At 43.6% G+C, this 144,179-nt stretch overlaps 5 protein-coding genes across 11 annotated transcripts; 2 read left to right on the forward strand and 3 right to left on the reverse strand.

Moving 5' to 3' along the window:
* The first annotated feature begins 35,709 nt into the window (after positions 1 to 35,709).
* LOC139559722 (zinc finger SWIM domain-containing protein 5-like) lies at positions 35,710 to 81,739 on the forward strand. 2 transcript variants are annotated; one of them, XM_071375977.1, is made up of 13 exons: positions 35,710 to 36,236; positions 67,674 to 68,030; positions 69,231 to 69,379; positions 69,487 to 69,637; positions 71,130 to 71,255; positions 71,581 to 71,757; positions 72,156 to 72,302; positions 72,443 to 72,580; positions 73,801 to 74,058; positions 74,759 to 74,894; positions 75,814 to 75,971; positions 76,086 to 76,249; positions 76,389 to 81,739. In XM_071375977.1, exons 1-13 carry the CDS (start codon positions 35,747 to 35,749, stop codon positions 77,331 to 77,333), a joined length of 3,396 nt encoding a protein of 1,131 aa, XP_071232078.1. In that variant the 5' UTR covers positions 35,710 to 35,746; the 3' UTR covers positions 77,334 to 81,739. The 2 variants fall into 2 exon arrangements, with proteins under 2 accessions (XP_071232078.1, XP_071232077.1); XM_071375976.1 differs by having other exon boundaries at positions 35,711 to 36,236; positions 71,130 to 71,306.
* A 4,062-nt stretch (positions 81,740 to 85,801) lies between these two features.
* LOC139559850 (uroporphyrinogen decarboxylase) lies at positions 85,802 to 93,430 on the reverse strand. The gene is made up of 10 exons (XM_071376231.1): positions 93,054 to 93,430; positions 92,333 to 92,445; positions 90,691 to 90,770; positions 90,539 to 90,601; positions 90,090 to 90,287; positions 89,647 to 89,808; positions 89,195 to 89,329; positions 88,677 to 88,777; positions 88,367 to 88,433; positions 85,802 to 86,572 (listed from the first exon to the last, which is right to left on the reverse strand). The coding sequence occupies exons 1-10, from the start codon at positions 93,074 to 93,076 to the stop codon at positions 86,408 to 86,410; spliced, it is 1,107 nt and encodes a 368-aa protein (XP_071232332.1). The 5' UTR covers positions 93,077 to 93,430; the 3' UTR covers positions 85,802 to 86,407.
* Positions 93,431 to 97,045: 3,615 nt separating this feature from the next.
* On the reverse strand, positions 97,046 to 111,794 carry LOC139559780 (tyrosine-protein kinase Lyn-like). Its single transcript, XM_071376132.1, has 13 exons — positions 111,638 to 111,794; positions 106,751 to 106,887; positions 106,443 to 106,497; positions 106,174 to 106,279; positions 105,688 to 105,786; positions 105,428 to 105,531; positions 105,068 to 105,217; positions 104,737 to 104,889; positions 100,377 to 100,559; positions 100,108 to 100,184; positions 99,123 to 99,276; positions 98,318 to 98,449; positions 97,046 to 97,942 (listed from the first exon to the last, which is right to left on the reverse strand). The coding sequence occupies exons 2-13, from the start codon at positions 106,880 to 106,882 to the stop codon at positions 97,740 to 97,742; spliced, it is 1,548 nt and encodes a 515-aa protein (XP_071232233.1). The 5' UTR covers positions 106,883 to 106,887; positions 111,638 to 111,794; the 3' UTR covers positions 97,046 to 97,739.
* A 4,118-nt stretch (positions 111,795 to 115,912) lies between these two features.
* On the reverse strand, positions 115,913 to 134,266 carry tgs1 (trimethylguanosine synthase 1). 2 transcript variants are annotated; one of them, XM_071377618.1, is made up of 13 exons: positions 133,825 to 134,266; positions 130,380 to 130,444; positions 129,789 to 129,934; positions 127,586 to 128,288; positions 126,497 to 126,623; positions 124,092 to 124,178; positions 123,722 to 123,896; positions 122,393 to 122,759; positions 122,075 to 122,239; positions 119,634 to 119,777; positions 118,698 to 118,914; positions 118,079 to 118,157; positions 115,913 to 116,228 (listed from the first exon to the last, which is right to left on the reverse strand). In XM_071377618.1, coding segments are annotated over exons 1-13 (2,391 nt in total). In that variant the 5' UTR covers positions 133,827 to 134,266; the 3' UTR covers positions 115,913 to 116,114. The 2 variants fall into 2 exon arrangements, with proteins under 2 accessions (XP_071233719.1, XP_071233718.1); XM_071377617.1 differs by lacking the exon at positions 133,825 to 134,266 and adding an exon at positions 130,548 to 130,685.
* On the forward strand, positions 130,742 to 140,746 carry LOC139560645 (DGAT1/2-independent enzyme synthesizing storage lipids-like). 5 transcript variants are annotated; one of them, XM_071377619.1, is made up of 8 exons: positions 130,742 to 130,868; positions 135,949 to 136,008; positions 136,601 to 136,995; positions 137,875 to 138,042; positions 138,353 to 138,546; positions 138,766 to 138,826; positions 138,922 to 139,061; positions 139,201 to 140,746. In XM_071377619.1, exons 3-8 carry the CDS (start codon positions 136,671 to 136,673, stop codon positions 139,303 to 139,305), a joined length of 993 nt encoding a protein of 330 aa, XP_071233720.1. In that variant the 5' UTR covers positions 130,742 to 130,868; positions 135,949 to 136,008; positions 136,601 to 136,670; the 3' UTR covers positions 139,306 to 140,746. The 5 variants fall into 5 exon arrangements, 4 of the variants coding, with proteins under 4 accessions (XP_071233720.1, XP_071233721.1, XP_071233723.1 ...); XR_011672000.1 differs by having other exon boundaries at positions 130,745 to 130,868; positions 138,766 to 138,821; XM_071377620.1 differs by lacking the exon at positions 130,742 to 130,868 and adding an exon at positions 130,946 to 131,305.
* The last annotated feature ends 3,433 nt before the right edge of the window (positions 140,747 to 144,179 follow it).

The following is a 144,179-nucleotide window of genomic DNA, read 5'->3' on the forward strand; positions in this document are numbered from 1 at the left end:
TTATCATGAAAAATAGACAGCTATTTTTTTTAAACACACAAGTGTTCAAAAGTTTGGGGTCACTTAGAAAAGTCGCAAGGTGGCTCTAACCAGAACAGAAAGAGGAGTGGGAGGCCCCGGTGCACAACTGAGCAAGAGGACAAGTACATTAGTGTCTAGTTTTAGAAACAGACGCCTCAAGTCCTCAACTGGCAGCTTCATTAAAGAGTACCCGGAAAACACCAGTCTCAACATGTCATGCTGGCATGAATGATTTGGGAGACAGACGCAGGAATGCATAATAGGGTTTTAAATTGTACCCAAATTATGGAGTGCCTGTAACGTCCTGACCAGAGTTCTTATGTGTTTTGCTTGTTTAGTGTTGGTCAGGACGTGAGCTGGGTGGGAATTCTATGTTGTGTGTCTAGTTTGTCTGTTTCTGTGTCCAGCCTAATATGGTTCTCAATCAGAGGCAGCTGTCAATCGTTGTCCCTGATTGAGAATCATATATAGGAGGCTTGTTTTGTGTTGGGATTTTGTGGGTGATTGTTTCCTGTCTCTGTGTTTTGTCTGCACCAGATAGGGCTGTCTCGGTTTTCACATTTGTTATTTTGTTACTTGTATTAGTGTTACCGTTTATTCGTCTAATTAAACATGTTGAACACTAGCCGCGCTGCATTTTGGTCCTCTCCTTCACCTATGGAAGAAAACCGTGACAGTGCCGTGTAAAGGCACGGGGACGAAGACCAAACAAACACATAACAAAAACACAGGGTTGAAACCCAAACAAAAGAGCGAGGAGTACCATAAATATATAACACATGCGCACAATGATTAACACACGGGATGAGACCTGTAATCATCTGCGCAATCCACAAGGGCACGAAATCCCAAAATACACAGGACAGGTACTCACACGCACCAACGGACATTGTAACATTTGTGGACAGCCCAATGGAAACCAAAGGGCACACTTATACAGGTACTAATCAGTGGGAATAGAGGACAGGTGTGCGTAATGAAAGTTCCGGAGATTTGCGGGTACTATTTAATGAAGCTTGTGAGGCGTCTGTTTCTCAAACTAGACACTCTAATGTACTTGTCCTCTTGCTCAGTTGTGCACCGGGGCCTCCCACTCCTCTTTCTATTCTGGTTAGAGCCACCTTGTGCTGTTCAGTGAAGGGCGTAGTACACAGCGTTGTACGAGATCTTCAGTTTCTTGGCAATTTCTCGCATGGAAAAGCCTTCATTTCTCAGAACAAGAATAGACTGACGAGTTTCAGAAGAAAGTTCTTTGTTTCTGCCCATTTTGAGCCTGTAATCGAATCCACAAATGCTGATGCTCCAGATACTCAACTAGTCTAAAGAATGACAGTTTTATTGCTTCTTTAATTAGTACAACAGTTTTCAGCTGTGCTAACATAATTGCAAAATGGTTTTCTAATGATCAATTAGCCTTTTAAAATGATCAACTTGGATTAGCTAGCACAACGTGCCATTGGAACATAGGAGTGATGGTTGCTGATAATGGGCCTCTGTACGCCTATGTAGATATTCCATTAAAAATCAGCCGTTTCCAGCTACAATAGTCATTTATAACATTACCAATGTCTACACTGTATTTCTGATCAATTTGATGTTATTTTAATGGACCAACAAAAAGTGATTTTCTTTCAAAAACAAGGACATTTCTAAGTGACCCCAAACTTTTGAACGGTAGTGTACATACAACAATACCTACCATAGCTTGTGACATCTGACTGTCCAGAATAAATCCACAGTAAATAAAGACGTACATACACCCTGATGGTTCACAATGTATTTTTCCATTCCCTTAGAGGAAAATGTAAATCTGAGGCAGAGCCCCCTGGCCACTGTTGTTCCCCCATCCAAAAGAATTGGAGCAGACACTTCAGGCTAGGCCATGATGTCCCCACGGAGGATTTGTTTAATGGAAATTTTGTGTAAGAGTACATCCCCTGAGGTACACTGAGCTGTAACAAATCACAAAGACGTGCTCCAAAGTATGACATTTACCCGCTGCTGGCATCACAAATCATTCACTCCAGGATATACCAACCATTGCACACGGGTCCAGCCAACCATCACCGTAAAATATGTTCCCCTCCAACACCACCCTCTCTTCTCTTTCCTTCTCTTATCCCTCCACACTCGACCATAACACTCTAATTTCTACTAAATACCAAGTCCAATGATGGACAGGTTCTTAATTAAAATGATTGACGTGTTCTTAATTGGATATAAGCCCAGGTGGGACAAGATGTTCTGTTCAAATATGTTTAGTTCAGCGCTGTGGGATTGTGAAGTGAACATCGAGCTATACTGTATGTGCAGTATAGGCAGGTGTACAAATAACATACAGTACTTGACGTATAACGATGAATCCCGATAATGAAAAAGGTGAGGCTTTGACCCGGCGCTGCAGCATTACACAAGTCTGTGCTCTGTTGGAGGAGAGACTGTGAGGGAATGTTAGCCCAGGGAGGGAGCGGGAGATGGGAGGAGGCTGATCCAGAGAGGTGGGTGGGTATATGTTTCTGATGTGGACGGGAATGAGCTCCGACAGCTAGACTAAGGATGGAGGAAGGAGCTTATTTCACGGCTGATTTGTTTTAATATCTGGAGCAACAGCAGGAGAGCATGTGTGGTAGAGGGCTAAGGAGAGGGGGATTGAAGCCAGGCAGTGGAAGAGAGAGGCAGGGATTGGAGAGAGGATGAGAGTTGTGTGGTGGGGAGGAAGGGATACATTGAAATGTTGGAGAGAGAAGAAGAAGAAGAGAGAGGGAAAGGAGGTTGAGGGTTTATATAACAGGAGACTTAAGAGAAGGGAACATGAAAGGAGGCACGTGATCATGGCTACAGTAGTCTACAGAAGGTGAGAGGATGGAGGGAGAGAAAGAGAGAAAATAAGAGCGATAGATGTTGGCTGAATGAGAACAGAGAGGGAGAGATCAGAGAGACAAAGAATTAATGAATGATAGAATGAGAGAACAAGATATCGAGAGAGGGAGACTAGAGGGATAGACCAGAGAGAGAGGGAGAGAAAGACAGAGGGAGAGGGGTTGGTCTCTAGAAGAGAGAACCAGGGTAGTCATGTGTCGAAGCTGCAGGCGAGGGGAGCAGTGTGCTCGTGGCTGAAAGCTGGGCTGGACGAGATGATGTCAGGTGATGGCTCATGCTCAGAGAGACTTAAAGGAGAGCAGCCCTTTGATGTGATCAGAGATGAAGAGCAGAATGGAGCTGGATGAAAGGCCTCAGAGCTGAGAGAGAAAGAGAGAGAGAGATTGGGACACATGTATCAGATGCTCAGCAGGGTCTGTTCACACTCACTGTTCTTAGGCAAAACCACATGACTAACAACATTGGTCACTTTATGAAACACAAAGCCTTCACTATCTCCTCCTTGAATATCCAAGGCCTGAGGTTGTCTGCCTTTGGCCTGAAGAGCAGGAACCTGGACTTCACCAAAGAAATCAGAAATACAGACATTGTCATCCTACAAGAATGGTATAGAGGAGATGCACCCACTGGTTTCCCTCCAGGTTACAGAAAGCTGGTAGTTCCATCCACCAAACTACAAGGAAGGGACTCAGGGGGTATACTAATTTGGTATAGAGCAGACCTAACTACCTCTATTAAATGAATAAAAACAGGAACATTTTACATTTGGCTAGAAATTCAAAAGGAAATGATCAACAGAGAGAAATGACACCCTCAGCACACAGGGGGACAAACACCTACCTGGAGGGGACTGCATTCCCTCCTCAATATGCCGCCCTAGACACAGCTACATCAACATAACCAACAAAAGCGGGTCACAACTCCTGCAGCTCTTTCATGCTGGGTATGTACATAGTCAATGGTAGGCTTCGAGGGGAGTCCTATGGTAGATACGCCTACAGTATAGCTAATTAGTGGCAGTAGTACTGTAGACTGACCTTAACCCAGAGTCTCTCAGAGCGTTCACAGTCAGCCCACTGACAACCCTAACAGACCACAGCAAAATCACAGTCTACTTCAACAGAGCAATACTCAATCATGAGGCATCAAAGCCAAAGGCACTGAATAATATTAAGAAATGCTATAGATGGATGGAAAGTCGTGTGTAAACCTACCAAAAAACAATTAGGGAACAACAAATTCAATCCCTTTTAGACAACTTCCTGGACAAACGTTTCACTAATAGCGAAGGTGTAAACTTTGCACTAGAAAACAGTATTTTTGACCTCTCAGCTTCCCTGTTAAATCGAACATTTTCAAACAGACATCTTAAGAAACCTAAGAAAATGTATAACAATGGCAAATGGTTTGATGAAGAATGCAAAACCTAAGAAAGACATTTAGAAGCCTATGCAACCAAAAACATAGAGACCCATAAAACCTGAGCCTTCGCTATGGTTAATCACTAAAACAATACAGAAATACACTACGGAAAAAGAAGGAACAGCACGTCAGAAATCAGTTCAATGTAATTGAAGAATCCATAGAATCTACCACTTTTGGGAAAATTGGAACACACTAAACAAACAAAAACAGGAAGAGTTATCTATCCAAAATGGAGATGGATAAACCACTTCTCTAATCTTTTTGGCTCTATAACAAAGAACAAACAGCAAAAACATATACATGCTCAAATACAAATCTTAGAATCAATTACTAAAGACTACCAGAACCCAGTGGATTCTCCAATTACATTGAATGAACTACAGGACAAAATACAAACCCTCTAACCCAAAAAGGCCTGTTGTGTTGATGGTATTGTAAATTAAATTATGAAATATACAGACCACAAATTCCAATTGGCTATACTTAAACTCTTTAACATCATCTTCAGCTCTGGCATCTTCCCCAATATTTGGAACCAAGGACTGATCACTCCAATCCACAAAAGTGGAAACAAATTTGACCCCAATAACTACAGTCTGATATGCGTCAACAGCAACCTTGGGAAAATCCTCTCCATTATCATTAACAGTAGGCTTGTACATTTCCTCAGTGAAAACAATGTGCTGAGCAAATGTCAAATTGGCTTTTTACCAAATTACAGTATGACTGACCACATATTCCCCCTGCACACCCTAATTGACAAACAAACAAACCAAAACAAAGGCTAAATCTTTTCATGCTTTGTTGATTTCCAAAAAGCTTTTGACTCAACTTGGGTTGAGGGTCTGCTATACAAATTGATGGAAAGTGGTGTTGGGGGAAAAACATATGACATTATAAAATCCATGTACACAAGTGTGCGGTTAAAATTGGCAAAAAACACACACATTTCTTTCCACGGGGACATGGGGTGAAACAGGTATGCAGCTTGAGCCCCACCCTCTTCATCATATATATCAACAAATTGGTAGGACACTAGAACAGTCTGCAGCATCCAGCCTCACCCTACTAGATTCTGAAGTCAAATGTCTACTGTTTGCTGATGATCTGGTGCTTCTGTCCCCAAACAAGGAGTGCCTACAGCAGCATCTAGATCTTCTGCATAGATTCTGTCAGACCTGGACACTGACAGTGTCTCAGTAAGACAAAAATAATGGTGTTCCAAAAAGGTCCAGTTGCCAGGACCACAAATACAATTTGCATCTAGACACCGTTGCCCTAGAGCAAACAAAAAACAATACATACCTCGGCCTAAACATCAGCGCCACAGGTAACTTCCACAAAGCTGTGAACGAGCTGAGAGACAAGGCAAGAAGAGCCTTCTATGCCATAAAAAAGAACATAAAATTCGACATACCAATTAGGATCTGGCTAAAAATACTTGAATCAGTTATAGAACCCATTGCCCTTTATGGTTGTGAGGCCTGGGGTCCGCTCACCAACCAAGAATTCATAAAATGGGACAAACACCAAATTGAGACTCTGCATGCAGAATTATGCAAAAATAACCTTTGTGTACAACGTAAAACACCAAATAATGCACGCAGAGCAGTATTAGGCCGATACTCGCTAATTATCAAAATCCAGAAAAGAAACGTTCAATTCTACAACCACCTAAAAGGAAGCAAATCCCAAACCTTACATAACAAAGCCATCACCTACTGAGAGATGAACCTGGAGAAGAGGCCCCTAAGCAAGCTGGTCCTGGGCATCTGTTCACAAACACAAACAGACCCCACAGAGCCCAAGGACAGCAACACAATTAGATCCAACCAAATCATGAGAAAACAAAAAGATAATTACTTGACACATTGGAAAGATTTAACAAAAAAAACTGAGCAACCTAGAATGCTATTTGGCCCTAAACAGAGAGTACACAGTGGCAGAATACCTGACCACTGGGACTGACCCAAACTTAAGGAAAGCTTTGACTATGTACAGACACAGTGAGCATAGCCTTGCCATTGAGAAAGGCTGCCGTAGGCAGGCTATGTGCACACGACCCACAAAATAAGGTGGAAACTGAGCTGCACTTCCTAACCTCCTGCCAAATGTATGACCATATCAGAGACACATATTTCCCTCAGATTACACAGATCCACAAAGAATTCAAAAACAAACCCAATTTTGATGAACTCCCGTATCTACTGGGTGAAAAACCACAGTGTGCCATCACAGCAGCAAGATTTGTGCCAAGATAAGTTGCCACAAGAAAAGGGCAACCAGTGAAGAACAAACACCATTGTAAATACAACCCATACATGTTTATTTATTTTCCATTTGTACTTTAACTATTTGCACATCGTTACAACACTGTATATATACATAATATGGCATTTGAAATGTCATTATTCTTTTTGAACTTATGTGAGTGTAATGTTTACTGTTAATAATTATTGTTTATTTCACTTTCGTTTATTATCTACTTCACTTGCTTTGACAATGTTAACATATGTTTCCCATGCCAATAAAGCTCTTGAATTTAATTGAAATTGAATTGAGAGAGAGGAAGCTCTGCACTGATAGAGGATGAGTAGGCGAGATCCTGCAGTTTCTATATGTTTCCTGACTAATGGACATGTCTATAGCCACTAGCACAGCATATGTAATACTTCTATGCTGTAATATAAAACTCATCATCTAGAGCAGCGATCGGCAACTTTGATTGGGGTAGGGGCCACGAAAAATCTGAACTCATCATGAGGGGCCACAATTGCAAAATATTTTAGTGACCCCCCCTTTTGACAGCAGATATAATTAGTTTTAGTGTTCATTTCGTGCAATTCTACACATTTTGCCATGGGGCGGAGAGAAATGTTTGCAGTTTTTAATATGATATCTGAGTGAGACTGACTAACAAAATCAATGGGGCCCCCAGCCGGTAATTCGACCATAATAACAAGTTTAGATAGCTGGCTGCTAAACAAATTTAGCAATCTAAAAAAATGTTAGCTGACATGGTCTAATTGACTGCCATAACAAGAGAAAAACTGCTGATGCACAACCAAACTTTGAAATTGCTCCTTGTGTATTCCACTATTTAAAAAAAGTACAATACTAGAAGAATAGTAGAATACAATAAAAACACTGGGGGGAGGGTGATCCGAGGGCTTTCAAAAGTAGCCCATCTCTGATCTAGAGTTCAAATAAATAGTTGAGGGAAGAAGTGAAATCAGCAGGAAAGTAATTGTGATTTGTCTAAGAATGAGCGGGGACATTGATAGGAGCTGATAGCTGCTACTGAGAATCAAAGTGGAGAGGAGAGGAGGGAAATATGAGCAGTCCCTGCCCTGCCCAGTGTGGAGGGATGAGCCCTGAGCCAGAGACAGAGCCAGAGCCAGGCTAACAGACCTTTGATCCGTGAGTAAAATCTGTCAGCAGGACTCAGCTCCCCTGCCCACAGCCCCATGGATCACAACCTGCTAGCTAACACTACTGACTGAACACATCCCTATGGATCGTAATGTGGCAGCTCATAGCTAACACTACTGACTGAACACAGCCCCATGGATCACAACCTGCTAGCTAACACTACTGACTGAACACATCCCTATGGATCGTAATGTGGCAGCTCATAGCTAACACTACTGACTGAACACATCCCTATGGATCGTAATGTGGCAGCTCATAGCTAACACTACTGACTGAACACATCCCTATGGATGGTAATGTGGCAGCTCATAGCTAACACTACTGACTGAACACATCCCTATGGATGGTAATGTGGCAGCTCATAGCTAACACTACTGACTGAACACATCCCTATGGATGGTAATGTGGCAGCTCATAGCCAACCCTACAGTCTGAACACAGCCCTATGGATGGTAATGTGGCAGCTCATAGCCAACCCTACAGTCTGAACACAGCCCTATGGATGGTAATGTGGCAGCTCATAGCTAACACTACTGACTGAACACATCCCTATGGATCGTAATGTGGCAGCTCATAGCTAACACTACTGACTGAACACATCCCTATGGATCGTAATGTGGCAGCTCCAAGCTAACACTACAGTCTGAACACAGCCCTATGGATGGTAATGTGGCAGCTCATAGCCAACCCTACATTCTGAACACAGCCCTATGGATGGTAATGTGGCAGCTTATAGCTAACACTACAGTCTGAACACAGCCCTATGGATCATAATGTGGCAGCTCATAGCCAACCCTACAGTCTGAACACAACACAGCCCAGTAGATCACAATGTGGCAATTCCTGACAACACTCCACTCTGCACATGCCGATAGAGTCGGTTTCAATTTGCTCCTTACCCCTCTGCCTTGGACCTAACCCTTCGATGTTTGCCGATCTGAAGGGTCTGGATAGGTATAAGCAATGCAGTGGTGGAGCTTCCACCATACAGATCTGCAAACATTGAAGGGTTAAGATCAATGTAGAGGGTTAAGGAGAGAAGTTGATAAACTATCATGAAACTCAGGAGGTACATGCACTGTATAACTAGATAGGTAAGTAGATGCAACTCCTACTTTGAAAGGAAACACAATTATTCCGCCCATGGAGCGGCGAATGTCTCAGTACTTGTTATCCAGTGCTTGTGTTGTGTGAATCATCCTCTGATGACCATCCTTTCAAATAGCTCCTGCCACGCAGAGCACTCACACCATTTGGGCATTGTTTGGAGAAACCATAGAGATCCTATTCAATTACTAGTATTGTAATTCCTAATTCTATGGGAGAAACCCACTGAAATTCTCCATCTACCGTCTACTATTTCTCCCATTGCAAGTGGGCCTGTCGAAAGCCATTTTAGACTGTAAGCACCTACCCTCCTTTATGCATGGCTGTTAGGACCTGGGCATAGTGTTGGTTGAAAGCCAAAGCAGTGTGCTTGTGCGAGAGAGAGGTCCTTGAATAATACTCCACATACAAAGAATACTTTTACATAATACAGCGCCTCTATCACAAACTATTGTTGTTACTATTGGGCTAGCAGCATATGAATTGACCTTGCTTTATTTGGCAAACAGCCTCCAATTTGTCCCGTTCTGGATCCTCTACAGTGACAGCTAGTCGCTATGGCACCTGCAATGGCCTCCTGCCAATTCGTTGTACATCTGGTAGGTGACATCATTGTGTCACACGCTGTCTTAGAGACTCAGTAACAGGGCACTGGGCACAGCAGACTCTGAACATGTCAACAAGACTGAATATGTCACCCACTTCAACAAAGAAGGCTCTCTTCCTATCGCAAATCGAAGGGCAATCAACCTCCCCCTCATCTCCATTGGAGATGGGAGGCAGTGCAGGGACTTCAATGCAGTGTGTGTAGCGGATATGGCAGGGAGTGCAGGGAGTGCAGTGTGTGTAGCGGATATGGCAGGGAGTGCAGGGAGTGCAGTGTGTGTAGCAGATATGGCAGGGAGTGCAGTGTGTGTAGCGAATATGACAGGGAGTGCAGGGAGTGCAGTGTGTGTAACGGATATGGCAGGGAGTGCAGTGTGTGTAGCAGATATGGCAGGGAGTGCAGTGTGTGTAGCGAATATGACAGGGAGTGCAGGGAGTGCAGTGTGTGTAGCGAATATGACAGGGAGTGCAGGGAGTGCAGTGTGTGTAGAAGATATGGCAGGAGGTGCAGGGAGTGCAGTGTGTGTAGCGGATATGGCAGGGAGTGCAGTGTGTGTAGCGGATATGGCAGGGAGTGCAGTGTGTGTAGCGGATATGGCAGGGAGTGCAGTGTGTGTAGCGGATATGGCAGGGAGGGCAGTGTGTGTAGCGGATATGGCAGGGAGTGCAGTGTGTGTAGCGGATATGGCAGGGAATAAAGTGTGTGTAGCGGATATGGCAGGGAGGGCAGTGTGTGTAGCGGATATGGCAGGGAGGGCAGTGTGTGTAGCGGATATGGCAGGGAATGCAGTGTGTGTAGCGGATATGGCAGGGAGTGCAGGGAGTGCAGTGTGTGTAGCGAATATGACAGGGAGTGCAGTGTGTGTAGAAGATATGGCAGGGGGTGCAGGGAGTGCAGTGTGTGTAGCGGATATGGCAGGGAGTGCAGTGTGTGTAGCGGATATGGCAGGGAGTGCAGTGTGTGTAGCGGATATGGCAGGGAGTGCAGTGTGTGTAGCGGATATGGCAGGGAGGGCAGTGTGTGTAGCGGATATGGCAGGGAATGCAGTGTGTGTAGCGGATATGGCAGGGAGTGCAGTGTGTGTAGCGGATATGGCAGGGAGTGCAGTGTGTGTAGCGGATATGGCAGGGAGGGCAGTGTGTGTAGCGGATATGGCAGGGAGTGCAGTGTGTGTAGCGGATATGGCAGGGAGGGCAGTGTGTGTAGCGGATATGGCAGGGAATGCAGTGTGTGTAGCGGATATGGCAGGGAATGCAGTGTGTGTAGCGGATATGGCAGGGAGTGCAGTGTGTGTAGCGGATATGGCAGGGAATGCAGTGTGTGTAGCGGATATGGCAGGGAGTGCAGTGTGTGTAGCGGATATGGCAGGGAGTGCAGGGAGTGCAGTGTGTGTAGCGGTGCTGTCAGAGCTCAGGGGCTATGCATGGCTGGAAGATTATGAGTCACCACAGAGCGGAGAGAGAGAGAGAGGCTGCTTTGTGTGACAACTATTTCTCCGTCCATTGACAAGCACCGAAATAATTACCTCCTTTCAAATGTGTCTGAATAATTTGCTCAATAACACTCTCAATGTAGACACGCACTTCCCCCATTGCAGAACTCAATGGATGGAGAGGAAGAGGATGGTGAGATGGTGGCTTTTGGGGAAGTTGTGTAGGTATGGAGAAAGGAAGCAGGGCCTGTGACATCAGAGGATATTCTTTGCAAAGTTTCTTGAGCGGGGCAAAACGGGTGTATGTGAGTGTGGTAATATGTGTGTGTTGTCTGTGTGTGTGTGGGGGGGGGGGGGGGGGGGGGGCTGTGTGCGTGACTCTCCTTGTCCCAGTCTGTAATGTTTTAAGATGACTACCATCATTCCTGCTCCCAAGAACTGTAAGGCGCCATGCCACAATGACTACCGCCCTGTAGCACTCTGTAATCTGTAATCATGGAGTGCTTTGAGAGGCTGGTTATGGCACACATCAACTCCATCATCCCAGACACCCTAGACCTACTCCAATTTGCATACCGTCCCAACAGATCCATAGAAGACACAATCTCTACTGCACTCCACACTGCCCTCACCCACCTAAATAAGAGGAATACCTATGTGAGAATGCTGTTCATCGACTACAGCTCGGCGTTCAACACCATTGTCCCTTCCAAACTCGCCATCAAGCTTAGGACAGTAGGACTGAACACCTCCCTCTGTAACTGGGTCCTGGACTTCCTGACGGGCTGACACCAGGTGTTGAGGATAGGCAACATCACCTACGCCATGCTGACCCTCAACACGGGGGTTCCAAAGGGGCATGTGCTTAGTCCCCTCCTGTACTCCCTGTTCACCCACGACTTCAAGTTGCTAGGTGTCCAAATCGGGACTTAAAATGGCCCACACACACACAGTCCTGAAGAAGTGCCTCTTCCACTCAGGAGCTTGAAAAGGTTTGGCATGGGCCCTCAGATCCTCAAAAATGTCTACAGCTGTACCACGGAGAGCATCTTAACTGGCTGCATCACTGCTTGGTATGTCAATAGCACTGCCCTCGATCACATGGCGCTACAGAGGGTGGTGCAGACAGATCAGTACAGTACTGGGGTCGAGCTCCCTGCCATCCAGGACCTCTATATCAGGCGGTGTGAAAGGAAGGTCCGGAAAATCATTAAAGACTCCAACCACCCAAGCCATAGACTGTTCTCTCTGCTTCCGCACGGCAAGTGGTACCGGTGCATCAAGTCTGACTTCAACAGGCTCCTGAAAAGCTATCCCCAAGCCATAAGACTGCCATATAGTTAACTAAATAGCTATATCTCTAAATAGCTAATAGACTATCTGAGTTGACCCTTGTGTATTATAGAATTATTATTTTTGCACTATCTCTATGCTCACTCACAGGGCCCTACACACTCACACACTCACACAATAATATGCACAAACATTTATACTTAATCTACACACACGCACACCCACTCACATACAATCATCATATACGCTGCTGCTACTCTTTTTATCATATATCCTGATGCCTAGTCACCTTACCACTATACATATCTACATGTATCACTCCAGTATCCCTGCACATTGTAAATATGGTACTAGATCTGACCCTGTATGTAGAATGCTTACTTACTTTATCGTGTTCTTCTTAATTCTTCTTTCTTATTTTTATATCTTGTGTGTTTTTGTTCTACCTTGTTATTTTTAGTATTACATTGTTATTGATTACTGTATTGTTGGGTTTAGAGTTTGCAAGAAAAGCATTTCACAGGACTTGACATTAAAACTTGAAACTTGACTTTGTGTGTCTCGCCCACATAAAAAAAATACTATAGTACACTATGGTCTAAATACTGTAGTATTACTATATTTATATACTATAGCATTCCCTGTAGGGTTTTTGCACACAATATTGTAGTATACTATAGTATTCACATAGTGTTTTTGCAGACTTTACTTTAGTATTTACTGTAGTCTTTGTGGACATGACTGTAGTATACTATAGTATTCACTGTAGTGTTTTTGTGGACTTTACTGCAGTATTTACTGTAGTGTTTTTGCGGACATTACTTTATTTTCCTTTCAAATTTACTGTAATGTTTTTGCAGAGGAGACTATAGTATACTGTAGTATTCACTGTAGTGTTCTTGCGGACTTGACTGTAATATACTATAGTATTCACTGTAGTGTTTTTGCGGACACGACTGTGGTATACTAAAGTATTCACTGTAGTGTTTTGCGGACTTTACTGTAGATTTCACTATAGTGATTTGCAGACATGACTGTAGTATACTGCAGTATTTACTGTAGTATTTTTGTGTACATGACTATAGTATATTGTAGTATTTACTGTAGTGTTTTTGCAGACATGGCTGTAGTATATTGTAGTGATACCTGCCGACTAGGGTTAGCTAAAATGGCACAACTACCAGACTACGCCAGTTACTGTTTAATGAGGGGAACACATCAACCAGAACATAAGACGCTACACCAGTTACTGTTTAATGAGACGACTGTCACGCCCTGACCATAGAGAGCCTTTGTTTTTCTATGGTATAGTAGGTCAGGGCGTGACTGGGGGGTTTTCTAGGTATAATTTTCTATGTGGGGTTCTAGTTTAGTTTTTCTATGTTGGTGTTTGGTATGATTCCCAATTAGAGGCAGCTGGCTATCGTTGTCTCTAATTGGGGATCATATTTAAGTAGCATTTTTTCCACCTGTGTTTTACGGGATATTATTTTGTGTTTGTGCACCACTTAGTCACGTTTTGATGGTTCTTTATTGTTTTGCTTAAGTTTCACTTAGAAATAAAGATGTGGAACTCAACCGCCGCTGCGCCTTGGGCCGTCTCTACACACGGACGTGACAGGAACACATCAACCAGAACATAAGACGCTACACCAGTTACTGTTTAATGAGGGGAACACATCAACCAGAACATAAGACGCTACACCAGTTACTGTTTAATGAGGGAACACATCAACCAGAACATAATACACACAGGTTGGTGACAGGCCAGCTATTGAGTTGGGTCAACAGTTCTGAGCAACAGACCAGACAACACCTTAGCAAAAATGTAAAAAGTGTATTACAACTCTAACATATAAATGTTAGACAGGTTCTAGGCCCAATAAAAGGAAACAGTATAGCTGCAGATATAAAGAACAAGCTATGTTTATTAAAGCTTAGAGGATTAGGTTTGCTTGTTTGACACTGATAAACGCACGTTAAGAGTACACCAACATGACTTAGATCTCTTACTTCCACTAGATAGCTTCCAACAGTGCTTTCACAAAGATTCAACTGAATAAATAAGCCTGCTTAGCTCCGGCCTACCATGCCACATGCTATTGCACCCCCTTTCTGGCCATTCATTTTTAACTGCTGTTATGTTTATGCACAGCTTTAGCCATTTACATGCCCATTGCATTTGTCATTGTGTATGTTCATTGTTGTTACTGCCCGTTATTATTTGCACCTTTCTGTGCCTCCTTTAAGATAAACCATACTCTATACAAAGCCAAGTCTCATGTCAACAACTGTCAATCATTCCCTGTCACGTATCTCCATTACTCTTAAACTGAACTGCATCTCTGCCTCCGCCTGGTCTTTAACTGGAGTCCCACAGCAGATAACCCTCATCCAAACCTCAATCAGTTGCAATCTCATAACTGAAGAATATTGTGTGACAGGCTAAGAACGAAGGTTTTGATCAGTGTTTCCCTGGGCACCCTTATTAGGGAGGACATGCAGGAAATGTATAAAAGCCCCCCTTGGTCATATTCAAGTGGGAGCTTTGTACCTGGAAGGACCTGTGTGTGTATAGGCTGTACGGTGTTGTTGCTGTTGGTTTATTTCTGTGAGCAACCATTTTGTGACCATGCTATCTTGAGGAAATGTTTGGGGTGTGGTTAATTGTTCTGAATGGTATGTGATTTTGACCGTTGAGTCATGTGACAATATTCAAGATGTTCATTATGTAAAGCCATTGCAATAATGTCCTTTTGTTTTCAGTTGGTTTGTTTGGAGAGTCTTTGCTGGTTTGAGGTCCAGGCAGTTTATTGGCAGCGCCATCCAATAAGGTGACTCTTAAGTTAAGTCATTTACATTACTTGGTCAGCACAATCTCTGAAAGCACGGTTGTATTTCAGAAAGCTATTTAGTGGAAGTAACAGATCTAAGAAGTAATTCTGGTGTACTCATGTTAATGTGTTATTTGTGTCAAACAAGCCAACCTAATCCTCTAAGTTTGTTCTTTATCTGCCTCTGTACTGGCCTAGAACCTGTCTAAAGTTTAATGTTACAATTGTAGTAAACATTACATTTTGTTACTAAGGTGTTCTCAGGTCCGTTGTATCAACAGTTCTGAGCAATGCAACTCTAGGTGGCCTGTCACAAACTTGTCTTGTGTTCTGGTTGAGGTGTTCCCCTCATTAAACAGTAATTGGTATAGTCTGGTAGTTGTGCCTTTTTTTGCACCTGGTATTAGAGCACCTGGTTTTCCCAGGCAGTCTCCCATCCCAGTACTAACCAGGTATTCCCAGGCAGTCTCCCATCCCAGTACTAACCAGGTATTCCCAGGCAGTCTCCCATCCCAGTACTAACCAGGTATTCCCAGGCAGTCTCCCATCCCAGTACTAACCAGGTATTCCCAGGCAGTCTCCCATCCCAGTACTAACCAGGTATTCCCAGGCAGTCTCCCATCCCAGTACTAACCAGGCAAGTTCAGGGTGGTATGGCTACAAGTGTATTTCTCTCTCTCCCCCCCCCCCCCCCCAAATTAGGTCCCTTGTCTCATCTCTGCAACGCCTGAATGGGCTCGGGAGAGGCAAATGTCGGGTCATGCGTCCTCCGAAACATGACCCTCCTGGCCGCCTACTTATCACAGTGCTCGCTTAACCCGGATGGTCACCCGCACCATTGTGCCGGATGACGACCGGAGTCAGCTTCCAGGCGCCCGGCCCTTTTACAAGGAGTCACTAGAGCACGATGAGCCAAGGAAAGCCCCCACCGTCCAAACCCTCCACTATCCTGGACGGTGCTGGGCCAATTGTGCGCCGTCCTATGGGGCTCCCGATCACGGCCGGTTGTGACACAGCTGTAGTGGCACCTCAGGACTGCGGTGCAGTGCTTTTCACTGCTGCGCCACCCAGTTGTGCCATTTTAGATAACCCTAGTCGGCAGGTGGTACTGCAATATACTACAGTCTGTGTAAATATGACAGTATACTACAGTCATGTCAGCAAAATGCTAGTGAATACTATAGTATACAGTGGTGTAAAGTATGTTTACTTCACTACATTCCTAAAGAAAATAATGTACTTTTTACTCCATACATTTTCCCTGACACCCAAAAGTACTCGTTACATTTTGAATGCTTAGCAGGACAGGAAAATGGTCCCATTCACGCACTTATCATGAACTTTTTGTATTTTATTAGGATCCACGTTAGCTGTTGCAAAAGCAGCAGCTACTCTTCCTGGGGTCACAACATGAAACAGGACATAATACAGAACATTAATAGACAAGAACAGCTCAAGGACAGAACTACATAAAACATTTTTAAAGGCACACGTAGCCTACATATCAATGCATATACACAAACTATCTAGGTCAAATAGGGGAGAGGCGTTGTGCTGTGAGGTGTTGCTTTATCTGGGGTTTTTTTAATCAGGTTTGCTGTTTATTTGAGCAATATGAGATGGAATTCCATGCAATAAGGGCTATATATAATACTGTACGCTTTAATTTGTTCTGGATTTGGGGACTGTGAAAAGACCCCTGGTGGCATGTCTGGTGGGATAAGTGTGTGTGTCAGAGTTGTGTGTAAGTTGACTATGCAAACAATTTTGGATTTTCAACACAATGTTTCTTATAAAAGAAGAAGTGATGCAGTCAGTCTCTCAACTCTTAGTCAAGAGAGACTGGCATGCATAGTGTTTATATCAGCCCTCTGATTACAATGAAGAGCAAGACGTGCCGCTCTGTTCTGGGCCAGCTGCAGCTTAACTAGGTCTTTCCTTGCAGCACTGGACCACACGACTGGACAATAATCAAGATTAGATTAGATTTGGAGTGTGGTGTCAAAAAAGCAGAGCATCTCTTTATTATGGACAGACCTCTCTCCATCTTTACAACCATTGAATCTGTATGGTTTGACCATGACAGTTTACAATCTAACATCCCTGGTCATCCCTACTACCTGATCTGGCGGAATCACTAAACACAAATGCTTCGTTTGTAAATGATATCTGAGTGTTAGTGTGCCCCTAGCTATCCAAATAAAAAAAACAAGAAAATCGTGCCATCTGGTTTGCTTAATATAAGGATTTTGAAATTATTACTCAAGTGACAATTGGGTACTTTTTCCACCACTGATAGTATACTACAGTCATCTCCGCAAAAACACTATGGTGAATATTACAGTAAAGTACCAACAGATTAGTGAATGCTAAAGTATATTAGCCATGTCCTCAAACAACACTACAGTGAATACTATAGTATACTACATTATCTAAAAAAACACTACAGTAAATACTATAGTACACTATTCATGTCCGCAAAAACACTGCTGTGAATACGATAGTATACTACAGTCGTGTCCACTAAAACACTACAGTTAATACTATAGTACACTAGTCATAGTACAGTATTTAGATCAGAGTATACTATAATATTTTTTCATGTAGGTTAGCTGTAAACTTGTAACATGTTTGATGTTTCAGCTAGGACCACAATTGACAATTATTTTACTTGTGTTATTCTCGACATTGCTGAATGCATTGTATCCACATTTGTGGTTGTATTGAGTTTTGAAATAAAATAAAATAAATCAAGGGATACTACAGTGTGGAGTATAGTATACTACAAAATTCTATAGTAAGCACTACACAATCGAGGGGGCATCTCAGAGGAAACCCCCAACATGAGCTCCCCAAAGGCAGCACGTTCAAATCAAAACAGCGTTGACAAAGCTAGCAGCTAGCAGTAAAGCTAGCTAGCAGTCCAATCAATCTAAAAATGCTAACGTAAGCACTATGGGATCGAGAGATAGTATATTTCAAAATATTATAGTAAGCACTACATGATCAAGAGATACTACAGTGTATAGTATTATATAGTATATTTCAAAATATTATAGTAAGCACTACACGATCGAGGGATACTACTGTGTGTAGTATAGAATTCTCCCGTTTGCTACTACATTCTATAGTAAGAATTACACGACCGAGGGAGAGACTACTGTGTGTAGTGTAGTATTCTCCAGTATACTACAACATTCTAAAGTAAGCACTAAATGATCGAGGGATGCTACAGTGTGTAGTATAGTATTCTACAGTATACCACAAAATTCTAAAGTAACTACTACACATGATCAAGGGATAGTACAGTGTAGTATAGTTTTCTTCAGTATACTACAAAATTCTATAGTAAGCACTACACAATTGAGGGACAGTACAGTGTGGAGTATAGGATTCTACAGTATACTAGAGTTTACTACAGAATTCTATAGCAATACTACAGTTTACTACATAATTCTATAGTAAGTACTATATGAGTATATAGTAAACTGTAGTATCTTTTTATGTGAGTCTCTGTGTGTTGTCTATGCCACAGCAGTCCACACTGAATGTGGTGTCACTAGTACTCCAGTTAGCTAATCGTCCCTGCAGTCTCCACTCACAGTGGTGTCATTACTGAGCATTCCGCATGGCTGGCCCACTAATAAACAAACTGTGAAAGACATTAAGGGAGAAATCCACATTTCTGAAATCTCTGTGGAAAATGGCTCTTGGTCATTTTAAAATAAGCTATGGAACAGTGAAGGCTTTCATATTGTCTATGATTGGACACTTTGTGGCCATGATCATTTTCATCCTCTGTTTTGTAAACAAAACAATTTTGACTTTAATATCTTGAGTACCATGAAATGATGTTGTCTACACAACAAAATGTTATGAGTTATGTGGACAATGTCAGCTCTCATTGCAGGCAGCAGGCCTTGTGATTTTCAGCAAATCGTTGCTCGTATTTTTTATTATCCAACAGATGACATTTTCCCAAAATGGATTGAGTCTATTTACACAGCAATAGGTTCTACTTTTAATTAAATCTTTCTAAAGTGAGTTTCACATGCTGGACAAGCTTCACAAGTCATTGTTCTGCAATAGAATATAAGTGCAAAGGTTGAAGGAGTCATTGCTACTAAGTTCAAATTCCAAATAATTAGAACTTTCCAACTCTTCTACCCCCAACTTTACAGCTAACAAAGAGCCTTGCACAAATAATGTCAAAGCTACATAAATCCATAGACAACACTATCATGGTTACACACACTGGTTTCTCCCTTCTCAAGAAGAATCCCAAGTGTCTCAGTAAAGTTGTTATTCCAGCAGGTCAGAGGTGATCATGTTCATCGTCAGATCCCTATTCAAAGTCCTCTGACTGGGCCCAGAACGCTAGGTTTCATCACAGCTGATGGATGTGGACCTCTCTCCCCTATCTCCCAGCTAAGGTGGCTGTTTATTGTTGAAGCCCAGCTCCATTTTTTAGCCAGGCACTTGGTTTATGTTTGTTACCGGAGGAGTCTCAACAGAGAGCAGGTCGTGAAGACGGTGCCATGGACCAGCTGGACCAAACGCCTGGCCTCTGTCTCTCTGGTCTCTGTCTCCGTCTCACTCAGCCTGATATGAGACATGGTGGTGGGATTGTGGTTTGCATCAATATGATCTACTGTGCCTTCCCTGCCTCTGTCTCTTTGCCTCAATCAGAGTGATGTTGGTAGGAATTTGTTTTTTTTCCTCAGGATACTACCCACAGAAAATTATGCCAGGTTTCAATGTCAGGCTAGCTGGTTTTGTTTATGACAATGGTTACACACCACTACAAACACTACAGTATACAGGCTCACTTTAAGACCTGGCGCCTCCCCCTGCCACTGGTTGGCTTGGTTTATGCCCTATGATGCACTCCCATCTCCCATCTATTCTGATTCCCTATGTTGTGCCACTGGGGACTAGCTTAAAGGAAAGACTTCCATATCAGCCATGAATTATCCATATCCCCCTTGCTCTGCTCACTCTCCTCTGCCCACTTCATTAAGTGGGGTCAGGCCGCTCTCGACCTCTGCCTACAACCAGGTTCTTGTTGTGTGTGCGCGTACATGCATGCGTGTGTGTGTGTCAGTGAATGTAAGCAGTAGTGAGGGCTCGGGCTGTGTTGCTGTAGCCGACACACCTGCAATGTCGGCCTAATCAGTGATTTGGATACACAATGACAGGTCATCTGGTTTGTAGGTCAGAGGTTATAGAATTCAGGAACTGATGGGCCTGTGAAGTAAACGAGTAGGAGCCTCGACCTGACCACTAAGTTAATGTGTATGTCTTTATCTACCGGCTAAAGCTATCATGTTTCCTAGCCCATATGCTCTACCTGGGCTATGGACGAGCCAAACAAAGGCCCTGCTGCCAAGTGGTGTGACTATGAACATAGACCTAATAGCTCAGCTTGTATAAGTTACATATAAACTTTGTGTGTGAGTGCGTGTGTGTGTTCTCCATGCCATATGAGCGGAGAGGGGGGAGGGTCCTCATTCAGCTAAATAGCAGGCTGAGTGATGCTGCTGAGTGATTGGCTGACTCAGGGTGTGTGTAGCAAAGTGGAGAAAGAAGGCAGGCAGACCCTGGGGGGGAAAAATGAATGTACGCAATCTCTAATTAAAAAGAGCGATGAGGGCTGACACACCTTGGCCGACTAGTGTTATCAGTCATTAGTGAGAGTGCAGCAGATTATGAGAGGCCCTGACCCTTTGCTACAGTGGATTGCCTCTCTACCGATATACCTCTCTCTTTATCCTTCTCACCACCTAATATTACACCCCAGACCAGAGAGACAGACAGAGAGACAGACAGAGAGACAGAGGGTGGATGCACGGCTGAATGAGAGGAGCGCAGAAATAATCCCCAATACTAAAATCAACAACACTAGAATTCCAAAAAGGAAAACACAGCACTACTATCCTGTTTCAATAAATGTGTTACTACTTTCCGGTTGAATTCTACTAGCTGAACCTACGCTACCTCCCTCATAGGTTGCCTTAGTGTCAAATGGATACCTCTGCCGATCTGGTGCAAACCATCTGGTGGTATATTCACCAAACAATGGTCTCATGTGAAACAGCTGAGGGGGGGGTACCTTCATTGGGTGCAGTGGTCCAGAACACTGTGTTCAGTTAGTAACCCCCTATCACCACTGGCCATTGACAGAACCAGGCAACTCTAGCCCCTCCAGCCCCCTCCAGGACCATGTTACCCTCCATTAACAGAGTAGGGGGAGGGGGAGAGGAGAGGAGAGTGGGTATGGGCAGGATGGACTATTGAGTCTGTCATGAATTCTGTATGATTTATGATCATTAATTTACTGCACTTCCAAGTGCATGATGTTTAGCACCCCGGGTGTAGTTCAGAGGGTGAATGGATCGCTGGAGAGACCTGACGGAGGCTACGATTTCTCCCCCCTTTAGCTGTCACTACCTCGCCCAGCCCCGAGGCCCTCAGACCCCTCCTCCCTGGTACAGGCAGAAGCGGGAGGCGGGAGCAGGAGGGGCCATGCCAGTGTGCTGCAACCCCGTCGCCCCTCATGCCCTGTCTGGCTGTGGCAGTTACTCCACATGCAGAGCAGCTCTCTGGAATACCCTTCCCTGCCTGTCAGCTTGCATTTGCCTGTCAGCCTGGATCTGCTGTCTGCTGGTGGAGACAGAGGTGAAGAAATTAAATGCAATTTCACAGTGTTGACGAGGTATTTTCTTGTTTGTTGTGCTTTTGTTTTACAAAGGCCTCGTTACATTTCATTCTCAGAGTCTTTTGAATGGAAAGGAAGCATGTCCTACTCCTTCACTGTATGATAATGAACTAGACACATTATAGGTATTGGATCGTTGTGGAAAAACAGGGCTAAGAATAAGAGCATGAAGATAATTATAGCCTTTGTAGATCAACTGGAACACTGAGCAGTCCTAGAGAGCCGTATAAACACCAACAAACCTAGATACGTTCACAAGCAAATGACTGTTCTCTTTACAATGTTGTCTTAGGTTCAGCTTTCAACGTCTAATTTAGCCAAACAAGAACCAAGGCTCTTTCCATTTAGGTGTAGATTATAAATCAGTAGTCTTGTTAATTTCAATGGAATTATAAATAGAAATGCCATTTTTGTCTCGTTTCAATTCATTTCTGTCTCAGTCTATATGTCTAAATGTCCCTTACATCACACTCAGGTTTGGTACAGCCATAATATCATACCCATGTGCCAATGAAGACAGATAGGCATACACTCCCCTTCGTATTTATTTTGACGGTGAAGCTACAGTACATATTTACATTTCTCTCTATTCTCTAGCATTTTACCTTTTAAATGAAGCGACAGTACATATTTACATTTCTCTCTATTCTCTAGCATTTTACCTTTTAAATGAAGCGACAGTACAGAATGTCCCCTTTATTTGAGGGTATTTTCATGTGTGTCTGTTTTACAGTTTAGAAATGAAAACACTACGTATCTAGTCCCCCTATTTGAAGAAGTCATAAGTATTTGGACAAATTCTCTTATAGTGTGCTAAAGTTGCCACATCTGAAATGTGTCTCAATCATGAAATGATAACAGTGGGAAGGGCCTAGGTAAGCTGCAGTCTGCTTGTGTAATTTCGACACATATCAATGGCTATGGCATAGTTACTGAGGGACAAACACATTGCAAACACTGCTGCTAAAAGACATCACGTTTTGTAGTACGCTTCACCCTAATATATTTTTTTGCAGTAGCTGTTTTCACATGTTGAACTTAAATTTCACATGTGGAACCATATTTTCACATGCTAACACCACCTTTTCGCATGTCAGGATAATAAAACAATTCACCTCACGTGAATTGCGGTTTCACGTGTTAGAACTTTCACATGAGAGAATTGGTTATGCTTTTTCACACGTGAAAAACATTCACATGTGAAAATCACTTTTGTCGTTTCACATGAGAAAAAAAACTCCACGTGAAAATCTCAATTTCACATGTGGAATTGCATTTTCACATGTGAGAATCACATTTGCCATTTTACATGTAAGAAAACTCCACATTTACTCAAATGTTTGTAAACAAAGTATGTATAAACAAACTGAATATAGCCCAAAAACATGCTTAAAACATCCATAGCGTAGTCTATGGATTTGAGTGGTTGCATTTCTCCAGCCCCATCCCTCAGCTTTTTACCAAAACTGTGATGGGGAGGACACTTTATTAATGTTTCAATTAAGGATTGCCACTTTAAATAGCTTTAACTGGACTGACTGGTGTCTAATGTAGGAGGCTGTTGACTTTAACTGGACTGACTGACTGGTCTCTACTGTTGGAAGCTGTTGACTTTAACTGGACTGACTGACTGGTCTCTACTGTTGGTGGCTGTTGACTTTAACTGGACTGACTGACTGGTCTCTACTGTAGGAGGCTGTTGACTTTAACTGGACTGACTGGTCTCTACTGTTGGTGGCTGTTGACTTTAACTGGACTGACTGACTGGTCTCTACTGTAGGAGGCTGTTGACTTTAACTGGACTGACTGGTCTCTACTGTTGGTGGCTGTTGACTTTAACTGGACTGACTGGTCTCTACTGTAGGAGGCTGTTGACTTTAACTGGACTGACTGACTGGTCTCTACTGTTGGTGGCTGTTGACTTTAACTGGACTGACTGGTCTCTACTGTTGGTGGCTGTTTACTTTAACTGGACTGACGGGTCTCTACTGTAGGAGGCTGTTTACTTTAACTGGACTGACTGACTGGTCTCTACTGTTGGTGGCTGTTGACTTTAACTGGACTGACTGACTGGTCTCTACTGTAGGAGGCTGTTGACTTTAACTGGACTGACTGACTGGTCTCTACTGTAGGAGGCTGTTTACTTTAACTGGACTGACTGACTGTTCTCTACTGTTGGTGGCTGTTGACTTTAACTGGACTGACTGACTGGTCTCTACTGTTGGTGGCTGTTGACTTTAACTGGACTGACTGACTGGTCTCTACTGTTGGAGGCTGTTTACTTTAACTGGACTGACTGACTGGTCTCTACTGTAGGAGGCTGTTGACTTTAACTGGACGGACTGGTCTCTACTGTTGGTGGCTGTTGACTTTAACTGGACTGACTGGTCTCTACTGTTGGAGGCTGTTGACTTTAACTGGACTGACTGGTCTCTACTGTAGGAGGCTGCTGACTTTAACTGGACTGACTGACTGGTCTCTACTGTTGGAGGCTGTTGACTAACTGGACTGACTGGTCTCTACTGTTGGAGGCTGTTGACTTTTACTGGACTGACTGACTGGTCTCTACTGTTGGTGGCTGTTGACTTTAACTGGACTGACTGGTCTCTACTGTAGGAGGCTGTTGACTTTAACTGGACTGACTGATCTCTACTGTTGGAGGCTGTTGACTTTAACTGGACTGACTGGTCTCTACTGTAGGAGGCTGTTGACTTTAACTGGACTGACTGGTCTCTACTGTAGGAGGCTGTTGACTTTAACTGGACTGACTGGTCTCTACTGTAGGAGGCTGTTGACTTTAACTGGACTGACTGACTGGTCTCTACTGTAGGAGGCTGTTGACTTTAACTGGACTGACTGGTCTCTACTGTAGGAGGCTGTTGACTTTAACTGGACTGACTGGTCTCTACTGTAGGAGGCTGTTGACTTTAACTGGACTGACTGACGGGTCTCTACTGTAGGAGGCTGTTGACTTTAACTGGACTGACTGACTGGTCTCTACTGTAGGAGGCTGTTGACTTTAACTGGACTGACTGACTGGTCTCTACTGTAGGAGGCTGTTGACTTTAACTGGACTGACTGGTCTCTACTGTTAGGAGGCTGTTGACTTTAACTGGACTGACTGGTCTCTACTGTAGGAGGCTTTAATAGAGTATATGGTGCAATCCTCTCGTGAGTTACTTTTGGGTCATTAATATCAAGCAAAACATCTGAAGTCAAGAACCACATTCTTAGTACTGCAAACAAAAATAATGATATTGAAAGCCAAACATTGATTTTGCAAGGATATTTTTAAATGTAAGAGCAAATTAATTGTAAACGGATGCAAATAAAATTGTTTAAAAAGATAAAAAATTATGATAACTCAATGAAATAAAAAGTCTCACTCTTTCCTGCTATTTTCCCATTATTTGGTAATGCTACCCTGGCCTTTGCTTTCGCTGCTTTATTTTTATTTTTACCTGTTGCATGTTTTGGCACATTAATTCCAGCAACATAGCACCCTGCATCTCACTGCTGGTTTGCCTTTGACGCTAAGCAGGGTAGGTCCCTTGATGGGGTACTAGATGTAGCTGGAAGTAGTTAGAAATTAGAATGTGAAAAATGTACATGTGAAACTTCACACATGTCCAAAAACCACGTATCTGACTCATGAGAACATTTCACATATAAAAATGTGTTCACAGCAGTGGAAGCTGCTGAGGGGAGGACAGCTCATAATAATGGCCAATATGGAGTGGAGTGAATGGAATGGTATGAAACCCTTTACCATTTCACATGTAAAAGAACTCCACATTTCCTCAAATGTTTGTAAACAAACTGTGCATAAACAAACTGAAACACATGGTTTCATGTTTTATACCAATCCATTCACTCCATTTTACTCCCTTCCAGACATTATCATGAGCTGTCCTCCCCTCAGCAGCCTCCACTGATTCACACCAATTACTTTATCTATGAATGGACAAAGCCATTGATCATGTGAAACGTTTCATTCCAATGTGAAGACTCAATAGCGCATTGAAGCCAAATTAAGTCAGTTTAAGCTTCTCCAGGAAGTGACGTTGCAGGCTAGCGCAGTGCTGCCCCCTCTCATTGAGTAACTCAAGTTGAAAGCTGACCGGCTTACTGCAGGCTGCCATTAGCAACTAACTTTTCCTTAACTTCTTCTGTGTGTGATTTTAAAATAATTAGTTCAAGGACATACAAATGGTGTATTAGATGAAATTATTGGTACTATGATTATCTTCAAAAAGTATTTGTATTCACACAGAGATTGACCATGAAGATTGTCATTTTCCCATTCACTATAATGGGGATCCTGTTTTCTGCAAACAATGCCTGCAGTACCGCGGTTGGCCTTCCGTGGCTACAATTAGAGGGAACAGTTGTTCTCCTCTGGTTCACACGTGTCCGAATACCACATTTGTTTTCACGTGATGTTTTCAGTTTTTTTTTTTTGGGGGGGGGGGAGAGGGGGTGAAGGCAGGGTCAATTCAGAACTCAGATGTCCATACAATTTGTTCCACTGACTGAAACAACACTGAGCTGTATACTAAAATGAGCAATAAAAGCATACTGGTTGCAATCATGTAAAATAAACCTTTTAAAATAAACCTTTTCCAACAGAAATGCCACACATTCAATTATTTCTCTGTCTTTGCAAGGCCAAATAGGGTGGGATGTTCTGCTCGATGATGGCTTATCTACATTGCTAATCTCTTCTATTTGTCTACTTTAAAAGAGGTATTTATTTCTGTTGACATGCAAATAAGGACCTGGGCTCTCCCTTGATCAAATACACACATCTTGCCTATCACCATAAAGGGGGGCTCCTCGCCCCCAGCCCCAGTATTCACACAGGCCACTTGGCCAGCATGGAGGCTGATGGGGCCCGGAGGCCTGCTGGGCGTGAAATCACCCCCTAACACCATTAGAGACATCCCACCAATCAGACACCATAGGCCTGAGACAGACAACAGCCATTTCAACACATGCCATTTTCATCCAATTCAGCCGAGACGATGTGGAGTGCTGCATTGTAGACAAGAACAGAGGGGGGACTGGTCATTTCCTGCTTCTTCAGTTCAGATCAGAGAGAGAGGGAGAACAGAGAGACACATTGAGAGCATCTAATAACAGATGGATTGCAGGGAGAGATATTACTGGAGAGAGAATTCAAGTAAATGGACTCCATTTGGACAAATTTCCTCATCCTTCTTAAATTACCGCTGAGGATTCTGCTGCAGTAACCATAGAGCCTCTTGGTCATCTGACAGGAATCCTGGTTTTGGTCCGGGGCCGGGCGGGCACTCACAAGCCAGCATTGGAGGCCTAAACTGCAGCTGCACCACTGACTGCCCCAGAGGACACATCAGTCCTGTCACAGTAAATGCTGCATTAACAGAGCCAATAAAAGCCACTGTCTTTTAGATAAAACCCATCACTCAAGCCAGATCAGTGGACGGTCACTCCCTGTGTTTGTGGTTAGGCCTCTCCAGAGACCAACAGTCATTCTCCTCCTCCTAGCTGGAAGAAATCCCCTTTGGGCACCAACAATAGAGAAAGAACTCAAGAAAAGAGATGAGAGCGAATGAGAGGGAGAGAAAGGAGAGGCAAAGAGAGGGAGAAACAAGAGACAGATGGGTGGGGAGAGAAGAGAGGAGTGCAATACAGAGTAAAAAGTGAACAGAGAAGAGTATTTGGAGTAAAGTAGACATGGACATTCCAGTAGTGGGCACACAGCCATTGCTTGCAGTAGTAAGGGTGCAGACCAGGGGGATGGAGACTTATGAAGAGTTTCTACCACCTTTGCTGAGAGGCACACTGCCATGGAGGAAGGGGTAGCTTACATCCACTAATAACCTTCTCATCAGCCAACCAGGATTTGGGGAGTGTGGCTAGTTGGAGGTGGGGGGCAAAGGGAGGAAGTCCTGCAAGGTGAGAGGCGCCCTTGAGAGGAGCTATCTGTTATAAAAAATCACCCCCCATGTCTTGTGCCTTTATGGAGCAGTGTCTGGCCAATACACAAACACCTAATTAAATTGACACCTCAGCCTTAATCATCACACTGTCAGCCCAACAAATGCTTAGTTTGGGGCCAGGGCACACCCAGACATACTCAAGACACAGTTCAAATAAACATGGATTATTTAAACGGTAGACAGCAAACAAGTGATGTTCCTTCCCAGTGACAAAAAAAGTTATTTTATGGCAACACTAGCCCATCCCACAGCTACCTTCCCTTCTAGTCGAGGCATTGTGAAACAAAAGGTTGCGTGGGTAATTCCCTATTCACACCGGGTGAGTAGTGTTGTGTTGTGCTGCTCAGTGTCCACTTAACTCTGAGTCACATGGTTGTATTAATGGATGTCTGGGCCTGCTGACAGCTCTGGGCCTGAGGAGGGGGTTGGAGGCCTTTGTGATCAAAATCTGGCTCTACAGGTAGTGCTGGATCCTCTATCAACACAGCCATTGTTCACTGTACGCCAACCGCCGGTGTGCAATGCCACAACCTGCCCACAAACGGCTGACGTCACCCTGTCGGGAAGGGATACGTACGGCCTCCACCGTCCTCCCCTCCAACGTCCCAGGGGAATTGTCTGATGTTTCTTTCCATATATCTCTCCAAGCCTAGATCCAAGCTACGCCCTTGCAGCTATACACTGAGACAGGTAGACTGACAGGAACTTCCGCTGACACCACCGGAGCCACATAAAGTGCATTCTTAGACCGAGAGTCAGAGAGAAGAGAGTGAACAACATCCCCATCTATGTTGTGGAGACCAAGCCTAAACTGAACCTGCCAAGAGGAAGATGAGACCAGTATATGAATGCAGGAGAACTCTCCCTCTCTTGCACGTATCAAATAATAGGAGATGGTGGTCAGAAAAAAGGAATGGAATAACAAAAAGGGGGTTGAATCAGACTCTTGCATCACTACAGATGTCATGTTTTGTCGATTCATCTGTAGAATACAACACAATGGTTTGGTTAGTGCATTACACACTACCCAGATCATTATAACACATTCACCTGCCTGAGAGATCACTTATCTCAAATACTGATAGAATATTCCTTGTTTGCCATTGAGCCATCAAACAACCCTAAGCCTATATCTGTGCAAGTCAATATAGCAGGAGAATGACAAAGATAGCAGTCGAGGCCTTTATCTCGTGGCAGACGAACGAGGGCCTATCGGCTTGGTAGAAGAGAAGCCCTGTCATTATGTAATTGTAATTCCCTCTGAGATATTCTTTGATAGGCTTTTCCCACTCCCTTGTCCCCTATCAATCTTTTTTACAATTACCTGTCTTGTCTCTCTTAAATCTATAATAGTTGCCTTGGACCAAACCATTGGGTTTGGTCCATTGTTTGATGTAATTATGCACCAAAAGGGGATTCTTTGACGGGGGACAGAGAAGTTTACAAAGATAGCAGGGATGTAGTGGAGGACAATAGAAGCAGGGGGGTTCCAAGTCATTTTTTGACTATGTTTTGGGAGAAATGGAGTACATTAACACACATTTGTTGCATTTATTTTTCATTGTCATACAACAGTGAAAGTATCTCTTTGAAAAAAAACAAGATGAAAGGAATTGGGAGACACACACACACATGGCTGGTGTCCTCTGTTGTGGCCTGTCATCCTGTCATATTCACCCGATATGCACTCGACTGGACGGTAGCACGCATGCTGGGAGTCCTGTCATTACTTACTCTCATACCTGCTGTTTGCTCTGTCTAAGAGCACACCGACAAACAAACAAACACTGTGTTTACCCAAAACAACATCCCGCATCACTGTCACCTCAATTATCATTGCAGTGGAATGAGCTGTCACCGTTTTCCCCAAATGCCACAAAATGTCTGATCTTCCTCATGAACTATCACGATCCAGCCAGGTAAGCCTGTGCTAAAACATTATCTTCCCTATATAATGGTGGCCAATGGCCCGTATGCACTATGTGTGGTGTTTGTCCTTGTGAAACATGTGAGGAGCAACACCAGTGCGTCAGTCAGCGAGCTGGTGAGAGTGGCAGCAGGCTGGGCAGACTGCTGGGGGCCACCCATGATGGGAAAAGCTTTCTGATTCCCTTTTCACACCCTTCACACAGCTCTCAGCTGGACTCCAGAACTGGCAGTCTTTAAGATAGAAAGAGGCTTTATAGATCCCTGTGAGCTCTGAAGGACAATGAGGCCAGGCAATCTCATCTCCACTGACTGACAAAACAGCTCCTTGGCCGGGAGCCTCAAAGAGACACGACCTCCTCAAAGAGAAAAGAGGAGAGAGAGAAGAGAGCGAGGAGGGATGACAACAGCAGCCTCCAGGAGTGTCCCGCACTCTCTCTGCAGGGGAACAAGGTGCCAGGGCCAGGGCCTCAACACACAATTGCAGCTTCTGCCCTTTGTGTGTGTACATGTGTGCGCACGTTTTAAAAAAGCCTGTATTTAAATGTCCTTCTCTTTCACATTGTCAGCTATAGAAACGCTTTCAGAAACTTTATTAGATTTCATCACAACCAGTCAGGGGGTGGCATGCAGGGAGGAGAGGAGTTGCTATTGCCTGGCGACAGACATTGAGTTGCTGGCTAAAAGAGTCCTAATGACAATATCTTCTTCTTCCAAAAATAATTGTCCCTCTCTTTTCACAGAGCCTGACTGATCTCTCGCAACCCTGTGATAAGTTTTATATTTTTATATTATTCAAGGTCTGGAAAAAGAGGGAACTGAAAAGGACCCAAGGACATCTACACTGTGCTTTTCATCACTGACACTGATGAATAATAACATTACAACTTTCACAGTTTTATGTAAAAACATTTTTGGAAAGTCAGGCTGAACAAGAAAATAAGTGAAAATAGTATTAGAGTGACTTCAAATATGTATGAACCAAAATAGGTGCATTATTCAGGTAGACAGAATGACAAAATAGGTGGTTGATCGATAATATCTGAACTGTAAATTCATGATTCCCTGTTCCCTATTCTCCTAGCCATCCTGGAATAGTTCTGACTAGCATGAAGATTGTAAAGAGAAAAGTATATAATTATGCCAAGCTAACAGAGAAAAGAACCAGAAAGGTGAATCTCCCAAACGCACACAGCCTCAGTTTGTGTGTAAAGTTTGTGAATCCCCCTAGTATTAATTATTCATAACAATGTTAATTGGAGCAAATACCATTCAGTCACTCAGTCTGGGTGTAATCGAGCATCGACAATGTTTGTCACTGTCTCTAAATGAGGACTGCATGATTGATCAGAGACACTGGCTGATTTAAGCTTTGTTACTGAAGAAAATGTGCTTACTTATCAGGACGTTCTTATTATATACCATGTTTATTCTGACCAGGGATTTGTTCTATGTCATTTCAGCAAGCCTTTCTGTAGTTAGAAACAGGCATTATTGGCATTCCTTACATTATTTTGTTGAAATTTAATTTTATCTCTGATAAATTAAGCTAATTGATTACACCCAAATTGGCCATTTTAATTTATAGGGTTCAGATAATATTCAATAAATATAGTACCCAACATCCAATTTGGACCAAGTTTTGATACCCGTATACAGTACAAGTTCTTTGTTTGACAAGTAGTATGAAGCTGTGGCTTGGAGTATTGCTTTTTCATACTATGTAATGTATTCCATGTGGATCTAATGTTTTTTTTCTCCCTATTCCGAGAAATTAGTAATTTAAGTTGCTTGCAATATTTGCCATAAAGTAGTGTGAAAATACCAGGTTTTGACCACTAGATGCCACTGTTCCTGCTATACTGCCACACTATTTTTATCAATTTCCTGGTCTCGTGCTTATTAAATAGATCACAACATTTTCTTTGCAACTTTGGGTAGAAAACCAATATATTTGTCTCATGATGAAAATAAATTGTGTGATCATCCTCACAATTCAAGCAAATCCTCAATGAAAGCAAATAATTTAGTTATTCTTTTACACGTAATCTGTGTCCAAGAAATGGCCCCTTTGTGTGTGGTTTATTCTCTTCAAAAAGGTCTGGATTACTGTTAGACCATTCCTGCTGAACAAGCAAACCATTAGGCCACAGCAGTTCTAATGGTTTCAATGTTATGGTCTATAATGGTATTCAATGGTAAAGGGTTTAATGTCACTATTCACAATACATATAGAGCTGTTTCCTGATCATTTTATTGAAAAACATAAGACTGCCATGCCATTCATTATTTTATTAGGGTTGTCACAACATTTTAATCCGTAGCCCATTTCTCCATTCAAGTTTTGGGCTTGTAGGAAAAGTCTTAATTTGAGAATTGCATTGGGATAGCCCTCTCAGAGAGCGACCACTTGTTGGTCTATTCAAGGATAGTTGGGTTGAAGCATTAGGTTGCTATTAGGACAAACTGAATTGCTGTCATGGAGAACTGGCTTGAATTGCGAGGATGACCACACAATACATTTTCATAATGAGGCAAATCTATTGGTTTTCTATCCAAAGTTGCAAAGGAAATGTTTGATCCATTTAATAAACAGAAGAGACCAGCAAAATGAATAAAACAGCGTGGCGGTATAGCAGGAACACGGGCATCTAGTGGTCAAAACCTGGTACTTTAACACTACTTTATAGTAAATAATGCAAGCGACTTAAATGACTAATTTCTCAGAACAGTGGGCGAAAAAAACACCAGCATCACAGGCAATACATTACATAGTATGAAGAAGCAATATTCCAAGTCAGAGCTTCATACTACTTGTCAAACATAGAGAACTAATACTGTATAATGGTTGTTGGGGTGGGATTGGCATTGGGTGTGGGGTCCGGGTGGGTTTTACTATTTTGGAGGGGATTCCTCATGTCTTACTCATTGGTAGGAATAAGTTTGGTCCAAATTGGATGTTGGGTACAATATGCATTTAATATTATCTTAATTCTATAAATATAAATGGCCACTTTGGGTACTGTCAGTTAGCTTAATTTCTCAGAGATCAAATTATATTTCAACAAAATAATGTTTTAGGAATGCTAATCGTATCTGTTACTAAATACTTAAACGATTTCAGTGTGTCGAAGTCCTCTTTCTTGTGCTTCTTGAAGTGGAACGACCCCAGGATTTTCAATTTTCAAAAAAAAAAGTGCACAAGTGCTAAAAATGATCCAATAGTCTGCTAAAGAGTTATTAGACTACATACAGTGGGGAGAACAAGTATTTGATACACTGCCGATTTTGCAGGTTTTCCTACTTACAAAGCATGTAGAGGTCTGTAATTTTTATCATAGGTACACTTCAACTGTGAGAGACGGAATCTAAAACAAAAATCCAGAAAAACACATTGTATGATTTTTAAGTAATTAATTTGCATTTTATTGCAAGACATAAGTATTTGATCACCTTCCAACCAGTAAGAATTCCGACTCTCACAGACCTGTTAGTTTTTCTTTAAGAAGCCCTCCTGTTCTCCACTCATTACCTGTATTAACTGCACCTGTTTGAACTCGTTACCTGTATGAAAGACACCTGTCCACACACTCAATCAAACAGACTCCAACCTCTCCACAATGGCCAAGACCAGAGAGCTGTGTAAGGACATCAGGGATAAAATTGTAGACCTGCACAAGGCTGGGATGGGCTACAGGACAATAGGCAAGCAGCTTGGTGAGAAGGCAACAACTGTTGGCGCAATTATTAGAAAATGGAAGAAGTTCAAGATGACGGTCAATCATCCTCGGTCTGGGGCTTCATGCAAGATCTCACCTCGTGGGGCATCAATGATCATGAGGAAGGTGAGGGATCAGCCCAGAACTACACGGCAGGACCTGGTCAATGACCTGAAGAGAGCTGGGACCACAGTCTCAAAGAAAACCATTAGTAACACACTATGCCGTCATGGATTAAAATACTGCAGCGCACGCAAGGTCCCCCTGCTCAAGCCAGGGCATGTCCAGGCCCGTCTGAAGTTTGCCAATGACCATCTGGATGATCTAGAGGAAGAATGGGAGAAGGTCATGTGGTCTGATGAGACAAAAATTGAGCTTTTTGGTCTAAACTCCACTCGACGTGTTTGGAGGAAGAAGAAGGATGAGTACAACCCCAAGAACACCATCCCAACCATGAAGCATGGAGGTGGAAACATCATTCTTTGGGGATGCTTTTCTGCAAAGGGGACAGGACGACTGCACCGTATTGAGGGGAGGATGGATGGGGCCATGTATCGCGAGATCTTGGCCAACGACCTCCTTCCCTCAGTAAGAGCATTGAAGATGGGTCGTGGCTGGGTCTTCCAGCATGACAACGACCCGAAACACACAGCCAGGGAAACTAAGGAGTGGCTCCGTAAGAAGCATCTCAAGGTCCTGGAGTGGCCTAGCCAGTCTCCAGACCTGAACCCAATAGAAAATCTTTGGAGGGCGCTGAAAGTCCGTATTGCCCAGCGACAGCCCCGAAACCTGAAGGATCTGGAGAAGGTCTGTATGGAGGAGTGGGACAAAATCCCTGCTGCAGTGTGTGCAAACCTGGTCAAGAACTCCAGGAAACGTATGATCTCTGTAATTGCAAACAAAGGTTTCTGTACCAAATATTAAGTTCTGCTTTTCTGATGTATCAAATACTTATGTCATGCAATAAAATGCAAATTAATTACTTAAAAATCATACAATGTGATTTTCTGGATTTTTGTTTTAGATTCCGTGTCTCACAGTTGAAGTGTACCTATGATAAATATTACAGACCTCTACATGCTTTGTAAGTAGGAAAACCTGCAAAATCGGCAGTGTATCAAATACTTGTTCTCCCCACTGTATGGTATTTTTACATTACTCACAACACGTACTGTATGGCTTATAATGTGTCAATTTGATACAAAATGGGTATTTTACATATCTTGGTGTATGTTGATGTTATTGAATTAATTTGCTTAACATTGTGTTATCCTCTCCTCTGTCCTGACATGTCTGTGAGTGTCTGTGAATAAGGACTCCCAATTCCCAAGATCTGATCATGAATGAGTATTCTGAGGATATGTATTTGCTGGATTGGAAACATTGAAGTAAATGTTGTGAAATGAATTTGCCAGTTAGTGTCTTTGTAATTAATCTCAGTCAGTAAAATAGACCTATACAGCACAGGTATGGATTTAATGGAGGGAAGAGTTTTTACTACTTGGATGTGTTCATTTTATTTCCATGTCATGTTTATTTCAGTTTTTTTTAATGATTTATTTAAGACAAATTTTGAAAAAAATGTGGCATCTTTTTCACTTCATAGGTCAAGGTTAAAGTTGAGGTGAGTAAATATGTGTGTGTCTGTCTTAATTAAGAGTTGCAGAGTAGATAAACACACACACACACACACACACACACATTTGAGCATTAAAAATCATATTTCCCCTAACCCCTAAACCTACCCCTAACTTTTAACCTAACCTAACCTTCACCCCAAAAACCCTAACCTTAACCCCAAAACCCTAAACCTAACCCTTAAGCTTAACATAGCATTTGAACAAATTCAAGACCTGAAACAAGTCCTGCCATTCAAAAAAGTTACTATTTTCCTACCTTTTCAGGACATTTGGGTGAATTGTTAGAACATTAGGGTACACATAATGTAGGACAACAAGTACACACACACACACACATATAAAGAGGGGGGTAGCGGTGGTGCGTTGTCAGTGCGGTATTGCCATGTGATTGGGGAGTGTTTGTTATTGGTGGTGACGTTAAAACCCCTCAACACCCAGACCCCTTCTTCGGTTTCCACTAGATAGCACAGCCACAAAGTCAAAATTGGCTATCGTAAAAAATCTGAAAAACAAACATTACTTTTTTTGGTCTTAATTAAAGGTTAGGGTTCGGCATATGGTTAGCAGTGTGGTTAATGTTAGGGTTAGGTTTAAAATCACATTTAAGAAGATAAATTGTATAAATGGGCGGGGTTTATAACTTTGTGGCTGTGGTAACTTGTGACGACCTCCTCTCGGTTGTGCGATTCTGAAGCTGGTCGCCGGTCCTCAGTGTTTATCTGGTCGTCATGGCGGAGGGACGTGGAGAGCTACCGCCTCAGCCGCCGCTTCATCTATCTTTACCCCCGGTCAGCAAGCGACTGTGCTTGCGCCCGGCTCCCCGAGGGCCTGGTCCAGGGCCTGGTCCAGGTTTTCCGAACTCTCGGTTTCGCTGCCCGGAATCTCTATTGGACTGTGCGGCGAAGGCTGTAGCGGAGAAATGGGCCTTTGAGAGGGTGGAGGAGCGCTTCGAGCGGATCCCAGAGCCAGTACAGCGCCGTATAGTGTACTGGTCTTTTCCGAGGAACGAAAGGGAAATATGTATGTATTCGTCGTTTCAGTGCCGCGTCGCCGGCGAAGAGGGTCCGGCGGTAGGAACAGGGGCTCCCGCTGGATCCGGGGCTGTCCCTGGAGGGGTTACCAGTACGACGGGGGCAGCGGGCACCGGAGATGGACTGCCTTTCCGTCGGGGGATTCGGCTTTTAGAGACTGGTTGTGTGGAAAATGTCTTACAAGTCGGTAAGTGGAACAATCACAGCACTTTGCCCCTGTCCCTCTTCTCCTCTTACACGGCTTTTCAAATTAGTCTGTGCCCCTAACTCGATCAAGGAAGGGTAGGCTGGCATTTAGTAATGGTATAAGTTTTTCCATGAAAACAAAAGTATGGAAAACCTGGTCTATATTGAAGCAATTTTAGCATAAGCCGATATTATTTTGGTTCGGATCGAATTAAGTGAACGGTGTGATCTAGCCTACATTCAATTCAGATGGCTGGCTAGGCTACTCTGTTTCATTAGGAAGCAGGATACGTTGATCTGTATCAGCTCAGCTGCTTAAAAATTAAAGGGCTGTCAGTTGATATTGTAGCCATTCGTTAAGTTGTAACTCTATTTGTGGTTTTACGCACACGATTTAAAACGAAGTAACATATCCATAGCCCCGATATAGCATTGACTCGCTTCACATTACGCTGTTGAGTCGATTGAGCCGACCCAGCTATGTGCTGGCAACATTTCAGCACTTTTTTCCCTCCCTCGTCAAGGGCTATGGAAGGCTACCTACCCTTTCCGTGCGGGGGGGGGGGGGGGGGGTGGTCATAACGTATCTCCGTTAGCGGCAGTTTTACACTCTATATGTTACAACTCGATTATATGTCTTTATTTTTGGTAGAGGGTAGTTTATGTGAAAGACAAACATGCATATTGGATATTTTATTATAATTAAACCAACGTAAGCCGACTTGATCCAAATCCTATATCTTTTGTTTATTTGCTCGTTGGACAGGACAAAGGACTCATAGCCAATAGTAGGTCTACGGAAAATATTTACGCAATGCAAACCACGCATTTGACCCAAGTTTGGAAGTATTAATTAAAATTGTACCTTTTTGTAATTTCACAAAATAATATTTGTGCTGGGAAGCGGGAAATGTGTAGCCCCACTACTACACAATAGCTTTCCAGTTGAGATGATCGATATCCGTCTCGCATTTCCAAGGCGATCACTGCAGAATGGCAACCACTGGTTATTTTAGACAAAGGTACACTCCAGAGGCTCCTCTCTCCAACGAAATATTGTTTAATTCATGTGTCTGCCACTATAACATGTAAATGATGAAGAATTGATCATTATAATCTAAACCAATGGAGGATTTGATTGAAATGTGTTTTAGGGACTAAGCCCAATTAACATGTGGGTTTACACAGCCTGAGGACTGGAACAAGAATAAACCACGTTTTTATTGGCAAATAGGTTATAGCAGATCATCTATGTGGAAATGCTTTGATTTCATATTGTTTATGTACAGTATTACTTGACAATAATAAAAGCACAGCATATTATTATTCCATTCTAATAACATTCTAATAAAGCCTAATGTTCATCCAGGTATAAAGAAATATGATAGCCTATAGAAATATAATATCACTTAAATTATGCAGACAATGTGTGTCCAACAAGAGGCTGACCATTTGTGAACTCAAGGGATTTCTCTAATGAAATGTGTGGCAGAGTATGAAAACACAACCAATATCAGCATGGTGGAGTCTGATTTGGCATTTTGAAATAAGCTATAATGTGCCTCAAAAGAGACACTTAACAGAGTTAGCAGTAAATAATGATTTTCCCCTCAAGGTCAATACAGGCCTGTGTTTACCTTTTTATTAACCAAATGGAATGCAGGTAAATGTGATTTCTATGGCATAGATTTTTTCTCTCACTTGGTTTTTGTGTGATTTTTGTCTTTCTAACATTATCTATTTGTTTCTAACTAATGCCCAAAATATTTGGGGTACCTTAACTTTAACAGTGTTTACAGCACCGAGTCTTTCTACAAAGTACATGCATTCCTATGGTATAAACCAGCTACAAATGAGGGTTGCTTGTGTCTACAAAATATATAGGATAGTTTTCTACTTGCTCTATGTGACTGCCAGACCTAACCAGTTCCCTGTTTAAACGTACTTAGATTTTTCATAGTGTTCCTGGTTCTCCAGGCCTCGACTTGCGAGGTATGTGGGCTGTTTATATACTAACTGCTTATATGAAGCTTTGGAGAAACATGTCTTCTGTGGAACACAGACCATTTTTGTTTAGCCTTTTAGTATCCTCAGTTAGTCCAGCTTTGACGACTGGGATTTCTTCTGACTTCTTCCTTGCTTGTTTGATAGCTCAGACAGAACATGCAACTCATAGTAATCCAAAACCTTGTTACCTGCCTTGAGATGTTTAGCCAACTGTCAGGACAGGAGCAGACCTGTTGCAAGCTCTCTGCATTGCCACGTCTGGCTGGCCCACCACTCTTTCTCCCCAGAATGCAAAGGCTCACAAAATAAATGATCAGTGTTTGTATTTGAGAAATGAGTTAGTATAGGTGTGTTTAGCTGATGACAAGAATAACAGTTTGGCCCAGATACATGCCTTTGTATGGTTCATGGTAAAGTCCCTTATTGCATGTAAACTCATCATATTGCACATATTGGCCTGTGTTCATAATCTACTCAGTCAGGGCTTTAGTCATAATTAGAATAATCACAGATAGTTGTGTGTGTGTGTAATCCCCCCCCCCCATCCCCCGCACATGCCTAAGCAGCCTACTCATCGCCCCCCACGCCAGGCAGTCTGATAAAGTCCTCAGAGAGGAGGTTCCAGCTTTGAGTCGGGCTTCAGGATTATTGGGTCGTGCTTTGTTACCCAGCTGTAGAAAAAGCACTTGTTCACAGAATGGGGAGGAGGGAGGGAGGGTGTGGGGTGGTGAATGTTGTGAGCACGGTCCTCTCTCTACCTCACCATGTTGTTGCATAAAGCCCTAATAGGTTCCCTTCTTTGAAGCTTCACTGACTTCAAGTTTTAATGTCACGCGCACAAGTACCGTGAAATTCCTTTGTTGCAAACTCTAAACCCAACAATACAGTAATCAATATCAATGTAGTACTAAAAATAACAAGGTAGAACAGTAAACACACGGGAAATAACAATAAGTACACAAGAAAGTAAAGCTATATGCAGGTTCAGTTCCAATGCCATATTTACAATGTGCAGGGATACTGCTAGAGTGGTAGATACTGTATGTATATGGGTGAGGTTGCTAGGCATCGGGATGCATGGGAAAAACAGAGAAGCAGCGTAAATGAAGATTGTATGTGAGTGCATGTGTGTAGAATCAGTATAAATGTGTGTACATGTTATGTGTGTGTTGGAGTGTCAGTGTGTGTGACTGTGTAGAGTCAGTACACAAATAAAAACTAGAGTCGCTGGGCATCCCGAGTGGCGCAGAGGTCTAAGGCACTGCATCGCAGTGCTTGAGGCATCACTACAGACCTGGGTTCGATCCCAGGCTGTGATACAACCGTCCGTGACCGGGAGTCCCTTAGGGCGGCGCACAATTGGCCCAGCGTCGTCCGGGTTAGGGGAGGGTTTGGCCTGGGGGGCTTTACTTGTCTCTTCGTGCTCTTGTGGCGGGCCTGGCGCCTGCAGGCTGACTTCAGTCATCAGTTGAACAGTGTTTCCTCCGACACATTGGCGCAGCTGGCTTCCGGTTTAAGCGGGCAGGTGTCTGACACTGAGTATGGACCTTCACCTCCCGAGCTCTAAGAGTTGCAGTGATGAGACAAGATCACAAATGGATATCACGAAAAGGGGGAGGGAACGAGGCAAAGCAAAGTTTCTGCAGGATTATGCTTCGACAATTTCGCTCTTGAGATTCCTGCGAATCTGTGTGTGGCTTCTGGTCTGTAGAGAGGGTTTCAGTAAAAGGAAGTGACTGAACTCAGCCTGGTCCATTCCTAGTCATTGATGCACCTCAGCCGTGACTCAAACAGGAGTCACTCCCCCTCTTGGGTTTTTGTGTGGCGGGTGCAGGCCAAATTTGATCGTACATTTTTGGGTGGTTTGTGATTTCTTTAGAAATGAGACATTGCAAAATAAGTTGTTTTAAACAAGTCGATTCCATGTTAAATCGACTTCTCCCGTTCTGTTACACTTTGGCACTTCTACAAAATGGAAACTCTACCCATTTTACTAATAGTGAGCCCATAGTGCCTGTGTTGTTTGATGGACATGCTTATCGTACAGCCTAGTTTGTAAATCGGTGCCTGTCATATTGGATGTATTACTTAGCTATATAGTATCCATTATTTGTTTTAGATGCAGACGCCTATTCCATAGTGCCCTAATGTTTCTAGTTCTTGTCGGATTTGAGGCAGATATTCATTTGTTGCTCCTCAGTGATGTCACTACTCATAGTTAGCCCTATATATCTGAAGCCCTTTGTCTTCCCAGCGTGGTAACTGTCATCTTTGTATTCTGGGCCAAATCTTACTCAGAACCTATACAAGTTTAACAAGGGACCGCTAATTCTGAGCCGTCTCTCAACGCCCAGGCAGACAATATTTAATCAAGACAATTCATTTCATGCATGTTTCAAAGAAAATCAGTAAAACAAATCTGCTCTTTACACTTATTAGCAGTCTCAGGTTTGAAGGACACGGCCATTAAAAGCCTTTTCTGTCTCTGTCAAAGGAGGAAATTAATTTGGTCTGGGGGGGGGGGGGGGGGGCTTGAGTATGTAAATACTTTAATCAGGGGAGAGCACAAAATGTTCATTCTGATAGAGAAAGGTGAACACACACACAGGCTCTATTGTAGCTAGGCCTACACAATGTCGTTATGAAGTTGTAGGAATGTGTTATGTGAACTGTAGTGTCTGACACTGAGTACAGACCATGTAGAAGAGGGACCATGCTGACTATAGCTATCCTCTTGCATGCCACATATATTCTCCCCCAGGCCCCCAGTACTGCTGCTTGTTTCCATGTGTTACAGTGGAACTAAATGATAACCATCTACAGCACCATCCACATTCCACCCCTCTCATCTAACATGTGTTGTCTGTAGTGGTTTCATAGCAACGATTTACCTTGGGCTCTGTACATTCTCACATACTAAAAATCAATAATAAGTGACCTTGCCTTTGCTGTTGATACCCACCGCCTGCCTGGCGATACCCTCTGATTGACTTTATCAGTAATACACACTGCTCAGCACAGATCCCACGTGTCTTCAAATCAAATCACATTTTATTTGTCACGTGCGCTGAATACAACAGGTAGACTTCACCGGAAATGCTTACTTACAAGCCCTTAACCAACAATGCTGCATTTAAAAAAAAAAGTAGGTACAAAAATATTTGTCAAAAAAAGTAACACACCAAAATACCAACAATGAGGCTATATACAGGGGGTATAGGTTAGTCGAGGTAATGTGTATGTAGGTAGGGATAAAGTGACTGCATAGATAATAAACAGTGAGTAGCAGCAGCGTAAAAAGAAAGAGGTCAATGCAAATAGCCCGGGTAGCCATTTTATTAATTGTTTAGCAGTCTAATGGCTTGGGGGTAGAAGCTGTTAAGGGCTTTACGGGCCTGACTTGTGTAAGCGTGGTAGAACATGGAGCTACAGGGAGCAATGGGCTTATTCATTCCACTGTCTGTCACTGATTTGTAGCTTGCACCACATTGATAGGCTGGCTCTACCTCCTAGTCTCGGCCCAGGGGTAAGGTTTAGATATCACCTCTTCTCCACTCCTCTCTGGCTGCCGGGGCCGGGCCCCATGCACATACCTGCTGATGTGTCGTGTGTCAGTCACTAAACATGCCGCCTTTATGTGTTTTATTGGAGCTAACAGCTTGCCGTAGCGCACACATGCACTGTTCCCTGATCAAACACAAAACACAGGCTCGAGAAAATAACTGTAAAAGTTCCTATTGAAGTCATCATGCCTCTATGGTGAGCTGTTAGTTCTCACACCAGCAGGTATGTATTATACAGTTATCACAAGGTGGCTGCTGCTGCAATGTGACTCATTGTGACCAGTTTAGAGATTATTATTGAGCTACATTCAACCTCAACCGCCGGCCACGTTTATTATATCTACATGGAGCCAAAAGGTTTTCTGCCTGTTCCTGGACGAGAGACAAATGTGTAATAATGTTTGATGTGGATTTTATTTTGTATTCACGTTTGGCTGTGGTGTATCGCTGTCATTGTAAGATGAGCATACAGGGAAAGCTGCTAGACGTGAACGAGTAAGCCCACAGACAGGTCTATTGTGGCCTCATTTGGTTGTAATTGCCTAACAAATGCAAAAGAACACCAGGGATAACAAAAAGCCAAGGAATGGAAAAAGAGGTTGGGATACACAATTAAATTGAATAGAGAGCAGGGAGAGATCATCAACTCATATCCTGGGCTGCTAAAGGATTGTGCGTAGCCAAGCAAAAAATCCCAATGCCTTCCTTTCTGTCCCAGTCTTCACATTTTGCCGTAGAGTGTGGCATCTGAGCTGAGAATGTAGCATAAAACTGGGAGAGGAGGAAATGCGGCCACAGAGCAACCAGCCTCTCCCATACAAGCCTTTTATCCAGCTGAGTTTTTGTTTTGCTGGGGGGTTTTGTGGCCAGTTCACATGGAAACTTAATTTTCTCCGTCTGGACTGCAGGGAAGGATAATGTATTGAAGAAAGGGTCAACTCTCCTGCCAAAGGGTAGAAGACACAAAGAAAAAGGAGAGAGAGAGAGGCCTCTGTGCAATCAGCTATGTGTGAAACACTTTATTTTAACCTTTATTTAAGTCAGTTAAGAAGCGTGGTAGAACATGGAGCTTGTGCTCCCAGTTAAGAACAAATTCTTATTTACAATGACGTCCTACAGGTGAACAATGGGTTAACTGCCTTGTTCGGGGGCAGAACGACGTATCTTTACCTTGTCAGCTCAGGGATTCGACCCAGCAACCTTTGGGTTACTGGCCCAACACTCTAACCACTAGGCTACCTGCCCCCACTTAGCACATTTCTGATGGGGAGACAGAGGTTGTTGTTTAGATGTTTTAGCTTTAGGTGCACTTTAAGATCCTTGCTTAATTTTATTGACTCAAAATCCATTTCCAGTGTTTCACTGAATGAATGTGCTACATCTGTTTTTACTGAATATTGATCAAAACGAACAGATTCCATGCATGGTATGGCCACAAAGTAGTGGTCACATTTGCACACATTTTGTTTTCCGAAGCCACTTGATGCCCATTTGTCTGTCTGGGCTGTTTTATTAGATTCCGTCTGAGTTTAATGTCAGTATTCCCCTCATTGCTTCTTATTGAAATTCCCCTCATTGATTGAATTAGTTGTCTTTACTGGAAGCTGAAGGTATGGTTCAAGGATATCTCTACTAATGGCTGTCCATATAAATGATAAACTATGGCCCTGTCTCTGTACTTTGATTGCTCTAGAGACTGAGGAATGTGCCCTAAATGGCACCCTATACTCTATATAGTGCACTACTTTTGATTATGGCCCCTGGTCGAAAGTAGTGCACTATGTAGGGTATAGGGTGCCATTTGGGGCTCATGCCTGGGATGAGGTACAGATTGCAAGATGAACATCAAGGATATTCTCAGCCAATTAGATTTGACCTTTTAACTCTGTCCATTAGAGCTGTGTTCAGTCACCATTGTTTGTTCTGTGAGGAGGAGCAAATGGGTAAAACCATTTGAATTCAATCACTTTTTGACAGCACCCCTTTTGATTTGAACGAAACCTACATATCTATTTGCCCATTGTAGAAGTGCTCAGAAAGGGGCTTTTCGGACTTGAATGCCAAAACATTCATGTGATAAAGGTGCTCAATGTTGACCAATTTTGCATACCCCACCATACCATGAGAAATCCATGTCTTCATCACTGGAAAAGATAAACAGCTGAGATTTGATGTAATTTAAAAGCTTACAAACAGGGTTGTTTGATAATTTATTGAGGAAAAAAAGTTTAAAAAAAAATGTAATTTTGTAATCTTAAACGTCAATGATCTAAAAACCTGTGAACTCTGTGTCTCCCCCCCCATATTCGAATATGTTGCAGCTTAGACCTTAATTTACATACCCTCAGATGATGTAAAGTAGGGTCTAAAGCCCAAATAACACGGAAGGACGGCGTCAACATTTGCGTGCGAGAGTTGAGAGAGTCAATTTACATACACTGGTTAGCGTATGCCAACGTAACTGTCATGAGAATCCATAATATATAGCAGTGGTGCAAAGTACCTAAGTAAAATCATTTAAAGTACTAGTTCTTTGTGGTATCTGTACTTTACAACTTATATTTTTCACATATACTTCACTACATTCCCAAAGAAAATATTGTACTTTTTACATTTTCCCTGACAACCCAAAGAACTCGCTACATTGTGAATTCTTAGCAGGACAGGGAAATTGTGAAATTGACGCACATATCAAGAGAACGCGTGGTCGTCCCTACGGCCTATGGTCTGGCGGACTCACCAAACACAAATGCATCTTTTGTAAATAATGTCTGAGTGTTGGGGTGTGCCCCTGGCTATCCGTACATTTTAAAAACAAGAAAATGGTGCTGTCTGCTTTGCTTAATATAAGGAATTTGAAATGATCATGTATACTTTTACTTCTACTTTTGATACTGTAGTATATTTTAGCAATTTACATTTACTTTTGATACTTAAGTATATTTAAAACCAAATACTTTTACTTAAGTTAATAGAAGTAAAAGTATCTATACTTATTACTCAAGTATGACAATTGGGTACCTTTTCCACCACTGATAAACAGTTGTATTTGTTATGTTCGCTATGTAGCCCTAGTGAATTATTGTTGTGTGTTCCTTTTGACTCGCCCGTAACACGCGCTCCAGCAGGTATATTTCACTGGTCACCCCAAAGCCAACTCCTCCTTTGGCCGCCTTTCCTTCCAGTTCTCTGCTGCCAGTGACTGGAACGAATCGCAAAAATCACTGAAGCTGGAGTCTTATATCTCCCTCACTAACTTTAAGCATCAGCTGTCAGAGCAGCTTACCGATCATTGTACCTGTACACAGCCCATCTGTAAATAGCCCACCCAACTACCTCATCCCCATATTGTTATTTATTTTTTTGCTCCTTTGCACCCCAGTATCTCTACTTGCACATTCATCTTCTGCACATCTATCACTCCAGTGTTAATGCTAAATTGTAATTATTTCGCCACTATGGCCTATTTATTGCCCTACCCCCCTAATCTTACTACATTTGCACACACTGTATATAGATTTTTCTATTGTGTTATTGACTGTATATTTGTTTATCCCATGTGTAACTCTGTGTTGTTTGTGTCGCACTGCTTTGCTTTATCTTGGCCAGGTCGCAGTTGTAAATGAGAACTTGTTCTCAACCGGCCTACCTGGTTAAATAAAGGTGAAATCATAACAATAAAAAATACATGTCCTATAGGAGCCACCTAATACACCCGAGCAGTTTATAAAGAATTTAACTAGTCTCGTTCTTTTTACATAACAGTATTCTCTCTTGAAATTGGACTTCATCGAGTTTCCCAGCCATAGCCTGCCTAGGCTATATGCCTGTGATCGAAATCAACACCAGTAGGCATAACATTATTGTTTTCAAATATGTATTATTGGCACTGGCAGCATTATTACACTAAATAGACACTTTTTGACTATACATTTCACAATTGCAGATGTAACAAGCAGTCTATTTGCTTCACGTAGCCATGATTTGTTTTTGGAATGCATTGTAATTCCAGTGTACACGTGTTCGTTAACACACGGAAAAAAATAAATACCGTTTTTAGATCATTTACGTTAAAGGTGAAAAAAAAAGGTCAATTTATATATATTTTTTAAATCTTGAAATTATAACCGTTTTTAAGCTTTTAAATGATATCATACTCAACCGTTTATATTTTACAGTGATGAAGACATGGATGCCTTATGGTATGGTATGGTATGCAAAATGGGTCAACTTTAAGCCATCTCCTGAATGTTTTGGCATTCAGGTCCAGAAAGTCCCTTTTTGATGACTTTTTCCATGAGCAAACATGTATGGAAAGTTTTGTTTAAATCTAAAGTGATTCTGTCAAAAAGTGATTGAACTCATATGGATTTACACAAATGTCAATGTCACAGACCTAGGGCCGTTACAGTTCTAACTCTTCAACCTTTCAGTAGAAATTATTTCCCCCCAGACCTGAAAGGCAATGAGTAATGCTATTTGTAGTAATTTGAACAGATTTTTGATTAGAAACAGACAGTTTCCCTTTAACATTTTGTCTTACAAAACAGGCAGTTACTATTGCAATGGTCACATGTGGTGTACTGAGGGCCTTAACAATGCAGTGCTATTACTATAAACAAGACAGAAACTGCAGCCCATAGCAATTCATTGTGGAGCGCATCAGCATGATGTTCTGTAAAGCCTTTTCCTGTTGTCATAGGAAATGTCTCTTAAGTGCTTCAGCATTACAATTGCTGATAGTTAAGCGAGAGAAAAGAGAATAAAATGACAATGTGAATTATGTGGATTCCACCTCTATGGTGTTGAGTTTAATGGTAATTTGTCCAAGCCGACCGTGTCCGCTCTGAATTCATAGGTGTTCATGTGAGTGAGGTGTTTTACAGATGAAAACAGCCTATTATCGTAGAGCTTTAGAGTCTGCTAGCAACTCTACGCTAGCATCGCTCTGTTGTCAGTTTTTAGATCGACGCCAGAGACGGGGGAGTGAATATCTAGGTCTAGGTGATTCAGAGTAGTTAAAGCCAGTTCCTGTTTTTGCTTAGAAAAATGGTACTCCCTATTAAATATTAATAGCCTCCTCAAGCTAAACACTTGCCTCTCTCACTCTCTCTTCTGCCTACCGGCTCTCTTTTTCAATATGGGCTAATGACAGGCCTGTGTTTCCCTGCAGTGGCTCTGCTGATATGGCCCATTAGGCACTTGGTTCTCGCAGGCAGGCAGCTGAATGAACAGATGACTGCAGAAAAAAGGGGTGGAGGGCAGAGGAGGAGTGGGGAGAGAGGGAAGTAAAAAATAACTAAAAGGCAAATATGAAAGGCAGAGTAAATAAGCAACCTGTCACCTCCCCCACAAGTGATGACAAAAAAAGCTAAAGTGCCCCGGCGAAGGAAGCTGGCAACAGAGACACCTCATTAGGCTCCCCCAGCTCACCCTGAGACTCTGCACAGGAGGGAGGAAGTACCACACCATGCAAAGTGCAGCGGCAGACAGACACGCCAACATGTAGAGGGAGAGAGTGGACAGGACAGCCAGCTCCCCTCTCCGCCCACCCCCCCCTTCCCCACCCTGCAACATGATTCATGTGGGAAACATCTGCAGGGCTTTGTCTGGACCCCTAGCCCCCTCGCTCTCTTTTATCACCCCCTAACCCCAAGTTGCACCTCTTCCCCTCCAACTTCCCGGCTTCGCCCGGTCACTCGGCTCCAAAACAAAGGTGCTGCAGCGCAATCTGGAAATGTAATCCAACATGGCCTCTGACTGATGCCCTGCAGTGGAAGGAGACAGAGGTGGAACTTACTGGATGTGTCAGAAATAGCACCTGATTCCCTATGTAGTACACTACTTTTGACCAGGGCCTATATGTCCTGGTCAAAAGTAGTGCATTATATAGGGAATAGTGTGCCATTTCAGACGGAGCCATTGGCTTGGCTCAGTCCAACCATTTCAGATGAAGTACAGCCCCCCCTGTTATGAAACCATTATAGTGACTCCTCTGGACATTTATAAATGGTACTGGTATTCCCCTGTCATTTATACCGAACCGGTACTTGAGAACATACTCCCTCCCCTCCACCCGGGTGAGTGTGTGTGTGTGTGTGTGGTTCAATGGAGGGGATTCTGATAGTTGTCATGGTGTAACAGGATCAGTTGGCCTCCACCCCAGTGCCCTAGAGCTCCAGCCTTCCCCATACTGGGCCATTGTGGAGCTGTTAGTAGGAATGGCTGCCTGACCGTGGCTGCTGTACTGCCTCAGTGGGCCGGGCTGGGCAGAGGCCCCACTGTCTCCAGAGCATGACTCCCTTCAGAGATAAAGCTCCTAAAAGGGGGGAACCCACCCCAGCCTCAGGTCTGTAATGCCCAACCCACTACCACCAACTCAAACCCTAAACTCCTCTTACTGAGCACATAATTATTATAAAAAGCAGTAAGGCTGTTTATAAGCATAGTTACTACATTTAACCAATAAGGCCCGAGGAGGTGTGGTATATAGCCAATATACCATGGCTAAGGGCTGTTCTTAGGCACGACGCAACGCCTGGACACAGCCCTTAGCCGTGATGTATTGGCCATATACCACAAACCCCCGAGGTGCCTTATTGCTATTATAAACTGGTTACCAACGTAATTAGAACAGTAAAAATAAAAGTTTTGTCATACCCGTCTGATATACCATGGCTGTCAGCCAATCAGCATTCAGGGTTCGAACCATTCAGTTTATAATTTACATTATATTCTGCATCCACATTAAAGCCCAGTTATTGACTGACAGGTAACCCACAGGTAAGGTTTATGCAGTAAGTAATGCAGAGCGAGCCAGGCCAGAGCGACTGACTGGTCAATCATTCATCAGCACTCCTCTACAGGCACTTATTGAAATTTCAAATATGGATTTTTGTGGTTAATAACTACCATTAGTAGTTACTCACAGCTGTAGAAACATTTCAACAATTAGGCCAGGCAGGCCGTTTGAATCAATGGTGCCATGTGAGCACTGAATGCATGTTAGTTTTAGTGTTTTCAGGGCGTGTAAGTAGCTGGCTAAATACAGTAGTCCAACTTGTTCTGTTGACACTGTTGCTGTGGTGGGGTTGAGGGTAGAAAAGAAGCGCTATCTCTGGCATCATATATTGGACTTCCCCTTCCCCGTCTCTTTTGGACTTCCCCACAGTCGCAATCCCACTGTATCCCTCCACCACCGCTATTGATTTCAAATTCAAATTTTCACCCAGTTTCATTCTGCCTCAGAAAAGAGGGGCGTGGCGCGCTAAGCACTTTTTGTGCTGCGGCAGCAGAAAGAAGCAGCCAGTGTGTGTGTCTGAAAAGTGCAAATCAGTGTTGAATGTGTTGTGCGTTATCTTGGGGATGGAACTGCCTGCTGCAACAATAGGATTAAAGCACAACAGATGAAAGAAGCAATTAAACATTATGCGATCAGATTCCCTCAAAGGCACTTTATTTCTGAAGTTCCCTCTCTCCTAATACAGTCTTTCATATCCTCTTGAGCCATAGGGGTAGTGGTGGGTAGTAATCTGTAAGGTTTCTGACAGGTAGACACATGGCTTGATGAAGGGACCAGGCTGTGAGCTCTGGAACATATTTAATGCTGGCTAGATGACAATAGTATTGCAGTGATAAAGAGAATACATTAATGTCAATTCAGACACCATGTCTGAACCAATCATTTTCCCTTTTTCTGACTCCCTCTGATGCTGTGAAGGCCAGATAAGAACTTTCAACGTGAAGGGCTTGTGTGTGTGTGTGTGTGTGTGTGTGTGTGTGTGTTTATTACAATTGTTCCGCAATCTCTTAACTCTTACCAATCTCTTACCTTTTATGTCAAATGATAAACTATTACTTTGACTCAAATGTGATATTAGTCCTCATGGAAACTGGACCTATACAGAGAACATAGCAGAATGATAGATTTCTATGGCAGTACATTGAGGTTTAGAATGATAGATTTCTATGGCAGTACATTGAGGTTTAGAATGATAGATTTCTATGGCAGTACATTCAGTATACTCAAGTGATCCAATCTGGCAGCCCCGTACACCATTTGTTTTCATCAACAGTAAATGCCGCATTATCCTAGAGCCACACAAAGGCTGGCTGATGAAAGGCTATGGCTGTGCCCTTGCTCATCACACACACAACTGAACCTGGCTGAAAACAGGTGTCCCTCCCTGACCGACCATGGCTACATGGGGCTGGGAAGACGAGGTTTCACACTGAAAGAGAGAGAAAAAACATTTACGGAAATATTCATGACCGCTACCTTTCATCATCTCTTGATTCTGGGGGCTGTGAAAAGGAGAGCGTGAGAGAGAAAAAATGAAAAACGTCAAGTAAATCAGTGACTGATTGAAGAGGCCTTTTCTGGATAATTCTGTTTGATTGGAGTCTCAGGCTGTCATTACTGACCCTGCCAAACACGGAGAGGAGAAGGAAGGCCCCTGCCTAACTCTCCCTCTCTCTCTGTGTCTCTTTAGAGCCGCTCCACACCACAGCCCTCACCCTGGCCCTTTTGTCCTCTCCTCATCTTCCTTCCCTAGTCTCCTCCTTTATTCTGTCCATCACGGCTGGGCTCTGACATTAGAGGTAGCAGGAATCTTTGCACCCTGATGGTGACGCTGGGGCTCACCTTGGGCATAATGGTGTCAGTTAGAGTTGATTAGGGGTTATTTTCACTTCTTTCCTGCTTTCAGAATATGTTTCCGATAATTGTCTTCTGTGAAAAGCATTTTAAACATCTTTTTGACCATATTAACGGAAGCCATGCATAGATTAAGCGTGACTTCCTATGTGGTTTCCTTGTGATTTCACCTGTTTTCCATCTACTTTTGTCCTATTTGTCACACGTACCCATACACTTGAGGCAACAGGCTATTATGCTACATTTTAAGTTGTTTATCTCCTCATTAACACGCTCAACAAGCAAAACAACAACACATATGTTTGTCTAATTATGGATAATCCCGTCCTATTTCAGTGTGGTGTCCTTTTGTCTGTCAGAACAGTCTTCCTCCGCTTTGAAAGTGTGCCATGCTATCCACAAAAGCAGTCATGCTGGGAACTCCCCCAGGTAATGCAGTCTGGAGTCCAGTAGTGGTGCTTTGGAACATATGTTCCTAGAACTACCATCAGACCTGCTCAATTGTCCAGTCCCACCCCTTCCTCCCTCCCTGACTTTCTGTCAAGTCCAACATAATTGGGCCAGCCAAACACCTAGCTAATTGTGCTACTAACCTAATCTCTCCCCATTACTACTGGAATTGACCTAGTAAAGTACAGTAGAATAGTCTGTCTGTTGCTAGGTGACTTTGAGGCCAGCACTAGAAAAAAGAGGTCTGTCCTGCTACTGCTAGCCTTGGTTAGTGATTCAAGCTTTAAAGAATGTCTTTGACATAGAAGACTATACAACCAGCTCATATTTCCATTCAGTACCACTGTCTGACAGTGGACACTACTCCAGGACGCTATACCTGAGGTAGAAGTAAGACAAAGCTAATGCGTGAGTTAATCTCTTAGCCTCTCTCGTATTCCCAGTAGTCCTCCTGGTCATGTCTTTCTGGGGAAAAGGGGTTGTCCCTCCCCGTCTCCCTGCTCTCCCTCGGGTCCTCACGTCCCATAGGGGTTAAGCCCGCCTCAAATGGCGCACGTGTCATAAACACTCCCCGAGCTTTGAAGTCAATTGAGCTCCTACAATGGTCGCCTGCCTCTCAATTTCCCCCAGTTTGCAAACCTAGAGGCCTCTCTTGTATATCAAGCAGCCTTTGTGCCAGCCCCGACTTCAAAGTATGCAGTTTCACTCCAGTTATGGAACACCGGATTCCTATTAAAGTAATGTCAATGGTTTATAACATAACAGTGGATATTTAACCCCAGCCATCCATTTACTAACTGGCCTCTTGATGCTGCTTGGCTATTTTCCACCCTCACCAGTTAGTCATCCCAATGAGCATTCAACTCCAGAGTCTCCATTTTTAGACATGGGCTACTGTTGTTTCATGATATGACTATTGTGGATTTCAGATAGTTACAGAACTAGAAAGTCTTTCAACAGCCAAGGTAGACCGCGAGGTCACAGCCACTCTGAAGTGCACCCAGGAATTTGTCCCCGGGGGGCTTTTTCCCTGTCTGATTTGTGTTCTGTCCTTGATGATTGGATGAAAAAAATCCCCCTCTCATCAAATCCCTCTATTAATATCTGCAGAGCGCCCCTCAGCCTCCCCTCCCTGCCTGCCTAGCCTGCATTATTAACAAGCCCTCTCCCAATTAAGATGGATGAGACTGCTCTTGAGGGTATTTGTTCAGGTAAGATCTCTGATTAGCATATCTGATGGATCTGCCTTCACACACTGATTAGAACCTTCCCAGAGGCCCCGGGGCCACTTTAAAGGAACAACTGCACAAATTAGACTTAGACCTAGAGCACACTGGGTTGCTAAAGTAGCCTGGCCACCAATGACTGTACCCCAACCCCCTGGGCCCACTTAGCCCAACCCCAGACCCACTGCTGCTTGCTCCCCTTCTGTGAAGAAGCTTTTCATTCATTCATTTCTTATTAGGACGTGTATAACAGGATTAGTCTTCTTAGTATTTGGGAGCCAGTGTAGAGAGTCCAGTCCCTCCCCTCCTACCACTGTAACAGTGAAGCTCCCTCCTGCAGACAATAGTTGTGTGTGTGTGTGTAGCTATTAAATGAGGCCAGTGCTATAGGAGAAGGAAGAATCTCCTGTGTGGGTGTGTGTACAGGCCAGATGGGACCTGAGCTGCCAGCCACGAGACGAGCTCTCCTCCTTCCTTTAGGAGTGTGGGAGGAGACAAGCTTTCTCATTGGGCCAAGTGTAATCCTTCTAGCACGGCTTGGATACTAGCCCTCTGTGTTTGCCAGCTCCAACGCATATCATTTCAGGATATAGTACGTCAGCCCCTGCTTGTGGCTGATTAGCCGTACGTTCAAAGAATAGGCCGACCTAGTAGACAGAGTGAGGCCTGATAATGTTATCAACACAATGCCCAACCCAAATAGTCATGCAATGTCACCTATTTTTGGCGGGTGCTTTGCACTTCTCAGGATAATGCTTAATCTTAGATATTGGCCCATTCTAAGAAGGCCTACTTAGATTCTGTTTGTTTGTGCTGAGTTGCTGAAGGGCTCAGTAGTAGGCCGGCTAATCCTCCTCCAAATCTATATGTTGATACGTGTCGGAGTCTAGTGATCTGAACAGCACTCACCCACCGTCCGTCTGTCTGTCCAGAAAGGGGAGAGGGACAGCACGGTGAGGTTTTAAACTAGTTAAACTGGTTTTAGTTGGGCCTGTGGAATGCGTCCGTGTGTGTGCACATGCTCGTGCATGTACATCTATGTGTCTTCAGTGTGTCAGCCAGGGTTGACCTGATTGCAGCAGATAGAGCCACTCAGTAATCTACTACCCCACCTGCCTCTAATCTAGTTCTGTGTGCTGCTGCCCGTGCCTGACAGGCAGCTGTAGCTAACCCCTTTGTTTTGATGTCAGGTACTGCAGAGGCTAGGCTAATGAAACCCAGTCTGGCTAGCACTGCTCCCTGCCTGCTCCCTGCTTCCTAATGCCTGGCACGGGGGAAGAGCAGCCAATTAATAGCTACTGCAACACCTTGTTACTGGAGCATGAGGCTAACTGTCTGTCTGCCTGGTGGAGCATGGAGATGGGCTGAGCTGATTATCTTTGCTGTGCTTTCACAAGGGAGTTTGGTTCAAAATACTGAACAACATTATGTTGTGTTGCGCGGTAGTTTAGAATGTTGCACTCTGCACTGTTATTGGAAGAAAGTTCTTTCTTCTTTCACAGAATATCAATAGCTTTTCCTCCTCGTGATTCTCTTTTTCCTATTCCAGTCGTGGCCTGGCTGTGTTATTATTTTATTGTTTTAACCGTTGTTTAACTAGGCAAGTCAGTTAAGAACAAATTCTTATTTACAATGATTGCCTACACCGGCCAAACCCGGACGACGCTGGGCCAATTGTGCGCCGCCCTGTGTCATTGGCTGTGTTGCCAGCCGTCCACTATAGCCCACCAGAGAGCTCCTTCCTTTACCCTCCGACTAGTGATAATAGAATTGGCCTCACCCCCAGATACACGACAGACTAGCACACTGCCTCTTGTCCCGTTCTCCTTCTTTGCCATGCCCTTCTCTCTTTCTCTCTCTTTCTCTCCTTAAATGTTCAGTTTTTTTCTTCTTTGTATTGTAATGCCGGAGCTTGGCTCAGTGCCCAGTTTCATCCATTGATGTCGCTTTCCCCTCCCTCCTCGGTCCGCCCTGTCTCCTCGCTCGCTCCCTCCTTCCCTTTCTCCCTCTGTTTCAGCAAAGTCCAAACTCTCCTCTTGCTGTTGCTGTGGCGAGGGAGGCAGCATGCCTCTTTGGAATGCAAACATGCACATTCCTACACGCACGCACACACACACACAGAGCCCAGCAGACACAGTGGCCTGGCAGCTCCGTGGGTCATTGTGTTTGGCACGTGGCCCTGGGTAGGGGGTGTGCCACCACCCTGCATCCCCTCTACCCCCTGCCTGACTCCACTGGGCCTTGGCAGACAGCTCCTGCTGAGTAAGGAACGGAGCCTCTCTGCTGCTCTCTGTCCGTATCCAGGCTAAATTGATAGGCAGCTGCCCACTTCTACAACCATACCCATGATTTAATATTCTGGAGGGCTATGGGGGGAACTTTCATTACCACACCCATGTGGTGTGGGAGTTCCAAGACTTTCTCTCCCTCCCCCTTAAGCAAATTATTTTTTTGCTTCCTCTTCCTTGAGTTAATTATTTTTGCAAAATACCTACGTTTAATCTAGTTGTGGGATCGGCTTTCTCCCCCTCATTTCACATAGTAGCCCTCCCCTTCCCTGGCTCTCCTCTCCATGCGATATGTCTGAACAGACAGAAACAATTCAAGGGGGAGCTTCCTGGCTTTCGATACCCCACAGCCTAAAGGGGGTTTCACAATCCACATTCACATCCACATTCCTGAGCATAGTGGTGTATGATCCTCTTCCATGTGTGGGTTTAGGCTGAGCAGTGTAGCGTGGCTGGTCGCTGCGTGGCCGGTCGCTGCGTGCCGATACAGGAAGAAGCTCTAAGCTGAGATTTGAGAGAGAGATACATAGTAGAAGGGTGCCCGGCCCTCAACTGTGTGTCTGTGTGTGTGTCTGTGTGTGTGTGTCTGTGTGTGTGTACGTGCGTTTAATTGCCTGGTGCTGGTAGTGTACTGTAGTACTAATAGCGGTGCTTGTTGTTACTGGAGTGGCCAGTGTTTGTCCAACAGCCTGCCCGGTCCTAGTCAGGTCTGTAATCAGGTAAAAAACGATGTTTTAATAACAAGGTGGGAGAGGGCAGCTAGCCAGCCTAGAGCTTTTCTTTTGCCCATTCCTCCCATTTATTCACTTTGGTAAAGAAAAAGAAAGAAAACGTATTTGGAAAAACATCCCCACTTCTCACAAGGAAGGAAGAGAAAGTAGTTTGAGTATGGACCCCGTTGAAATCAGGCTTTTCTGCTTTGCTGTATCCCCCAGCTAACAGCTAACTCCCGCAAGGACGACCACCGACGTGTGCCAAGTCAGGCAGGTCCAGATGGCGCTTGCCCAGTCCACAGTGTACGTTGTTGTTAGGGCTTGGTGTCTTTTTGCGATGGCAGCGACCTTAATGTGAAGAGGGAGGGACTGGGAGGAGGTGAACAGAACAGCCCTGTATTATAACTAAGCCATGTAGTTGAGATTACTGTGCCACTGTGGTTAATGGCACCTGAAAGAAAACAATGTTGCCACCGTCTGAAGCTAGTTCAGGTTATTACTAGCATAGAATTACATATAGTATCCAATCAGAAAGTAGCTCATTTATTGGATCTCTGTAAAAATAAAGGCGCTAGTCCTCAGCCTTTGTCACTGCCCTTACCACTGGGTTTAAGTCTGGGTCTGTGTGACTCTGCATGGAGAATATCTCCATCCACTGCAGTAGGATAGTTATGGGTAATTAGGCACAGAAGGTTATTACATGCTAAAGAGACCGAATGCCGGGAAAAGTTTCTCAGTTTGATTATTTGGTGGAGAGGAGGCGAGTTCAAGCCAAATCAGAGAAGTTGATTTGCTGGCTGTCTCTCTGTGGTGACCTCTCATAGGTGAGGCTCTTTAACCAGTCTGGAGTGCTGCTTTATGAATATTCACCACAGCATCCCCGGTGACCAAAGCAGTGTTTAAATCTACATAATTTGTCTTTAAGTGCCTTTCAGATGGCCTTTTCCTTTCTGTCGCTCTCCGGAAAAGGAGCCATGCTTATTAATCAAGCTCTCTTTGTGAGAGAACGCTACGACTGGTCCAAAAGCTACTCAAACGCTCCTGCTGGATGAAGGCACAGGTCATTTTTAAAGCACTTGTATCAATGTCCATTCTCTTCAAGTAGAGCTTAAATGAGAAGCATTGGAGTACGGGGGGAAAGCTGTGGAGCGAATGGTAGGTAATAGGTGTATGTAGTGGAGTGTATATTTGAATTACTCACATGTAAGAGTTCTAGCTTGTCTAATGATAGTTGGTGTTTCAGGTTCTCTCCGGCACTGCAGCATGACACGCACAGCTCAGCTCTTGGATTTCCACACTGGCCATGCTTGTTTTTACTGGAACCCATTGTCTACACATCCAGAATTGTAAAGCTTGCATCATTGTTGGTTTAGTCTTAAGTTGTCTTTCTCCACTGGCCTATCTGGCCTATTGTTTTGATTGTTTTTGTGGGTGTGCCTATCAATACAGGCATCGCAGCCTAAAGGGCACTGAATGCATATACCGCCCCCTGACTCTCTGATCTGCCACCCCGATGACATGGCCTCTGTCTGCCCTGAATGGAGCGCCATGGAAAGCTTCTATTTACCCATAGACATGGCATACAATGCAGAGCCGTCTATGTGGAACGAGAGGAAGAGAAAGAAATAGTAAGCAGAACCCAGGGAACATACCACCCAACGCTCCTATTACGGCCCAGGCTCACATGCTTGGTAGCTCATTGTGAGACAGAGAACTACGTCGTCTCCATGCCGGCTAGTTTCTACTAATGATGTCCTTCTGTCTGTGTGGAATCTGGTACTTTAGAATGGTGGTCCGGTGGGTCCATTGAGCGGGCTAGCTTTGCGTCCGACAGTGCTTCCCTTAGAGGGGCTGTCACTGGTGAGCTGCTCTTTTTCAGAGTGTCAGGGCCATGTGAATGAGCGGCTCTCTAGCGATAAGGCCTTTTCTTTGTAAACAGAACAGAGCCAAAGTGCATTGTGTGGTATTGTTTACTGAGCCTTGCCTTTTTATTCTGGCTGCATGCGCATGTGTGAACGCTTGCCATTATTTGGTGTGGGCCTGAATGGGCTGGTGTCAATTTTATCCTGTCCCCCAGGTTATTGAGTTCACTTGTTTTTGTGCTCTGAAATAAACTGACAGCAAAGACAAATCCCCTGTTATAATGGACATCACATGTTGGGGTTTTCTGCTGGAGAGAGACTGATATTTCACTTACTGAAGCAAATATCACAAAGATACAAATTCAGTTTAGAGGGACTGTGAAATTACCATTGCATTGTTGAAATGGCTACTTTGCCACGGCCACAGTTATAGCATTTCTCCTACATTGCAATGCTCTGGTGGTTCAGTGATTGAAAGAAAGGAATAACATGGGTGATAGAATCCCACGTCCCTGGTTAGATTACGTCTGTCTTTTGTAGGAGCCTATTCCAAGCCTAACACTCCCCAGCACACACTACCCATTCAAAGGTCCCAGCCAGAGCCAGCGCTGAGAAAGCCTGTCGTACCCTCTGACTAAATAACATCCTGTTTCACCGCAGTGCTAGGGAACCGGGAGCAAGTGTGTTCCGAGCGCCATCAATGCCTTTTGGCACCCCCTGTTGTCTCCGGATCTCATTTCTGTTCTCCACACATCTCCTCCTCTCTCTTTCTCCTCCGCTCTCTTTCTCCTCCTTCTCTTAATCCTCATCTTTCTTCTGCATGCAGCATCTCAGTGGCAGCGGCAATGGTGTCCAGGACCCTGCTTCCAAGCTGACGCCTGCTAACCGCTGTTTAAGCTTTGTGGTGAGCCAGGCCCTTGCCTGAGGCCTAGACAGACCCGGCGAGAACAAAGGGCTCCTGTGAATCCTGGGCCCAGTGGGCAGCCGGTTCAGGGGAAATAAAGCGGGTCACGGCGAGATTAAGACTGTACTTGTGTGCATGCGGAGGGGAGCGGGGCGCTAGCGCATCATTGGGCTTTTTTCAGGGTGCATACCAGCTCACAAGGCAAGGCAGTCCCCTGAAACAAAAGTAGGGAGGGATGGTCCTAGAGAAGGAGGAGTTTGGGAGTTGGAGGAGGGGGGAGATAGGCCTAGATAATGAGGAGTTTGGGAGTTGGAGGAGGAAGGGAGGAGGGGGAGATAGGCCTAGATAATGAGGAGTTTGGGAGTTGGAGGAGGAAAGGAGGAAAGGGGGAGGGAGGAGTGGTCATTTCAGTTGACACCATTACATTGCCTTTGCTTCAGCTGATCTGAAGCCTGTCTTTACAGAATACAACACACCTTCAGGGTCCCAGGCAGCATCAAAATGCATGCAAGACGAGGCTTCACGTCGGGCCCCATCCTTTGTGTCAGGCCCTCTGTTTTTTTCTGGTCCAGATGCTAAGCTTGGCTTTATGAAGTCAACCAGAAGCCCAATTGCAGATCAGGGATTGCTATCTTGTTAATGGACCAAAGGAGACGTCAGTTCATCTCGCCTCAGCTGTCATTTACTCATAGCTTCCGCATCATTATGGCAATGGTTTGGTTTGTGGGGGAGGAGGAGGTTTGTGTCTGACAAGCTCACAGTATCTTCAGACTTTAAAAGCTGATTTTTTTTTCATTGTTTTTGTTTCTTTCCATCTGAGACTGGTTTACAACTGAAGGGGTTAATAAATTATGCCAAAAGTGGCGATTTAGATTTGCGCTACACATTTTTCTCTTTGTCAACAGAACAAATGCTAACTTCAGAGCCTGTTTCTGTCTTTAGCCACTTGCTATTCTTTGCACATTTTCACATCGTCGATGGCAGCATTTTTTTCTTTTGTGAGTTTTATGAAATATAAGCCTCTTAATGCGCACTTATCAAGCACCGCGACCGTGCTTCAAGAACAAACGCCTCACAAGAGGCATTTTGCTGCCCTGACTGCTCCTTGTCAATCGCAACAAGACGGGGGCAGATGGTTGCTTGCATATTAAATAGGAATCCGTACATTTTAAGGGCACACGTAATGAAAGACCAGTGTTAGATGGGTGCATTAGGGGCCATAGCTGTAGAGAGACTAGAGGGGGTTGATAAGAGCATCGCTAGGCATTGAGGAGCTGACCTGATCTGTCAGTAATTGGGGGATAAATGCAGCCTGGTGACCTTTGGGAGCTGTCAGCTTCTCTTATGCACCCTGGCTGCCCCTCAGCTAGCAGCTAACCCTCTACCTGCAGCTCCTCCCTCGACACACAAGGCCAAGGGACAATGCGAGGCACGCAAACAAGAGCAGCAAAACACCAGATCTGAATCTTTTTGTTTAGCCTTGGGGAAGAGGTTTGCTCGCACACAGGAGCGAGAGAAGACTGGCCAGTTATCTACACATCAACCAAGGCCCTTCGAGTGCAGTACTGTGTACTGACTGGAACAACCCAGGTGTTTTGTTTGTGAGGAACATTGGATATACCGTATTTGTTTTCTCTGCTACACATTGCACAGCGCCATTCAAGGGGAATTTAAATTGACCTTCCACGCGCACGGAGCATTCACTGTTGCCTCCTACAATGTCTTGAATTGGTCAGGGAAACGGAATATGCTTTTCTCAGCTCTGCTTTTAGTATGGCAGCCATGAAGACCTTGAGCCCAAATAACAATGAGGGGATATCCCCCTCCCATTCTGTCAGCCTCCATTTGAAGAGCTAGCGTTCTTTTATCTCAAGCAGGACATCTGTATGTGATTACGGGCCGTCCCAACGTGCTACGATTCATCTTCTCCTTTCAGCCTGCTCTCACTCACTCTCTCGTTCATATTTATCTCTTCCACTAAGACTGCTCTCCTGCCTGAATCTATGAATGATCAGCAGCAGAATAAAGGCACTTCAGCCAGGTCTGGTTTGCATCGGGTGCTAAATGATTGTTTTGATCTTCCCCAGTGCGGCGTTGCTAGCTATAGTTTAGATTTGTATCCCCCACCCCTCCCCCCAAACTCAACGACTAGCCTACAAGCTCAACACGCATCATGGGAAATTGGCTGATGCATCTTATCTTAGATTTCCGTAGACGTCAGTGCCTGTGTTTTAAGGGAGGCCCAGTGAAAGGGAGTTGATTACAGCTTTTCCCCCCTCTATGCCATCGCATAGAATTCAAGCGAATCAGAAATCAATTGAATGTGATCGTGACAAATGGCTCCCAGTGCTGGGGCCATGATGGCGCTGTTAGGAAATCACAAATGAATCAATCAGGCCTTTATCAGATCAGCGGGCCCTGGGCCTTGTGTGATGCTGAATGCACTGCTGTGTCTGTGCATATGCATGTCTGTTGTGTAGAGATAGATGGGTGGGAGGCAGGGGTGCTGTGTTAACCTCCTTGCTGCCGGAACAGATGGAAGGTGGGCTGGGGTGCTGTGTTAACCTCCTTGCTGCCGGAACAGATGGACGGTGGGCTGGGGTGCTGTGTTAACCTCCTTGCTGCCGGAACAGATGGACGGTGGGCTGGGGTGCTGTGTTAACCTCCTTGCTGCCGGAACAGATGGAAGGTGGGCTGGGGTGCTGTGTTAACCTCCTTGCTGCCGGAACAGATGGAAGGTGGGCTGGGGTGCTGTGTTAACCTCCTTGCTGCCGGAACAGATGGAAGGTGGGCTGCCGGAACAGATGGAAGGTGGGCTGGGGTGCTGTGTTAACCTCCTTGCTGCCGGAACAGATGGAAGGTGGGCTGGGGTGCTGTGTTAACCTCCTTGCTGCCGGAACAGATGGAACATGGGATGGGGTGCTGTGTTAACCTCCTTGCTGCCGGAACAGATGGAAGGTGGGCTGGGGTGCTGTGTTAACCTCCTTGCTGCCGGAACAGATGGAACATGGGATGGGGTGCTGTGTTAACCTCCTTGCTGCCGGAACAGATGGAAGGTGGGCTGGTATGTAGCTGTAGTTGGGGTGGAATGGGCAGAGAGAGAGGGGGGGTCCTAGGCTGTGGAGGCTGTACTGTGCGTGCTGTGTTGGCCCAGCTCCCTGCCTGCCTGGCATACAGATCTCCAGCTCAGCCTCCATGGCTGATTAGAGGTTAATGGTTTAGAAGCGGGGAGGGACTTCCCTCTGATTGGCTGGTGGGGCCCACGTGGGCGGGCCGGCGGAGTGGCAGATGGTGCAGGCCCAGTGAGGGAGTGGAGCGGTGAACGAGGGAGGGAGGAGAGGAGGGAGCAAATGAATGAGGGGGTTCTCTCTCCTATCCTCAGCTCTTCCCACTCACCGACTATGGAAGGTCCATCCATCCCTCCCTCCCACCCCAACCTCACGACTGCATCCAGCAAGCCATTGCTGCAGTAGACAGATGGTTGGTGGATGGGTCCAGGCTGGAGGAGCTGCATTAGAAGCATCACCCCCAGATGAATTATTATGACTATTAGACACTGCAGCAGACGGATCAATGAGCTGGACTCAAATGTCTCAATGTCTTACTGCCTCTCTCCTCCTAACTCCTACTTAGACATATCAGGCCTCGCTATACCTATACACTGTAGGCATAAACCCAGTCACTTGGTGCTATGGATGGATGGAGGACGGACGGACAGGATGGTGTAGAGTAAGAGTAAGCCTACTGAAACAAACCCCTCCCTCCCCTGGCTCAGTCATATTGTTCATGTAGCATCCATGCATGCTGCATCCATCCAGGCTCCTCCCCCACAGCACAGCTCTTCCCCAGAGACAGACGGCCATGTGCTTCTGCTCAGGATCAAATCAGCTTTGTGGGGCTGGCAGGGCTCCCAGAACCAAACATTAATTTCACCTTTGTTAGAAATTCATCTGTTTAGGGGCTTTACCCTGGCCCCTTGATTACAACAGTATGGGGAATAACTGGGGGAAAATGCTTTATCTAATGGTTGTGACGATGGTTTTGCATATCTCTGTCAGAGTGAACAAAGCCAGCGCTGTGAGAAGGATAGGGACCTCTTAATGTGTGACATCACAGCCCCAGAGTGTTAAGTAGTGGTCTAGAGAAGAGACAAGGGAGCTTCAGCTGCTGCTTTTAGATCTGACCCCAAAGCTGATTCAGAGCTGGCCTCCTTCAGAGCTGGCCTCCTTCAGAGCTGGCCTCCCGATGGGAAGTGATTTATACTGCAGTGTCAAGAGCCTCCTAAAGTGGTTAGTGCTGCTGTGACTAGAACTGCCGACGCACTGATTCATCTGCACTCTGCTACCCCTGACCCGGTCTCTGGCGTCCGCTACCCCTGACCCGGTCTCTGGCGTCCGCTACCCCTGACCCGGTCTCTGGCGTCCGCTACCCCTGACCCGGTCTCTGGCGTCCGCTACCCCTGACCCGGTCTCTGGCGTCCGCTACCCCTGACCCGGTCTCTGGCGTCCGCTACCCCTGACCCGGTCTCTGGCGTCCGCTACCCCTGACCCGGTCTCTGGCGTCCGCTACCCCTGACCCGGTCTCTGGCGTCCGCTACCCCTGACCCGGTCTCTGGCGTCCGCTACCCCTGACCCGGTCTCTGGCGTCCGCTACCCCTGACCCGGTCTCTGGCGTCCGCTACCCCTGACCCGGTTTCTGGCGTCCGCTACCCCTGACCCGGTTTCTGGCGTCCGCTACCCCTGACCCGGTCTCTGGCGTCCGCTACCCCTGACCCGGTCTCTGGCGTCCGCCTAACCTGTTTTGTCTGCCATCACTTTTCTCTCCCTGCTGTTTTGTTTGGGAGCCCCAACAAGCTTGTATATAGCAAACACGCACAGCGTCTTGTATCGCCGCACGCTTGTGTGCAATAAATAAGCCAGCCGTGTTTGCCACATGGTCCATCCTCCCCCTCCTCCCTCCCCAATCAGCTGTCCTCTCCTCTATGCCTGGCTGGCCATGGCAACCTGCTGGGACTCTTCCTGGAGACAATTGAGAGTTGCAACAGAGTGTGTGGAGTGCTGGCCTGACCCATATTAGCCGTGGCGGAGTGTTGTGTTGATTACCCCTCCATCCCGCCCGCCCACCTTCCATCCATCCATCCCTCCATGCCTCCCACCATCCCTCCCTCCCACCAGCCCTCCATCCCACCCACCATCCCTCCTTCCATCCCTCCCACCATCCCTCCTTCCATCCCACCATCCCTCCTTCCATCCCTCCCACCATCCCTCCTTCCATCCCACCATCCTTCCCACCATACATCCCTCCCACCATCCCTCCTTCCATCCCTCCCACCCTCCCTCCATCCCACCATCCTTCCCACCATCCCTTCCTCCCACCATACATCCCTTCCTCCCACCATCCCTCCTTACATCCCTCCCTCCCACCCTCCCTCCATCCCACCATCCCTTCCTCCCACCATCACTCCCTGACTGATTGATACAGCAGCAGCATCTTGCATTGTGACTGAACTGACACCTCTATACCACCTGCTGACGACACCCAGACCCTCCTCCTCAGGACACCCAGACCCTCCTCAGGACACCGACACCCCTCCCTCATCTAGAAGAGCGTCACTGTTTGCAGGTTCTAGACCAGGTCCAGAAAGGACACACACACCATGCGGAAGGTAGGAGGGTTCAACGAAGAGGGGGATTGTATTGCCCTGAGCTTCTAGAGAAAGACCGAAAATAAAAGAGCAGCAGAAAGGGACTGCAGGATCACATTCAGCGACGCGGCCGGCCAACAAAAGACGGGGTGGGGGTTGGGGTGACTGGGGGGAAACGGGAGCCCCTGGCTGAAAGACGAGGAGGGCCCTTCATGTCCAACAGCGGCAGATGCCTGGCTCTCTACTGTAGGGAACACTGTGAAAGGATATGAGGAGCCACCTTACCCAGCCTGTCCCTCTTTAACCAGCAGCAGGCTGTGGCACTGCAGCAACTGTCAGATTCAGACCCACACCACGCTGCAGCACGGAGATAGGGCCTCATAGTCACCCTTACACCGAGCACAGAGGTGAGCGAGGCCCCTCGGTCTGACTACATATGCATAGGTAGCACATTGTTGTGGTACTTTATGTATAGTTGTCAGCAATGTTCCCTCAACTTTTTGGGGGCCCTGAGCAAATTTTAGGTCTTGTGGGCAGAAACTTGAACATTGTGAGAATTTTGTGCAACTTACAGTTTTAGACAGTAGCTAATAGGCTATTGTGGCTATTTGAGCATAATGTAGGCCTACCAACAAAACCAATGGAGCAAATCACATAACATTTTCACATGGAAATAGCTTTTGATTTCTATGATATAGCCTACAGTAGCCTATATGTAGTGTTCAATGCAGGCCTACATTGCATGAGACTTTTAAAAACGTTTTTACATTATGAAGGGCTTGATATTAATTCATGATTTTTTACTTGGTCTGTAACATCATGGGCTAAATAGGTGACTGTAAATTGCATTGTATTGTGTTGTACGATGCAAGAAACCACTTTACAAAATACAATTATTATTATTACCATACAGAAAATTATACAATGTAGACGACCCTCTGCCTATTGACTTATTTGCATATTCAAGCCTGTCTCAAAATACAACACTGCCCCTTTATTTAAGAAATAAGGTTTTTACCTGACTGGCTTTTCAAAGACAGCTTTAAATGTAGCCTACACGTTTTGTGCTCTTGTAGGAAGCAGTAACTCCACATTGCTGACCTATACTTATCTATAACTGGGCTAATAACTCGCTAACTAGCAAAGAATAGCAACAAATGTGCACACGCGTAGCTCTGATCTGAAAAGCGCAGCCAATAGAATTCTACTCCGTTGCGATCTGTCAACAACAACGTCAGACGTAATCTTGCAAAGTTAGATTTGTTTTGGTTTGTTGCATTGAAAAGGGGCTGATTTATAATATTGATTCGATCACAGTAAAAAAAAAAGATCTATATGGTACAAACTAATGGGGCGGATTTAGTAAAGTTCAGTCTCTAGCGTCTCTGCGCGGCATGGCATTTCCTCTGCGCGACAGCCATGGAGGAAGTGCGTGGCCGCGCACACGCGCAGTTTAGAGGTACTGTTGGTGGTCAGGCCTTGTTCTTTCGAGTTAGGGACACATCTTGATATATTGTAAAACCGATACATGGCTCTTGTGCAGCTGCCAAAGACGCAGCAGTACTCTACATATGTGTTTCAATTTACAAGATCACTTTTTTTTCTGTAAACAACCTTTCAGTGCAGCGGTTCTTCCCTCTCTGTAGACTGGGGGTTAGATCCCTTTGAGATATCCTCAGAGGTGTATGGCAGAAGGCTTCTCCCTGGTACTGAGTGTACATGTCCTCTGTCATCGGATTAGTGGAACGGTAAAGATGGAGGCATTATGAGCGGCATCATGTACAGTGTACATCTTCGCTTTCCATTGGGGAGTTAGTGTTAGAGGAAGGATGGTATCGTCATCTACAGTGTGTGCCCGTGTTACCACCTCTCTCCGATTTAGAACACATTAGTCACCTCCTCTGTGTCGTCCACTTTATTGGCTCACTGTTACATCACACAGCGCTAGCTGCCATAGAGGAACATGGTGGTGAGCAGTAACAGAGTTGACAAACCTCTGTTTTTTCCACTTTGGATTGTTTCATAAATTGCTACATTTATTAGATAGGGTTATGGCATACCTACTTTCTGTAAGTTTGCTGTGAAATCACTCCCTGGAAAACAGTGCCAAGTGTGAGTGGACTATCCTGGCTAAATACATCAAATGACATGATCTGCCTGTTGAACAACCTCAACCTGATAACATATTACATATACAGGATAAGGATTATTACAGAAACTATAATTCTCCATTTGTGTCTACTGACTGTTCTTCAAGTCATTTTTTATATATTTTTTATTATTAATCTGTGGAAATTGTTCCCAAGTAGGCCTTGTGCATAGTTTTATGGTTTAATTTTGCAGTCATTGTTTTTTGTTTGACATACATTTTAAAGTGAAGAATCTGAGTCTCAGCATCACTCTGTTACCGTGTAATGACCCTTAACCCACATCTTACTAGTTTGTTCCCTTGTTTCTGTCATATTAATATACAGTACCAGTTTTACAAGACTGCCTTGGAAATAGACCAAGACCGTACTTGTACAGTACAAGATCTGATGACTGAATGGAAGAAAAATGGGCGCAGTAAACACAAAAGTCCGCCATTTTCTCCACAAGGTTTCCATGCATCCTTGTCTTTCACCAAATTCACTTTGAACTCTGCATTGTGCTGCAAGTCATTTGCAACACATAGGGGTAGCCCCTCTCCTTTTCTTTTATCAAAAGGAAAACAGACATCACCATAAACTCTCCTTAATCAGATGGGCCTGTGGTTTTGTCTCAGCCTGAAAGGGTTTGGCAGTAAATTGGACATTGACCACCCCCCCAAGAAAAAGAGAACTGGGGAAGAGGGGGGGCTCGTTTCTCAGAAGAGCTCATCTGGAAAAGGCTTTTGTGGGATTTGGCAAGACACCGGCAGGCTTTACTCCCCTGTCTCACTAGTCTAACCCTAGAATTAATTGTGTATTTGTGAGCTTGTGTGTGAGAGTGAACTTGCTTGTGAGCTTGCGTGTGGGAGTGAGCTTGCGTGTGGGAGTGAGCTTGCGTGTGGGAGTGAGCTTGCGTGTGGGTGTTAGGCATTCCAGGTCTATTACAGTTCCCCAGACAGGTTGGTGTTTATTAGGTTAGCCTTGGTTAGCTGAGCTCTCTACATTGAAGGTTTGTAGGTTGGGCTTTTTATATACCACTCTATGGGGTGTAGTGTACCTATGTCCAGTGTGTACTATGGGTAGCCAGGGGTAAGGTCCTACAACCCTTTATTCACATTCAATCTGCTATCATGGGTCACCTGGCATCTAGCCATTAGTCATGCAGCCATGGAGCATAGAAATGAAATAAATAGAATGTGTTTAAGTTCAGGGAGCAGGCCTGGTTGCTATGGTTTGGTGGGGTACTGTGATATAGTAATTTAGTTCTGTTCTCCCAGCCCCTTCTCTGAGCCTCCCTCCAGCATTAATAATTTACCAGTCAAAGTGAGCTGCCAGACTTTCTATCAGACAAACACACCCCTTTACCATTCCTCTTGCTGCATGCGCTCTCTCCTCTCCCCACCCTTTGCCCCTCAACAACCGACTGACTGACTTCCAAAACCTCAAATATGCCAGAACCTCGCAAGCAGGCAGGAGCATTTCCTGTGAAGAAACTGTTTCATGTGGTCCAGACGTATTTAACTAGTATCCACTTTTTCCTTCACTATCTTATCTACTCCTTTTGTATTACACATCTTATCAGCTAACTAAACTACAAATGTGGTTTATATGAGCTGTAGCCTGCCCTCAGTTTTATTATTTTAAGACCATGTACTACGTGGCTTGAACTTCTAGCTTCCCTTGAACTGATTATGATACTGCTAGCTCAATCCCAGAGTGCTTTGGGGGTAGATTACCTTTTTTTCTTTTGCAAACTGGTGCTCTCTTTGTAAAGGTTAACTTAATCACATGTTAGTTTGCAGGATTCTTTGTGTGTACATTGCCAGAATGTTTTGACAACCCCTTCATTACTTATGTGACTTGTGACTTTTAGAGTGCTGAGTCCCAACTATTCTTCAGCTGAATGTACTGCTAAAGGGGAAGATGTGAAATCACAGCAGTAATTTCAATGTTGATTAAGTTTGCTGACACCGGTCTTCTCTCTCTGTCTCTCCAGGTTTCCACCTCAGTGGCACAGTCACGGAGCCCGCCTCCCAGTCGGAGCCCGAGGTCACCCACAAGGTGGCCATCAGCTTCGACCGCTGCAAGATCACCTCGGTCACCTGCGGCTGCGGCAACCGAGACATCTTCTACTGCGCCCACGTGGTGGCCCTGTCCCTGTACCGCATCAGGAAGCCAGAGCAGGTCAAGCTGCGGCTGCCCATCTCAGAGACCCTGTTCCAGATGAACAGAGACCAGCTACAGAAGCTGGTCCAGTACCTCATCACAGCACACCACACAGAGGTGCTGCCCACTGCCCAGAAACTAGCCGACGAGATCCTCTCGTCCAACTCTGAGATCAACCAGGTCCATGGTAAGAAAGACACACAACACCAAGACTTCAGTTGTTGGACATAACTTAAGTTCCCCATGTTCACATAAAGTGTGCATTTGGTGAACAGTTGATTCATGTTAAGCACAGGAATTTAGACAGAACAACAAGGTTTTACAGTCTATACCTGCCACCTGATGACCAGGTATTGTGCTTTACCCAGAGCCTCTGCTAGTCCCTTACATTCCTTAGTTTCTACCCCAATCTTCCTCTGGTGGGCTTGAAGAGCAAGGTGTGATGTCTAGGCAGAGTCCTGACAGAGTACTGATTGCGGTACCAAAGCAGCAGCCAGAACTCGGAGGCATCAAACAACTTGTTTGATGCCAGAGTCTCCCGGCCTGCTGGTGCTTTCAATTTCTGAAAGTAGAAAAGAAAGTCAGACATCAGCGTTCTAACGTTTCTAACTGCTTGGCACCAGAGCAGGCATGAACAGCCCCCAGTTATCCCTCTAGTCTGGAAAACAGAGTTTGCATCTTAAATGGCACCCTAGTCCCTATATAGCGCACTACGTTTGACCAGGGCCCATACTCTGTGCAAAAGTAGTACACTATATACGAAATAGGGTGCAGTTTGGGATGAATACAGGGGAACTCTGCAGCTTGTTATCTGTCCACATCACTATCAAAATATTTATCCACCCCAGCCTCTTAACAAGGAAGTCCATCGCCCAGTCTCCTGCTGTTTGCTGTCGGTGTGTTGAAGTGGGAGCCCCCTTGACAATGAAGAAGCAGGATTTGATTGAGGGTTTGATTGTGGAATGTGAACGTTCGGATACAACAGTGACTTGGCAGGACTTCAGTTGGTTCTACTGGGTGTTGGTGCTACCTAAAGGATGCCTACCTGGGTTTACCTACCTGGGGTTTACCTACCTGGGGTTTACCTACCTGGGGTTTACATACCTGGGGTTTACATACCTGGGGTTTACCTACCTGGGGTTTACATACGTGGGGTTTACATACCTGGGGTTTACATACCTGGGGTCACACATTGTTTAAGTTTTTTAGCTGTTTGCTTAATTAGAAAAATATTCAAGGAACAAACTTATTTTATTATATGAGGTTAGATTCGAGGTGTGTCTGACAGTGATTATTGATATAAGACATGTTTTGGGGCCTGCTAGCTTTAGTTGTGGTTTTAATTCATCCTTGGTCTGACATTGTCTCTTTCTGTTTGTGTTCCCAGGGGCCCCGGACCCCACGGCAGGGGCCAGCATTGATGACGACAACTGCTGGCACCTGGATGAGGAGCAGGTCAGGGAGCAGGTCAAACTGTTCCTGTCCCAGGGAGGGTACTATGGCTCCGGGAAGCAGCTCAACTCCATGTTCGCCAAGGTACATACGTCTGTCCTGTCTGTCCTGTCTGTCTCTGCATACATGAATATTCAGTATCAAAATCCATCCCGGATGACTTACTGTATATTAATTCATGTTTTCTGTAGGTGCGAGAAATGCTGCGGATGCGTGACTCTAACGGTGCCAGGATGTTGACCCTGATCACGGAACAGTTCATGGCCGACCCTCGCCTCTCTCTGTGGCGGCAGCAGGGGACTGGCATGACGGACAAGTGTCGGCAGCTATGGGACGAACTGGGTAAGTCCCTCTCACTTCCTTAAATGTACAGTGTAAAGCTCCAATTTGCACAGAACAAATCAAATCAAATTTTATTTGTCACATGCGCCGAATACGCATAGTAGACCTTACAGTAAAATGCTTACTTACAAGCCCTTAACCAACAATGTAGTTTTAAGAAAAATATGTGTAAAAATAAAAGTAACAAAATAATTAAACAGCAGCAGTAAAATAACAATAACGAGGCTATATACAGGGGGGTACCGGTACAGAGTCAATGTGTGGGGGCACTGGTTAGTCGGGGTAATATGAGGTAACACAGATGATTATGAGTTGCTATTAGCGCATATGTTGTGGATTATAATGCGCTGCAGAAGGCTATAAATGCATACATAATGCATTATGAAGAGTGTATTGATAGGAAGTGTTTCTGACAAACTGTCTCATTGCTGCTTGGATGTTATTGATTTGGGCCAGTTGAAAAAAATATGCCCTTGTCCAAAGTAGTGTGTGTCGTTTGCAGTTGGTCAGTTGGTTAGGTAGCAGGTAGTAAAGGTACATCTGAAAAACCTTTCGGCTCAAAGAGCAATTCCAAACGGAATGTGGCCTCACCACTTCAGTCAGCACAGCTATGTAACTGTTACCTAACTGGAAAGCCACCATGATACACGTGATGTGAGGTATCTCTCTCGCCCCATGCATGCTGCCATAGCAGTGGATCAGCCAGTGCTGGAGTCAGTGAGTGTGATTGTGCAGCAGTCCAGCAGTGCATACATCGGGGTCAAGCACTCACCTCTATTGGGATTGCATGAAAAGTGCCGGGATCAATGGGGTTTTCAACCTCCCCGGTATTGATTGGAGCATTTAAAGGGGTCGATGACTGCAGATCCTGAGGTGGTTCATTGGAGAGCAACAGCAGAGCAGAGAGGTTTGCTGTGCCTCTCTCCCTCTTCAGGGACACACAACAGAACAGCAGAACCCTGGCTCAGGGGTAATGTTTAGTTACCGGGGAGCGACAGGACAGGGCTCTCTGATTGGCTAGGACTGCCACAGGATGATCACCAAAGCGGCCAATCAAAGGTGTTATTGTTGGGGGGGTGCTTTAAAGCAACCGTGCTGTACTCTAGTAAGCTGTTAGTACCAGAAGCTGTCCGTGTGGTCAGCAGTGAGCTAACAAAGTGCTCTGAAATGAGGGTTTAAAGGTAGTGAGAAGGAGGGGGTGAATACTGGTAATTTGTTACCTTTATGATAGGAAGGAATGTGAGGGGTAAACTAGTTCAGTTCCCTTCCCTGAGTCTATGCTACTAAGGATCTGTCTAACGTCCCAGTGCCTTTGTTTTAAAGATGTGACTTTAATACAGTCCAACCCGGACCACAACATACACTGTTAACTTTTATGACCCGTTCACAATATTACCATAGAAGAACATGATCTTTCTATGGACCCTCTCCTCCACACCTAAATAGTCAAACGTTATTGGTTATTCCGCCCTTGACCTTTGTCCTTCCCCAGGTGCCCTGTGGGTGTGCATCGTGCTGAACCCGCACTGTAAGAGCGAGGAGAAGAGCGGCTGGCTTAAGCAGCTGAAGAAGTGGGGCGACATGGACATCTGTCCCCTGGAGGACGGCAACTACGGCAGTGAGTTGCCCAACATTACCAACGCTCTACCACAGAGCAACTTCGCCCAGGGTCAGTCGCAGTCTGGAGTCACATACATATAGAATGCACATATATAATATACACACACTGGGCCTGTAAACTGTCACTAGAATGCATTTTATTTCCCAAACCATGATTCTGATACAGTGGTGAAGGATGATTGTAGTTATCGTAGTAATCCTGAGTATATTGTACTCAAAGTACTCATCGATAGATCTCCATTGCTGAGTGTTACTATACAGTATGTCCTATGGACTGAGGTCTAACTTTCCCCTTCCGTCCCTCTCTGTGTGTCCCCCTCCAGACTCCCTGGCCCGGCCCAGACGGACAGTGTTCACGCGGGCCATGGAGGCCTGTGATCTCCACTGGCAGGACAGCCACCTGCAGAGGATCATCAGCTGTGACTACTACATGTCCCCAGCCTACCAGAGAGAGGGAGAGAGTCTCCTCTTCAACCCCCAGGGCCTGCCTCTATGGCTAGGTGAGAATGAAATGGCCTGCTCAGTACACACTCTCAGCACTAGATATTATATTATATTAATTCAAGATGGTATCGGAAGGCCATCTCAGTATATTTATTAACACCACGTACACAGATGCATATACGGACGCACACACGCTGGCCCAGCTCCTGGCAGGAGTTAAAGCCACGATGGTGGTGTGTTTTCCTATCTGTAACACCACTACTTTTTTTGTGTCATAAGCCTCCTTTAATTCCACTTCCACTGAATCCTGGAGCTGGAGTAAACAGCTTCTGGGGGAAGATTTGTCCTCATTCTGCACAACTTAAGCCTGGATAGAGGGAGTGGGTGTCTTCTGCTGAGACTGCCGGCATGGGTGTGGTGTTGCTGAGCCACTGTCATGTGACTTGTGTTGTAGATCACGTCCCCACAGCGTGTGCGCGGGTCGATGCCCTGCGTTCCCATGGTTACCCCCGCGAGGCGCTGCGGTTGGGCGTGGCCATCATCAACACCCTCCGGCTGCAGCAGCACCGCCAGCTGGACATCTACAAGCACCAGAAGAAAGGTAGTGCCCCCTGTGTTTTTCCTGGTTATGTGACCTGATGAGGGAAAAACTCTGAGCCCAACGTACCAGAATGACTACGTTAGATTTTTTATACAGTGTTTGATCTTGTTGTAACCCTGTTGTGTTCCTGTGTGTGTCAGAGCTGCTTCAGAGGGGGACAACCAGCACTACTAACCTGGAGGGCTGGGTGGGACACCCCCTGGATCCCATCGGCTGTCTGTTCACCACCCTCACTGAGACCTGCCGGGTGGAGGACGACAACGCTATGGACACTGGAGGTACGCTTCTGGCCAAGCCCTGTCTAGGCAACATTTACAGTCCTCGTCAATCAAACTGGTAAAAATGAGGTCAGTCCAATAACCACAGCTGATCAAGGCCATCCCCTGGTAAAGTCACCCATATAGAACAGTCCCATACAATTTGGCAGAGGCCAAGGCAACTAGCACCGATTTCACTCTTAACCCCCCACAGTGGTGGAACATGAATAAAATCAATCACCATTTGCATTCCATACGTCCTTTAGCCCAGCCAAACAGAGATCAGGAATTTGGTACCGCCTATACTGACAAACCTACAGGGAGGCATTGTGTGCTGGAACAATACTGGCGAGTGGTACGGTGAGGGGTCTAGAGAGAGAGACAGAGGGAGTGTGTGTTAGAGAGACACAGAGAGAGAGGGAGAGTGTGTGGATTATAATTTATAGGGTCATCTTCAGTCCTTTGTTTGACTCTGGTGAGCAGCTGGAAACATCTGGTAGGGGGGAAGGGTTTAACTTGAATTCTGACCAATCAGGGGTCTTTACATATCAGAACCAACAACAGCAGCTGCAGCTGGCCAGAAGAGCCAGAGCCATAACAGTGGAAAGAGGAAAACACGGAGGCTATCATGGTTACAGTATGAGAACAAACCCGGGCAGCAAAGGGATTCCACATGGTTAAATCCACCTTGGAGCTGATCTCACACATGCCAAAAAGCCTAGAAGCCCAAGGCTTACATCCAATGGACGTTCCATTGGAGAAGAGATGTTGTTTGATCCAGCGGCATGATTGGAGAATCCTGATATCCCCCCCTCCCCCCGTAATAAACAGGATTTTTGTAGAGAGGGAGGAATAATTTGCCAGGGGGATTTAAGTGTGAGCCTCCCGTGGGTTGGGTCTGAGTCCTTGTCAGCAGATGTTAGTGTTTTTCCGGGACCTCAGGGACACCTCTCTCTCTCTGGTGCTGCCTGGCATCCACAGCTGCCTGTGTGGGAGACTGGGAGCTAGAGAGAGAGGCTCCTGTCTGTGTCAGCTGCTCTCCATACCCAGCACCTTTCAGCCCCCCCCCCCCCCCAATAAAAATAAACTAGGCAGCCATTTTGGATTATTGTTAGCATCTAGCAATATCTCATAATCCTGCTCGACCGCCATTGCAAACCGTTTGAATAAAAGTTTAATAAAGTAGAATGGAATCTCACTTCCATGACCATCCCTGTAAACTAAAAACCTCTCTTCGTCAGACTCTGGAGAGCACAAGCCACCGGTGTACCACCACGTGCCTGTGTGGGGTTGCCCAGATGGTGGGGAGTCCTACCTGGCGCTGGCCCTGGAGGTGGCGCTGATGGGCATGGGGCAGCAGAGGGTGATGCCCGAGGGCCTCTATGCCCAGGACAAGGTGTGTCGGAACGAGGAGCAGATTGTGGCCAAGCTGCAGGAGATGGAGCTGGATGATCTGCTTGTCCAGACGCTGAGGAAACAGGCTATACTCCTACTGGAAGGTATTAAGACTAGTTTCATTTTATTATTGTCCTCTGCTCATCTCATTTCATCCTCTATCTCTTTTCTGTTCCCTTCAATCTCCCTCTCTCTTTGTCTCACTTATCCTCCCTCACTCTCCTGTTCTATTCTTTCACCCTCCGTCTCCCTCTCTCTATCTGCCCTGCTTGCTGCCTCTCCTTCCTCCCCTTCTCCCTTCCTCTTTTCCTCTCACACTATCTCTTTAGCTCTCCTATCCCATCCCTCTCTCCCACCTGGCTCCCCTCCACAGATCCTGCCTCGCAACACTCAGCTGAAAATGGATCTCAACCCTGGCCTTTGCCACCACGTCTATCCCCTTCCTTCCCTTTCCACATGCTAGCTATGCTATAGCCCACCCCCATCTTGGGTTTTGGGGAACGTTAGCTGTGTAACCCTAGAGCAGACATCTGTCTTGCTGCTAGGGAAGAGAGATTTTGTTCATGCCCAATGGGCAGTGAGTGTGTGGTTTCCGGTTTGCTCTCGCCCCCATCAGGTTGAGAGAGGTATAACCTCATATTGCTGTTATTCACTGCTCTACTTTCATGGTTTGTTTAAACCGGTAGACTTTGACTATTCACCAAGAAACGGAGCCAAATCAGAAAGGGAAGATTCCCTGTTCAGGTGTGTGTATGTAGCTGGACAATTCTGATGTATTGTGTCTGTCCGTCCGTCTCTGTTCAGGAGGTCCCTTCAGTGGCCTTGGTGATGTCATCCACAGGGAGAGTGTTCCCATGCACACCTTTGCCAAGTACCTGTTCTCAGCACTGCTGCCCCACGACGCAGACCTGGCCTACAAACTAGCATTGAAGGCCATGAGGTGAGATCCCAAAAAACCTTCTATCATGTATTCCAAAAACAGAACATATGAATCCTGAAGGTTGAAGGTACTGTAAGTTGTAAAATAATATTGAATTGAATATAATTTTACAACATTCAGGATTTTATCACATTTTACGATCAAAATAGTGTGATCCTCCTACCTTGCTGCCACAGTGTGTGTCTGAGAAAAGTCTCTATTTGTACCTTGTTTTGAAGGATGAATCCCTATGACTGGATAATCCCCATTTGCCTTGCAGAGCCATTATCCCACTGAGGCTCCTCAGGGTCCCGGCTAACACACAATCAATAACACGGCTTAGAGCTGCACACACACGGTGCATATGTAGACTTCGTGAGCAGAGAACTCTAATGCAGCTATACAGCCTTGAGATTGGATGAGCCAGCGTTAATCTGAGGATGATACCTATAATCATGCTGTAGACCAGGGATGGGCAACTATGATGGGGGTGGGGGCCACAACAAAACTGAAGTCATCATGGGGGGGTTCAGTGCCTCGCGGGTCTGCGTACCCACATCCATACACACACATGCAGTCAGAGCCAGCCCTAACCTTTTGGTGGGCATAAAGTGAAATGTTGATAGCTGACTAGACTCATTTATTCAATAATTTAAAAGAAATGCTATCTGGCATGGGCTAATTAATGACTGTCAGTGACTGAGATAACAAGAGAAAAACTGCTGATGCACAATCAAATTGTTTATTCTACTATTCTAACTCAACGGTAAGTTGAGACCCTGACTGAGTTCCTAAAAAAACTCAGTCGGGGTTGATCCGTGGGCCTACGAAAGGGGTGCGGGCCATCAGTTGCCCATTTTGAATAGAAAACATTTTCTTAGTAGTCATAACTCATCTAATCACTGTCTCTCTTCTCTCACTGTCTGTCTGTACCCTCTAGGCTCCCTGTGTTAGAATCGATGGCGCCCTCGGGAGACTTGGGTCACCCCCACCATGGCATCAGCATCGTGCCCAGCCGATATCCCCGCTGGTTCACCCTGGGCCACCTGGAGTCTCAGCAGTGTGAACTGGCCTCTACCATGCTCACCGCAGCCAAAGGTCAGCTCTACTTACATACACACAGACATGCCCCTCTCCACCACTACAGAACACCACATACAAACTGTTGGATGAGAAATGTTTTGGGATCTAATGTTGTGTTTGTACCTCCAGGAGATATGTTGAGATTGCGGACGGTGCTGGAGGCCATCCAGAAGAACATCCACTCCTCCTCCCTCATCTTCAAACTGGCCCAGGATGCCTTCAAGATCGCCACTCCGGCTGACAACCCCCCAGACATCACCCTGCTCAATGTAGCTCTGGAACTGGGCTTGCAGGTACTGTGGGATAGCTAGTAGGGGGTGGGGGGTGCATGTGCGCAGGGATGTCTTGGATGAAATGTGCTGGTGGGTAAGTGTTGAATTGCTGTGCGGTCTGTCTTTTCTAACATTCCTCAATGCGTGTCTCTCTCTGCAGGTGATGAGGATGACCCTCTCCACTCTGAACTGGAGACGCAGGGAGATGGTGCGCTGGCTGGTCACCTGTGCTACAGAGGTGGGTCTGCGAGCGCTGGTGAGCATCCTCCAGAGCTGGTACACCCTGTTCACCCCCACCGAGGCCACCAGCATCGTCGCAGCCACCGTCATGTCCCACAACACCATCCTGCGCCTCAGCCTGGACTACCCCCAGAGAGAGGAGCTGGCAAGCTGCGCCCGGACCCTGGCCCTGCAGTGTTCCATGAAGGACCCCCAGAACTGTGCCCTCTCGGCCCTCACGCTCTGCGAGAAGGACCACATCGCTTTCGAGACGGCCTACCAGATCGTCATCGATGCCGCCTCCACAGGCATGACGTACTCTCAGCTGTTCACCATCGCCCGCTACATGGAGCACCGCGGCTACCCGCTCCGAGCCTTCAAGCTGGCCTCGCTGGCCATGACCCACCTCAACCTGGCCTACAACCAGGACACCCACCCGGCCATCAACGACGTGCTCTGGGCCTGCGCCCTGTCCCACTCGCTGGGCAAGAACGAGCTGGCCGCCATCATCCCCCTGGTGGTGAAGAGTGTGCACTGCGCCACCGTGCTCTCGGACATCCTGCGCCGCTGCACCATGACGGCCCCGGGCCTGGCCGGTATCCCCGGGCGACGGAACTCTGGGAAGCTCATGTCCACGGACAAGGCTCCGCTCCGGCAGCTGCTGGACGCCACTATCAGCGCCTACATCAACACCACCCACTCCCGGCTCACTCACATCAGCCCCAGGCACTACGGAGAGTTCATAGAGTTTCTTAGTAAGGCCAGAGAGACCTTCCTACTGGCCCAGGATGGACACATCCAGTTTGCCCAGTTTATAGACAACCTCAAACAGATCTACAAGGGCAAGAAGAAACTCATGATGTTGGTACGGGAACGCTTCGGCTGAACCCCAACAGGACAGGCAATATAGGGATCTGCTTTTAGTACTATTTACTCATTTATTTAAGTTTTCATACATTTTCTCTTTTTTTGTCATTCTTGTGGCAAATTCTGTATGTCTGTTTTTGTTTTTGTCTTTTTATTTTCTCGTGGGCAACAACCACTGTTTATTTTAGTATGATAAAGATTGTGATGATGATGATGATAAAATCGTTGAGGTGGCACATAATGAAAAACCAAATGATGCATGGGGTGTTTTGAGCCAGGGAATGTCTGCTGTGGGGAGTTACTAGTGGGTTTTGAAGGAGAGAGAACTTGTCATTCCAAAAACCAGAGATGTGGACTTATTCACGTGACTTGGACTTGAGTACTACTCTAGTCACAAATTTTGCGACTTGAGACTTGACAAAAAGAAAAAACACTTGCCACTCGACTTCGACTGGAACGTCTATGACTCGTGACTTAACTTAGACTTCAACTGTATGACTGGAGAGACTAGATTCGTCATCTCACCCACTATGTTAGGCTATCTGTCCTTTATATCGGAGTGCTGCAGGTTCTGTGCGTTCTGTGTCTTGACCAATCAGATTCACAGAAATCACAGGTTGCGCAGGCCGGGCACAAAGCACTTCCTCTAGCAAAGCTCGCGCCGCTCCGCTGTCCTCCGATATTTATTTAGCAAACGTGACAACACAACACTCCTGACATACACAAGCAAGAACTCTTCACAGAAATGTTGCAGCAGCCTACACCTAAAATGTATGGGAAGAAAATGAGTCTGATCAACTAGGCTACTGATAACAAGCGCAGCTGCATAGGCTACAGCCAATGCGCCCTGTCCCCCTTTGTCCTCTGGCCAGGGTAAACGAAGTGGTTATGTTATGTAGCCTATGTATAGCCTGTTAATTTATGTTCAGAGAAAATGTGAATGTGATCAAATTTGGTTTAGGCTATATTCAAACTTGGGCTGGCTGGCTAGACTACCTTGACCTTTTCAATCCAAAATTATTAACTGAAATGAATCAAACAACAAAATACTGATTACATAAATATACTGAGTGAGTTACTTTTTAATTACAGTTGCTTAGGCCTATACGATGCAAACCTGCATAAAGCAAGCTCAGCCCTGTGAGTTCTATTGTCCAATTGCAGTGGTTGTGTCTGTGTAAAGGAACGTTGTAAAATCAAATTAATATTAACAAGTACAAGGTTTCTGCAGTTTGACAGGGTTTTCATCCTCCCTAGGGCCAGGAGTTTTTCCAGAAATGTTAAAACCGTGTGACCTGTTTAGAACATATCTGTATACCTAGGTGGCAGTTAGCCTAGTGGTTAAGCGCGTTGGGCCATAAACTGAAAGGTCATTGGTTCGAATCCCTGAGCTGACTAGGTGAAAAATCTGTTGATGTGCCCTTCAGCAAGGCACTTAACCCTAATTGCTCTGATGGTCTGATAAATGACAGAAATGGTCCCACTTCCATATGAATACCTTTTTACAACTACTAATTAATCACTTTCAGACACTGTCAGGGTCCTGATTTATACCTGGTTAGATTACCAGATTAGGAAAAGCTCCAGGCCCCAGGGAAAATAATTTGCCCCACCACTCTGGGACCTGTGGTGCGCCTCTGCATCAGGGCCTCATAGGTCCCCAGAATCATTGCATGTGGGTCCAAAATCACTGATGCATTGCAGTTGCAATGAAATTGGGATAAACCACTTAATAATTGATTTAAAGACTCAAAACTCAAAATTAGGGACCTGAGCTGTGGAACTTGCCCATTATTATTTGTGACTTGACTCAAAGGTTAAGACTTGAGACTTGCTTAGGACTTGTGACTTGGTTCCATCTCTGCCAAAAACACTGAAGCACATACTGTCCTACCTCGATCGTATTCCAAGGACCAGCTTTAAACTTTCCCTGTTAAAAGGCCTCGTTTCAAGGCATTATGTTTGGAGGAGGTGGATTGCTGAACTTAGATGTGTATCCCAGTGCCCTAAATCTACCAGATTCATCAGGCACATACAGAGTCCTCAGACTTGACCAAGCCTCTCACCCTCTCCCACATGTATTCTCCTCCTTCCTTGGGTGTAGCCTGATCGATTTGTCTGGTATCTTGTATTATTTCTAGCGAAGGTACCTTTCAAAAAGAGTGAAGCGTACAGAGAGAGAGCCGTGTTGCTTCAGATTGGTATTTGGATTAGATCACGGCGAGATTGATTGACTGGCCTTGTTGCCTGAGAACGATACCGCCACTGTGGATCTTAGACTGTGAGGTGGAGTGCCTGGTGTTGTCAGGATTTGGGGTTGTAACATACATGTTGAAATACCATTGCTGAAAAACATCTTGTATCTTTCATAGCAAAACGTGTATGAACGTGTACTTTTAAACAACATGCGTTGGTGTAGCCAGTTGGTGTTTAGTATTCCACATACAACCCTAACTATAAGTATCAACGTCTCAGACCCTGTGGGAAAGTTGATATGGCAGTGACCGCTTGAAATTTTGCAGTAGTTCTATTGTTATACAAGCAATTGACACATTTCATGTACTCAACACCATTCTGTCTGCTTGAGCAATTATTTATCGATCATTAAAATAATCTGTGTGTGAATGAATACTATTAATACAGACATAGACAGCATATAATTATATTTAATATACAAAAATAGGAATATTAGACAGAAGACACATTTTGAGGCTATGAAAACCGTTCCATGTCAGCTTCCACATTCCATTGTTGCCACCTCTACCAAGCTCGGCAGGTGGCCTGGGGCCGCAGATGCACTGTCTGTCTGGAGCTGGGGTTTGAAGTAATATGGTAAAGAAAGGATGACGAAAAACAAAATAAAAGAGACGAGATGCTTAACTCAGTTCTCAGGGAATCACTTCAAGAAACAAAAACAAAAAAGTAGTAGCATAAGCATTTAAGATATTGTAAATATAAAAGTGTCAATTCAGAAAATTGTAAAGTTATAATTATTTATGATAACTGTATGTTTTAGTTTTTTGGGATACTTGAATTTGTTGTGGGCTGGGAATGTGATGACAGTTAGACGAAAAGACTTCAAGACATTTCTCAGGTGCTCCTGTGTACATTTTTTAGAATTTTTGTTTAAATGTTTTATTTGTATGTTTTGTTTAGTTTTTGCAGCGTGTTTTCTAAGAGGAAGCATGTCATTTCTAAATTTGGGGGGAAAAAGAAGGCATACCATTGTGTACAGAAAGCAACCTGACTATGCAGAAACCACTTGATGGTTTGGTCCCCTTCTCCGGAGTCACCCAGACGAATGTCTGAGGGGGGCTAGCCACTATCCTAGAGGGGACAGACAAGGCACGACACGGCATGTTTGTATTTGTACCGAGCCTGCACATGCTGCAAATTGGGACAGACTTTGCCTTTGACCGATCAATGTACGATTACTTTCTTTGGACTTAAGCCTTTAGTGTCTTCTCAAAGTACCTGTGTCAGGGCCTGACATGGCAATGAGAGTTTAGGGAGAACAACAGTCCAAAATAAATGAAAATAAAACCCTGCATGCCCTACACTAAGGAAGGAACTGGCAGATAATATGAATGAGGGTGTCTGTGTGCCCCCCCCCCCCCCCCCCCCCCCCCAATCATCCTCTCTTATATTTCTTCATGCTTTTAAGCCTATTCAGTTCAATTTACCTGAACGACCACGGCCATGCTCTGAACCATTCTCTAAAACCCTTATTGAGCATTTGAGTTATTCTTCTCCTTCTTTGCTTCCATTGCTGGTCTTAATTCCTTAAAAAAAATATTTTCTTTAGCTTTTGCAGCATCCTCTGTTTTTTCATTGACTAGCTACCGCACTACTTGAACCTGAGATTTGTGAGTTACAAGGAGAGGACAAAACAAGCATTTTTTTCAAATGTAAGGGAGATGCTTGCATTTTTACAGACTATTGCAGGTTAATGTAAAGCTGCCTGTTATATACACACTTCAAACAACAAGCATTTTCCTATCGCTGAAGTAGTTGGTCCTACGGCATTGAAAAAAAAAAAAATGGAGAAAAAACTCCTCTGGCTTAATTTCTTTCTTTCCCATACTCGTTGTCTATATGTGTTAACTGTACCAGTGTTTTCACCTGTCCCTAGAATTTAGAAGGAAATAATCATCGCTGGTAGAGCTTGTTCACTAGTTCATCTACTGTTTGATTTTGATTTAAGGGAAAGTGTTTGTTGCCTCTTTGTGCTACTGATTTATATAAAAGGTATCCAGTATTTGTTGCCACAAAAGTATAGTTCATCAACACTTTTTGTTTGTGCAACCTCTTGAGCAAATGTCTTTCAAACAAAAATGTATTACTATTTATGTAACGCTACTACCATTTTATATCATTTGTGTTGGAATCTCAGTGCTTTTCTATGAATAAAGTGTGAAACACGTATATTGACTCCTGCTACTTTCTGAGAACTGGCTTCTCTCAGATGTTGCTCAATTAGTATATCAATAATACATAAGAAGGGAACACTTCAGGTAGGTTATACAATTATCCAATTAGTAATGCCACACATGTAGTTTAACAGACTTTACAACAACACTGTTCTGAGAAGGGATCAGATACAATTATCACTGTTTAAGTGTAGCTCTGATTTCTCCTCTAAGACACTTTCTCAGCTCATTGCAATTCTCATTCATTAGGGAATTCACAGAGCTAAACCTGTGAATCAGGTCATAAAGAATCCTAAGTGTGTATGTGAGAGACAGGCAGCACATCTCCAGCCCAGATTGATTGCCTCCGTAAATGAGCTTATTAATTATCGCAGCAGACGGCTCACAACTGTCTGATTCACATTCTATTCTCAATATAACACCCCAACACTACCACAATCTGTTCAATTACTGCACCTCACCCCCCTCCTACATATGGAATAGGACTGACTGTGAATTCCATAAATCCCTTTTAGGTTGATCTGGACTGATATTGAACGTGTTGACTGACCGGTTCGTATAGCTCTACTGTTAACCTAACGATCTATTCTAGAGGATTGTGTTTTTTTCTCCTCTGGCTTTCTGCTGCTGTAGGAGCCAATCTGTTACACTGTAAACACCATGCAGACCAAACTACACAGCTTCTCCCCTGCATTATCCAGGGGGGAGTGCTTCACAGATGGGCTCCGTCGTTGTGTTTTGGACAGGGAGCACAGAGTAGGTTCACTCTTGAGAGAAGCAGCCAGAGAGCGAGAGAAAGAGAGCGGCTGCCTTGCCTGGCAGGCCAGCACAGCAGAGTGGATGAAATGTGGAGCGGATGGGCCCGGCTCCATTGGGGAGTATTTGTGTTCCTGTAGAGGGGGCTGATTTAGCTGAAGTGGCATGTAGGGAAGAGACAGATGAGTAATTGGCTTCCCCACCTTGCTGTGTGGTTACTGCTGAGGCTGTCAGCTGGGGGAGAGAGAGCAGGCATTGAGGTGAGACGAACACTGGACTGCACAGACAGAGCACCAGATTGCTTATGTGGTCCTGAAGGCAGGTGCTTCGTTCGAACAATAGGGCTGAGCTGTATGTTCATTAGTAGACAATTGGTCGACCCCAGCAAGGACCGACAGGGTGAGGAAATTGCCCCGGTGGTCAACTCCACCTCCAAATATGCACAAAATCATGCCCTGAGAGCACTCTGTGTACCAACTGGTTGGCAGTTGTCTGTTAAAAAGTTATCTCTCTGCACCTTGGATGGCAGGTTGTGCTGTCAGCGTTATCTCGTTCTTCAGGGAGCTGATTTGGAGAGCTTTGTTCTGCCACTCTGACTTCCCAGAATCCCTCAGTAATTTGGGTGTTTGAGGAGCTGGGCAGGGAGGGTTGGTGGGGTGAGGAAAGGATTGGGGGGAGTTTGGTGAAGAGCTAACAGAAAGGGGGGAGGAACTGCAATAGCCCTATGATTCCATCCATTCCAAACTATTCTTTGCATCATTTTGGATTGGATTGAATTCTATAATGAGAAATGCTGGGGTGTGGGGGGAGATCCCTGTGGTCTCAGCTGTGGAAAGGGAATGAGGGTTACCTAGTCAGTTGTTCAACTGAATTCATTCAACTGAAATGTGTCTTCCGAACAATAGAGATGATGGTGATGGATGAGTCAAGGCTGGAGCACAGGGAGTTAGGCTCCCTCTGATAGTGGAGATGGATTACACAGACACATCTACCTCCATGTACTGATAATGTGACTGGAGCAAACAGCACATATACACTCTGACCTATTTCGGGCTTTCTGGTCTCTAAAGCTAGGGTGACTGACTGACAAGCATATTTTTTTCATCATCCACTTTGTGTAATGGCACGATTCAAACAGTGTGGATCTATTAAAATCAAATCGAATTGTATTTGTCATCGAATACAACAGGTGTAGACTTTACTTACGAGCCCTTTCCCAACAATGCAGAGTTAAAAAGTAAGAAAAATATTTTTTAAAAACGAAATACTAACACAATAAAAACAATAACGAGGCTATATACAAGAGGTACCGAGTCAATGTGCAGGGGTACGAGTTAGTTGAGGTAATTCAGAATGTAAATGTTGGTAGAGGAAAAAGTTTCTAGGCAATGAGGATATATAATAAACAGACTAACAGCAGCGTATGTGAAGAGTGAAAGTGTGTGTGTTTTGTGTGAGTGATTGTAGTGTGCGTTGGAGTATCAGTCCAGTGAGTATGCAGAGTGGATGCAACAACAAAAAAAGGGTGTCAATGCAAATAGTCCGGGTAGCCATTTGAGAACTGTTCAGCATTCTTCTGACTTGGGAGTAGAAGCTGTTCAGGAGCCTTTTGGTCCCAGACTTGGCGCTCCGGTACCGCTTGTCCTGCGGTAGCAGAGAGAACAGTCTATGACTTGGGTGACTGGAGTCTCTGACAATTTTTAGGGCCTTCCTCTGACACTGCTTGGTATATTACGCGTTAGTCTACCGTTTACAAGGCAGTGACCTTGACACAATGAAGTGTACATGTCAGTGGCTTTTCAAAAGCACTAGTCCCAAGATGGAATACACAGGGCAGTGCAGACAGCGTCACCATCACATTGCATTGCCAAAAAATATTGTCTTCACTTTTTCTACAGCGGCTACAGTAACATTTGTGCCAGCCTGCGACTCCTCACTTATATACAGTCAGAAGTCTGGTTTGGGTTTCTCCATTGCCCTATGTTAATATTTCAAATCAATCACAAAGGCAACCCATACCCTCCCATCTGATAAAGCTCTGATAGTACCAGTCCCTGACAAATGATGTAAAGCCTGCTGTCTCCAGGAGAAGATTGGATTTTCAGGTCTGCTGATTTGCTGCGAGATTGAGCCTGAGTCCCCCCCACCTCAATCCATCCCCCTGGTCCTCTTCGTAAGGAGACCTTGGGGGATTGAGCTTTTTTTAAGCACACAATTCATTGTTGCAATTAAAAATAATGCCTGAAAACCCCATGAGGTAACACACACACACAAACACAAACATATACACACTTTTATACAAATACATACAAAACATATACACACTTCTAGAAGAAACAAGAAACCATAGCCTTGCTATTTGTCCTTAAACAACGAAGCGTTGAGTGACAGCATCTTGAGTCCTATGGCCTTAATTTATATTTTATTTGTCTTTATTTTCCCAGCGGTTTACAGGCAACAGCCCCTCACAACACAATCAAGGTCAGTCTAATCCTGCATTGTGACAACGTGTCGTCTGTCTCCAAATGAAAAGGAGAGCGCCGTCGCCACGTCAGCTGCTGCTTGAGTGTCGTCCATCCAACCAGGAGCCTCCTGAACCGCTTCCCCAAGCCATGTTTCACACAAGTTTCCTCTAGGTTCAGATGGAGGATCAGCTTCCCCTCTCCCAATCCTGACCTTAACCATATGTAGGGAAAATGCTAAATTCAACCTACAACACAGCAGAGGAGCATACGTACAAGGAGAAAAACTGACCAATACTCAAAACATCACGTGACGAAATGTTTTTGTTGAATCCTATTCCCACCATTCCAACAACAAAAACAAATGGATTTGTACGGATCTACTTATCTCTACTACTTAGCTGCCTTTCATAGAAAAACACCCATTGGGATTAACTACTTTTATGCCTTGTGTAAAATGCAGTCTGTAATGATAATCACTCCCCTTTAAGCCAAAAGCAGTAATAAAATAGAGCCTTTTCCCAATTTCAGAAATGTGTTTGTTCAACGTGGAAACAAATTAAGTCCGGACAGATTAGTTCTGGTACTAAACTGGTTTGAACAACATCATGTACAGTATGCCAGCCACACCCGACCCCCACTCCCTCGCTACATCTCATTTGTAATTGAAGGGTTTCCATAGTAATCGCAAGCACCAGTGGTATTGTCGTCGATGTGTAGATGGAAGATTGCTGGTTAGAGAAAACCTGGAGTGAACTGCAGAGTGCAATATCTAGAGGGCACAATAAGATGAGCCAATGGTTCTCGATTAGGGTGTGTTAGAGGCAAAACACATCCAATAGAAATCCAATATCATTTATTTGATTCATTTGAAATACAGGTCCAATTAAAATATAATTGTTATTTTATTTGACTGAATAAAAAACTAAGAGCAAAATATACACACTAATGATTAGGCTAGTACATCAGTCACAGTCATAATTGCAGTACAACAGTCTAAACAACAACGATTGGGCTGAGACTATCTCACAACCATTGAGGATAATCACATTGAATCTCCTTCACTACTGTTGTTTTGATAAGGTACACTCGTTTCTTCAATTTTAGGTGCACTACATCTGATGAATAAAACAGATCAGTGGTACACATGAATAATATGAAATATTACAAGGTCTTGCACTGCTGCAATGTTTTTCGTTTGTTTTCGGATTATCTATAGAACATAATGAAGTATTCTCTTCAGAAAGAGAAAAAGATCCAGAATTGGACAAGATCCATCTTGATCTGTCCTGGGATTCCATACTTGATAAGACCTGGTGGTTTATTGGATTACTGTGAAAACATGATATAGTCTCTACAATCCAAACCAATGTTGCTTTGGTTTTTGGGTGCTGCTTCTCTGCTAGTATGATGACTGCGGTCAATTTTGCCAGGTGACGGGGGTGTTACTTGAGGTTGAGGAGGTGGCGAGAGTGAGTGTGGACAGCTTCTACAAAGGCACCCACGTTCTCCGGGTCCATGTCAGGGTACAGCCCGTGGCCCAGGTTGGCAATGTACCCTCTGGTGCCAAAGCCTTCCAGCATATTTTTCACTATCTCTGATATACGCTCCTGCATAGGTAGAGATAGACAGAGACAAATAAGCATCACTTTTGAAAGTATGGTGCCTTCGGAAAGTATTCAGACCCCTTGACCGTTTACACATTTTGTTACGTTACAGCCTTATTCTAAAATGTATTAAATAGATGTTTTCCCTTATTAATCAACACACAATACCCCATAATGATAAGGCAAAAACATGTTCAGACATTTTTGCTAATTTATAAACAAAAGAACCCCGAAATAACATATTTAGATAGGTATTCAGAGTCTTTACTTAGTACTTTGTTGAAGCACCTTTGGCATCAATAACAGCATTGAGTCTTCTTGGGTATGACGCTACAAGCTGGCACACCTGTATTTGGGGAGTTTATCCCATTCTCTGCAGATCCTCTGAAGCTCTATCAGGTTGGATGGGGAGCGTTGCTGCACAGTTATTTTCAGGTCTCTCCAGAGATGTTCGATCGGGTTCAAGTCCTGGCTCTGGCTAGGCCACTCAAGAACATTCAGAGACTTGCCCGAAGCCACTCCTGTGTTGTCTTGGCTGTGTGCTTATGGTCGTTGTCCTGTTGGAAGGTGAACCTTCACCCCAGTCTGAGGTCCTAAGCACTCTGGAGCAGGTTTTCAAGGATCTCTCTGTACTTTGCTCCGCTCATCTTTGCCTCGATCCTGACTAGTCTCCCAGTCCATGCCGCTGAAAAACATCCCCACAGCATGATGCTGCCACCACCATGCTTCACCGTAGGGATGGTGCCAGGTTTCCTCGAGACGTCCCGCTTGGCATTCAGGCCAAAGAGTTGAATCTTGGTTTCATCAGACCAGAGAATCTTGTTTCTCATGGTATGAGAGTCTTTAGGTGCCTTTTGGCAAACTCCAAGCGGGCTGTCATGTGCATTTTACAGAGGAGTGGCTTCCGTCTGGCCACTCTACCATAAAGGCCTGATTGGTGGAGTGCTGCAGAGATGGTTGTCCTTCATGAAGGTTCTCCCATCTCCACAGAGGAACTCTAGAGCTCTGTCAAAAAGTGACCATCAGGTTCTTGTTCACCTCCCTGACCAAGGCTCTTCTCCCCCGACTGTTCAGTTTGGCCGGGTGGACAGCTCTTGGAATTGTGTTGGTGGTACCAAACTTCTTCCATTTAAGAATGATGGAGGCCACTGTGTTCTTGGGGACCTTCAATGCTGTGGAAATTTTTTGGTACTCTTCCCCAGATCTGTGCCTTGTCACAATCTTGTCTCAGAGCTCGAAGGACAATTCATTCAACCTCATGGCTTGGTTTTTGCTCTGACATGCACTGTCAACTGTGGGACCTTATATAGACAGGTGTGTGCCTTTCCAAATCATGTCCAATCAATTGAATTGACCACAGGTGGACTCCAATCAAGTTGTAGAAACATCTCAAAGATGATCAATGGAAACAGGATGCATCTGAGCTCAATTTCGAGTCTCATAGCAAAGGGTCTGAATACTTAAGTAAATAAGGTATCTGTTTTTTTTATTTTTAATAAATTTGCAAACATTTCTAAAAACCTATTTTCGCTTTGTCATTAAGGGGTACTGTGTGTAGATTGCTAAGGAAATTGTTTTATTTAATCAAATTTAGAATAAGGCTGTAACGTAACAAATTGTGGAAGAGGTCAAGTGGTCTGAATACTTTCTGAAGGCACTGTATCGTGTATAAGTTATAGCAGCAAGTGCCTGGCACAACAACAACAATCGCTGGTTAATGTGCTTTTACTGTACAGTACCTTTGTACTGAAACATTTCGCCAATATATACATTTCTTGGATCTCAAAAAAACCTTACTTTGGGGGCATATAGCGCACAGGGGTCCATGTTCCCCTGGAGGCTAACCTTTCCTCCGGTTCGCTCCCTGAAACCACAGAGACAAGGGGTTCATTACCAAAGGTGTATTAACCTGGAGTTCAATCAACAGTGGACCGAACCACCTGTTTTTATTGTTGACAAGATAAATGTAACCTTTCATAAAAGAGTGAGAATCCAATCCAATTTCAACATATGACACAATACCTTTAGCAAATGTTGGCTCGGTCACTGACTGTCTAGGGAAATGGCTCGTGATCTGATTTCTGTGAAAAGGGTTAATGTTCGTTACCGTGCTGAGCGAGGGTCGATGGTCCAATCCAAACCAACAACCTCATAGTGGGACTGAGAGAGGTCCTCCAGACCATAGTGGCCGTCCTTGGCAAACACAATCTGTGACAGAACATGAAGGACATGAGGGAGATACAGTATAGTCCAGGGAACTTTAAAGACACACTGCAGTGAAAAACAAATTACAAAACAATTGTTAAATATTGACCGATGTCAACATTGGAGACCGATGACATGCCATACAATGATTCAATGCATAAAAAAAACCTCAAATGTATTTTTGACTACTCCAGATGACAAGTCTGTAGAGGAAAATATTTGACAGTATAGTGCCATCTACTGGTGAAATATCACATTACACTGGCCACATGTTATCGCACCACAAGACAAGTAAGCTTTTTTTAAGCATAATGATGAACAAAAGCTTGTCTTGAAAATCTAGTGACATAAAATCCACAAAAAGGATGAGGATGTCTGTGTTGTGTGAAAATGAAGAAGGGACAGTCTGTGTGGGCTCACCATGGGGACATCCTGGCCTGACTCCTTCAGCTGGTCCTTGACCTTACGGGCGATGTCTCGGAGGTAGGGCAGGGAGAACTCCTGGAACTCCACTGGGCCCAGACAGCCAGCATGGGACTCAAACACCTGCAAGGCCTGGGGAAACACAGGGAAGGTGGAACAGACTGGATAATAATGTGCCATGTATCTAGACAGGACTGTGTCTCCTGTATAATGTGTCTATGATAGGGGCCCTAAAGAAACCTACATGAATAAATCAACATTCTAGCAGTTCCTAGATATTGAGCTATCAGATCATTCATGCCATTCATGAACATCTTCTCCTTGTCCAATTAAGTGCTGTAAATAAACTGATCTACCCTCTATTCACCTGATCATTTTCCCATGAGCAAGAACTCTGGGCTAGCAGTAAGATGCAGCTGGAACACAATCTCCCATGGTGCCTTGCTTACCTGTGCTCCAGCAGCCACCTGTCCCATCAGGTACTCTACTATGATGTCAGTCAGCATCTTTAACAGCTGGTGGCTGGCTTCAGGGTGACGGTACAGCCAGCGCTTAGCCTTGGATTGGGTTGTTGAGCCTCCCCCCTCAATCATATAGGCCATCAGGGTCCACTACAGGAGAAACAGATGATGATATGGGTCACTTTACTGAAGCCTCTAGTCTAAGAACACCAAGATATGACACAAGGCTGAAAAAAGTGTATTTTGACTATTGAAGTAACCAACAGATTCTGTATTGAAAAGTGTTCTCTCTCACTGTGTGTGTGTGTGTGTGTGTGTGTGTGTGTGTGTGTGTGTGTGTGTGTGTGTGTGTGTGTGTGTGTGTGTGTGTGTGTGTGTGTGTGTGTGTGTGTGTGTGTGTGTGGTGTGTGTGTGTGTGTGTTCCATCTCACCGGGGCACCAGTGAAACCGATGAGAGGGACCTTGCCTTCCAGTTTGTGGCGTGTCAGTGTAATGGCCTTGAAGACGTAGTCCAGCTCCTTGTTGACATCCACCTTGGACTGCAGGAGCAGTAGGTCCTCTGGTTCCTTTAAGGGCTCTGGGAAAGTAGGGCCCTTTCCTGCCACCATCTGGACATCCATACCCATGGCCTGGGAGCAGGTACACACACAGAGTCATTAACCGGTTAAGCAAAATAATAACGTATACTGTCTCTGAGTTACGTATGAGTTTGTATGTGTGTATATGTGTATGTGCTTCCTCCTATCAATATACTACACAAATAGATGACCTTCTTGCCAGCAGGTTCTCTCTTTGTTTAGTATGTAGAGAGGAGGAAGCACAACACTTGTGATTGAACTAAAGGCAAAGAAAGATCTGCCTCAGACAGGACATCTCTTACCTGTGGGATAACCAGGATGTCTGAGAAGATGATGGCAGCATCAAATGGGAAACGTCTCAATGGCTGTAAGAAGAAACAATAAGTGAGTGTTCTCCATCTATGCCAAGATGTTTAGTAGTAAAACGTGCTGGTTTAACACATGCAATGATTACCTGGAGAGTGAGTTCACAGCAGGCTGCAGGTGACCGACATGTTGCAAAGAAGTCCTTTCCCGCTCTGGACTCACGGAACTCTACAAACAAATAGGTTAGCTCACATGTCAATGCCAACAGACACTAAGAGATGGATAGGTCCATTCAACAACAAAAACCCTATTGATATTTGTAGTGTTAGTTCAATGTGTGTTTCTTAGGTCAGTGAAGTACATGAGTGTAGTCTCGAAAATACGACCCTAGGCAACAGTAGTGACTAGGATCTGGTTTCTATGACAAACCCTTTTGGCAACTTCAATAGAAAATATAAATAAATCAGGGGTGGGTCCACCTCAGACAGACGAATCACGAGGCAGACATGCCAGAATGTTGCAATTCGAATTCAAAGTGGTTTAAGTCAAGGTAGTTGATGAAAACTAACCTCTTGAGAAATGCAAAAACAACCTCTGATCTCCATCTCGCTAGCTACAATGATGTATGTTATTGAAGCGGATAAAGACTTATTTGTTATTTTATTAGGATCCACATTAGCTTTTGCAAAAGCAGCAGCTACTCTTCCTGGGATCCACACAAAACATGAAACATGACATAATACAGAACATTAATAGACAATAATTTTTGAAAAAGGCACACGTAGCCTACATATCAATGCATGCACACAAACTATCTAGGTCAAATAGGGGAGAGGTGTTGTGCCGTGAGGTGTTGCTTTATCTGTTTTTTTAAACCAGGTTTGCTGTTCATTTGAGCAACATGAGATGGAACGGAGTTCCATGCAATAATGGCTCTATATAATACTGTACACTTTCTTGAATTTGTTCTGGATTTGGGGAACGTAAAAATACACCTGGTGGCATGTCTGGTGAGCAATTTGGGATTTTCAACACGTTTCTTATAAAAAGAAGAAGTGATGCAGTCAGTCTCTCCTCAACTCTTAGCCAAGAGAGACTGGCATGCATAGTGTTTATATCTGCCCTCTGATTACAATGAAGAGCAGTGCCGCTCTGTTCTGGGCCAGCTGCAGCTTAACTAGGTCTTTCCTTGCAGCACTGGACCACACGACTGGACAATAATCAAGATTAGACTAAACTAGAGCCTGCAGAACTTAGAGTGTGATGTCTTTATTACAGAGAGACCTCTTCCCATATTTACAACCATTTAATCTATATGTTTTGACCATGACAGTTTACAGTCTAAGGTAACACCAAGTAATTTAGTCTCTTCAACTTGTTCAACAGCCACACCATTCATTACCAGATTCAGCTGAGGTCTAGAATTTAGGGAATGATTTGAACCAAATACAATGCTCTTAGTTTTAGAGATGTTCAGGACCAGTTTATTACTGGCCACCCATTCCTAAACAGACTGCAACTCTTTGTTAAGGGTTTCAGTGACTTCATTAGCTGTGATTGCTGATACATATATGGTTGAATCATCAGCATACATGGACACACATGCTTTGTTTAATGCCAGTGGCAGGTCATTGGTAAACATATAAAACTAGGCACTGATGTAGTTCCTGTATGCCAAAATGACATTCTATTATGTACAGACTTGTTAAGCCAGAACATTTGAAAATTGTGGGAGGCAACCCGGGTGTGTAGAGAGACTAATGAGAGTGTGTTGTAGCCTAGAGACCCACCTGGTAGGTAACGTCCAGCCTGTCTCATACACCACACAGGCACATGAGGGGTTTCTTGGCCACGGCATGCAAGAAGGAATGCATCATTCTTCAACTTGGGGAAGTCTTTAGGGCTAAAATTGAAATAAAATGGCAAAGATGGATGTTTTAGAAATGTATATAAACGAAAGCCATAACCCACATAACGACACATTTAGTTGGTAACATTCTTCCTAATTTTAACAATTAGTTCTTATCAGGGGTAGGGCTACTCCTCCCCTCCCATGGTATCATGTTGGGCACACTACAGTGTCCTGTACAGGAAGCAGGTGATCACAGAAGATAAGTCCCTCTTTCTGTTATCAGCTGCACACAGTGGAACAACGGTTGAATGAGATGCTGGTGAAATGATCGTGAGATCTTTCTCATGCAACATCATGGTGCCAGTCACATAAATGCTTTATGTAGTAGCTTCCATTTATGAACCCTGACATAATCTTCATCACTGATCAATACTTTAATTTGACAGAAATGCCGCTGCTCGTGGTCATTGGTAGGTAACTAACTAGCTCATATCACATATCAAGCATGATATTCACAAACAACGCAATACACGTGTCCTCATGGTAGATTGCATTTTTTTGTAACGTTATGAACTAAATGGTTAGCTAGCTAGTCGGTTTAACGTTAGCTACATAGACAGTAGTAGCTAGCCAGGTATACAGTCAGATAATATACATACAGTATTAAATCGTCCTTGTCCATGATGGGGCTGATGTTATAATGGAAGAATAAATTCAGAGATGCTGTTCACTTGTCCTAGACGTCAGTGGCAAACTGCTGCCTGATTCTTTCTTGACTGTCATCCAGAATGTTGCACGACCCCACTACAGGGCGCGGCCAGCTTTAGAAAGTCATGTGACCGACCACTGACCGCTATACTTTTGGTACGTTCCAGAGCAGGTAGTCGTCTCAACTCGCGTTCATATGTTGCGCAATGTCATTGGTCATCCTGGGGTGCGTTATATTCGATTAAACGTCTGCAACGTTGCGTGACGGATTGTTCTGAACGACACGTTACCCCAAAACGTTCTTCAACGTTCATGAACAGACATTGAGGTACGTTTGCTCCGTTTGGTGGGTGTGGCCAGGTGTGGCTTGAAGCAATGAGTGATATATTTAAAGGACAGCGGAGCGTTCCTCAACCGGCGTTGGATCCGGAAAGCGTGAACAAGCTGTAATTTGTTTGTTTGTTTGTTTGTTTGTTTGTTAGTTAGTTATTTGGCACAACTGTACTTGGGTCGGGGCGGCAGGTGGGTAGAGCGTTGGACTAGTAACCGAAAGGTTGCAAGATCGAATCCCCGAGCTGACAAGGTAAAAATGTGTCGTTCTGCCCCTGAACAAGGCAGTTCGTTACTTGTTCCTAGGCCGTCATTGTAAATAAGAATTTGTTCTTAACTGACTTGCTTAGTTAAATAAAGGTAAAAAAAGGCAGATAGTTCAGATGGTAGCATTAGGGTAATTGATAATGATAAAACCAGTTGTAACATCTGTTGTAAATAGGAGTAACATGAGTAAGAGAAATCGCCATGACATGACAGAGGAATGAATACCAGGGGCGCAACTTTGGTTGGGGGACTTTTTTTTCTTTCTTCAGTTGGATAAACACTCCAAACAGCCTGCCCCCGCACGGTCCTAAAGCACACAGCTGTCTTCTTTTTTGTATCAATTTCCAATGATACAAATGGGTGGAAATTAAAATGCAATTTCAGAAAGGCCCCAGTGAAAGCTGTGCCCCTGATGAATACTGCTGGGGAAACAATGAGTAGTGTTGAGAGTAGACCTGTAAAGAACAGGACCACTCTTTCACAAAGAGGTTGTAGTAGAAAGTTATACGGTCATGGTAGTGTTCCCAGAACCAGCGAGTAAGTACTTCCATCCTTTGCATTTGACAAAAGCAATTAGGGAAGAGATTGGGTTTATTTAAGGATGCTGCTTCCTGGCTGATGTTTTGGTCACTTTTGAATGCTGGCGGTGCTTTCACTCTAGTGGTAGCATGAGACGGAGTCTACAACCCACACAAGTGGCTCAGGTAGTGCAGCTCATCCAGGATGGCACATCAATGCGAGCTGTGGCAAGAAGGTTTGCTGTGTCTGTCAGCGTAGTGTCCAGAGCATGGAGGCGCTACCAGGAGACAGGCCAGTACATCAGGAGACGTGGAGGAGGCCGTAGGAGGGCAACAACCCAGCAGCAGGACCGCTACCTCCGCCTTTGTGCAAGGAGGAGCACTGCCAGAGCCCTGCAAAATGACCTCCAGCAGGCCACAAATGTCTCCCTCCAGTTCATGGTACAGCGTGTCTTCCGGATCCATAGACTTCCGGTCAACATGGTCTCCGATCGTGGTCTTCATTTCTCGTCCCAATTCTGGAAGGCGTTCTGCACCCTCATTGGGTCATCGGCCAGCCTGTCCTCCGGGTTTCATCCCCAATCTAACGGCCAGCCTCCGCTCTTCCCTGAGCAAGAGGAAGTCAGCATATCCTCGGCCCAGATGTTCGTCTGCCGCTGTCAGCATACCTGGAAGAGAGCCCGGTACGCTCTTCTTACGACCCCCTCCAGGTATCGGAAACAAACGGTTGTCACCTTAACTGGCTAACCATTTTAAATGTCAACCTTATTGGGGTAGAGATGTCCGAAGGATCCCGGATACCATTGACCGTTGTGGTTGTTCACACGCGTCTCTGGCCTCTCGTTGGCTAGAATGGTCCCAGCTGATCTTACCCCCCCCCCACGTAAATGTGCATACTATGTACTGGTGCATCAAAATACATAAAAAGTTGCCAATATTATGTTTCAATTTTGTAATTCAGTTTTTGTTGTCATGCTTTACCAACCAAAGCTGATAGCTAAAGTAGGACAGCATGGAGTAGGTAAAATGGGGCAGTCTTATAGGCTTTTCCAGTGGAGGAAAGATATCTAGTTTGCAATAGGGACCCTCCCTCTCCTCTTAGGTAAGACAGGGCTCTGGTTATTGTAGTACTATATCCTATACATTTGTTATTGGAGTGAATTCAGATAAAGTGGGACACTTTATATTTCGGTCTCCTGTAACCTCTTCAGACATCTATCCAACATATTAGCCCAGCACATGATACAATTCTGAAATCCTCAGATGTTTCCTAATCACACTAATCACATATAATTGTCATTGGGGTACAATTAGGACTAATAATGGTTTCCCAGTCTACCAAATGCAAACTGAAAATATGGTTTTGACTCAGTATACACGTCATGCCTCCTGTGAATATGATATAAATGTTTTGTGTGTGATTAGGAAACATCTTGAGGATTTCAGAAATGTATCATGTGTTTGGCTAATATGTTGGATAGATGTCAAAAGAGGTTACAGAAGACGTAAATGCAAAAAGTGTCCCCCTTATTCTGAATTCACCCTACTTTTTTCCCATAGAGAATAATAGAGGACTCTATTGCCCAAAAGCCTGTTTTAGCATGGGCAGCACCATTAAGGACTTTGACCATTTTGAAGTAGTCAACTGGGTGGGACTTCCTATGGGTTATGGAAGGAACACATGATTCCATCCAGGTCATCAGGAGGGATCAGCCAATTAATTATACTAGTTCGAGCAAACATTCCAAAACTGCATGTGGAAGTAAATCGCCGACCTTGGCTTTATATCCGTTCAAACAACACACTCCAGGTGGCAGTATACAACCTTTCAGTTTGTTTACCAACTCATAGAAGCGGTAGAAAATAACGTTGACTACTTAAAAATGGAGATGGCCTCAATAGAGAGCAATAGAAATGGTGTCTTTTTGTGGGCACTAACAGAAGCTGACTTCGCCATGGCTCGTTGGCCAAAGCCTATGGGGAAATGTTTTTTGTTGCATGGTTTCATTTAAACTCAGAAAAAAGGTCTGACAGGCTTAGGGAATCTTATATATTTTGTTCTATGAAATGATCATTTATGTAATCAAAACAAGCACATACACCAGAGTTTTCAGAATTCATGAAGGTCATGTTAACTGACTGATATGATCTCACAAAACTTACACTGTGTATAAAACATTAGGAACACCTTCCTTATATTGAGTTGCACCCCTTCCCCAGAACAGCCTCAATGCGTTGTTCAAAGGCACTTAAGTATTTTGTTTTACCCATTCACCCTCTGAATGGTACACATACACAATCATTCTTTAACTTGACCACTCCCTTTCATCTACATTGATTTGAAGTGGATTTAACAAGTGACATCAATAAGGGATCATAGCTTTCCCCTTGATTCACAAGGTCAGTCTGGAGCAGGTGTTCTTAATGTTTTGTATACTCAGTGGATAGGATCTCCTAAGTCTGTTAACCTTTATTTTTGGCTTTTATTCCAAAACCCCATTCATTTCCCACATAGGAATGGCTGAACGAACCAGAGGTATTAATTTCCGTTTTTTAGGACTACAAGCTGGCGAGGTCTATGGCGCTGCCCATGCGCACACAGACGTCATAATGGGACAGATACAATGTTGCGTCATCTAACTATCTCTGTTTTTTTTCTCCATACTGAATGCCCTGCTATCAATATCATCTTCCGTGTTTTTGAAATCCTTCAACTCTAATGATCTGCTCCGGAAATCAATTACATCTTCAAATGACATCACACACAACCCCTGGAGACATTTTAAACGGCTGACACGCTCTACTACAAAAACCACGACCTGGCCAAAAATGGTTGATATTTTATTGATCTAGGTCTTTTGCATTTATTCAGAGCACAGTAATCACACACATGGTCATGTCACTCACATCAATCTCATTGTAAAAAAACAACACAAAAAATATACGTCACATTAGTAACTTGTTAGACTCTTGTGACAGCCTTAATATTAATACGATTAAACAGAAACATGAACATAGTCCAAAAGATAAGCTGCTTAATATCAATTAATGTACCTTAATGTAACAGCTCAAATAAAAAGAGACATTTAATAGTACTGGTAAATCTGCTGATTGAATTCAACAAGCTATGGCTAAAGTTATAATAAATATGTGGTAAAATGTTCATTTTGTGCCGTTCAATGTGCTGATTATTTTTCATGTTTGCAACAGATTCAGTACATTATTAATGTGATCATTCTCTGTAAAAAGCCTGAAGTACATTAGTAGGTTTATACTTCAATATGAAGTTGAACTCAATCTTTAGCTTGCTTAACAAATAAGTAAGCAGTAAACATGTCCGGCAAAATCTCTCTCTGCGGAATAACTGATTGTTTTGCTGGTGGATTGAAGAAACCAGCACATTAGCAGACATTTTACATCACAAACTGCACTCTATTCCCTATACACTCCACTACTTTTGACCATAGAGCCCAACAGTAGTGCACTATTAAGGGTGCCATTTGAGACTCAGACATTGACTTCCTACTGCTGCTGTTGGTACTGTCCCTCAGTGGCGGTGTAAAAGTCATCCAGGACACTCTGGATGTAGTCAAATGTGGGCCTGTCGTCTGGCTTGCTCTTCCAGCAGGTGGTCATGATGTCATAGAGCTCGTTGGGACAGTTCCCAGGGCGGGGCATTCTATAACCTTTCTGCACTGATGTCATCACTTCACCATTGCTCATCCCTAAAAAAGGGGAACAGAAAGAATCAGAAGTGAGAAGAAGCAGTAACTCTGAATAGCAGGTCGACCTAAATTGAAAGAAGCAAACATGACCGATTCTTATGTGGGGGAAAATAATTGAGCAATAAAGTCAGATTTTTGGTATTTGTTAAGGCATCACAATAAATGCCATCAAAGCAAAGACGGAGGTCTTTTTCTGGAGAAAAAATCCCTATGATCTCTTGCAACATCTTTCATTAACCAGAAGATGGCGATAAATATCTGTGCTCCCCTATTGAGTGCATTCAAGCTCCAAATTTTGCAGCATGTGGGGAAATCAGTCTTGAGTAGCTAGTCTTAAATATGAACGTGTTTGTGTGTAAGGTTGCATGTAATTACCTGGGTAAGGTATTTTTCCATAGGTAATGACTTCATACAGGAGGACTCCGAAGGACCACATGTCTGATTTGATAGTGAAGGAGCCATAGTTGATGGCCTCTGGTGCTGTCCACTTGATGGGAAACTTAGCTCCTTTAATGGACAAACAGAGGGTGAAAGAGTTTCTGACACTGATATAGGAGGAAAAACAAAGTAACGTTACATGCATGGATTGCTGACAGAAACGTTCTTGTACAAACCAGGCCTGAATTAACTATGCAATATGCGTTGATAGCAGTTTTACTTCTGACATTGCTGATATTGACCTCTGCTTCCTGATTGCCATGAAAAAAACAATTACCACAGCCACAAAGTCAACACTGGCTATCATAAAAATCCATGAAAACAAATGTAATGTTAGGGTTAGGCATAAGGTTAGCAGTGTGGTTAAGGTTAGTGTTATTTTTTAAATCAATTTTTAAGATAAATTGTAGAAATGGGTGGGGTGTAGCCATAATTATGACTTTGTGGCTGTGGTAACTAGTGACAAACTAGTCCCTTAAGTAAACAACAACATGTCTCGAGGGAACAGATGTACTTCTGGTCTCTAAAGATACGATCTTACAAAAAATATACAATTACACTACTGTAATACAACTCTGCAGAACACCAGGGAATTTCTCGATACTGTCTTTCTTAGCCAAACACTAGACAGATAAATGATTCCAAATATGACAGTTATCACATGAAACACACATATGCATAACATTTTGGCCAGTGTAATACTGGACTGACTAATTCTAGCATGCACAGACTGGAAGCTTACCCTCTCTGGCTGTATACTGGTCATCCTCAATGACTCTGGCCAGGCCAAAGTCAGCTATTTTACACAGCAAACTCTCAGACACCAGGACATTGGCTGTTCTCAGGTCACGGTGGATGTAGTTCTTTTTCTCAATGTACGCCATGCCCTCTGCAATCTGAAAAAGGATGACATTTCCCCTCAGGGATTAATGAAGTACCTAAAATGGAACTCAATTGAGCACTCAACCCAACTCAGTAGAGCTTTCAGACTTTCTGACTTGTGTTGTGTTGTGTTCCCATAAAACAATACTGAAAAAATAGTTATTAACTAGACTCCTCCTCTTCTGACAAATTCAGTATGGTAATTTAAAATGCTGCATAACATAGTTAATGTATGTGTGTTACGTCTGGTTAGAATTTAATTAGCTACCAACCATTTGACTTGGTTAGTACTCAACAAGTTTAAGTGAGCTGAGCTGAGGAGTGGTTGTCCATTTGCGGAAAGGGACGACTGTTTCATTTCATAAATGGCATCCTCTTTCACTTTGTCTAAGAGGATATGCAACTGTGGTTTGATGCACTTTTCCTCTAAACTGACCATACCTCTGTCACTACACAGTTATCTAATTTGAAGTTTATTCTGAATTTACCACAACTGGTGTACTGACATGGCATGAGGTATTTTGGTTTCTTTAATCTTTTTTAGGTAGTTTACTACTTTGGGGAGGCATGTTATCAATGATACATGTTAATCATCATTTTGTGTATTGACTTCTATTGAACCACATTTCTTCTACTTCCATGAGACGGTCTTCACTTGGCACTTTTATGTTCTTAGTTTGTTGCAACTCATTTGTTAAGTGAAACAAAAACCATGGTATTCTGTTCCGCTTTCTGGTTAACCAATGGAAAAAGTGGCATCAGCATCTATTCCTTAAAGGGAAACAGTCTATAAAGAGCAATGCTCTTAATCACTGAGACAGAGATGTAAGAAGAACATGCATTACCTGTGCAGAAAAATCGATTAGCTTAGGTAGCTGTACTTTGCAGCCCGCCTCACTTTTTAAGAAATCTAAGAGGCTACCTACAAAAGTTAAAGAAACAAAATTGAGGGATAGAAACCAAACCAATGAAAATATAGGTGACTTACAGAACACTTATGTAACTTATGTAATATCAAATGGTATGTATTGATGAAAACAGTCCATGCTGGCCACATAATAGTGTTTGAAACCAAGAGGTCTGTCTTGTAGGAATTGGACTCGGTGTGTGTTACCATTGGACATGTACTCTGTGATGATGTAGATAGGCTCGATCTTGGTGACGACGGCGTAGAGGCGCACCAGTCTGTCGTGTTGCAGGGTCTTCATCAGGTTAGCCTCCTCCATGAACGCCTCAGCTGACATGGTGCCTGGCTTCAGCGTCTTCACTGCCACCTTGGTCGTGTTGTTGTAGAACGCTGCAGGAGGGATTTGCTCAGTATGAAGTATAGCTAAATAGATATTGTACCACTACTGCCCACTGTTTTCTGACCTCTAGGGCCACCTGCTGTATCTTTGTCTTTTTTATTTGAATTACATTTTGATTGGAAGATTTGACAAACTGGTGACATTGAATGCATACTATACTGTCTCACATGATTTAGCAACAAGTGAACCAATGCCAGTGTTAAGCAGTGTTGTAGTACTCAAGTCCAGGACTCAGACTCAAGTCAAGATTTTTATGACTCGTAACTCGACTTGGACTCGACCAGTGGTGACTTGAACTTGACCACTTGTGACTTTGTTGTCAGTAAACCTCTCTTTTGCATAATTCAACATACTAGCTACAATATATTTAGCCTTACAAATGTGCAACAGCAAAATGAAATTTAGCTTTAAAAAATGGTTGGACAGCAACGTATGGGACTACCAAGGGACTTGTGACTCAACTCATGACTTGAGTATAAAGGACTCGGACTCGAACTCTAGGGACTTGTGACGCGACTCGAGTAGTGCACAAACTAAATGCTCAATAAATATAATTGAGGAATTAAGCTGAAACAGTTCACAAAACATGAGTTTGACAGAGCTAAAAGTAGACAGCGAGGCCTCATTTATCAATGTGCGTGCGCACAAAAATATCTTGCAAAGGTCGGTATTTTTACACTTTCCCATGAAGTTCAAATTGTATCTCCATGCTCAACTTCTGTTCTTATTGTTTGTTTGGGGGGGGGGGAAAGGGGAGTTTGATTTATAATAATGGTAGGCTAATTAAAACGTAGGCCTAATGATTAAAAAATGATGCATTTGCCTTTGGTAAGGAGATTACATAGCAGCATGATGTCTACTATATTTTATTATATAGGCCTAAATCATAAACATATTGCAGGACTTGTCTCTCCTTTTCTGATATACAGTTGAAGTCGGAAGTTTACATACACATAGGTTGGAGTCATTAACTCGTTTTTAAACCCCTCCACACATTTCTTGTTAACAAACTATAGTTTTGGCAAGTCGGTTAGGACATCTACTTTGTGCATGACACAAGTAATTTTTCCAACAATTGTTCACAGACAGATTATTTCACTTATAACTCACTGTATCACAATTCCAGTGGGTCAGAAGTTTACATACACTAAGTTGACTGTGCCTTTAAACAGCTTGGAAAATTCCAGAAAACGATGTCATGGCTTTAGAAGCTTCTGATAAGCTAATTGACATCTTTTGAGTCAATTGGAGGTGTACCTGTGGATGTATTTCAAGGCCTACCTTCAAACGCATTGCCTATTTGCTTGACATCATGGGAAAATCAAAAGAAATCAGCCAAGACCTCAGAAACAAAATTGTAGACATCCACAAGTGTGGTTCATCCTTGGGAGCAATTTCCAAATGCCTGAAGGTACCACGTTCATCTGTACAAACAATAGCTTATCAGAAGCTTCTAAAGCCATTACATAATTTTCTGGAATTTCCAAGCTATTTAAAGGCACAGTCAACTTAGTATATTCTGACCCACTGGAATTGTGATACAGTGAAATAATCTGTCTGTGAACAATTGTTGGAAAAATTACTTGTCATGCACAAAGTAGATGTCCTAACCGACTTGCCAAAACTATAGTTTGTTAACAAGACATTTGTGGAGTGGTTGAAAAACAAGTTTTAATTACTCCAACCTTAGTGTATGTAAACTTCCGACTTCAACTGTACATGTAAATATTACCTCAAATTCCTCGTACCCCTGCACATTGACTCGTTACTGGTACTCCTTGTATATAGCCTCGTTGTTTTCGTTGTGTTACTATTTTCTTTTTATTTAGCAAATATTTTTCTTTTTAATTCTGCATTGTTGGGAATGGGCTCGTAAGTAAGCATTTCACTGTAAAGTCTACACCTGTTGTATTCGGCACATGACCAATACATTTTTATTTTATTTTACTATTGATTCTACTGAAAACAATAACTTTAAGTTTACATTCCAATTGGCACCATATTCCCTATATAGTGTACTTCTTTTGACCATAGAGCTCTGGTCAAAAGTAGTGCACTGTGTAGGGAATAGGGTGCCATTTGGGATGCAACCTAATAAAATACAAGCTAGATAGTTTCTCTGTATATATTACTGACTAACCAGTGGAGTTCAGTCCAAGTTTGAGCATTTTGAACCCTCGATCCAGAATAGCATTTCTTTATCACATAAGTCTCCTACAACTCTATTGTGTTTCCACCGTGCGAGCTGAACAAGCCCTGAACACCCCCATCTAAGCCTCTTTTAATTCCTTGTTTTTATAGAGAAGAGGAGACTAAACTCTCCAGAGACATAACAAATGCAAGGAGGTGATTGAGAGGAAACACGAATTTCGACAGCTCCATCTGGCTGGCTGGCTGGCTGGATCACTGTGCCATAGGAAAAGCCCTTAAGGCCAAAGAGGTCAAAGGAAACATCTTGAGCGCAGTACAGGAGGCCCTACAGTCCATTTGTATATTTGCAATGCCAACAATTTCCTGCAATTCATCAAGGCCGAGGTGCGGGAAGGTAGCACATGAATAATAACGAAATCCAATGCAAATTCGACGTCAGACACACTCACATTTCCTCTACAGATGTCTCTGATAACAGCACCAACAGTTCCTAGTACCAGTCCCATCCCTCCACTCTCTAAGGCTGCTAACAATCTCATAGAGACAGAAAGATCAACATTTGACTATACCTGTCTGTCTCAGCAGACCTACCCCTGATACAATTCCACCACATTAAAGTAATAGTATTAAAAAAGTAATGGAGTGGGCCTCCCGAGTGGCGCAGTGGTCTAAGGTACTACATCACAGTGCTATAGGCATCACTACAGATCTGGGTTTGATCCTGAGCTGTATCACAACCCGGCTGTGACCGGGAGTCCCATAGGTCGACGCACAATTGGCCCAGCATCCGCCGGTTTAGGGGAGGGTTTGGCCGGGAGGGGGGGGGACTTTACTTGGCTCATCATGCTGTAGCGACTCCTTGTGGCGTGCCGGGCGCCGGCAGGCTGACCTCGGTCGTTAGGTGAACAGTGTTTCCTCCGACACATTGGTGCGGCTGGCTTCTGGGTTACAAAGCGCAGTTTGGCGGGTCATGTTTCGGATGACTCGAACTTCGCCTCCCATGCCCGTTGGGGAGTTGCAGCGATGAGACAAGATCGAAATTGGGGAGAATTTTTTTTTTTGCAAGCCAGTCAAGTTCTTCCACACGGATCTCGACAAACCATTTCTGAATGGACCTCGCTTTGTGCACGGGGGCATTGTCATGCTGAAACAGGAAAGGCTCTTCCCCAAACTGTTACCACAAAGTTGGAAGCACAGAATAATCTAAAATGTCATTGTATGCTGTAGCATTACGAATTCCCTTCACTGGAACTAAGGGGCCTAGCCCGAACCATGAAAAACAGTCCCAGACCATTATTCCTCCACCAAACTTTACAGTTGGCACTATGCATTGGGGCAGGCAGCATTCTCCTGGCATCCGCCAAACCCAGATTTGTCCGTTGGACTGCCAGATGGTGGAGCGTTATTCATCACTCCAGAGAACATGTTTCCACTGCTCCAGAGTCCAATGGTGGTGAGCTTTACACCACTCCAGCCGACGATTGCCATTGGGCACGGTGAACTTAGGCTTGTGTGCGTGCGGCTGCTCGGCCATGGAAACCCATTTCATGAAGCTCCCGACGAACAGTTATTGTGCTGACGTTGCTTACCCAGGCAGTTTGGAACTCGGTAGTGAGTGTTGCAACCAAGAACAGACAATTTTTACGCGCTACGCACTTCAGCACTCTGCAATTCCATTCTGTGAGCTTGTGTGGTTTACCACTTTTTGGCTGAGCCGTTGTTGATCCTAGACGTTTCCACTACACAATAACAGCACTTAGAGTTGACCGGGGCAGCTCTAGCAGGGAAGAAATTTGACAAACTGACTTGTTGGAAAGGTGGCATACTATAACAGTGCCACGTTGAAAGTCACAGCTCTTCAGTAAGGCCATTCTACTGCCAATGTTTGTCTATGGAGATTGCATGGCTGTGTGCTCGATTTTACACCTGTCAGCAACGGGTGTGGTTTAAATAGCCGAATCCACTAATTTGAAGGTGTCCGCATACTTTTGTGTATATAGTGTATCTTTGACTCACCCATCCACACTTCTCCAAACTGTCCTGCTCCCAGTTTCTTCACCATCTTGATGGACTCCTTGGAGATCTCCCAGGCATCTTTGTCCCATGGCTTCTGAGCTTCGGGTTTATCACACGGCTTCTCCAGCTTTCGACAGAGACCATCTGATTGTTCTGACAATCACACCACAAACTGATGTTGAGACATAGCAGAATGGCCTTACTATATTATTTAGACAATATATTCTTTATTTACTTTTAGTAAATAGAGAAGTTGAAAGAAGCCAAGAGAAAATGAAATGTCTTAGTTTTGTGCAATATTACAGCTGGGCTCAAATACAGTGGTACTCACTGTAATAATGTTTTATCATGCTGCCAATGTCAGGGAATGTGATTTTAGGAGAGATGTAGAAGCCGCCATTATCCAGCGTGCGGATCTTATAATGTTTCACAGCGTTTATTCCCTGGGCATCCACATCTCTGATAGACATGGAATAACTTCCTGATGAAGAGAAACAATCACTATCACATTCATACATTGACATCCAAATACAGTACAGTGAATAATATATAAAATAATAATATATTCCAGTTAGCAGATGCTTTTATCCAAAATGACTTACAGTCAAGCGTGCATAAATTATTTGACGTATAGGAATCATGGACAAGTTATTTTCATTAGAGAGACATAGTTTATCCAGTGGGTCCTTACCTTTTGTTGTCTCACTCTCACGAATGAGGTAAGAGCCTGCTTTGTTTGCAGGGGCCAAAAGTTGTCTTTCTGCATCCTTCCTTGTAATATCCTTGAAAAACCATCTACGCAGAAAACAATATTATAGTGACACAATTTAGACATCCAATCTTCCCCTGAAATGAATGAAATAACAGCTATGTGCTTCTATTAACGGTGAATAGAAAGCCTTGTTGGCTCTGAGAGAAATGTGCAAAAGTCATTATGATAACGACACTCACTCCTCTGTCTCCATGGTGTTGGCCTCGGCAACATAATTGGAGGGTATGAACCCTTCTTTCTTAGTGGTCAGAGACCTAGCCTTCCACCATTCACCATGCCTGAAAACAGTTATGATTCACGATGTCAATGAAGGAAGGGACACAACAACAATCTACTCTTAGAAAAAAAGGGTTCCAAAAGGGTTATTCGGATGTTCCCATAGGAGAACCCTATTTGGTTCCAATGAGAACCCTTTTGGGTTCCATGTAGAACTCTCTGTGGAAAGAGTGCTACATGGACCCCCAAAGGGTTCTACCTTGAACTAAAAAGGGTTCTCCTATGGGGACATCCAAAGGTTCTAGATGGTGTACTATTCAATGATGACACTGTAAACATCTTTCTATAAATTGCTTGCGCAAACAATATTCCTCTTAGTCCAACATTGTGTTGGTTTATGTATAAAATCCAACACACTCAATTGTAATGTATGGCGAACAGGCACTTACTCTTCAAGAACCTTAAGCCTTTCGCCCTTCTTGAATCCCAAATCTTCTGCATGTATTGCATCATATGGGTATATTGCAATAGCTATTTTACCAGACTCGCTTTGCTCTGTGTTAGAAAAGAGGGGGAGACCATGGAAACACACTTCTCTTGCAATCAAATGTTATTGGAATATTTCAATGCACTGCAAAAGAAATGGAACCATCATACAATATTTGCTCTGCATCAAATATTACTGTAATAATGTGTGAAAGAAATGCAACAAGCATACCTTCCATTTTCATGAATACCTGACCAGGCAGGAGACCTCCAGGAGGTGAGTTACGCTGTATCAAGATATCATTTCATATCAGAACTTCTGGACAGTAGTTTGACAAAATGTTATGGTTTTATTGTGCTAAGATTCAAACTATTGTTCACCCATTTAATTATTTTTTTATTAAAGAATAATTTGCTACATTTTTCAATACTTGAAGATTCATCAACAACACACTTGAACCAATTTTGTCAATTGTTTCCAGGTCAGGGATTTTTGGTAGTGATTACAAAAATACTGTTTCCCATGAAACTACTACTTACTGTAGCGCTTGGTTTAACGGAGGTGCGATCTCTCAAATTTACAGTTTGATCGGGACGTACTGGCTGTCGGTTCTTGCCATCAAGCACACCTCCATTCAGACCGGCATTCAGCTTGGATTTTTTACAACCCATATTGCCTATTGGGATAGACACAGAAGCTAACTTTAATGTATTGACCTCATCTTTCCCATTGGTTCATACCACAGACACATAGCATTTGGAACAAGGCTTACTATTCATGATCTCTATATTCCTGCAAAAGGCCCATAAGGAAAGAGGGATGGGAAACATAACGAAGATGACTATCAAGACGCATACATCAAACAGAAGATTAACACTGACACTGTGTGTGTGTGTGTGTTAGAAGTGTTCATGACCGACTGTACACAAATGACCACTGCTCATAAACACAGATTACTTGTTATTAAGTAAAGTAGAACTGCAGTAGCTTGGGACTAAGTTACTATGACAGTGCACAGCAGAGTTTCTGACAGTGCACTGCTCAGGAGTCAACTGTGTCAATACACTGTAAAATATATAACTATTTATTTGCCGTAGTATTGATAGCACACAACCTAGCACAGATCAAAGCCTCACTCACTCATTTAACGTTTATTCATATACAAACATTAACAGGCATGATAAATTATTTACTTGTTTTTTTTAATGTCCTTCTGCATTGTTAGGCTTGGAGATGACAAATGATTTGATTTTCAGACAGTGCACATACAGAATCTGAGCAACAAGCCTGTATAAACCAAGTATGGATATTTGATTTAGGCTTTTTCTGTCTGAACAACTGGGCTCAGTTAGATGTGGTCTCTCAGGGGAGTTAACATCTCCTGTACTACAACACCACTTGATGCAGCGGTGTCTGCAAATTAATTTACACCGCAAAATAGAAGCAAGTGGGTTTTGAGCAGCAGTGGTCGTGTACAGAATCTCACTCACTCACACAGTGGAGTTTGGAGCACTATACTGTAAAGGTCACAATCTTAGATGTGTTACATTGTCTGCTGTGTAGATTAATACCATAGACATAAGATCCAGGTAGCGGTTGTCTATCTAACAGCAGAAAACAGGGTTGTACAGCCAGCTCACTGAGGCCAGCGGCATCACATGATTTTCTGTGTCACAACACGTTCACACATTCCAATGACAATGCTCCGTGTCCAGGGGAATTCTCCAAGGATTTCAGTTATAAATAGTCATATCATGAGCTACAAAATAATATTATTAACACAATAGGCCTATTGCTTGATCTTAAACTATTGTTACTAAAACTGAGGGAGAGAGAAATATGGATTTATTAACTAGGCCAGTCAAAATTAGACTGGTGTAAGGTATTTTTCTTCCTTGATGAAACTGAACACATTTGATCTTTCCTCAAACTTTGGACCCCTAAACCAATGCTTATCAGTTTTGCTTTCTGGGCAAATAACAGCTGAAAGGCACAACATTCATTTGACCTAGTCTTGTCTTTCATGTACCCCAAATGGAAACTAGATCAGAAGCTAGATGTACCTTTCAAATTAGAAATGTCCTTGTTTTGCATTGTTCTCCAATAATGAACTGATCTGATTTGCGAACTATGACATTTGGTTGTACTAATGCACTGTTGTTGAATGATGAGGACAATGCATTAGACCATTGAGCAAATATATATCTATGATAAAAACATAATGCATTCAACACCTCTAGTGCTCTGAATCAAATGCTGAAAAACAAACCAACTACACTGTTGGGTGTAGTTTGGGTGTCAGGCTTTGGCTGTCAGTGCTGTGGCTGTATTTCTAGATCACAGACAGGATACAGGTTAAGGCTCCGGACAGATTAAAATAACTATACAGAGGCTACGTGCTACTGTGGCTTCTGCACACTTCCTCATTTGACCAGCCACTGCCTTTTGCAAGGAAAAACCCTCTCTGCATAATGTATTTCTCAACCAAGTCTGGGGTTTAGGTTTCATGTCAACTAATCTATTTTCTTTAGGAATTAATTTAGTTAAACAATGCAAAAAGTTTAATTACATTGAATAATGTTGAATAAATACATATATTGATGAAAATAAACGTAAATATGGAATTGTCACGATCGTCTTGCTGAGAGAAATTGGACCAAGGCGCAGCGTGTGCAAAATACATTCTCTTTTATTGTAGAGAAAGGAAAAAAAACACGCAACAAACACTATAACAAACTGAAACAAACGAATCGTGAAGCTAATGACGTAAGTGCACACACAGGCTACAAACGTACAACATAGACAATTACCCACATTAACCTAGTGCCTATGGCTGCCTTAAATATGGCTCCCAATCAGAGACAATTAATGACATCTGTCTCTGATTGAGAACCATTCAGGCAACCATAGACACAGCTAGACACCTATACAAAACACAAACCCATCTACTCTATTTAACCCCCTAAACCATACAACCACCCTAGACACTACAAAAACACATACATTCCCCATGTCACACCCTGACCTAACTAAAATAATAAAGAAAACAAAGAATACTAAGGCCAGGGTGTGACAGGAATCCACAGTTGGTGGAAACAGCGCCACTGGCCGCCCCACCACCGTTGTTGCTTTTGCTGAGGAGCGTTACGCAGCAGGTAAAACAAACGCAGCACTTACTGTGCGCGAGCAATGATGTACAAGGGGAAAAAAGTGTTCATTGTTTGCAGTAACTTTGTTGATTTAATATCGCAAACGGACATGGCTGTTTCACCATTAAGGATTCCAGCTGTAAACCATGCCTCACACACTTGGATAGGCCTAGATTAGTGGAGGGCACAGTGCGTGTGGGCATGTGCACGGCAGGTGTGTCAATCACACCCATAGACTTCGCATCCTTGTACCTGTCCCATTATGGCGTTTATGAGAGCACAGGCAGCACCCCTGAGGCCATCTCCATTTTCTTCTTCTACTACTTTTATGAGTTGGCAAACAAACTGAATGTGTGCATACTGTCACCTGGAGTGGGTTGTTTGAACAGGTATAAAGCCAAATTTGGCGATTTACTGGCAATTGCAGTTATGGAATGTTTGCTCATGAGTATAATTTAATTGGCTGATCCCTCCTGGTGACCTGGATGGAATTATGTGACCCTTCCATAACCCATATCTATCTCGATAACCATGTTTACATGTGCACACTGGAAAAAGTACCCAATTGTCATACTTGAGTAAAAGTAAAGATGCCTTAATAGAAAATGATTCAAGTAAAGGTGAAATTCACCCAGTAAAATACTACTTGAGTAAAAGTCTGAAAGAATTTGGTTTTTATAAATACTTAAGTATCAAAAGTAAATGTAATTGCTAAAATATACTAAAAGTATAGTAAAAGTGTAAATCATTTCAAATTCCTTATGTTAAGAAAACCTGACGCCATCATTCCATTTTTTTTCATTTACAGAGAGCCAGGGGCATGCGCCAACACTCAGACATCATTTACAGAGAGCCAGGGGCATGCGCCAACACTCAGACATCATTTACAGAGAGCCAGGGGCATGCTCCAACACTCAGACATCATTTACAGAGAGCCAGGGGCATGCTCCAACACTCAGACATCATTTACAGAGAGCCAGGGGCATGCACCAACACTCAGACATAATTTACAGAGAGCCAGGGGCATGCGCCAACACTCAGACATCATTTACAGAGAGCCAGGGGCATGTGCCAACACTCAGACATCATTTACAGAGAGCCAGGGGCATGTGCCAACACTCAGACATCATTTACAGAGAGCCAGGGGCATGTGCCAACACTCAGACATCATTTACAGAGAGCCAGGGGCATGCGCCAACACTCAGACATCATTTACAGAGAGCCAGGGGCATGCTCCAACACTCAGACATCATTTACAGAGAGCCAGGGGCATGTGCCAACACTCAGACATCATTTACAGAGAGCCAGGGGCATGCTCCAACACTCAGACATCATTTACAGAGAGCCAGGGGCATGCGCCAACACTCAGACATCATTTACAGAGAGCCAGGGGCATGCGCCAACACTCAGACATCATTTACAGAGAGCCAGGGGCATGCGCCAACACTGACATCATTTACAAATGAAGAATGTGTGTTTAATGAGTCTGCCAAATCAGAGGCAGTTGGGATGTTCTCTTGATAAGTGTGTGAATTAGACCATTTTCCTGTCCTGCTAAGCATTCAAAATGTAATGAGTATTTTTGGGTATCAGGGAAAATGTATACAGTGAATTAGGAATGTAGTGAAGTAAAAGTAGTCATAAACAATTACCCAAAAAAGGTTGTATCCCAGTTATGAGAGACCTGGATAAAGTGCCTGGGATATTCTGATCTTAGACATCTTACTCAGGCTCAGTTACACATATCATGGGTGTTATGTGATGTTTCATCTGATTGTCAAACAAATTACTTCAAAAAGTTGGCTACCTGCACAGTTTGATCCACCATAATTCCATTACAATTTATAGACGTTTAACGGGATATGAGCTACTATTCAGAATACTGTGCGCATGTAAACGTGGTCACAGACCACACCATCGGGAAATCTGAGCCGGCTGGAGGATGTGATGGGAAACTGCTTTTAAACCCCCACATTTTTCGGAATAATGTGTCACTTCCTAAAACACGCAACATTTAAAACATAGGCAACGCCCTGGTTAGTACAGACAGACCAATGTCTTTAGACAGATGTTTAAGAACAATTTTAACTTGTGCATTCGGCTCAGTGGACCGTATTACATTTTATTTTTATAGCGAAAATGTGGACAACGTTCCCAAACAAATTGACTAGCGTAATGTTTATAGAAATAAAATTAAGACTTGTTTGATAAAAAAAACTGTAGACAAAGAAAATAAATAGAATAAAGCAGCAATGCCATAATATAGGCTAGATTTACCTGTCAAATTTCACTAGTTGGAGAAGCGGCTGAGCGGCTAATTCAAATAAAGACAAATGTTTGTAATCCTCAACTTTCGTATGTCTTGCTCTTCATCAGAGCTGCCAATGAACTGTGAAAATCAACAGAATGAGGAACTTCAGATGTTAAATGGTTGGATTTTTTTTTTTACTGTAACTTCCTGGTACAATGTTCCGTTTTGTCCAATGTATTTGCATAATTGCTTACCAACTGAACACATTTGAAAGTCGAGGTCACTTGAGGTCAAAGTCATATTTATTACATTATCTATATGTAAACTGGATTTTTTGTTTTATAAAAATCACAGGTACTACAATGTATGAAATGGACTGAGGGGACATTGTGGAACTACTTTCTGTGTGTTAGTGAGAAGCGGCATGATGAACAGTCAGCCAAAACAACCTATTGATTTCCCCAGAACAGTGGTTCCCAAACTTTTTATAGTCTGTACCCCTTAAAACATTCTACCTCCAGCTGCGTACCCCCTCTAGCACCAGGGGCAGCGCACTCTCAAATGTTGTTTTTTGCCATCATTGTAAGCCTGCCACTCACATACTATTCGATACATTTACTAAACATAAGAATGAGTGAGTTTGTCACAACCCGGCTTGTGGGAAGTGACAAAGAGCTCTTATAGGATCAGGGCAAAAATAATATTATAATAATTTTGCTCTTTATTTAGTCAACTTACATATAAAAACCCTTATTTGTTCATCAAAAATGGTGAATAACTCACCACAAGTTAATGAGAAGGGTGTGCTTGTGTAACTGGTGTGAAATGGCTAGCTATGTTAGCGGGGTACGCGCTAATAGTGTTTCAATCAGTGACGTCACTCGCTCTGAGACCATGAAGTAGTTGTTCCCTTTGCTATGCAAAGGCCGTGGCTTTTGTGGAGTGATGGGTAACGATGCTTCGAGGGTGTAAGTTGTGTGCAGAGGGTCCCTGGTTCGAGCCCAAGTAGGGGCGAGGAGAGGGACGCAAGCAATACTGTTACACTTCAAAGGATGTACATAAATCTGCAATGTTGTATTGGAGAGTCTGTCTTAAATCATTTTCCACACAGTCTGTAACTGTATTTAGTTTAGATGCTAGTGAGGGCCGAGAATCCACTCTCACATAGGTGCGTGGTTGTAAAGGGCATCAGTGTCTTAACGGCTCGATTTGCCAAGGCAAGATACTCTGAGCGCAGCCCAATCCAGAAATCTGGCAGTGGTTTCTGATTTTAAATTCAATTTTCACAGAACCGCTTGTTGCAATTTCGATGATGCTCTCTTGTTCAGATATCGGTAAGTGGACTGGAGGTAGGCCATAACGAATCCAGTTGTTTGTGTCGTCCGTTTCGGAGAAGTACATGCGTAACTGCGCACCCAGCTCCCTCAGGTGCTTCGCTATATCACATTTGACATTGTCTGTAAGCTTGAGTTCATTTGCACACAAAAAAATCATACAATGATGGAAACACCTGTGTGTTGTCCTCGTTATCATCCTTGTTAATGCAGACAGAGAAGAGCTCTAACTTCTTAATCATAGCCTAAATTTTGTCCCCCAAATTGAATAGTTGCAGATCATTCAGGCGAGAAAAAACATAATCCAGATGGGCCAGTTGTGTGAGAAACTCATCACGCAAGCGGTCAGACAAGTGAAAATGATGGTCAGTAAAGAGAACTTTTAGCTCGTCTCTCAATTAGTGTCAATACTTTGCCTCTTTATAACCAGAGCACTTCTGTATGTTGTAAAAGTGTTACATGGTTGCTGCCCATATCATTGCATAATGCAGAAAATACACGGGGGTTCAGGGGCCTTGTGAACTTAGTTATTAATAAACCAATTAGGCACATTTGGGCAGCTCCGGCACAAAATTTTGAACAAATGCAATGGTTCATTGGATCAGTCTAAAACTTTGCCCATACACTGCTGCCATCTAGTGGCCAAAATCTAAATTGCAACTGGGCTGGATTAATACATTATGGCCTTTCTCTTGCATTTCAAAGATGGCACAAAAAATATATATTTTACCAGATCTAATATGTTATATTCTCCTTCCTTCATTTCGCATTTCCACAAACTTAAAGGTGTTTCCTTTCAAATGGTATCAAGAATACGCAAATCCTTGCTTCAGGTCCTGAGCTACAGGCAGTTAGATTTGGGTATGTCATTTTAGGCGAAAATTTAAAAAAAGGGTCTGATCCTTAAGTTAACCATTTTCACTGTAGTGTCCAACGTCTTTCAAGCTGTCAGGCAATCCCTTGGCAGCAAGAGCCTCTCGGTGGATGCTGCAGTGTACCCAAATGGCATCGGGAGCAACTGCTTGCATGCGCATTACCACTCCACTATTTCTCCCTGTCATGGATTTTGCGCAATCAGTACACATACAAACACATCTTGACCACAAGTCCATTTGATGTCACAAAGCTGTTCAGTACTTTAAAAATATCCTCTCCTGTTGTCCTGGTTTCCAGTGGTTTGTAGAAGAGGATGTGTTCCTTAATTGACCCCACATAAATGTAACAGACATATACCAGGAGCTGTACCAGGCCTGCCACGTCTGACACATCCAGCTGTAACTGATTCACTGGCTTGTATGCGAAGCAGCCATGTCACTGATGCGTCGTGAAGCAGTGTTGTTTGATGAAGGCATTGTCTGTAGTTTTTTGGGCCTTTTCCCCCAGCATTGTCCCAGCTATATCCGTGGCAGCAGGAAGAATGAAGTCCTTCACAATAGTATGGGACTTGCCTGTCCTAGCCACTCGGTAGCTCACCATATAAGACGCTTCGAGCCCCTTCTTATTAATGGTATCTGTTGCTTTTATACATGTCTTACTACTCAAAAGTCGTCTTAATTCTCGCTCAAAAAACTCCTGTGGCTTATTTTTCAAATTGGCATCTTTTTGTTTCTAAATGTCTGCACAAGAGTGAAGGTTTCATTAAGTTGTGAGATAGTACTTCTGCACATATAACACACCATGGCTGAGGAAAGGCACTACTCCCAATATAAGTGATCCCAAAATCAATGTAGTTCTCATCATATTTGCGACTCTTCGATGGTACAACGTCCCTGTCTGTTCGGTCCTTTCCCGGGTAAGGGGGCAGTAGCTCTTCGGCTGCATCAGATTCACAAATGTCAGTGTCCATGCTAGCTGGTATAAGAATATTTTGAAGATAAACACACAACGCAGAGGATGAGAGGACTAAAAACTACAGTACTAATAGGGAATTGTAAATAGGAGTTGGGTTTCAGTTCAACATCTGTGGAAAGTCATTCTTGTGCTACGTTCAGTACATTGTGTCGGGAGCAGGATACTTGTTATTTGGCCATTGACCCAGTTGTACTGCAAGGATTTCTGATTGGTCAACCCCAGGCTAGGGTGGGGGGGTTATAAGTGGCATCCTGTTACTTTGTTTGGTGGAGAAAAGCTGAGGACTGACCATCTACCTCCCAGCATAACATCTATGATTTGTCCTTCTCAAATTAACCTATTTTCTCCCCCTGATTTGTTTTGGAGTTTGTGTTAATGAAGAATAACAACTGCTAACCCTGGGCTAGCAACAAATGTAGAATTTTTGATGCTAGCATTGGATGTGCTCGTGGAAACAGAACAACTTATGTCATCTGCAGGTGTAGTACTGCTGGTAGTAGCAGTGCTACCAGTAGAGCTGGTCTATGGGCCTTATCTTTTTTAATACCATTTATCAATTTTCAGCAAACGGAATGAGCAGCAGCTATGTTTGGCTACATACGGACCATTAGTGGAATTCCCGCGAGAGAGTAACTGTTAATGTGATTGGATGTTAATTATTTGACTAGGCTACCTGTATTTGACGTTATTTCGCTGAACACTATATGGTTTAAATAGATTTTTGGCAGTGAAATGAGGCTACTCAGGCGAGAAAAAACATCACCCAAATGTATGGGTGATCACCCAAAATCTAAATGGACTGTTTGAAAATGTAAATACACCAGTTTAGGAATAGCCGCCCCAAACATTTTGATTGTCCGCTTAGATATGCATCCAGATATCTCCTTCAGTAGGCAGGCCCAGGCTTGGGTGTCAGCGTGACAGAGGGAGCTACTAGGATATCAACACATCGGGGGGGGGGTTCTGAGCTCACAGAGAGCGAGCCCTATCTGTGGACCCAAGCACCACTCTGTGCTGGCTGGCTATACTCTGATGCCCATCTATCTACGCATATCTAGTGTGTAGATAACATTTGAATGTATTTCCACAAAAAAAAAGACAATGTTGAGAACCAGGCAATGTAAAATGGCATGGTTAGCTTTAATACAAAAATAGATGATGCAAGAAAATTTGTTTTTTGAAAAATCAAAGCAGTAAAACGTGTATAACCACATGGGCAGACTAACACAAAACAACAGATGGTATGTCTACACATCATCATGCACTAAAAAAAACTGACCTCAAACTGAGATCAGGCTTAGCATTAGGTGAAATAAAACTAGCCATCTGATTTAATCAAATTGCCAAAATATGCAGTTATTGTCTTTAACTTGTTGTTGAGAAAGTTCTGTTCCACCTCTACTCTCCCACCAGGCCCAGCAAGAGAGGCGATCTGGAACCCAACCATAAAAATAAAACATTGTTACTATACTAATTACAAGTCCGAGTCATTGACATGAACATTTATTATAGACAAAAAAAATCAGCACCTTGATTTATAATGGAAAGTATATTTCAATGAAAAGTTAAATTAAAAGTAATGTAATAGATTTGTACACCTACAAAGCTGGCCAGTTATTATTTACAGAGGCTGTCTTCAGAGGCAATAATGATTTATCTTTTCACTAATTGGTCTTTTGACCAATCAGATCAGATCAGCTCTGAAAAAGGCCTGATGTGATTGGTCAAAAGACCAATTAGTGGAAAAAATATCAGAATTGGGGTGCCTGTTTAAACTCTGCCCTGTTTGCTAAACCACGGTGTTCTGACAATGACAGTAAAGGCCAGACTGACCTAAATATTTTTATTTAACTAACCTTAGTCAGAACCACCACAATCAAACCCCTCTAGAGAATGAAACAGAAAAATAACAATACTCACTAACTCAGAATAAAATAAATGGGGGCCTAGTGCAATTAGCCAATACGCAAATGGTACCAATTGATCAACTGGGTGGCTTGGGTCAATACACTCCTCTTTATTTGGACAGTGAAGCTACTTTTCTTTTTTACATCTTTCTCATTCATCATTCACAATTAATGCATGATTATCCATAACCATGGTAGCATCAACATTATTGTAGAAGTGTTCAGAAACATCTTCTATTCTTGCTTAAAATAAAAGTGACTACATTATTCACCATTCAGTTCCTATTGGCCAAAACAAGCTGAATGCATCCAACAAGTTTGTAGTGACAGGTTATGTTGTCATTGTGTACAAGGACTATGGGACCAAATACTAAACGTTTGACTACTTTAATACACTAAGTGAATTTGGCCAAATACTTATGACTTCTTCAAATGGGGACTAGATACAGGTAAAACGGATGTATAAAAATACCCTCAAATAAAAAGGTGACATTCTGTACTGTCGCCTCATATGAAACAATCCAAAATCCTGGGGTATATAGTCAAATTTTAAATATTTTAGCTTCACTGACCAAATAAATACGGAGTGGAGTGTGCTTCTTCTAAGCTCATTATACTTATCTTCTGATAACAGCTACCATGGACTTAGCTTTATAGTAGCAAGTAGTAGTAGACATGCACTCAAAATAGTTAGATCTACCACTGCTAAATAAGTAGGTCAATAGGTTACCAAATAGGTGACAGCCTGCTTTGTTAGACTGCTGATAACATGCATGAAGGCATAATGAAATCATGAGGCCAATGTAGCCTTTCCCAGCTCTGGGAGCCTTTGATCTGACAGTGAGAACACTTACAGCCCCAGGCCACGGGATAGCACAGAGATGGGCAACCAAGTAAATAAAGGAGAAGTATGGGCATTCCCCAAAACAAACATGCTCAGTAGAGGAGGCTCAGCCGGGCAGGCGGGCGCCTGGCATCATCAGCTCTGACTACTGCTATGTCCTAACTTTTCCTGAAGTGTGCACTTGCACATTTTCTTGCATGGATTTATCAAATGGTGGCAACTCCCTCTTGCCAACCCTTATACCAATCCAATGATGAGGAATGTGCAAGTACACACTTTGGGATAAGGGTGGTGAATTGGGATGCAGCTTTTATCCTCTTCCATATAAGGAGCCCTGCAGAAACATCACACTTCTATAGGCCTTCAGACTGTACTGCTGTAATCTAATTTACACTGAAATATCAACAAATAGAAATAGATCTCAAATCAATGGTAGAAAATGAGCCAAGCATGACTAGCATGCACGAAGACTCAACATCCAAATATGAGTTGCAAACCACCAATACTCCTCCACTTGTCCATATAACCTACCTGATCCATGTCTGCATTTCGTGGGAGGAAGTACACAATATTATCAGATATTATTTTGGACAACCTGAAAATGTCAAAAGTATTAAGAGTTAAGGAAAACCGTGTTCAACTCTTCGACAACATAATAGAACGCTACAATGCGTGTAAATACTAGTGGAATATTAAAAGAAACTCAGATTGGCAAGAAAAGACCAACCCACAAACAAAACTAACTGTACATTCAAAGTTCCTCAAAAGGCACTAGCACATCTGAGCTATCTTTTTTGGTAACAGTTAAATAAAATGAGAAAATAGAAGGAACCCGCACACTACTCTTGATAGTATCACTGCTCTTTAATAAGCTTCACGTATCGGCCTCACGGCCCTCGTCAGAACGTGAGGCTGATATGTAAAGCTTATTAAAGAGCAGTGATACTGTCAAGAGCAGTGTGCGGGTTCCTTCTTTTCTCATTACATCCACAAATCCTGTCTTCACATTCCCCCTTAGCTAGCTAACAAACTGCTGGCCTTGTCACTCTGCCTCTATCTGCGTGTGCCTCTGTCCTGGCCCGTCTCAGAGTCTGGCCTGTTGCCTGACTAATAGCCTGAGAGCAGCTTCATTGTGAGAAATAAAGGATATCCATTTGGCGACATCATGGTCTTGATATCGAAGACGTCTGCGCTGAGGTAGTCTGGGCCGCCCCAGGGGGGGCTGAGGAACACCACGTCCGCCCGCAGACGAGGTGCCAGCTGCAGGAAGTCTCCCTGCACAAAGTCGATGCGCTCTGCCACCTTGTAGACCTGGGCGTTGTGCTGTGCCAGGGCCAGACGCACCGGGTCGATGTCAATGGCTAGCACTGCATGGGGGCAGGGACATGGAGGACAGAGTCAGACACACAGGGAGTAACACTCAGGACAACATGCTCTATATCTGTTTAAATGTCTGGAGGAAGGGACATAGAGGACAGAGTCAGACACACAGGGAGTACCACTCAGGACAACATGCTCTATATCTGTTTAAATGTCTGGAGGAAGGGACATGGAGGACAGAGTCAGACACACAGGGAGTACCACTCAGGACAACATGCTCTATATCTGTTTAAATGTCTGGAGGAAGGGACATGGAGGACAGAGTCAGATACACAGGGAGTACCACTCAGGACAACATGCTCTATATCTGTTTAAATGTCTGGAGGAAGGGACATGGACGGCCAGGCTGCATCCCAAATGGCACCGTATTCCCTATGTAGTGCACTACTTTTGACCAGAGCCCTAATCCCTATGTAGTGCACTACTTTTGACCAGGGCTCATAACTGCACTATATATGGAAAGACACGCAGACTGAGTCAGACACACAGGGAGAACCACTAAAGACAATATGACACATCATAACTGTTAACCTATAGGATATAATATGGGCCCCAGAGGTTTTCCTGGTCACGTCACAGGGTCAGGAATACTGTTGCCCTATTTATAAAGGCAAATACAGATACAGTAACCAAAAATATCTAAAGTTAATAAGATATTAAAGCAAAGGAGCCTCTGAAGCTTGGCTCAAATATGATGCTACTATACCCCTCTTCCCAGTGAGGGCAAACTGGATGGCGTTGCCTCCCACTCCACAGAAGGCGTCTATGATGAGTTCAGAGTGGAAACTCTCCTGGACCCTCAGGGCAATGTGCTCTGCTATCTTCTCTGGGGTAACAGAGAACCAGCCCTCTGTACAGACAGACAAATGGACAGAGTGAAAGGCTTTAACAAACTGAATACAAAGATGTAATTAATATTGTCTCATTTTACTATGTTAAAATGAAAAATATATATGCAGTGTAGAATTGTTTTATTTATTGATTCATATTTTAAGAAATCATAATTGAATTTATCAGATTTTGGGTGTTCCCCAATGCAAAGCATAGCCACCAGAGGTCAGTCAACTGTAAAATGGTTTTGTTCAAACAATACCAATCTGATATTCAAGCCAAATATTTTGGTTCATTATTGATTTATCAAATTTGTACAGAAATATGATATCATCTAATTGATTGATTTTGTGGGCTCATACGTCATGCTAGTTCCATTTGCAACTTCCCCAAAATAACCAAAACACTATTAGATGGTTACATTTTAAAACAGCTGTCATTCACAACATTTTACTGCAGGCAAATGACAAATATTAGGCCTGCTGGAATATAAAGTAGGTGTGTGTACTTTCAATTAAATTGAGAATAGCCTGAATATACCATACAAGACAACCCAAAAAGTATTGAATAAGTATGCTGTGGATATTGAGGAATATTTGAGACTGGGATGCTTCATAGACCAACCACGTCCTCCTGTCTCCTCACCTAGACCATCTGCCTTTATTCTCGAGCAGCCATCGCCGGTTTCTTTTCAGTTGCTTGTTTTCACAGCCTCCTCAGAGAATAAACACCTGCTAAGGCAAACAATGCTGGGAGTGCACTCTTCTCGTGTAACGCTTCACCTTCCTCACTCTCATTACAGTACTCATCCCTCCCTCCATTCTGAGAAAAGTGGCTGAGGAGAGGGTGTTTCACAAAGAAACATGGATGGACTTTCCAATTGAGCTCAAGGGAGGATCCGTGAATAGATACATTTGATTTGTTTTCCTAATGTTCACTGAGATAGGAGATATTCCTTTCAGTTTGCAGTGGATTCGCAAAACAGATTGCTGTTCCTGAAGGAAACCTCTAACACCATGTTAGAGTTTTTATTACCTATATGACTTCAGTCCCAAAATACTAGATTACCCCTCACACTCTGCTCTCTCTCATCAGCCAGGCACTGCTACACGAGGCTGTATAGAGACTTTCTCTGGCTTTCCTCCTGTATCTAATTGAGCAATAGACACCATATGAATCTGATAGGACAAGGTGTAAATAATCTGGAGTGAGTTTCAGCCATGCTGTGGTATGTATCCTGGCTCTCCTCTGTTGACATGAATAAGTGAGTAGTTACGAAGGCTCTGATCTCGTTTTCAAACAGAATTCAGAATGCACTGTGAAAGATCTCTGATTGGTGCGAGGGGAACATATTAGTCATAATACTTTGGAGAATAGGGAGAGATTCGGCAGGACGAGATTGGCCCTCTGATAACAGATAAACTCATTGCCAGAAAAAGGTTGGAGAACCACTTGACGTTTTGAACTAATGTTAAAATCAATGTTTAAAATGCTAACTCAAGAAGGATCCATTTGGAGGTGAAAAAAAAAGCTTTAACTGAGCACTAACAGTATGAATATTTGTGCTTCCAGAGTACAAGGTTGCTTCTGTTTCCGCTACAGTATCTACACTTTGTGTTGGAAATGGAAAACTAATCCTTCTACTTAAATGAACCTAATCTGCATACAGAGTGCCAATCATTAGTCTCTTATCAGTGCAGAGTCATAGTCTGGTGCACTTAAATGAGAGGACATGTGCACGAGCAGGGAACGAGGAAGCGAGAGAGAGCGAGAGTAGAGTTGCTCTGCTGGGAGACAGGGAGGAAGCCTGCTGGTGTCATGTGATGCAGGAGGGTGAGGTATGCTTCACTGGCATCAGCACTTCTCCCTAAAGACAGACCGAGGTGGGCCCTGCCTGCCAGCTCATCCATGTGCCCTCTTCATCCCCACCACCACATCTCAACATCCCTGACTCTCTTCCCCTCTTGACAACATGATGTTAGACTTCAGGAGCAGCAAAACTGTAGCTTTTACCTTGGACATACAGCCATTCGTTTCTCAACCAGAGAAAAATACTTAACATTCAGTCACCTTGAGAAAATCCTTTTCTTTTCAGAATAAAGTGCATTCCTGAATCACATTTGACCCTCTGTTTGGGCTGCATTAATAGATGTGGTTGGGAGACTACAATAGGAGAATAGTTATTCTCAAACTAGAGGAATATTAACAACAATATGGAGGTCAGGTAGTTCCTCCATATGATTAACCCTTTCTGCTGGAGCCTGTATGAAGAAATTGGTTGTGTTTTCTTAAGTGTGTGTTTGCTCCGGGACTCACCGTGGTCCAGCTTGATGCCCTCATCGTACCTGGAGAAGAGACGGTAGCGCTGGGCCCAGTACTTAGCCAGCTCGGGCTCCGCTGCAATCTCAGCTGGCATCACTCCACATTTTCCTCTTTTCTTTGTCTTCTTCTTCTTCTTCTTACCAGTCTTCCCAGTAGACTCTGGGAAATAGGCAGCGCAAAAGTAGTAAATTGTACAAGACTTCAACAATCAAACAAGAAATACACCCCAACAAGTATAGATCTGACATGAACTCTTTATGAAAAAGCCCTGGGTTAGAAAAAGGTCTAAACCGGCTGTTGAGGCAAACCCACCTGTGTTATTATGTTCAAGTGCATTGGGAACTAAGTAGTCTGGTATGTCCAGTGAGTACACCTCTCTTCTGAATTGAATCTCTTCTTCCTCTTCTGCTTCCTCTATTCTGGTGAAGATGTTTTGCTGGGAGGGTTGAGGGAGCTGCTCAGTACAGTCCAACTCCAAACAGAGTTGAGGACTATCTTCCTTCTCCTCTTCCTCCTGCATCTCTTCCTCCAGTCTCTCTTCTTTTCCCTCTGACTGTGGACAAGCAGGGCTCTCCTTGTCGGCATGCTCCCCGTGCTCATGTGACTGGCCTTTTGACATGTCCGGGACGGCTGTGTGTGTGCTGTTGTCTTTCTGAACCCTCTGGAGGAAACTCTGAACCTGAAAACAGAGCAGCACGTGAGTGAATACAACAAACACGCATGACCAATGAACGCTAGATGAACAGAAGCATCACAACGAAATCATTCTTTAAAGTAGGCCTCAATGGGGATCAAGTCATTTCTACTGTGCCTGCTGGATGATGGTGCCATTTGCTGCAGACAGTAAATACTGCAAGTCTTGCCCAGAAGATCAATTCAGTGAGCTCAAGACAAAGATCAATGGAAAAGCACTGCATTTAACTGGTTTAAGTCCTCTCACAGTGCGACACATTAATAATGTCTCAACACAGTAGAAACACACTGATGTCCACTATACCTGTCGGTACACTAAGTCATTACCTTTCTGAAGTGCAGTACCTTGACAAGTTTCAATTTCTCTGGGATAATACAATCCCCCACAGTCAGCAAACAGAATAGTAGCATTTCCTAGCCTCTCTACCATGGTTTGAATAAGCACGTTTGAGTTCATAGCGACCAGCTGAACACACTCTTCCTGTCCTCCTCAAGGTCAGCCAGTGATGTGCACAGTCTTATCAATGAAATGTGACCGACTCAAATAATGATGATCCAGGAACTTTAAACAGTGCGGCTACCCTCGGAGCAGTGCAGTGTGGCGGCTCATTGTAAATAGATTCAGTTGGTTGAAAAAAGCAGCTGCATGCAGAAAGAGATGTGGTGTGTCAGGAGGCCAGCACTGACAGGAGGGGAGAGAGGATGGGAGTATTGGCTGTGCTCCCATTCTCTCCTCTCTGCCAGTGGAGACTGAGGCAGCGTAAGACATGAGGTAGACCTCTCTGAAAAGGCTCCCCAGTGTCAACTACAGGGCATCTCACCCACCTGCTAATCCAGTCAGGAGCTGCTATGAAATGTGGGTGTGCGGTACTAAAACGAGGGTGATTCTATTTGAATCGCAATCAATAGTAATCGTACTGTTTGTGAAAATAATTTGTACAATTTTACTTTTTGAAAGGTCTTGGTCAACTTGGGCTCTGTGTTATCCCCCTCTTCAGTAAAGAAGGTGTGCGTGTTGATGTGGCAGGCTGCTTTCCTCCCTCCGTGTTGCTTCCTATTCCTCCCAGCCCTACTTCCATGGTGGTGACTGGGGCTGGGCTTAAACTTCAGCACGCTCTCAATCCTAAAAAAGAAAGACTGATATTCTAAGAGGACAATCTCAACCATTTGTACATATACCTGGATTCTTTTCAAAATGTCACCCTATTGTATAGTGCACTACTTTTTGACCAGGCTGGGTCAAAAGTAGTGCACTTTATAGGGAATAGGCTCCCATTTGGGACGTAGTCCCAAGTCTGAGGGAGTAATGCTGACTTACATGGGGTCGTGGCTGCGCTTTAATCCCAGTTTATCCCAGGCTTCATCCACAGACATCTGAGGGTTCTCCTCCACATCCAGTTCATGACTGGGTCAACATATCAGTAGAAGATAGATCAATACACAGCATTAGCCTTACACACCATCACAATGATCGAACAAGACTGCATTTCAATTGGTACCATATTCCCTATATAGTGTACACTTTTGACTGGAGGGCCCTGGTCAAAAGTAGTACACTACAAAGGGAATGTATAGCCAACAGTAGAACGTTTATGAGATGCAATAGACAGAAAAAATAAATGTGGAAAAATATTGTTAGTCTCACAAAGCATTGTGTAGGCTAAATCACATATCAGTCCCCAGTACCAGCCTTTGGGTTGGAATGGGCCATCACGTGATGTTTACTGATTTATGCATACAGATCCCATTTATAGAAACCTTGGTTATTGAAACATGGAGAAGCATCAATCTGTGTCTTGGACATGAACATCTCCTTCGATCAAAGTGAAATTGAAAATACGGATGATAAGCACTTCCATTCATTCCCCTGGCTGACACTTTTACATGCACTGTATCATAGACAATAATGAAAGCCTTTACAAGGTGAATCGTAGACAATAATGGAAGCCTTTACAAGGTGAATCGTAGACAATAATGGAAGCCTTTACAAGGTGAATCGTAGTTCAATTCAATCCCCTATGAAAAATATGTCAGTCACTGTCAGCATATACAGTGGCAAGAAACAGCATGTGAACCCTTTGGAAATACCTGGATTTCTGCATAAATTGGTCATACATTTTGATCTGATCTTCATCTAGGTCACAACAATAGACAAACAGTTTACTTAACTAATAACACACAAACAAGTATACGTTTTCATGTCTTTATTGAACACACTGTAAACATTCACCTTGCAGGGTGGGAAAAGTATGTGAACCCTTGGATTTAATAACTGGTTGACCCTCCTTTGGCAGCAATAACCTCAACCAAATGTTTTCTGTAGTTGCGGATCAGACCTGCACAACGGTCAGGAGGAATTTTGGACCATTACTCTTTACAAAACTGTTTCAGTTCAGCAATATTATTGGGATGTCTGGAGTAAACTGCTCTCTTGAGGTCATGCCACAGCATCTCAATCGGGTTGAGGTCAAGACTCTGACTGGGCCACTCCAGAAGGCGTATTTTCTTCTGTTAATCATTCTGTTGTTGATTTACTTCTGTCTTTTGGGTCGTTGTCCTGTTGCATCACCCAACTTCTGTTGAGCTTCAATTGGCGGACATATAGCCTAACATTCTCCTGCAAAATGTCTTGATAAACTTGGGATTTCATTTTCCCGTCGATGATAGCAAGCTGTCCAGGCCCTGAGGTATCCCCAAACCATGATGCTCCCTCCACCATACTTTACAGTTGGGATGAGGTTTTGATGTTGGTGTGCTGTGCCTTTTTTCTCTCTCCATACATAGTGTTGTGTTCTCTTTCCAAACAACTCCACTGTAGCTTCATCTGTCCACACTATTTTGCCAGTAGGGCTGTGGAACATCCAGGTGCACTTTTGAAAACTTCAGACGTGCAGCAATGCTTTTTTTGGACAGCAGTGGCTTCTTCCGTGGTGTCCTCCCATGAACACCATTCTTATTTTACATATTGTAGGCTCGTCAACAGATGTTAGCATGTTCCAGAGATTTCTGTAAGTCTTTAGCTGACACTAGGATTCTTCTTAACCTCATTGAGCATTCTGCGCTGTCATCTTTGCAGGACGGCCACTCCTAGGGAGAGTAGCAACAGTGCTGAACTTTCTCCATTTATAGACAATTTGTCTTACCATGGACTGATGAACATCAAGGCTTTTAGAGATACTTTTGTAAGCCTTTCAAGCTTTATCAAGTCAACAATTCTTAATCTTAGGTCTTCTGAGATCTCTTTGGTTCGAGAAATGGTTCACATCAGGCAATGCTTCTTGTGAATAGTAAACTCACATTTTGTAAGTGTTTTTTATAGGGCAAGGCAGCTCTAACCAACATCTCCAATCTCGTCTCACTCATTGGACTCCAGGTTAGCTGACTCCAATTAGCTTTTGGAGAAGTCATTAGCCTTTGGTTTCACATACTTTTTCCAACCTACACTGTTTAAATTATGTATTCAATATAGACAAGAGAAATACAATTTGTATTTTAAGCACACTGTTTGTCTATTGCTGTGACTTAGATGAAGATCAGATCAAATTTGATGACCAATTTATGCATAAATCCAGCTAATTCCAAAGGGTTCACATACTTTTTCTTGCCACTTGAAACAGTGATTTCCAGTTATACTATTATTGGTACTATATTGCTATGCCAACAGAAGGAAGAGGACAATACTGTAAAATACTGAACATTTAGATAAATTGCCATGTAGCTTACCTTCGCTTAAGTTTTGTGACTCTTCCATCTGGTGGTTCATCATCATCATCATCATCATCACTATTAGATGCTCTTCTCTCACTTGATCCGTTGTTGTTTTTCTGGTGACACCTGTCCTGTTTGGAATCTGAAGGGGGGAAAAAGTGTACATCCATTTGTTCCTACAACATTGCATTCTACATGCATGTTTTCTGAGCAAGAGGATAAGACGGGGAAGGAAAAGTCAGCATGTGGTGTAAAACAATGCTACAAAGCCAGATAAAAACCGAGATGCTATGAAACAGAAATGACAGCAGTGTTGTGTGGGATCAGTCACAGACAAGATGGAAAGTTCCATTTTTACAGAGCATCCATCACAGTCTACAAAGTCACAGAGAGGAGAGGAGACAGCTGTTGATTCAGGCAGTGGTTCTTTGCTCGCTCTGACTAGAGGAACCATTAAAAATGCACGGACCTGTGTCACATGGTCCTTTCATTCAAAGGAACACATCTTTTGATAGTATGATGTATAAAATATTCAGACAGTCACCCAGTTTGGAAAAAAAATAAATTACAAGGACTAAAATATATATGTTAAAAGGGAGGTGTGTAGGACATATTGCTATCGCCTACCCATTCTGAGTAGGCTATAGCAATAATGTGTCATTTAATTGGGCTGCATGGTTGCAATAGGCTACTCTGACAGCTTTAGTAGTGCCGGGACGATACCAGTATCGCGATACTCATTAGTATTGTGGCAAGGAAACAAAACACGAAGCTGATTTAAATTACTTAGGAAAACAGCCCTGATGTTGGAAACAAACATCATTATGTTGTCATCCAGAGTCACATGTATTTACTTTCCAAGCTAAAGCACACACTATTTAACATTTTTTCTAAAGGACCAAAGAGTGAGGTCTGCCTGGTGTTTTCATTTTGCCACGAAAAAAAAAAAAAATCACAATACCGGTATTTAGGTTTTAATAGATTTGAGCGCAAGAACTGTGGGAATCACTGCTATATCAACAGTGTCAGTCTCTTCAACGATATAGGATATTTTACTGAACTGAGACAGAAATATCATGTATGTAGGCGGGTGGAAGGTCTCACCTCTTAATTCAGTGGACTTAGTTGACGAGGCAGTTCTTTTACGATTACCACCATCACAAGGTTCATCATTTCCACAGACGTGGTCCACTTGTTGTTTGCTCAAATCACACCGACCAACTCCCTCTGACAGAAGGCTCATCTGCCCCAGCAGATCGAACACTTCACTAGTGCCCGCCTCACTCCGCTCCAGCCTTCCTTCAAACTCTAAATCCCCTGGGTCACAACAATGAGTCGGCTCTCCTTCGGCTTCACCCTCATGTCCAGGCTGCTTTGTTTCAATGGGTGCACTGCTTGAGTAGTCTATGGTCCATCCCTGGGCTGCCCAGTAGTTGAACTGCTCCCAGTAGTAGAGAAAGGTGTGGCTGGCGTGTTGCTCCCATGCCTCCTTAGTGCCTGGGCAGTCCCAGGGGGGCTCTGCTGTGGCTGGACAGCTGGAGGTCTCAGGGTGCTTCTCCAACCAGCCCTGCCACAACAACCCCTCTCCCTGCTGGCTCCAGTAGTCTTCCCAACCCTCCTGGGCCTGGGAGGGTTGAGGTTCTGCCTCTGTCTCTCCTTCTGGCCTCTCACTGAGATCAAACCAATCAAACGCCGGCTTGGTGCTTTCAACACTGGGATCATCCTTCTGCGACTGGAGTGGATCATCTTCATCCAGATTCTCAGGGGCTGCTTCCCAGTGGTTGGCATTCTTCCTCAACTTTCTCGCCTTTCAGGAGAGACACAAAGACACTAGGTGAGAGAGAGCATAGGACTATGTGATAAAGTGACCCTAACCCACAAATATAGAACATAGGCTACAGTCAGAAATGGTAGAACGATTTTTTTGACAGTGTGTGCAGGATTTTTTTGGTTTTTGCCTGATTTAGATATGCTTCTGCTTATAGTTTCTGACATTTTGGTAAGCTGTGTTAGTCAACTTGTCTATAATTAGATACATGCTGCTTCTCTTCTGTTACTATATGTTGCCTTAGAAGACTTTAATAAACTCTTGCTCACCAGAATAAATGGATACAATGAATGCTTCAATCTAGTTGACATCAGAAAAGTTCTCTGTCATCTGTTTTCTTTCGGGGCGCAAATACATTTAGGGACCCGGATAAAACGCAATAACTAAAGCTGTGAAAACGACCAAACATGTTTCTGATAAGATTTCAGTTTGGCTTGAATGCATAGCCTATTTTAAGTGGTTGAAATACTATGATGCTGATAAAGATAGGTACCATCTGTAATGGTGCTAACTGCATGAGCATTCTCTCAAGATGTTGAAATAAATAAATGATATTTCTCCTGTTCCGAGTCAAAATGTAGCCTACATTTGGTGTATCCTTTTCAGTGGCGACCCGTCATGAGCCCACATTGTTTGGGGGTTGCCTGTGTCGCATGTTGTTTTGAAATGAATTCATATTACATATCAGTTTGCAAACAATGTAAAAAATCAAATGGAGTTAATAAAGCCGCATACAAACTTGGTCTCTTTTTTTGCTTTCTTGAGTAAGGTAGCTCCAAAATGCAGGTGTTTCAGCCTAGCTCGGTGGATTATGTGGTGGGGCAGCCAGCGCAATATACGGAACGTAGGGGTTGGTAATGCTCTCTAGTTACGCCGTGATTGGCTCAGTGTTCTGTCATTCATGGGGACACCACATCACCGCCAAATCTAAGTGTAGCGCTAGAAAATTCAAGCTCCTTGGGTGATGCCAAAGAGTTACATTAGAAGTGCCCATCCAAGAAGGCTCAAGGTCATTGGCCACAGATAAAATGTCAAATCACGTTATCTACCGTAGCTTTAATTGGACTGATCATGTCAACATCTTACTTTCAAAATCTTAGCTAGCAGACATCATCATGAAGTCGACAATCTACTGGCAAATGCTTTTTCATCCTTGTCATATGAAGAGAAATAATGGAGAAATTATAGATAAAACGTATCGGTACTCATCGGCCATAAACAATATACAACAATGAGTGGTTTGGAAGGAATCAGTGACAGTGGCTAACTGCAAGCATTGCTAAGCAATTTTGGGGGGGGACCTTAGACTGCTGCGCAACTCGTGAGGTATTGTTTTCTCTTTATTTGGATATAACTGTGGGGACTGCGGGTTATGAGTCAACCCGCACATCAGTAATTGGAGCATCATGACCTCTTCTTTCTTTTAGGTGGACTCTCTGGTGAAGGATAAACAGGCAATGTTTACTTGCTGATACTTACAGATTTCCTCTGTGCAGAGGAACTTATGAACTCTACAGGCAGTCCCATTCTGGCCATAAGCTGGGCTTCTTCATCGATTGGTTCATCCTCCTCCTCCTCAGTCTCTTCATCTTCTGCCTGGTCCCCTCCATGCTCATCCTCTGCCTCTGAGTGCAACAATAGGCTGAGTTAGACAACTTTCAGGTTTCAGAAAAGGTTGGCAACATGCATGTCAATGTCAATTATTGGGAGTGGTTAGGTTAGCCAAGTACGACAACTCCACGACATACTTCAGAACAACTGAGTTAACCTGCAACTAGTGTGGGCAAACTGGAGCTCCACGTCACATAAAATTATTGATTGTCAAAAACTATGGATTTCAGTAACCATAGCCCGCAATTACATGTGACAATAACCTGTGTAATTGCGGGCTACTCACTGGATGACGAAATACGTACTTTTGATCAAAACTTGTATGAGATGTCTGAGCTCCAGTCGGTCAAAATTGTCTGATCAACGCCGTTGATGTGAAGTAAATCGTGACGTTGAGCTTTACTTGACTAGGGTTAGGTATGTCCAATGACGTATACTACATCATTGGTTATGTCCTACCTTGCAGCCCACCTTCGGCCAAGTTAGTGATGGCTTTACGGTCAGATCTGTACAACTCACGATCCCTACACCGGGAGAAAAAGAGGACACAATCAAAGTGAAAACAATGCAACACAGTTGACATTGTGTGTTGTACTTGTATAGTAACTACATAGCTAGCTCACTTACTGTACAAAAGCTCTCGAACACAAGCAGTGTATCGTCCCATCATCTCCAGCCAAGCTCCTTTGGCTGAAAATAATGTCGGCAACCACATTCCATTTTCCATGATCAATCATCATGTTCACACTTGTTAGCTAGATAACGTTAGCGGAAAATGGTAAATAGAGAAAGGCTCTTTCACTGCTATCGAAGTTCACCCGGATACACACACGTGTTGGCTTCAATAACATTCGTTCCTGGTTGTGCCACATGAATAAGGAACCGGGTAAACCAGGACAAAAAAGATCAGGAATCTTCCTCTCCTCGACCTACCAAAGGGATCAAAATGTATGTAATGATTTCATAACAATATTGTATTGTTTATGCAATACTGGTATTGGTGTCTATGCAGTGGATGTTCTTAGCGTTTGCTCGTGTCAAGGCTAGTTGAGGTAATTTATTATTGCTAGTCTCAGGAAGTAGCTAGCTAGCTGCCCTGCTAATGTAGATAGCAGCTGGGTCTGGTTGTCTGCTGATGGTGCTTTCAAGACAAATGGGAACTCGGAAAAGTACGAGGTCAAATCATGACATCAGTGATCTTCAGGTCGGAAAGTCGGAGTTCTAGAAAGAGGCCCGAGTTTCCAAACTTTTTTTCGGAGCTCTTGGCTGACAACGTTACGAAAATGATCCACCCGCATCGATGTGGCCCAGAAGCCGTGCGTTATTAAGATTCTGAGTGGTCAGATAGCTAGTAACAATGAAATGAAGCCGGCATGTGGGGAATCGTAAGTGGCTCGTTTCAGCAAGTGTTATCTTGTTGTTGATACCATGTCTTGTTTTAAGGTTTTCATGTCAATGCTAATATGGCAAAACATTCACTAGCTAGCTACCCACAACTCCAACGATGTATTTGAGATACAACAAGTGCTCATTGTGCAAATGTGTTTGTTTTCAATAAACATTTGGAGACTAAATATAGTTTACATGTCAACAATCTAAGCCAACCCCGTCTTTTTTTGCCCCATAGTTGTGCAGGGGTCGTTTTTTTGCTATGTGCTAGCACAAAGGCCAGCAGATGGCGATATTGAGACGTTTCATATTTAAATCAAACGTTTTCGTCACATGCGCCGAATACAACAGGTGTAGACTACAGTGAAATGCTTACTTACAAGCCCCTAACCAACAATGCAGTTTTAAAAAATACGAATAAGAAATAAAAGTAACAAGTAGTTATAGAGCAGCAGTAAAATAACAATAGCGAGATTATATACAGGGGGTACCGGTAATGAGTCAATTTGCGGGGGCACTGGTTAGTCGAGGTAATTGAGGTGATATGTACATGTAAGTAGAGTTATTAAAGTGACTATGCATAGATAATAACAGAGTAGCGGCGTAAAATAGGAGAGGGGCAATGCAAATATCCTGGGTAGTTGTTTTGGACGCCCCAGCTAGCACAGTGGATCTGGGCCGATTCTGGCTGAGAGTCAGACTCGGCTGACGTCATATGGCCCGAGTCTGGGCCGTCTTTGGCAGTATTACTTATGGCAAGGATGCGGGGATTGAGCTCGGACCGATTCTGGAGAGTTATCTGGCTCAAATGTATATATTACTTGGGACTCGGACCGATTGAGGCTATTCTCTGGCAGATGATTACACGGGCTGCTTTATATAATTAACATTTAATTTATTTTTCCATATTTTATAATTGTTTCTGTAATCAAAAAATACAATTAACATTTAAATTGAATTCTTTAAGAGTCCTGTGTAGTATTTGGAAACTTTGTGCAAGGCAATTGATAAGCATTTTAAACTTTGGATGGAGCCTCCCGAGTGGCGCAGCGGTCTAAGACACTGGCGCAGCGGTCTAAGACACTGGCGCAGCGGTCTAAGACACTGGCGCAGCGGTCTAAGACACTGGCGCAGCGGTCTAAGACACTGCATCGCAGTGCAAACTGCTTGCTACAGATGCTGGTTCGGGACCGTGCCGGCTGCGACCGGGAGACCCATAAGGCGACGCACAATTAACCCAGTGTCGTCTGAGTTAGGGGATGGTTCTGGTAAGATGCCGGCAATGTCATCAAGTTTGCGGACGACACTACAGTGGTAGGCTTGATTACCAACAACGACGAGACGGCCTACAGGGAGGAGGTGAGGGCCCTCGGAGTGTGGTGTCAGGAAAATAACCTCACACTCAACGTCAACAAAACAAAGGAGATGATTGTGGACTTCAGGAAACAGCAGAGGGAGCACCCCCCTATCCACATCGACGGGACAGTAGTGGAGAAGGTGGAAAGTTTTAAGTTCCTCGGTGTACACATCACGGACAAACTGAATTGGTCCACCCACACAGACAGCGTTGTGAAGAAGGCGCAGCAGCGCCTCTTCAACCTCAGGAGGCTGAAGAAATTCGGCTTGTCACCAAAAGCACTCACAAACTTCTACAGATGCACAATCGAGAGCATCCTGTCGGGCTGTATCACCGCCTGGTACGGCAACTGCTCCGCCCACAACCGTAAGGCTCTACAGAGGGTAGTGAGGTCTGCACAACGCATCACCGGGGGCAAACTACCTGCCCTCCAGGACACCTACACCACCCGATGTCACAGGAAGGCCATAAAGATCATCAAGGACAACATCCACCCAAGCCACTGCCTGTTCACCCCACTATCATCCAGAAGGCGAGGTCAGTACAGGTGCATCAAAGCAGGGACCGAGAGACTGAAAAACAGCTTCTATCTCAAGGCCATCAGACTGTTAAACAGCCACCACTAACATTTAGTGGCCGCTGCCAACATACTGACTCAACTCCAGCCACTTTAATAATGGGAATTGATGGAAATTGTGTAAAAATGTACCACTAGCCACTGCATCTTGCCATCTTTATGTAATACATGTATCACTAGCCACTTTAAACTATGCCACTTTATGTTTACATACCCTACATTACTCATCTCATATGTATATACTGTACTCTATACCATCTACTGCATCTTGCCTATTCCGTTCTGTTCCATCACTCATTCATATATCTTTATGTACATATTCTTTATCCCTTTACACTTGTGTGTATAAGGTAGTAGTTGTGGAATTGTTAGATTACTTGTTGGTTATTACTGCATTGTCGGAACTAGAAGCACAAGCATTTCGCTACACTCGCATTAACATCTGCTAACCATGTGTATGTGACAAATAAATTTTGATTTGATGATTTGATTTGATGTCGGCTGAATTCCTGTAGACAGAAACGGCCCGTAGTACTTGCAAAGTGATCACATAACCAGCTAAGGAACATTATAACACTTACATCACCACATTACAATGTCAATTGAATATCATAAAATTTCTTCATATTCAGCATATTCTGGACAGTCGTTCATTCTGATTCCGGGCCGATTCATTCAGTTCCAGAGGGCCGCTTCTGGGTCGATTCCTCATTGCTAGCTGGGGCAGCATGAGTTCATAAGAGGGTTGGCTGACAACGTTACGAAAATGATCCACCCGCATCGATGTGGCCCAGAAGCCGTGCGTTATTATTATTACAGTCCAAAGGGAATCCATGCAACCGGCTATACACTCATATACCCTGTGGACCGGTCCATACATAAAACATTCACCATTCAGGCTGCAAAGGTGTTGATTTCCTCCTTAACTTCATTAAATAGCGAGAAGGCAGAAAACAAACTGAGAAAATATGCATACTTTCTTTATGAAACACCATTTTCCACCACTATGCTAGAGGGGCTAAATGCTAGTCCCGGATGTGGCCTATCGCGTTCAGCCAATCCGGTTGCAGCAGTCTTTTTTTTTTACCCTTGCTCTGAACAAATGACTATATGATCACGTGACACCATTAATTCCTCTGTGAAAGACTCAAGCGCTTTGAAACCAAATTAAGGCGGTTAAAAGTTAGACTCAGCGATATGACGTAGATGCAGAAAGTAAATATTATAGTGGGTCAGTTTCCGCAACAACTAAGCGTGTTGAAATAGAGCTATGCTACCCAACCCGAGCCCAACGGGCCCTGACATTCCACATCGAGTTAGGGCCGGGCTCGGGTAACACAAAATTTATCACTAACATTTTGAAGCTGAGCCATTTGCTTGTGCTCTACTGCGCACTACAGTCATCTGACTAAGATCATAACATGGTGCCTCAACCTCATCTAATATAAAACAGGTGAGATTATGAAAAAAAGTCAGATTTTAGTGACAAAGTAGCTAACAGCTAAGTGCTCTCATGTCTCTCCATTGAGCAGAGCAGCCCAAGTGGAGCCGTTGCTATGGATACACACAGACTCAGAGCCGCCAGCGGAGCGCATGCAGAGCGAGCTGTGCGCAGGGAGCGAGTGACAGACAGAGGGTAGCAGGTAATGGGTTTACTAACAGTAATTTATTTCTGATTTGTGGTTTCGGTCAGGGCCTTACATTTGGCAGAAGCAATCGTGCCTGGTTAGGGTAGGGTCTGAACTTTGCGTGCATGGGTAGGGCTTGGGCTTAAAAGTCATGCCTTTTGCTGGGCTCTACGCTGAAGCTCGGGGCTCAATTTCTCCACTGTTTTGGTGCTCTGGCTACCATGCTGTGAACAGCGTGAAGCGAATCCGTGCACATACTGTGTGAGAGCGAAGTCTTGCATCTCGCTCATCTGCGGTGCTGCTCGTGACAACCACTGAGTCTACCTTTAAGATGGCATCTCATGTAGACAACATATGCAGTTTGTTCAACTCCAGGAAGTGACATTGCAGGCAAGCTCAGTACCCCCCATCGAGTAACTCAAGTTGAATGCCACCTGGGTACTGCAGGCTGCCATTAGCAACTCAATTATCCTTATCTTATTCTGTGTTCTGTTTTAGATTTTTAATAATCAGTTCCAGGAAGTACATCTGCTCTATTAGAAGCAATTATTGGTACCATGATTGGGTCAAAACATTTTCTTATTTATGTGAAGATTGACCACGAAGATCGCAGTTTTTCAATTCACTATACTGTTTTCTGCTAACAATGCCTGCAGTTGCGCGGTCAGCCATGAACCTCTGTGGCTTAATGAGAGGGGGAAGTTGTACTCCCCTGGTCTGAACGCTGTGCCTAATGTCAGCAAGTAGCATTAGCCACCATGGTGCATGGTGTTGAAAAAGGTGTTTCATACAGAAAGTACGCATATTTTCCCAGTCCCCCCCCCCGCCTACTCGCCATTAAATCCAGTTAAGGAGGAAATGTACGCTTTTGCAGCCCGAATCGAGAATGTTTTATGTACGAACCGGTCCACGTATAGCCGGCTGCATGGATTCCCTTTGGACGGTAAGATGAAACGTCTCAATATCGCCATCTGCTGGCCTTTGGTCTAGATAGAAAAAATGTGGGAGTGGGATGTCTTGCTTCCTCTTCCGTCTCTGATTGTGTGAACGGCTTGCCCTTTTACTTTTGTCTTTCAGGTGTTTCATGTGAGCCTGGTATGATCTGTCCTCAGTACTATTTACACTGGAAGAAAAAAGGTTTGTGAAATATCTACAAAATGTTGTAACTGTAAGTCATCCTGGATAAGTGCTAAATGACTAAAATGTAAAAATGTTTTTTTTTTTTTTATAGTTGCAGTGAAATGTGTTATGTTACATGGTCAGCCATAGTATTAAGGCGCCCCTGGAGCAAATGAGGGTTAAGTGCCTTGCTCAAGAGCACACAGAAGATTTTTCACCTTCAGCAACATTTCAGTTACTGTCCCAAATCTCTAGCCGCTAGGCTACCTGCCGCCTAAAAAATGTACATTTTCATTCAGTGATGATACAAATGCAACCATTTGATTACTTGCAATTTGTGTTGCTTCTAAAGTAGCTGCACTTCATCTAGCTAACTTGATGGCTCAGTTTATAAATGCATGCCGATTTGTTTATTTGAGAATCAGCATGGTGTGTAAAACATTTATACTTGAGTTTTCATAGATACTGTATGGCAAAGTTGTTTTTCTATCCGATTCCCACTTAAACAATGTTTGCTCTCTGTCTTTGCAGAACAAATAGTAATATGAATGTATTAAACTGTACTGAAATATCACCTTGTTAGCCCTCTTCTCTCTATTCTATACTCCAGGCCTGCCCATTGGCAGATGGTATCCTTATTCGACTTGGCTTCCTTTGGGAGAGGCTAACTGTGTGGCAGTATGTCAAATGGGAACGAGTCCTGCATGTTCAGAGATGGAGCCGAGTTTGTGGCCTGCATCTTCCACGCATTTGAGGAATGGTCAGGACTAGGACCCCTGGAAGACTATCTGAGCTATCTGGAGTACCTGGCCTGGGTTTTCACACCTCTGGTTGTTGTTTTCATCCTGCCCTTCCTCATTGTGATCCTCCTCTACCTCTCCATACTCTTCCTCCATGTGTACAAACACAAGAACCAGCTCAGGGAGGCCTACTCCAACAACCTGTGGGATGGTGCTAGGAAAACTCTGGCAACGTTGTGGGATGGCCACGGGTTCATATGGCACGGTATTTATATATATACATATACAGTGAGCTCCAAAAGTGTTGGGACAGTGACAATTTTGTTGTTGTTTTAGCTCTGTACTCCAGCACTTTGGATTTTAAATGATACAATGACTGAGGTTAAAGTCCAGACTGTCAGTTTTAATTTGAGGGTAAGGTATTTACATCCCCTGCACCGCTAATGATGACAGATGTTGTCATCTTTGAAGCTTAAACATGAGTCGCAGATCTGCCCGGGAGGGAGGCTAAGGTTGTCAGGCGGGGCCTCTAGGTGCCACAGTGCCACTATGTAAGCAATGATGGATGTGTTGCAGAGTTTAGGAATAGAGAAGTATAGAGTTGTACTCTTTTTCCTCATCTCTGTATTCTCACACCTCTGTAGTCTCACCTGCCTCTCAATCAGTCATGAGTCCATATTTACAGTGAGCTCCAAGTATTGGGACAGTTACCTGTTTTGTTTTGGCTCTGTACTCCAGCACTTTGGATTGGAAATTATACAATGACTATGAGGGTAAAGTGCAGACTGTCAGCTTTAATTTGAGGGTATTTTTATCCAAATCGGGTGAAACGTTTAGAAATTACAGCACTTGTTTTGTACGTAGGGGGGCAAAAATATTATGACAAATTCACTTATGTGTCTATTGAAGTAGTTTAGTATTTGGTCCCATATTCCTAACTTGCAATGATTACATCAAGCTTGTGACTCTACAAAATTGTTGGAAGCATTTGTTTGTTTTGGTTGTGTTTCAGATTATTTTGTGCCTAATGGTAAATAATGTAATGTGCCATTTTGGAGTCACTTCCATTGTAAATAAGAATATAATATCTTTCTAAACGCTTCTACATTTAATGTGGATGCTACCATATTCCCTTTTTTGACAGGATATGAAATCCATGGTATGGAGAAGATTCCAGATGAAGGAGCAGCTCTTATAGTCTATTATCATGGGGCTATTCCCATCGACTATTATTACCTTCTGGCAAATGTTATCATTCAGAAGGGACGGATTGTTCACTCAGTCGCTGATCACTTTCTGTTCAAAGTTCCAGGTAAGATCTTCACAGATCCATTTCCCAGTATCTAATTATAAAGTTGGAGATGTTTTATTCAGTGTATGTGCCCTCTGTATGTAGTTGGACAATTAAGTGTACAGTATATAGCCTACAGCTGCCTTAGTCCATTCTTACTACATGAGATACTAAGGCTGCGTCTACACAGGCAGCCCAATTCTCCTCTTTTTTCCCAGTAATTGGTCTTTTGACCAATCAGAGATCTGATGGGAAATATCTGATATCTGAATAGTGGGGGAAAAAAAGCAGAATTGGGCACTAAAAGCTGACCTGGTATTCTTCTCTGTAGGGTTCAAGCTGCTGTTGGAGGTGTTTAGTGTGATCCATGGGCCCCAGGAAGAGTGTGTGAAGGCACTGAAAAGTGGCCACCTCCTGGGCATCTCACCTGGAGGCGTGAGGGAGGCGCTCCTCAGTGACGAGACCTATCCACTGCTCTGGGGGAAGAGGAAGGGCTTCGCACAAGTGGCTATCGATTCCAAAGTGGTACATATTGTTTTTAGTCTCCTTCTGTCTTTGTTCCCAAATGGCACCCTATTCCCTATGCAGTGGACTACTTTTAACCAGAGCTCTATGGCGGTCTGGTGCCCTATAGGTAATAGGGTCTCATTTGGAGACAGACAGTGCATGTCACTTTCCTCTTACACAGAATCATCACTTTATCTGAAGTCCTCTTACATGTTTATTGTCTTTACATTTTTTTAGCCAATAATTCCAATGTTTACTCAAAACGTCAGGGAAGGATTCCGATCTCTCGGCGGGTTAAGTATGCTTAACTATTCATTTTAATTGCAGTGTGACAAAACATTTTTTAACTTCACAGAAGAGCATAAATGATCTTGAAAATTTTATATTTCTCAGGCTTTTTCAGATGGTCGTATGAAAAATTCCGTGTGCCGATGGCCCCTGTCTATGGGGGTTTTCCTGTGAAGTTTCGTACATACTTAGGTGACCCCATCCCATATGACCCTAACATTAGTGCAGCAGAGTTAGCTGAAAAGGTAAGACATTATGCAACTGTGGCACATTTCTGTAATTCAATGGCTACTTACTGTCTGAAATGTAGAGCACACAAAAGTCAAATGATCGGGAAAGATGGGGTCAGAGTGAATTTTCCTCATCTTTCTTTCTGATTTTCAGACCAAACAAGCAGTTCAAGCACTCATTGACAGACACCAAATGATTCCTGGGAATGTCCTTCGAGCACTACTAGAGCGATTCCACAGCAGGCAGAAAGAAAAATAGCCTTTTGAATAGCCATAAGGAATAGCCTTTTTTTGTTTGTTATATGAAGCAGTTACATATTTTTAAGACAAACTGTTACATATTGAAAGTATTATCATGTGATCAGTTGAATGGTTAACTACAGATTTGGATCTTAATTTGAGCCAGTCTCCTATAGCAGGAAAATAATCCTGTAGATTATTATTAATGGACATTTTTGTAGCAGTTGATACATTTTTCAAAAGGAAAAATCTAGTTTGAAATGACAAACTTCAGAAGCCTTTTTAACCTCAAATACACTACAAAGTTCTCCTACAACAGGCTGATCAAATTAAGGTCCTGAACCTATACATTATTATTGTAGGTGTATCTTCAGGAGCTTTTTGCACTCAGATTTTGTCACAAAACAATATGTACCGAAGGTAAATTGTTATGGTATAATACACCGTAATTGGTTAATGTCAAATGTGCATATTGAAGAAATTGTATAGTGTTTTTTGTGCAAGTATGTATATACTTTGATTCCACAATTTATTTGCACACATTGTTCTAAGTTCCACCACTGCCAACAATTTCTATTTAAGAGGCCTTTATTTTGCTTAATAACTGCAAATATTGAAACGATATAGCAATTGCTATATAAGAAGCAATATAGGTATGAAGACCGGGCAGCTTTATTTCCTTTCACCTGGGTAAAATGTTTGAAATTTTATTTAAATAATTGTGTAATTTCCCCCCAAAAATGTATTGTGTACATTATGTGGAATTATGTAAGTATGTACTGTAGTTGTAGCCTATGCACCTTTTAAATCTATTGAGGTCCATTATGAAACAGGACAGAAATTATTTGTAATGTTAAAATAAATATATTTTATTATGAGTTTTGTGTGTTACAAGTCATTTCTGTTATTACAAATACTTTGTTTACTTAAAAAATGGAAATGGAGCAACATACAGCTACACCAAGATATTTGACGTGGTTTTGAAAAAAATGTTCTTCCATAAACATGGGTACATTTTCTGCACTAGTGTTTTAATGTTTCGATACAACTTTAATCAAGTAATTATTTATGGCCTATGAATCAAATTTAACTAATGTGCAAAAGTTCACTAATGTGTAGCCTATTCTAAAACACGTTTAGTGTATTTCTCTGTACTAAAATGTATTTCTCTGTACTAAAATGTTTTGGTGGTAAAGTATTCTGCTTACAGGACGAGCAGAGTTTTGAATGTTGTTTGAGATTGCTCAGTTTGTTCACAATTCCTGGAGGAGATGGGGAAATGTACTTTGTAGTGTGGCTAGATGGTAGCTGTACTTTCCATGGTTATTGTGTATACTTTGTTAAATGTTATTTTGGTTTTCAGTACAAGGAAATTGGTACTGTGTTTAGTAGCGTATTGTAAGGCCATGTGTGCTGGGCACCGGTCAGTGTATGACACTTAAATAAATCACATCAATACATTTCTTTTACCTAACTTGTCTTGACTTAAACTGCTGCCCAATGAAGGCAATCCAATAGTGAGAATTAAATAATATTTTTGATAAAGAATGATTGGATTTCTCCAATGGCTTTTTGGTGTTATTTCTCAGCACAGACAAACTTCATCACACACAACACAAGCTTAAAGAATGTTATACTACATTGTTACCAGAGCGAAACTGCTTTTGTTTGTCTAAGAGATGCTTGGAACTTAAACTCCAGCCTGAAGAGATCTGAGATATGGAACATTCTGGCATCCACACTACAGCACATACAGTACTGTACAGCTTATCTTAGTCCAGTACTGTCTAGGCTTTGCCCCCTGTACAGCTCTCACTGCCTGTCCTGTGTGATGTCCTGTTCAACTTATTAGCCTCTTGTTGGCTGATGTAGCCATTGAATGTATCCTAAATAGCTCCCTCTTCCCTATAATGCACTACATTTGACTGGAGTCCTAGAGGGTGCCATTTGGGATGCACACATTGTCTGTGGAGGCTTGGAGTGCTTCAGTCATCCTCTGGAATGGTGGGGACTATTAGCTTTTGTATTATCTAGGTATTGTACTGTATGGCATGTTGTTTTTTTTAATTTTATTTAACCTTTATTTAACCAGGTAGGCAAATTGAGAACACGTTCTCATTTACAATTGCGACCTGGCCAAGATAAAGCAAAGCAGTTCGACACATACAACAACACATAGTTACACATGGAGTAAAACAAACATATAGTCAATGATACAGTGAAAAAAAATAAGTCTATATACAATGTGAGCAAGTGAGGTGAGATAAGGGAGGTGAAGGCAAACAAATATATGTATAAATAAATAAAAATATAAAAAGGCCATGGTGGCGAAGTAAATACAACACAGCAAGTAAAATAAAAACTAAAAAACACTGGAATGGTTGGTTTGCAGTGGAAGAAAGCGCAAAGTAGAGACAGAAATAATGGGGTGCAAAGGAGCAAAATAAATAAATAAATACAGTAGGTAAAGAGGTAGTTGTTTGGGCTAAATTATAGATGGGCTATGTACAGGTGCAGTAATCTATGAGCTGCTCTGACAGCTGGTGCTTAAAGCTAGTGAGGGAGATAAGTGTTTCCAGTTTCAGAGATTTTTGTAGTTCGTTCCAGTCATTGGCAGCAGAGAACTGGAAGGAGAGGCGGCCAAAGGAAGAATTGGTTTTGGGGGTGACCAGAGAGATAAACCTGCTGGAGCGCGTGCTACAGGTAGGTGTTGCTATGGTGACCAGCGAGCTGAGATAAGGGGGGACTTTACCTAGCAGGGTCTTGTAGATGACCTGGAACCAGTGGGTTTGGCGACGAGTATGAAGCGAGGGCCAGCCAACGAGAGTGTACAGGTCGCAGTGGTGGGTAGTATATGGGGCTTTGGTGACAAAACGGATGGCACTGTGATAGACTGCATCCAATTTATTGAGTAGGGTTTTGGAGGCTATTTTGTAAATGACATCACCGAAGTCGAGGATTGGTAGGATGGTCAGGTTACAAGGGTATGTTTGGCAGCATGAGTGAAGGATGCTTTGTTGCGGAATAGGAAGCCAATTCTAGATTTAACTTTGGATTGGAGATGTTTGATGTGAGTCTGGAAGGAGAGTTTACAGTCTAACCAGACACCTAGGTATTTGTAGTTGTCCACATATTCTAAGTCAGAGCCGTCCAGAGTAGTGATGTTGGACAGGCGGGCAGGTGCAGGCAGCGATCGGTTGAAGAGCATGCATTTAGTTTTACTTGTATTTAAGAGCAATTGGAGGCCACGGAAGGAGAGTTGTATGGCATTGAAGCTCGCCTGGAGGGTTGTTAACACGGTGTCAAAAGAAGGGCCAGAAGTATACAGAATAGTGTCGTCTGCGTAGAGGTGGATCAGAGAATCACCAGCAGCAAGAGCGACATCATTGATGTATACAGAGAAGAGAGTCGGTCCAAGAATTGAACCCTGTGGCACCCCCATGGAGACTGCCAGAGGCCCGGACAACAGACCCTCCGATTTGACACACTGAACTCGATCAGAGAAGTAGTTGGTGAACCAGGCGAGGCAATCATTAGAGAAACCAAGGCTGTCGAGTCTGCCGATGAGGATGTGGTGATTGACAGAGTCAAAAGCCTTGGCCAGGTCAATGAATACGGCTGCACAGTATTGTTTCCTATCGATGGCGGTTAAGATATCGTTTATGACCTTGAGCGTGGCTGAGGTGCACCCATGACCAGCTCTGAAACCAGATTGCATAGCGGAGAAGGTATGGTGGGATTCGAAATGGTCGGTAATCTGTTTGTTGACTTGGCTTTCGAAGACCTTAGAAAGGCAGGGTAGGATAGATATAGGTCTGTAGCTGTTAGGGTCAAGAGTGTCCACCCCTTTGAAGAGGGGGATAACCGCAGCTGCTTTCCAATCTTTGGGAATCTCAGACGACACGAAAGAGAGGTTGAAAAGGCTAGTAATAGGGGTGGCAACAATTTCAGCAGATAGTTTTAGAAAGAAAGGGTCCAGATTATCTAGCCCGGCTGATTTGTAAGGGTCCAGATTTTGCAGCTCTTTTAGAACATCAGCTGACTGTATTTGGGAGAAAGAGAAATGGGGAAGGCTTGGGCGAGTAGCAGAGGGGAGGGCAGTGCTGTTGTCCGGGGTAGGGGTAGCCAGGTGGAAAGCATGGCCAGCCGTAGAAAAATGCTTATTGAAATTCTCAATTATAGTGGATTTGTCGGTGGTGACAGTGTTTCCTATCTTCAGAGCAGTTGGAAGCTGGGAGGAGGTGTTCTTATTCTCCATGGACTTTACAGTGTCCCAGAACTTTTTTGAATTTGTGTTGCAGGAAGCAAATTTCTGCTTGAAAAAGCTAGCCTTGGCTTTTCTAACTGCCTGTGTATACTGGTTTCTAGCTTCCCTGAAAAGTTGCATATCACGGGGGCTGTTCGATGCTAATGCAGAACGCCATAGGATGTTTTTCTGTTGGTTAAGGGCAGTCAGGTCAGGAGAGAACCAAGGGCTATATCTGTTCCTGGTTCTAAATTTCTTGAATGGGGCATGCTTATTCAAGATGGTGAGGAAGGCATTTAAAAAAAATGTCCAGGCATCCTCTACTGACGGGATGAGATCAATATCCTTCCAGGATACCTCGGCCAGGTCGATTAGAAAGGCCTGCTCGCTGAAGTGTTTCAGGGAGCGTTTGACAGTGATGAGTGGAGGTCGTTTGACCGCTGACCCATTACGGATGCAGGCAATGAGGCAGTGATCGCTGAGATCTTGGTTGAAAACAGCAGAGGTGTATTTGGAGGGCAAGTTTGTTAGGATGATATCTATGAGGGTACCCGTGTTTACGGAATTGGGGTGGTACCTGGTAGGTTCATTGATAATTTGTGTGAGATTGAGGGCATCAAGCTTAGATTGTAGGGTGGCTGGGGTGT

This window comes from Salvelinus alpinus, chromosome 30 (genome assembly GCF_045679555.1).
Source record: "Salvelinus alpinus chromosome 30, SLU_Salpinus.1, whole genome shotgun sequence".
NCBI lineage: Eukaryota > Metazoa > Chordata > Actinopteri > Salmoniformes > Salmonidae > Salvelinus > Salvelinus alpinus.

Coding starts and splice junctions, on each gene's coding strand:
- LOC139560645 (XM_071377619.1), top strand. CDS start 136,671: ATGTCAAATGGGAACGAGTCCTGCATGTTCAGAGATGGAGCCGAGTTT. Junction 138,547..138,765: donor TGGCTATCGATTCCAAAGTG/GTACATATTGTT, acceptor ACATTTTTTTAG/CCAATAATTCCAATGTTTAC. Junction 138,827..138,921: donor CCGATCTCTCGGCGGGTTAA/GTATGCTTAACT, acceptor TATATTTCTCAG/GCTTTTTCAGATGGTCGTAT.
- LOC139559780 (XM_071376132.1), bottom strand. CDS start 106,882: ATGGGTTGTAAAAAATCCAAGCTGAATGCCGGTCTGAATGGAGGTGTG. Junction 99,277..100,107: donor TAATCGATTTTTCTGCACAG/GTAATGCATGTT, acceptor ATCCTTTTTCAG/ATTGCAGAGGGCATGGCGTA. Junction 97,943..98,317: donor TGGAAAAATACCTTACCCAG/GTAATTACATGC, acceptor CCCCTTTTTTAG/GGATGAGCAATGGTGAAGTG.
- tgs1 (XM_071377617.1), bottom strand. CDS start 130,660: ATGATGATTGATCATGGAAAATGGAATGTGGTTGCCGACATTATTTTC. Junction 130,445..130,547: donor TGTTCGAGAGCTTTTGTACA/GTAAGTGAGCTA, acceptor CTCCCGGTGTAG/GGATCGTGAGTTGTACAGAT. Junction 124,179..126,496: donor GTCACAAAACTTAAGCGAAG/GTAAGCTACATG, acceptor ATGTTGACCCAG/TCATGAACTGGATGTGGAGG.
- LOC139559722 (XM_071375976.1), top strand. CDS start 35,747: ATGGCGGAGGGACGTGGAGAGCTACCGCCTCAGCCGCCGCTTCATCTA. Junction 69,638..71,129: donor GCAGCTATGGGACGAACTGG/GTAAGTCCCTCT, acceptor GTCCTTCCCCAG/GTGCCCTGTGGGTGTGCATC. Junction 72,303..72,442: donor CTACAAGCACCAGAAGAAAG/GTAGTGCCCCCT, acceptor TGTGTGTGTCAG/AGCTGCTTCAGAGGGGGACA.
- LOC139559850 (XM_071376231.1), bottom strand. CDS start 93,076: ATGGACAAGGACGATTTAATACT. Junction 90,771..92,332: donor GGCTGGACGTTACCTACCAG/GTGGGTCTCTAG, acceptor ATTTGTTTGTAG/AGTTCCGTGAGTCCAGAGCG. Junction 88,434..88,676: donor ATCGACCCTCGCTCAGCACG/GTAACGAACATT, acceptor CTGTGGTTTCAG/GGAGCGAACCGGAGGAAAGG.